This window comes from Falco rusticolus, chromosome 6 (assembly GCF_015220075.1).
Source record: "Falco rusticolus isolate bFalRus1 chromosome 6, bFalRus1.pri, whole genome shotgun sequence".
NCBI classification, from domain to species: domain Eukaryota; kingdom Metazoa; phylum Chordata; class Aves; order Falconiformes; family Falconidae; genus Falco; species Falco rusticolus.
This window is the reverse complement of record NC_051192.1, coordinates 11,060,595-11,204,077: the sequence shown is the minus strand read 5'-3', so window position 1 is coordinate 11,204,077 and position 143,483 is coordinate 11,060,595. Positions and strand designations below refer to the sequence as shown.

Below are 143,483 nucleotides of genomic sequence, written 5' to 3'. Positions count from 1 at the left end.
CACGACTGCCGATATTTATTTTTTTTTGTAAAATATGTTTTGGCTTATTGAGTTGCTGTACCAAATCATTCACTCCTCTGTTTTCTCCCTCTTTTTTTAATAAACATCGCCTGCCATATATTATGTAAAGGCTCTCCCCACCTCACACACCACAAAGCAGCGGTGTAAATCCAAATGTGAAGAAACAGAGAAAAGAAACAAAACTGGATATAAATGCCACCAGGCCTGTGTCACTAGCCATCAGTAGGATGTAGGTTATCATCACGTAGGATGAGGTTAAAAAAGCCCAATGGCTAAAAAATAGCCTGTTTGGGGTATGGGGCAGAGTTGGGTGATGAGCAGAGGGAGGAGATCCCAGCAGGAACAAGCCTTTGGCTGGACACCAGCCCTGCAGCTTCTGGCCCCAGTCAACACTTTTGCCCAGGTCTGCTGTGACCACCTCCTTGGAGAAGACAGTGAAGTGATATTGTTCTCAGCACGGAAACCAGGGGCCACTGTCCACACACGCACAGGAACGTGCTGGGATGATCCTGCTCTTTATCTTTCCTTTTTCCATTTTCTCTCCCTCTTTGTCCTGACGTTCTTGATGTCTTGGTGGATTTCAGCAGCTCCCTCGCCAATGATATTATTGGCATCTCAATTGTTTTCCTCATGCATCTTCCATGTGCTTTTGGTGACCTCAGCATCACATGTGGACTCTCACCACTTCCTCTTTCAACTCCTGCTGCTGCTCTTGGCTTCTGGGAAAGCTCCCCGCAGCTCCCTCCTTCCTGCACTGGGCAGCTGGGAATAACCTGCTTCCCATCCCTCCTCCTCCTCCTCTTTCCTGCACAGGCACAGGCACAGGCACAGGCACAGCTCTCAGTCAGGGATGCTGCTTTCCCTGCAGATGCCTGCCTATTCTACCTGGCCTTTTCTGTTTCACACATGGGAACTGAGGACATGGAATTTACATATATATTCAGTGTTCGGATATCACTAGGGACGGGACTTGGCAAGGGATTTACAGGCAAGTCCTTAATGATCTGTTCTAAACCAGACTGCAGGACTCCACGCTCCTTCACCTCCTTTGCCTTGGCCTGCCCATCCCTCTCAGTGCAGGCAACCACAATCTTTTTGTCTTCTCGAGCGTGTTTCCTTCCCACCTCTTCAACTGGAAGGTCTTCTGTGTCCTTCCTTCAGCTTTTGGGTCTGCAAGGCTCTGCCCTTGGCTCCACCACCCTCTTTCTGCATCATTTGTTTTACAAAGCATGATGCAGTCACCCAGTGAGAATCTTACCCTGTTCCTCATTGTCTCATGTCTCTGTAGGGGCAACATCCATTTCTCTGGTTTTTATTTGGCTAAAGCAATCCTGCCCTCATCCTTTTGTAAGGCTACTGCTGCAGAGACCCACATCCCTAGCCCATAACGCCAAAGCGTCACTATTGCTCTGACGACTATTGTTCCTTTATCTCATTATGCTCTCTGGATGGAGGTTTATCCTGAAAAAGTAAATTATTCAGGGCAAGGACTATCTTTTTGTTTTGTCCTTGCACTGCACATAGCGCAGCGGGGCTCCGGTCCACAGTGAGAGTCTCAAAGCACTGTCACTAATCAAAGTGATAAAATGATAAATACACCACAACCTGCAGTAGGTGTAACTAGCCTGATCTAGTTTGTCTCTCCTGTTCTCACACAGGTGGTCAAAACTGACTGACAATGCTGGTGTCAGTGTGTAGATTGCAGACGTAGAAGCCATAGTTACCAGCAGTGGGGACAGCAAGGTGCTGGATAATTGTGTACCCAGCCAGCCACCAGCTCGGGTATCTCTGCACTTACCTGCATAATAAACACATTAAAAAACGCACCAGGTACCTCTCCAACAGTTATATTCAACAGGCTGCAGGCAGCTGGGTTCATATCATCTCAAATGTCTTCCTAAAGTTGCTGCTACTGAGAAAGCCTACCCTTACTTTGGCCATAGGCTATACTTTTCCATGATGAATTTTTTCTCCCATCTCTTCCTGCATACTTGCTAGAAATTATGAAAACCGGAGGTACTGTTTTACAAAATAGAGCAGTCATGTTCATTTGACCGGGTTTGAAATGGAGCTCTTCTCCTTTTTCCTCATATACTTCATTTTCATTTACCACTTTTATTAACCAACCCCCTTTCCCCATTAAATCATGTATTTGTAAGATTTTCACTGAGATGCTAGAAGACGGGGGGAAAAAAAAATAAAAAGGAAAAAAGAAGGCAAAGCTGTAGCATAAGCATTTTCCAGAAGCAGAAAATGTATTGCTTGCCTTTTGCAAAGCCAAACAGGTCCGTGCCTGGTCCTTTCTCTTTTTCCTCCCCCTGTCCAGCGGTGGCTCGAGGGGAAGGCAGCAGTCCTTCACGCTCTGCATCAACCATCAGCACGAGTGCCAGATGTGTGAGGAGCAAGGGGGCAGCGGGAATCACACATGACGCTGCCTCATTGCACGTGTCACTGTGCAGGGTGCAGCATGTGGTGATGTATGGTAGGAAAGATACACGGGTGGCAGGAGGGGCAAAAGCGAGGAGGAAGAAGAAAGGTATCTTTTGATGTCAGTAAATATTTGAAGTAAATATAAGATTAATTTTGCAATCTATTCACATATGAAATTGATTCCGGATGTGGCTTGTTTGGTTTTCATCTTTCAAATCCAACAAATACTGTCAGGGTGGAATTTGGCCATACTTACAGTGTTCCAGTAAAGAAACGATGGTCTAACTGTGGGTACGGGAAAAAAACAGTACAGCAATCTGAGGAAGAAACATCAGTAACATTAAGACATGAAGAGCAAAAGGGGAGGGAAAGCAACCAAGAAGAAAGTGTATAAATATTTAAAGAAAGGAAATGTCATCAACATAGTGGAGGAATGAAAACTACAGAGAAATAATGGGTCAATAAATAGACCTCTTGGGGGAAAAAAGTGACAAAGGAACTAAATGTTTCCCTTGCTTCTGAATTAGTTAAGAAAACACATTAACAATAAACCTGCAGAGGACATGTGTGGGTACTAATGAGCGTGAACCAGAGATTACTGAGATTAATGAAAGAATGCAAAACAGCCCTCTCATGGAGGATACAGATGCAAAATGCCAGGGAAGTATGAGTTAATCCACAGTTAATATTAGAGATTAGGGATCAAACAGTTGGACCATAAACTGTACATTCTGAGAGAATTATTTATTAATCATGAGTCAGGAGAGTTTTTTGAAAGGCAAATCATGTCAGGCAGATGTGGGTTTTCTCCACAAAATAACTTGCTTTTGGAAAGATGAGGTAAAAATTGAACTGGATTCTCAATAAACTTCAAATCCCATGGATGTGACAGCCGGGAGTGACCTTGAAAAGCCTGTTCTGGCAGAGAGCACCTTGGTTTCCATGAAGGTCGGAGCTCAATACTATCGGTCCTGATTTTCTCAGGGGTAAAGCAGAATAAATGAGAAAGCACCCAAAGTTTACTATAGATGAATTAAAAAAATTAAAGTGTGGTGAATTTTTTGCTTGGCCGCAGAATTAAATTTCAGAGTAAGTGCCCGATCGTTTCTAATAAACAACAAAAAAAAATTGTAGGTAGGTGGATGCTGGGGAGAAATTCAGTTTTCTTGGCAAGAATTGGTAAAGCCAGTTGAAGTCCTCTCTCTGTCAGGAAACAACTACTTTTGGAGCCACATTATTACTGATTTTGACATCTGAATAATGTGCAAAACATTTTTGGAAATGACACTAAAAGAGAGTGGTTAAGAGACATACAGTGCTTTACATCTTAATTAATATAGTAACTTGAGCAACAATAAAAGGTTGTGAATTACGAATGAATAGCCATAATACTGATCTCACTTTTGCTGCCATAAATTGGAAGTGTTTCTAATGAAACACAAAAAATTACGTTGCTCTAAAACATGCAGATATATGTATATGGGGCCTGCTTTTGTATGATTATGCAATTAGAGAACATAGCACCCCCACCCAACGATAAAAAAAGGAAAACTGTAACCTTAAACATGGCATTTTCAAATTCCTTTTTGAAAACTGAATAATTATCTTCTAGTAAGTTTTGTTTTAAGGGAAGGTAATGACAGGAGCTAATGAGTTGCAGACAAGCAAACGCATCTGAAACGGGGCTGGAAGAAAAGCAAGAAGAGACAAGACAAACTGCAACCCTCTCAGTGATGTTGTACGTTTAAGCAAGAATTTGTAATTGAGGTCATTCCGCTCACCAGAATTAGAACACCAGCCGAGGGGAAGGCAGAATATGTATCTAAATAATTTAAGGAGGATTATTTTACAGAGAGAGCAATCAGGAGGTGACACAGATATTCAGCAGAAATGGAGAGGTCAGACAATGCCGATGTGAGCAAAATCCTGCTGTCCGCACGGAGCCTTAAATGATGCACGTCTGAGGTTAGCCAAGAACCCAGAGTACTGCAGGGAGCAAAGAATTTGTCAACCATCACATTTTTCTTGCAGGCTGGCTGTGTGGGGCCATTTGTATTATATTGATCTCTGGGAGTGCTTTTACCCTTCTTTGGCACACGTTTTCCACATTTGCTGGCCATAAAAACCAGATAGAGTCATAAGCTTTGTAAATGTTACTATATAAATTGTGTTGGTTATAAAGGAGGAAAAGAGAATGCAAATTCACATTTTCCAGCCAGTTTTGTGATAAAGAAATGCCAGATCTGTCGTCAAACTCCCTGCAGCAGGAAGAAAACATGGCAAAAACATCTGAAATGGCAGAAAATTTTTTAATTATGAAGACTTCACCTTCCACACCTGGTTCAAGCACTCTGCCCAGAAGGGCTGGTGAGGTTGTATTTCTTCTTACCTGTGTGAAGCCACCACTGAGCAATTATTGCGGAATCTTGTAGGGCTTATGTGAAAGAATAAAAATCAAATCAATTTGGATTAAGTCGTCTCACAGTTGGAGAAAGTCGATCTCAGTTCCCGGTTTATGCAGTCATGAAGCGATATGAAAAGCTAATATCCATCAAAATTCAGGAAAAGGATTTATGAAATTTCATAATGAAACTTAGTACTTGTTTACTTTTCAGCTTTCATCTAGAGCCCTCCAACCACCTTCGACATGTCACGTGTCGTGTTATCCCCACTTGACGGTGATTAAATTTAGGCAAGGGAAGAGTTCACACGGACTGCCTGCCATCCCAGCAAGAGAGCTTGAAACCATGGATGGCATGGAGTGTCCTTCCCTTGGTTTTCCTGCTGTGGTCTCCAGACAGTGCTGCCTCCTGTTAGCTCCGTACACACACGCACACAATGCCCACAGGTGCAAACCCTGAAAAGAAGGGACCCCACTCTCAAAGAACGGCCCATTGAGGCCGACCGACTTGGCTTTTAGGCTTCAGCCTTCTTGGCCTCCACCCAGTGCCTGCTTCCAAAGAGCTGAGAGCCCAAATCAATATTGTCTATAACTTCTCAGCTTGGCAAATGCACACACAACAAACAGGCACTTTGTGTGCCTCCTCAGAAAGGAACGATCCCACACCACTGAAGATCGTTTCTTTCGCCTTTCATTCTTTGACTTAATTGAATTCTGGCTTTGTCCCTTATTGCTGTTATAGAAATAACTGAGACCAAAGTGTCTAGCAGTCCAAGCAGGAAAAGCAAACTAATTACAAAATTGTAATCCCAATCCTAACATAACTCGCTTGGTCAAATCTTAATCCAGCTCCTATTGAAGTCAAAGACTCTCCCTAGGTGGTCAGGAATTAGGCTGTACAATAAAGTTCTCTGCTATCAGTCTGCAAGCTAGCTGCATTTAATACATTTATCTGAAATAAATCATAAAAATCATTAATTACAGTGGGTTTATCTGAGTCTAAAAATAAGGGAGTGTGAAGCAGTGAGGGAGACACCTCATTTATACATACCAGTCTGGGCAGTGTGTAACGCAGGAGCCAGGTCATGTCTGTAGGAACAAAGAACATGGTGACCATTAAAAGCTGGACCACAGGATACTGAAAAGGATGGAGGTGATCAGCTCAGACACACGGCTGAGCATCCCATGCAATCGTACAGCTATGTGGAGGACATGAGGAAATATCAAAGAGGTGAAAGAATCATCTGTGTAAAGCCAGCGAACCTACCACAGTAATAACGCTGCACCTGTTTCTTTCAGACTTACTTGTAAATGTGTTGGTTAGGCATGCAGAAGGGGTCAGTGGGGCAATTTGGTCTCCTGAGGTGTCCATGGGCTACTTCTAGAAGGTCTGTAAAAGAGCACAAAAAGAGCAGTAGGCATATGGAATTTTGGTAAGTCTGTTCACTGAAAAAGGTGAACATTGATGTTATGGTTTGACCTCCTATATAAAAGACCTTTATATGCTCTCTCAAACAAAAGACTGACAGTGACAAAGAGTCTGCTAGAAATCTTGGGAAACAGTTAGATGGCTAGGAACTCCCAGTGTTAAAAAGAATGAATCTTTTCTCAAAACTGAGCTTTGTAGCTTCAGCTCCAAACTGTTGGATCCCGTTAATAAGCCCATAGGGCGAGGAGCTTTCTAGGACCAGATTCCTGTTCCTATTGTAGATATGTAGGCTTCGATCAAGTCCTTTCTGGGGTTGTTGATACCCAAGGCTTCATCACCCTTTCTGTGGGTGCAGCCTACTTGTTTTCTCCCTGCAAGTACCACATCAGTTTTGGCTGTACTGAAGCCCACAGTGTTTGCAGGCTCCTGTTTTAAGAAGTAATTATAGCTCAGTGGCATGCCTTCTTCACTATTCTTTCCCCAGCCTTCAGCAATATTTGTAGATTGGCTTTTAAGTCACTCATACAAAGGTTAAACAGCACAGGTCAAGAAAGCCAGCAGTTGCCTACTGAAGATGGTCCTATACTTAACAGAAGGGTTTGAGCCCAGTCCGCTAACATGTTTTTAATCCTGTTCAATATGACGTGTTATTTTGAAAAATCCTCAATTAAAAAAAATCATTATTATAACAAATACCTTAGAGAAATCTGAATACATTACCCCCAAAACCTCTGCCATCAAAGAAAAACACGTTGTACCATGCTGGTATTGAACAATTTGTTTCCCTTAAGCCTAAACTGATTGCTGTGAAGTATAGTTCTTTTTTTGACCTGTTGTTAATTAAATTGCATCGTTTTGCTCAGGATCGCTGTCTATGTCAGGCTGATATGCCTATAATTACCAATATCTGTATCTTGTTTCTCCAGGCAAGCAAGTCTTGCTAGTGTTCCCATGATTTACCAGGTTTAATAGCCCACACATCTCCTCATCCAGCTCTTTAAAGCTCTTGCTGCAGCCAGACCTACTGGTTAAAAACAGCCAGCTTATTAGCTCTTGCTTCGCGTACTGCCAAGTTACTGTTGGAAAGGAACAGATTTCATCTTCGCCCTCGGTGAATTCTTCATGCAGACTTTTCATAAAAATGCTTGGAACAACAAGATGTATTGAAACTGTTCACTATTTCTACATTAAAAACATGTTTTTACAAACTAGTATAATTGTTAGGATTTTTTTATGAAGAGACATACTAAAAACTTTGGTTTACTGCCATTTGCTCTCTTGCCTTAGGTTTTTTCCTTGTGTCCTGTCACTTCACTAAGACATTTTCTGGTTTTCCACCCTTCTAATTTATATTCATTACTATCTCTTTTTCCTCTGTGTGTATGCATTTGTATTCAGCTGCATTTGCCTGTTTCAAGCCAGCCTGGTTCTTTTTACCAGCACAACTTTTTTTCTCTTACTTGGGCAGCTGTGTGGCTTTCGGGCATGCAATAAGCGATTGTATAAAATTCCCAATTACACTTCCCATTTTAAGACCATGAGAACATCTGGACAGGGTGAGATCAAAGGCCCATCCAGTGATGCTCCAGCAGTGACCAGCTTGCTTGCAGTACAAAAACCAAGCAGCATGAACACAGCCAGCGCCTGCCTGTCCTGTACCCACCCTCTGACCATCCTGTGCCCTGTGTGTCGCCCAGAGCGGTCTGAACCACCGGTGGGGGCCTTTGCATCCCAGGGACTTATTGGATCTTTCTCCCTTTCCTTTGCTCAGTCGCTTTTGGAATCCCTATAGACCTTTAGCAGCCACACAGCCCATATGACAGGGAACATCCGAGTTTGATTAGAGGATGGATAAAGAAGCGTCCTTTTTTTGTTCACTCCGTCTTTTCACTCGATGCCTCCTCATCATTGCATTCAGTCATTGCCATTCACCTTTTCTGCATCATTTTCAGTTGCATTCTGCCGCCTCGCCTCCTCAATCAACTCCTTTCCAAGCTGACAAAGTCTAGTCTATTTAATCACTCCTTGAATGAAATTATTTTCGCTTTATCTGTGATCGCTGGCCTTGCCCTGCTCTGAACCTTTCTACTTCTCCTTTACCCTTCAGAGATGCAGGGAATCAAAACGCTGCATAGTACTATGATGTCTTGCATTTAAAATTCTTTCTGCAGGATGATTCGGCTTTTAAAGGTTTCCAGCTGCATGAAACCGGGCTTTTAAACTACAAAGTTTTGGTGTGTTACTGACTTGGACTTTAGCTGCTTTGATTATAATAGAGACACTCAAGCCACCATCACTGCACTCCAGCAAGCAGCAAGTTTCAGCTCTGTGCCCAATGCACCCTTCTTGCTGAGTTAATGCCTGATTCAGAGCTATGCGAGGCTGGATCCAGTCCCCAGTCAGGGAATTGCCAGCTACGGGTTTTGGCAGTTCTAAGGAAATTTTGTGTCTGTATCATAAAAGGGAAAACCAGAAAAGGTTCGGACAGAAGCTGCAAGAATAACTCAAGATGGGACAGCGTGGCTTTGTAGTAAAAGACTAGCTAATCTTAATGTTTCCAGCTTATTCAAAAGAAGGTAAAAGGTGGCTTGATCCTGACTTAGAAACACCATTATGAAAGGGATTTCTGATGGCAGATGGATCTGTAATCGGGTGGTATAAAGGCATAAGAAGATCCATCCCATGGCTGAAAGCTGAAGCAGGACAAATTCAGATCAGAAACAAGACAAAAACTTTAGCAACGAGGGTAATTATCCAAACAGCTTAAAGGCATGTACCAGATTCCGTAACACATGATGTTTTCAAATCATAATTAGCTGTCTTTTTAAAAGATGTCCTGTTGCTCAAGCAGAAATTATGATCTCCATGCAGAAATAATCAGAAGAGATTTTTTAGCCTGTATTAAGCTAAAGGTCAGCCTAGATGATCTTAATTACCCCCTTGGCCTCAAGATCTGTGAATCTAGAAAAGTGGCAATAATGGCACATATTTAACTATCTTGTGTTCTGAATGAGAAAAATTGGGAGAATTTTTCACAGTGAATAATTGTTTCTACACATTAAGGCCAATTTTTTTCTCATAACATACCTAGGAACAGACCATTAACTCCTCAAATCTATTTTTCAAATATGATGGACAGCTATCTTGCCCAGTATTTTACTTAGAATTTGTGAGCTGTGATGCCTAATTGGCTAGCTAATGGGTAGTATGCCAGTTCACCTCTGTGATTGATTAGCATGAAGGAAAAGCAGACAGGCATATTTAAACATTTCAAATTCAGTTTGAGTGAACATATGTACGAACAAGATTTTGAAATCCATGTTCCTTTAATCAAGCTCCACCATGTCATGGAGGGGTAGGCAGAAAAACTGTGTAAGCATCACTAAAGCAGATTCATTTATTTTAAATGCTAAGGTCTAATCAAGCCCTAGTCACAACATTATTTTGCTCATCAGTCATCCAGGTCTAGGTCTAAGGATGCATTTTGTTTTGAAAATGAACGAATTCCCTAGCCATTTGCTTATACAGTAGGTATACAGTGAGGTCCTTCTAGGGGCTAATATAATTGAAACAGCAAATGCCCAAGATACTGAGTATTAAAAAAATCCCCTGATTCCACTTAATGCAGGTCGATATCCGTGGGAGGAAGTATGGCATACTGGGAGACAAAACAAGAGCAGGGGCAACTCACTGGGGTTGCAGTTAAATATTACAAAACCAAGACTGGGATATTAAGATAGGATAACCACAAGGAGGAACAGAATCATGGAAGATCTTGAGTTGGAAGGGACCTGTAAGGATCATCGAACCCAACTCCCTGCCCCTTGCAGGCCCATGTAACACTAACCTAGACATCAGCACGCTCCCTGCCATCCTCAGGCTCAGGTGCTTTGCGCTACAGCTGCCAGTTTGTACTGGGACGGGGCCCAGTGGGACATCTGTTAAAGAAAAAAAATCTCTTTCAAAGCAGATCCTCTTTTGCTAATGAAACCCATTTAAATTATTTTAGGACCATGGAAAGACATCCCTGGTGGTGATGAGGCACATATGTGAGTGGTCCAATGTGGAAAGAAGGTGGCTTCTCTTGGAATACAGAGCCAGCAAGTCATGCCTGTGCCACTGGACCACAAAGAGCAGGCACAGCAAAAGCAAAGAAGTGGCTGTTCTTTAGGAACATGTAACACACAATGCACTTACTGAGCAAGGCTTTTACTACCAAGCTCTGGCAAGCTGTGCTTGTTCCCCATCTGCTTTCCCATCCAGCATGTGCAGCCCACACCTCCATCTGCAGGGCTCATCCTGCAGCTGGGACCCACTGCATCAGCTCCCAGGCAGTGAGGGAAGGCCATGGCAGGCGTGGGAGTGCTCCCTCCTGGCCAGACTCCAAGGGGCCCCGCTAGCAACCCGGACCATCACCGTCAATCCAAAAAACGGTCCCCCTCCAAGCGCTTGCTGTCTCAGACGCATCCGCCCCACTGCCAGGAGGTGTGATTGTGATACATGTAGGCACAACCAAGCTGGTTGTGGTCAATCGTGAAAGCACAGGGAGGTACCCAGACCGCCAGCGAGCTTTGACAGCCCACAGCGAAGCTGTGCTTCTGCAGCATCAGGTTATGATGTATCATACACGTACGATGCTGTATTCCAGCTGCAGCACGGCGATACCCTGCGCAGGAGCCGAATGCCTGCAGATGATTACAGAAGCACAGTTGAGTGCGATTAACAGCTGTTTGGCCTGCAGTGAGCTTGGAAAATGAGCACGGTTTGTATTACACAGAGACATCAGGTAGCAGTGGGGAAGGCTGTGACAGGCAGGAGGGAGTAGCAGCCTGTGTCAGTGGCCACTTGGTTTTTCACCTGTTACATGGCTTTCCTATTACATCTCCAGCCCAGCGTGGAAATTGCACTGGTTCCATGCCTCTGGTTCAAGGCCAAATTGGAGGAAATATATGGCTGCCCTACTTCCATGTGCTTTCTGATGGGAGATGTGAACATCAGTTACAAAACTAGCTGGTACTGCCAGCACCCGGGGGGAGCAGTACCCCCTGATGTTCAGTAAAAATGTAATGCTTTGGACCAGACTAATCTCTGCTTGGTTGGTATCAAGAGCTGTAAGAGCACCTGTGCTCCTGGAGACACACCATGGCATGTAAACAAGAAATAATGCAATAATTTCCCTTCTCCCCACCCATGAAAACAAACTTCTGAGTCATCAAACCTTTGGGGTAACAGAAGTCCATGCAGAAGGCAGCGCACAGCTCAGCTGGTCGAGCACACCTCCTCTCCACTCCCCAGGGACAGTGGCACGCTGGCCGGACATCTCAGCCACTTTCTGGTGTTCTGGAGACACAACATTCAGGTGTCTGACCCATCGCTGTGGGAGCCTATTGCTGCCCTGGCAGAAGGAGGCTGCTGTCACATCTGCAGAAAGCCATTGACCCGCAGAAAGCCAACAAAGTCCCTCGCGTCTTCTCCAGTGACAGCATGAGGGCAGACATGGACCCTGATGAAAGGTCTGGCCTCCAGTTCTTCCCCAGTCAGGAGAACGCTCGCTGCCACGTGTGCAGCCTGCTTACAACCCACGGAGGCTTGCAGGGCTGTGGCTAGCAAACACCTCAGCTGCCAGCCCGTGTGTGGCTTTATGGTGCAGCCTGAGCAGCTGGGACAAAAGCAACTGCCTCCACGGTGCATTTCCAGCCAGCAAAGCTGCTTTGCTGTTTCATTCTGGGTTTGGTGTTCGAATTAAGTGGAAGCCGGGTTAACCCCAGCTCTGGATGCTGAGCCACTAAAAAACTGATTCATCGCCAAGAATAATGGTCAGGGTTTAAAGCGCTTCAAAACCGCCTGTTCTGCCTTCGCCGGTGGCCGAGCGGGGCTAGATTTCTCAGAACAGGTTTAATCCTAGTCGTGACCAGGACTAACCTATGTAATGAGGTCTCTAAGAAAACAATTTCACTGTTCCCCAGATGTGAGCTAACCTCACAGAGGGCTGCAGATGCAGGTGGGATTTGTGTGATGGGGAGGGAGATGGGGGTGCCTTCATCCTCAGAATTGGGCAGGGGTGCTTACGGCAGGCAGAAATCTGGATTCACCTCTAGGCTAGGTCCTTTACAGCAGCTCCTACCTGTTCTGCCTCTGCCTTCACAAGGTTACTACAGGCCAGAATCGGGCTCTGGAAAAAAGCTGCCCGTTCCTCCCTCCCTTCCCCCGTGCTGACTCAGATCCTCAAAGCCAGCCCCGCTGAGGAGAGCCGCGGTTTGAAAACTTGTGGAAGTTCACAGCCACGGTTTAGGTATTTCGAAGGCTTGCTGCACATCAGTGGGCTGGCAGAGATGCTCAGGTATGGCTTACTTGGGATCTGTTTAGCTGCAAAAGCAATCAAGCTATTCCCATCAGCTGCTGCGTGAAGGCCGAGGAGACAGGAGATACGGCTGTGAGACCTATTCTTTGATTAGTGTGGTTTGTACATCAAGGTTTTATTAGCTTTTACTGCCCTACTGACTGCTGCCTGCAATTGCTTCACGCTGGCCTCTTCTCTAACGGCTCCTCTGCTCTCCTCTGCTTTCCTTCCCACTGCGTTTATGTGAACTTCTTTATTGTCAGCTCCAGTGAGATGATCAAATCCAGCATCTGTTGCAGGACATTTCAGGTTTATTAAATCTGTTAAAAAATCTTTAACTCTGTAGTGAGCGCCGGGCTGGGCGGCAGCGGGGAAGCAGGAGGGGCAGCCCCAGTGCATGCACGGTTTGTGCTGGTTCGATACCAGGGGGCAATTCCCGGGGGGTGAGCAGGAGGAGGGGCAGGGAGGCGATTTACGGGCTGGTGTATGCATACATGCATCCACCTACCTACTCATCTGTACTTGCCATGTCCTTGGTTACAAGTTCCAGATATGCATCCTCACCTCAGAGATTTTTATGCCGTGCTTAACGCCCACGCCTCCTTTTAAGTGTTACTATTCAATGCACTACTCTTACCTTAGCCATTGTCCCAAAGCCTTTGAAAGGCCAAGGTTAATGTGAGGACTAGGTCATCCCTGTGGTTCTCCCTTTCTTCTAACTACAAGCAGCTCTTAGTCCGCTCTTCATGAGCTCTGCGGACTCCAGGAGGTTTCTTGCCTTCTCCTGTTAGTATCACATTGGGTATTTTTTTTATCTACTTTCAGACTTTCCTTCCGCTGGGCTATGGAGCGCTCTCAGCTCTCCTCCACAGGGGTCTGCCTCACTTCACTGGATGCTCAGGACCTCACCCCCAAACTGAGTTAAATGCTTAAATAATTACCCCCAACATCTGCCTGTTGCAGATCTTGGCGCTTTTTTTTCCACAGCCCCATTCAAAAAGGTGTGCATAAAGCAGGTTTCTAATGAGAGAAATAAACATTTTTTTCCTCCTCCTTTCCTCTCCAGCAACTAAAACCTTGAAGAACTGGGATGTTTCGCTCCAGTGTTCCCAAAAATTTGCTACGGAGCTGAAAAGCTGAGTGAAACTTTTCACATCAGGAAAAGTGTTTGCTCCAAAAAGTCATGAGAATGTGGAAATGAGAGATAATCACAGAAAGTGCTTTAAACTTCACACAGAGTGGTCACTGTTGGCAATTTGCATAATAACCCTGGGAAATAAGCTATTATGCTTCATGACAGCAGCAATAATTAAATGCCAGAGCTGGTCATTACAAGAGTTAACCACTGATTAATTAGTCTGTTTATATTAAAAGACAAGGTTGGCTTCACTAACTAAATAAATTGCCTGTGTACAGCTGTTACCAAAAAGATCACTTGTTAGATAATTGCTTAAGTCATTTTTAAATTGTTTTAATTAAGTTTCAGTAATTGGACTCCCCCTAATTTACTTTCCATGTTTTTGTGGAATGGGGAAGAAATAAAGAGGCGCTCTGTGTGTGTAGGTAATATGTAAGGCAACAAAAGTATGATTGGAAATCTATAGGAAAACAAATACTTGTTGTGATCCTCTTGTCCTCCCAAAGGCTTGCAGGAATCTAGAGAAAATTAGATTTTAATTTTATTTTATTTACTTTGCCTCATGAAGGCTTGGCTCCTACCTCACTCCACTTGGTGAATTCATAATAGAGACAGAGATGCTCAAGTCAGTAAAACTTCGTGTACTCATTCCATTTACCATGCGTGGTATTAGCCAGCCAAGTGGTGGGGGTGGGGGTGGGGTGCTGTTTGTGGCTTGACGATGAAGCCTGACTTACAGCTTCATAGTGCCAGGTCCTCTCTGGAAACTTGCAGTTTGCCCTTCTCTACCTGTCCCCCAAGGAGGGCTCACCCCGCGCCGTCCCCGAGCCTGGCAGGAGGCAAGGGCAGGGGCAGCGGTACCCGGGGCGAGAAGCGGAAGGGGACCAGCGGCCATGGTGAGAGCAACAGGGCTGCCTTCCCCGAATCAGCCTCCTGACATTGCCAGTGTGTCAGATCAAACAAGCCTTGGCACAAGAGAAAAAGAAAAGTTCTTTTCTTCCTGGAAATCCAATTATGGGGAGGGGGGCTGTAAAGAGCCTCTTTAATATGTTGCCGTTCTCCGCATTACCAGTCATTACTGTATAGTCTGCTCTTAAAGAAGACTCTTGGGCATCATGGCACAGGGCCTCTGCATTGTCTCCTCTATCCATAAGGTCACTTTGTTAATGACTTCATTGATCCATACCTTTGCGTGGTTCAATATGTTATTTTCTGCCCCGCTATTTCAATGGCGCGGAGCTTAGCTTGGGGACAGTCATCCAGGCATGACACTAAGTTTTGCTGAAATAAGTTGTTTGACAGCGTACTGGCTGAGGTTCAATCTTTAACGTATTTGCAGGCTCCAGGTGCAGAGTAGCAGCAGTTGCAATAAAGGCCAGAAAATCAGAAAAGCAGGAATAATCACATTGTGTTATCACTTAAAGAGTTAACTACCTGCATCACACCTAAAATACAGACATACATTATACCTCCCTCGAGCAGTACACAAACAATACCACCTAACCCATAAATTCACATCAAAAGTTTCCTCCCATACAGAACATTCAATTACATTCAATTTATATCTGTAATCCACCTGTGTGGCTCTGTTAATATTAGTTCTTAGAACCATTTTTCTTTCCTCTTAAGAAAATGCAATTGCTTTTTAATTGAGAAAGTCTCATTGCGGAATGGCAAACGCAGAGCTATATCCCCTGGAGATTTCCAAGCATGCAATACAGTGGCCAGTGGTGTGAGCACTGTAAATGTTGAGAGATCTCCCTGCTAATCCCGTTTTTTTTTGACCACGTTGGCATACCCACACTTGCACCTCCCAGCTGAAGCGCCCTTGAGCAGAACGACTATGAATATATCAGAAAAGATGTGGTCGGGTTTGGAGGGGGAAGGGATGGACACTTCAGGAGAGGAGCTGAAGGGGTGCTGGTGCACAGGGCCAGGTGCTTGCTCTCCTGCAAGGGGAAAATCTCCACTTGCCCTTTTCAGCCGCACATGGAGATTACCAGCTCTTTATATTCACCCCAGTGATTAGTCCCTGTGAGAAGCCCCTTGTTCTGATGAAGTCCTGAGAAGAGGACTTTTTTTTCTCTTGGACTCAACCCTTACCTCCTGACCTCGGCCACGACTGCCAGCAAGCTGTAGTGTGATGGACCAGGGATGAATTTGATGCAATGTCTCATTAGGAATCTTGCTGCATCACGTGTTAGTTGAAACCTCCCTGTGGGGCGTTCAGCACAACCGCCCCATCAGACGGCTCCTCGTGTCCAGCACACCCTGCCCTAGCAGCAGCCTGGCAGCCTAGCCCTTGGCGGTTGAAGAAGGAGCGCTCGCTGGTAACGTGGTCTTCCTCACCCCACCAGCAGAAGAGAAAAAGATGGGAAGGGGGAGCAGGGGGCTGCCCGGTGCTGCCGTGATGGCATCGATAGGCTCGTGGGGCCAAGGGTGCAGGTCTGCCTGGGTGCCCTGGCTGTCTCGCAGAGTGCTTGGTACCACCACCATGGCCAGCCAAGCTCCTCCTAGGACACCCGCACCCTGTGCCCCTGCTTACCCACTAACACTTTTGCCCTCCCTCAGGATCCTAGTTGTCCTTCTGTTCACAGCACCGTGACTAATCTGTGTCTCGTTTCTCCTTCCTTACCAGGCTGCCTTGCAAATGCTTGTTCTTACCGTTCCCCTTTCCCAGGTCTTTTTCTGACATCCCTGCCTCCAGGCAGCCCTGTAGACCTCACACAGAAGCTGTCTAGACAAAGTCGTGAAAACTTGGGAAGCACTTGGATGCTACCACAAGAGGTTAGGCAGGAAAGTTAATCAGGAAATTGTCGTCCATTTCCTCCACAGCACAGTTTGAATCATGGGTTGTAAATAAGGCATGAGACGCACTCTGAATAATGAGGAGAAATGATGAAACATATGAATTTGCTGATCATGAGATCACAATTTATTTTGGACGGTGAATGTAGGAGAGGTTCCCAGGGAAAAATTAGTATGCAAGTACGTAGGTACAAGATGAAAGATGGTATCATAATACATATGGAAATGGGAATCAAATGAATATTGCCCAGACAATCCTAAGTCTAACCATTCTTATATTCCAAGAGCTTAATTTTGCTGTTTTAAAATCCTCTTACATTCAGAGGATCAAGGCCTTATTCTGTTAATCGCTTGTATAGAAATGCTCCCAATGTGGAAAAGGAACTCAGTGACCAATAAAATAGCATTACATGTTTTTGTCATTTTATTGAAGTTTGTCTTGTCTGTATGTTGAAGTGTGGGGTTTCAGCCATTTCTTTACTTAAGAGAAAAAGAGCTTTGCTGAGCAAGAAAGAAAAAAAATATCCCAGAAAAAAAACCTAGTCACATAAAACCTGTTCTTTACTTTTGGTATATTCAGCACTTTTCCTGAGTAAAGTTCACAGAACACTCACATGAATAAAGCAATTTTTTTTGTTTAATTGGATTGAGCCTGAAGAGAGAGGAAACCAAATAAATCTTTAAGTGAGGGCAGGGAGGGATGGGGGAAAATACTTCAAGGTAAAGTAAGAAATAGGTAACACTCTCAGAGACATTTCCTAAGGCAGAGTATTTTTTAATGCTGGGTTATTTTCCCGGACTCACAGATTTAAAGGCAGAAGGTGCCTGATCTCATTCATAACACAGGTCATAGGATTTCATCTGGCTGGTCCCACTTTAGGACAGTACCCGAGATGCTTTAGGACCATGCCAGAGAGCAGTGAGTTGATCACAGGCAAGCTTTGCTCTAGATGTGCAGAGCAGTGGGATGAGGAGGATCCCAGGGCAAGCGGTAGATTTCTGTGCCGTCCCACCAGCTTGGGTCCATCCGCTGTCACCACCAGAGGTTTCTTACTTGATTTGCTCTTCAGCAGTGAATTTAGCACAGTCACAATCTTTTGGGGGTTTGGAGGCTCTGGGAGCTGATCAAAGACTCGGAGTGTCCCATTAAGGGTACCTGCTGACTTCAGCACTGTGCTGGGAAAGATCTGATGGGTGCTGGGACACAGCTTGACAGACTGCAATTCCTTGGTGCTTCTTCAGAGCTGGAGGCCCCATCCCAGCTGAATACAGGCTAACTACCAGTGTCTTTACACGCACTCAGGACAGCTGCAACAAAGTTGGCTTAGGTATAGATGAGGATGAAACAACAGTGATCCAGGCAGCAGTAAGTGCCATGGTTCCAGGCACATTTTCACCTGGCATCCTGGGCTCTACGCTGCCATGATTTTATTGCTAGAGGTGCACAAATTAGCTGCATCAAGATTAGCTCCACTCTACCTGTGATGGTCACAATCCCAGTCCAGTAGCTTGAGTAGCTTTGCAATGAACCCTTTTGCTCCTTTAGGTTAGCAATGAGAAGGAATAGCTACCAGCTGTGAGTAGCTTTTCTCCATGCTGTCTCACAGCTCAACCTCGTTCAGGTACATTAAGGAGAGCTGGACAATGGCAGCCCAGTGTGTAGTTTGTGGGCTGGATGTTAAGCACCCACACACTCCCAGATTTCTGTTTGCCAGTTCATTTCAGGACTATTGACTTCTGCGGGGACTTAAGCCCAGGGTCAACATGAGAGCTGGTGGAAAGAGATGTTCCCCTTGGTGTGCTCCTTTGCAGGGCTGGGAAAGGAGACAAGACTCTTTAGCGATACCGAGTATGGTGACAGCATTGGCAAACCCCAGCAGTCAGCAGGCAGCTTTTGGCCCCGAACAGAGCAGGGGAGTGAGTGTGACGGTGACACTTGCTTGCACGCTCTGTACCTTTTAGTTACTACCTGCGAACAAGCTGGTAGCTCTTGCAGACTGGTGTCCTCATTACGATGATCAGAAGCTGCCAGTGTGCATATCGTGTTGGCAATCTCAGGGGAGAAATCTGAACCTCAGCTGGAAGGAAAACTGCTCTCCTCCACCAGGGTGGGTCCTCCGGAGCAGGATGGAAATACACCGCCAGCATGCTGTGATTTGACACAGCAAATGCAACTACTGCCCAGCCTGGAGGTGAGCTGTGGTTGAAGAGGAAGTCAGGATGCGGACTTGTTAATCCAAGTCTCAAAAGCACTATAAAAATAGGCTAGGAGTTAGTTTATTTACAAATGAGATGTTATTTTTAACACTGGGGAGAAAGGAAGTGCAGAAGCTGTGACACTGTTCTTCACACTTGTTCATTTACCCAGGCCTCCCCCAGAGAGATCAGCAGCCAACACAGGCTAGTAGAGAAGGTTTGCAGTAGGAGAGCCAGTTTACACGATATGCTTACGGGAAGAAGGCCTTTTGTGGCACTCGCTGCAGCATGAAACATGTTGTTCTTCAGTACGGGGCGAGCTATCATCTCAGGCAAATGCTACCTATTCAACAAGGAGATGAAGAGGACCAGATGGAAAGATGAATTTCCTTTTCTAAGATCCAAGAGAGTGGGCTGATGCTGTTGCAAGCGGAGATGAAGGCTGAGCTGGAGAGTGAGGATCTGGCTGCAGATCTAAAATTTGTTGGGCGGAGGGGGAGAGAAGCACTGGCCCAAATGTTCACAGAGAAACTGTAGGATGAAGAAAACTAAAGGTACTCTCACTGTAGCTCTGACCTTCAGCACAGTAACACCTGCCTTCCATCTGTGTGTTTCTTCAGTCAAGATGCTCATGCTTTAAAAAAACACAGATGGCAACACCCCACTCCATATTACATATTCACTCACTGACCGTGGCAGTCCAGCTGTCAGGACATCTCCCTGCCAGCTCTCAGGCCATCCGCTCTGACCAGGTCTGTCCCTCAGGTGAGGAGAGTCACAGCCTACGGCTACACCAGCCTTTCATTTGCCTGTGATGCCCTGTTCCCTGTCATCCCTGTCTCCTCCCAATACCAGATCTTCCATCCCTGTCTGAAACCCTTGTCCCTCCCCACCACTGACTGCTCCTTGCCTTGGCGCTCTCCTAACATGAATGCATCCTCAGAATCTTTCCTCACCATCTCCTGTGTCCAGCTGTGTCCCCACAGCATCATTCCTATCACTCCTCCCCAGCTGAGAGGCATTTCACCCTACCCTCGGTCTGCTCCCTTCCCCCTCTCCCAAGACAGCCGCATTTCAGAGGCAGCTGTATGGCTTTTTATAGATGGGACTTAATGTCACTTGATGGACCACAGCGCTATTTTTGTGCCAAGTTAGCACAGGCTTAGTATTCTGTGCGTGTGAGTGCTTCACCCAAGACTAGTTGCTGAAATATAAATACCACTCAACCAAAGTTATTTAGAACTTCAGTCAGATCGACCTGATCTGAGCCAATTATTTTCCCCGACAGAATTAATTAGACTGCATATAAAGCGAGTGAGATGCGAAAGACAGGTCTGCAGAATTACTTATGCCATTAACAGCTGGTTTGGGGGGAAAAAAAAGAGGTTCTGTCCTTGACTTGGCTTTGCCATGGCCTCGTCAAGAAGAAGAGAATCAGGGTTTTCGCATGGGAAGCTGCTCTGCTGGCAACCACAGTTCACTTGATGTTAGTTTGCATCAACAAGCTCCCTGCTCTCTTATACTCATGATGATAAGGGCTGGCTGTTTAAATGCTGTCGCAGAATCCAGACTCCCTCTCTGCTCAGAACAACTGTTGCTCAGACCTCCTCTGTGGAGCTAATTTATTGCCAAAGAGAGAGAAATGTAAATAGTTTGCAGCAGGTACGAGAGCAGGCATTTCTTCCCTGAGTATAACTTGGAGAAGAGCCAGTTGGTGCCTGTACACAGAGCTGGGGGGAGAAGCTTTTCAAGCATGGCAGAAAAGTAGGACTGGCTTCAAAAGCAATGATTATTTTATGGGAATAACTCCAGCAAGGTGGGGAGAGATTGAGAGACTCATTTTTTCAAGCTCAAAACTCATGCTCAAGTTTTCTTGTGACTCCTTTCTCCTCCAGAGCTAAAAAAAAAAAAAAATAAGAAAGTGAAGCTCTGCAGCTTCAGTCCTACGCAAATACTTGATTTTGGGGTGACATACATCTCAGTGCCTTAGGCCTATTTTTCTTTTAAACACAGACCATAAGAAAAAGGTGCAACTGAGACATAGAGCTCGGGCCAGCTTCCCATCCTCTGCACCATCGCACAGAGCCTCCCTGTGCCCATGCCATGGCTGCTCCAGTGCAACAGCATTCATGCAAGATCAGACATCTGGTGGCACCCAGGTTTGTAGGGACTGGGGAACCATCCCCAGCACCAAGACCTAACAGTTTACATCTCGCGGCCAGTAAACTCTGGCCCTCTGCATTCACCATCTTCTCCGACAAAATCCACCTGGGCTTGCCCTGTGTAAAACACCATCCCTGGTGCTACAGTCAGACGAGGGGATTGTCTCCAGCAGCAGACAAGTCTCTTGTGCCCTCTTCTTTTCCAAGACCAGCTGCTTTCCAGTCTCAGAGCCTAGATGGCCAGCCTTGTGGGAAGGGAGGCTGGGTAGCCGAGACAGTCATCACCTTGTGCCTGCAAACAGCTTCACCTTCGATGCAGTTTCATCCCAGCATGGTTCTTCCTCCACCAGCTCTTTGGATGTAAATCCTCACATAAGGCAGGTTAATATGAACAAAGCAGTGACTTGGAGAACATCTGATGGCTGTAAAAAATATCGTGCATAACCCCACAACACCCACGCCCAGGCTGCAGGGCAGACCCCTTCGCAGCACAGGGCTGCCACTGCCACCTGTGCCAGGCACAGACAGAGCCTGGGACTCTGCTGTGGTACAGAAGAAATGAAAAGTATTGCTTCCTATTTTGTGGGGTTATTTTAAACAGCATTAACTTGTTTTCTGAAATAGGAGAATGCTTTGCAGCTAACTGTGCTTTGGGGAGGAGGGATGGACTATATGGTCTCCCCAAATTCCCCAGTCCCATGGCCTGGCTTGAGATGGATACCAGAGGGATCTTGCGAGCTGTTTGACTCCATCCCTTATAACCTCTCATCTGCTCTGGAAGCTTTCTGTGAGGGCACTTCTGTGATATCCTTCCTCCTCCCACACCCAGGGCTTAAAGCTCTCCTACAGGCTTTTGTTACACCTTATCTAAGGCTGCATTGCTATATATTAAGCCAATTATTTCTCATCTTACCTGTAGGAGACAGGGAGGAAAGTAAAAACCCAATTCCCTATGTATTGAGAGGATTGTGACTCCCCTCAGTCATCTGCTTTCTAGACAAAACCAAAGTCCCACTTATCTCGTGCTTTCCAAAACTTTTCCCTTTTTTGCTGCTTTGCCCACATTGTCTCTGACACAAATCTGGACACGCTGTGCCAGGTGGGATCTCAGCAGCCCTAGTGGAGTGCCGTAAGAAGCTCTCATATTGTCTGCCTGCTAACGCCTCCTGCCTGAAGATTCACCTTTCTCAAAACACCAATGTATTATTGGCTTGCTCAGTTTGTGGTACGCCAAAATCCTAGCCTCTGTTCCTCAGTACTGTTGTCTCAGCATTTCTTGTGCAATCTGTTTTTATGCGTTTGATTTCTCTGTGTGATACTTCCAACTTGTCTCAAAATAATTCCATCTTGCTGGGTCCAGATCATTTCTCCAGCTCCTCGAGATCACTTTTTCTGATTATGTCCTCCAAAGTCATTATAGCTCCTTTTCAGCTCGCTCTCTGCTGCACATGAAGTCTTTTCCATCATCCACCCTGATAATGAAGATGTGAACAGAAATAGTCCCAAGCAAAAAATTCGCCTGTAGAATCCAACTTAAAATGCCTTCTCATTTTGACAAGATACCATTGCAAACCAGTCAGTACATTTTTTCAACCACTTGAACATGACTTCACGGCGATTTCTTTTCTAATGAAGATTCACCCAAAAAAAAGCATTGAATACTTCAAACACCTCTTTGCCGTGCTTTATTTGTTCTCTGTGTCCATTAAGTAATGGAGTTACAGCTCCCTTTGCCTTACTCCTGCTTTTCATACATTCAGGAGAGTTGTTTATGTTGCCTTGTTGCCTTGTTTTTACTCCTTGCAAGACTCCTTTTGGATTTCAAGAAATGAAATGCTCCTGCTGCAGCTATATAGGGTTTACTGTAAACTCTATTGCTCGTTTGCACCGAGACAAGCTGCTGATTTGTTTGTAATACAGCCACCAGCTCTCTGCACTTCTTCGCTTAGAATTTCCTCCCAAGAGACTCTGCCTAACTGCCCCCTGAATTTGCTGAAATCTGCTTTTTTTAAAGTCCAGGTTTTCGTTCTGGCACCATTAGACCCTGAAATAGCCAGTAATTTGTTCCCTGTCCCCCATTTCAGCAGAAGATTAAACAGACACAGAGAATTTCCAACTCTCGTTTCATAAATTGGCCCCCTCCGGGATGGAGACAGGTGGGCAAGATAATCTGAAAACTGCTGATCTCTTTGCTGTACTCGGTCTGTAGGTAAAGGATGTATAAGAGAGTTATGTTTTAATTTGTTTTTTGAAAGATGGACTTGACTAGCAGCAATTTAGATTACTGGCTAACTTGGGCAGCTGCCAGAATAGGCAGAACGTGATTTGGTATATCCAAATCAACTATCAAAAGAAAGGAAGTTGGAATTCATCTAGTGGGATCAGAAATCATCCAGAGACTTTAACATTAAATGAGAAACATTTATTCTAACATAGCATTAAAATCAGGGATGAAAACCATAAAGCAAGCCAGGAAATCCACTGACCAAGTCCCTTCTACTGACTTTTCAGAAGAGCCCTGAGAGGAGAAGGCGTGTAACTTTTGGTGCCTGATAACACATCCCTGTCATTGCAACAGCGAGAGAAGGTCTTGGTTGGGGAGTCCAGGGGAATAAGGGAAATGTTGACTTTTTCGTAACAAAAAAGAGTTAAATCCTGCAAAAATAGGTTTAGAAATATTTCAAAAACTAATTATAGTATTTTATCAACTTATAGAGGAAAAATTACATATGTGACTTTCTCAGGAACACTGGCAATGAGCCACATCACAAAAATACTTCTTTGCACATACATCAAGAAGAGACCAAGTGCATTTATGATACATATATTAATTATTCCTAGATGCCACAGTCACTGCACAAGCCTGACACTGAAAGCTGTTGAGTACCTACCACTAACTCCAACAAACTTCAGGAAGAAATACAGATGGTCAGAGACTTAACTGTGTTACATGGGAATTTCAGCAACCGCTTAGGCACCTGGACACCTTTTATAAACCTAGACCTCTTTCTCCATATCTCTAGCATCGAGCTTTCTTCAGACGAGGGTCTCAAACCTCTGATGAGAGAAGGGTAGTTCCACTTCACAGAGGATTTCAGTAAGTGGAAATGTGGTCTCCTCCAGATTTGGAAATTGCTGCTTCGGTGGTAACAGAGCACCTTTAGCAAAAAAAAAACAAAACCAAAACCCCAAAAAAAACCCCACAAAAAACCAAATCAGCTGAGCTACAGAAAGGTTTGTCAGGTTTTTTCCAAGCAGCTGTACTAATTTCAAGTAAGGAGCAACCTGGTATTCTGGAATAATTGCTTTTCTGTTTTCTCTCCCTACCTCTTTTTTGGGGCCCAGGTTTGCAAGCAGCTTGGCCTGTTTCTCATTTTCATGCCAGATTGCTTCTTCAGGTCCATCCCCTCCTTCAGGATGGAAGAGGAATACATGGAGGAGCCCGTCAGGCTGATGTTTTCTGACAGCCCTACACAGCGCAGAGCTGGGGGCTTATTGACTGCTTTCAAAGGAAGATAAAGCCCATCCAGGCTGCCTTTCAACCCAAAGCCCTGCCTCGAGAGGCTGCCTACCCTTAGGACAGGGTAGAGCAGAACTGGATCTGGCAGCCGTTCCTTAAACGCACAACCAACACGGGAGGGAAGGACCTGCAAAAGCTTAGGGCGGCCCCAAACCGTTTGGTCTGGCAGAGGTTAGGTGGCAGCAAGATGTTCCTTCAGCCCAGCTCCTCAGGCTTGCCCAGAGACAGACGACAAGGGGACAGGAGGAGGCTTCAACTATCAACTAATAGTCCAACTATTATTACACCAGGGCTGGCTTGAGCATGCCCTTGGCTTTGCTTGCAGCTGGCGCATGCTTGGTCACCCCTCCTGCCAAACCCACTGCCGCCATTTAATTTATAATATAGACAAGGCCACATACCCCGTGAATGTACACCGCGAGCTGCAGTTTTATATTTAGACAACATTTGCAGTGGGTTAGTCTGAGGGCATGGACCCGCAGAGACGGTGCTAACCCGTAAGACCAGAAGTGAAGTTACAGCCGTGCGTGTGCTTGCGGGCTGTGGGCAGTGTTACTTACCTCGCCTTCCTTTTGCCCCAGAGTAAGGACGGGAATGTGGACTATGACCATAAAGTAGCTGACAGGGTTTAAGTTGATTCTCCAGCCTGTTCCTGGTAGGATGCCCATTTGCCCTTGTCCTCTGGGTCCTTGGGTTTGATGCTTGCTCATTTTGTAGAGTAATTTGCATTTTGGTATATGTTTCCAAGAAAGAATAATAGCATTTTACACATGTAAATGACCATAAATTGCACTGGGGAAGCGACAATTAGACCCTTATCATTTGAAAGAATATCAAAAAACAGAGGAAGCTTTGAACTTGAGCCAAAGGATATTTCCTCATTTTGAAACTAAAAACTAAAACACTAAGAGAATGGTTTTAAAAAACATAATTATGAAAGCAGAAAGCTTTAGCTAAGCTTGTGTTGCTAAATATTCAAAATCACCTTCTGCACAAAATCTTACCCCTTCAAAAAATCCTCCAAAATTAAGATAATGTATTCATTACAGTACTCAAAAGATTTCTATTTCAATTTATTGTCAAGGTTGAGAGATTCTGAATAGGACTCCTGGGGAAAAGGGCAACTTTACTATTAAAAAGATAGCACTTTACTGCCTGGAAGTGATTTCCAAACACTGACTACTTGATCCACAGAATGACACAGTGGCACAGGACAGCTGTGATTCCCCTTGTAATTCCCATTTCATAGATGGGAAGATGAGGCACAGGTGTTGAGTACTTTCTTCAAAGCAACAGTCAATGACAAGGCAGGACTTGGACAGGATTCGTGTACTCCACTTATGGTTATCAGTGGTTTTCCTAAATGCCTCCCGTGCAGTAAAAACAATTCCAATTCTCCCTTCTGGTAGTAAAGGGTAAATAATTGTCTCAGGAGGGGGAAGAACGGTTTCTTCATGACTCATATGGACCATTTGGACTCAAGTGGTTTTATTTATTTTTTCTCATTAAGGGAAAAAAATAGTCACCCACACAAAAGCTGTAGATGCCCAAAGAATATATTTGCCTGGCTGCAGTATCCACTGCTTCCCTTCCGCTCACGGAGAAGACTCAGCCTAGCTCCTGAGCAGTTTTCTGTGCAATAAACTGTGGCTCCTCATGGGTCTTTGAGCTTAGAAGTGCCAATTGAAGGAAGACTGTGGCCCCAAATGCAGTTCTGTGAGGAGAAAAGCTCTGGAAGCTGCTGGCTTAGTCCCTCGTGCATTGAACAATGTGGAGGATGCAATGAACGTCAGCGTTTATCCAAGAATCACGCAATTGCTGAGCTTTGAGAATAAAATCAGCCTACAGACAAGGAAAATGTGATTTCCTTCAAAACAAGACCTGCCATTTTAAGTAAAGACCTTAAGCTGTGGGACATGTAGAGTGTGGCTTGACCACATAACTCTCTAAGTTGAGGTGAGCCATCTTATTGCAGTTCAACTATTATTATGTCAAGCTGAGGAGGTGAAAGGCCCAAGAGACCCTGCACCAATCTTTAATAATAAAGGATTCTTGCTTAAGTGATGGTCACTAAGGAACAGACTCTATGGTAATGGGTTTTCTCCAGGAACAGGGAGGAGTTCTGAATAGAAAGGTCCATGTACAATCTCATTCTTGATGGATCTGGACCCCAAACAGTGGAGGATCTTGATCTGAGCCAAGGGGATGTCTTACATAGTCTTACTTATGGAAAGGAAGAAAGGGGTTTTCCATCAGCTCCTAGACTTCAGGGTTGGAAGGGACTCTTCCAGCTGAACGTCCTGCATATCATGGGTTATGGATTCCACCCAGTTCCCCTCCATTCAACCTGACCATGTTTGCCTGACAGTGTAGGCTGTGTTCAGGTAAGGCTTCAGTTGACTTTTGACATGAAGGAACTATCTGGACAGGTCAGATAAAAGGTGAATTTCTTTCTTTTCAGTTTTCTAGAGGTAAAAGGTCTGGAGAAACACTCATGGCCTAAATCAGCAGAGACTCACTATCCTCTGAGATAAAAGTCTACTAAGAAAAGGTCTATAAATAAACAGGACTGGAACACACTTAATTGTGTTTCCACAGACATTGTTCAGTCAGATACAACCTGACTTAATGAGTCGCCACCACGTTGATTGTGCAAACAAATGGCCAAGTAGAGCTCTTGTAGAAGTGGATGCAATTCCAGTGGCTTCACTGACATGAAACCTACCCGCCCAAAGCTTGGATTTGACTAAGTGCATGGAACATTGATGAGTATCCTACAAAGAAAATGCTCAGCAGTACTAAATTTGTGGATGCCCCATCCCTGGAAGTGTACGAGGACAGGTTGGATGGAGCTTTGAGCAGCCTGGTCTAGTGGAAGGTGTCCCTGCCCATGGCAGGGGGTTTGGAATGAGATGATCTTAAGGTCTCTTCCAAACCAAACCATTCTATGATTCTATGATTTTATGAAATTGTTCTGTCAGATCTATGATGAGCACTCGATCAAAGTTGCGCATAATTAAAAAAATCCATTGAGACAATGTTCCCTAGGAGGTAGATATGCATTAACAAAAGGAAGTATTTTCCTCAAATTATGCCAGAGGAGAAATTAATTACTGGGGGAATGCGGGAAGAAAAGGATCTCCACCTTCTGCAGTGTTAGAGTACTGTGCTATTTTTGCCTCTTGAATCTGATTTCCATGAAACATTTTTGCAGAGCACATATTTTCTGAACATTAATTCCTTAGCAGCCTTGCTAATATAAATGCCGTAATTCCAGAATAAAGAGGCAGTGCCCTGCTCCAAAGGCCTTTGACTGGCAAAGGCTGTATTTCAAAGGGAACCTACAGCTCATGCCATGGCATTGTAAGTAACCACTGCCCAAGTGGGAGTCAGACTGACAGAGCGAGGCTTAAAGTCCCCGAAGGTAGGTGGTGGGGAGCATGTATGTTATCTCCAGCAGCATAGGCTTAATTCATGCCCAGAATATAAATACAAATCCACTTTGATTTTAACGTCCCCTGCCGACTCATGCTGATGCCAGATTCTGCTGTAACATTGTGAACAGCATTTTTTTGTAGCTGGTTTCAGTCGGTGGAGTTTACCATAATAATGACGTAACTTGCAGAGCGCTCCTAGAAGTTTGTGTTTGCTTTGAGCAGTGCTGCTTGAACGCTCCCTGCACCTTCAACCCCTCTTTAATATTCTTTTTATCCCATCTGCACCTCTCTCCCGACCTTCTGCCACCTTGACGGTATAAGAGAAACACTCGTGCTTTTCCCAACCAACTTCATATTCAGAAGAACCAGTGTTTCAGATCAGCACACTCAGACAGGGTCAGCCCTGGGTAAACATTCATCTGAGCACACTGTGAACACTACCCCTGACCCCTGACAGTGGACTGCAGGTGAAATTCTGGCCCTGGGAAGTGGGACCCAGGCTCAGTGTCTGCTCCCAAGGCCACCACAGCGGCATCACCCCCAACAGCTGTGGCTCCTGCTGTGGGAGATGCTGCCTCCCACCCCAGCGCATTGGTGGAGTGGGCTGGCAGACACCCTGGCTTTGCCCCAGGAGGATTGCTGCTAGATAACTGCAGCAAAGAACAAAACTCCCAGGGGTTTTCTCATTGCCGCCTGAAGATGGAGATGCGTGGCAGAACCCTGTTTCTAGCATTTCTTGTGGGAAGACTTGAACTCGTGATCCTGTCCCACGCCATCAGCCTGTGGTGCCATCCCATGCCTTCTGCACTGAGGATGGAGAGGAAGCTAGCACAGGGGGACCGGTGCGTGTTTCAGAAAGCATCTGCTCATCACCCCATTTTCATGCAGCACTCCTGCACCTACATGGGGTTTGGGCCTGTCGGTGTTAGCCAGTCTTCTCCACACAGGTGGAAGCCCTTCCCTGGCATGCATAATACGGCAAGAGGCATGGCAGAGGTACCCACTGCCACAGCGGGCAAGTGAGGCAGCCCCCCCATGGCTCAGCCTCTGAAGAGCCACTGACCCAAGGGAGGAGGAAGGAAAGCCATCTCCATTGCTGCTGCAGGAGTGAGCAGAAAACAGAACTTGGTGGTGCTCGTTCCCTGAAGTCGGTATTACCCCTGGCATGAGCAACCAGCCAAAGCTCAGGGCCCTGCATGTTGTTTCTGTTCTTAGGAGAAGCTGTGGCAGTCTTCTGTGCCTTTGTTGGATCCCTAATCATTGACCACAGAAATGTCTGGTTTTCCTGAACACCGTAAGATTCAAACAACAGGAGACTGTCCTCTGCCCACAGCCTTGACTGAGAAGCGCCCCACCTCTGGCATTTCTTCCAGTGCCAGGCTCCCAGCGCCTTTTCAAATAATGCTGAAGGCTTTCTCTGCTGCCTCTGCTCCCATTTTCTGTGGGTTTTCTGCTCTCCCCTCCCAGGCATGCAAACTCCCCTTGCTCACACTGTGCCCTGAGTGTGCCCTCCCTCTTGGGCAATGAATGACCACTGCTATTTCAACTCTTTGACTGTGAAGAGGCCTTAACCTCTCCATAAAGCTCTAGGAAGAAACATCTTTTGCTCCTTATGCCAGAAGAAAGTATGAAAAATTACATACATTGAATTAAAGCCTCAGAGGCTCATTTACAGCCCTATTGTAACTGCACAGTGCTAACCTGGACATACATAGCAGCACAACTGTCACCACAGGCTATAATGTACTGAACTTTGCAAACACAGCGGTTTTCTTGCTCTCCTTGAAGGATAAACCCCACAGGCTCTGCACAGAACAAACTCGGAGGTAGCATGCGCCGCTGTACCCTGGAGCAATGCCTCTTTCCTCCTCTGGGGTCAGGGGAGGGAAGACATGCAATAAAGGAATTACCTATGCAGATTCATCCGGCCAGTGTGCCACTTCCTCAGAAGCATCCTCCCGCCAGCCTGTGCCAGCAATGTCCTACCTGGTCCCACATCACTTGCATCCAGGATGAGTCACCAGGCCCTTTGCAGGCACGTTTCCACCCTGTCAGCTAGCCACACTCAGGCTTTCGTTGGCACAGAACATTCCTGGGTTCACAGACAACCATCAGCATGTGACACCACTTCCTCTCTTCGGGAACAAATAACTCAGTGCGTGGGTTCAAAGTGGGACATTTGAAGGCTCTTCACTGGCTCCGCACACGGCAGGTCTGAGCCCGGCAGCTCTGATTCACAAGCAGGATGGTGCAGTGGGTTTTGTGCTCGGATGGCTGCCTTGCTGTCTTTGGGAGGTCCCTGGCCCCACTGCAGATATCACAGGTGGCCCTGAGGTGGGTCCTAGACCACCACAGCGTGCACACCAAGGCATGGGGGAGAAATGAAATGGACATCAGAGTGTCAATTGGGTGGGAGCCTCTTTGGGAAGGACAGCAGTGGAAGGTGGAAGAGGGAAGCAGATGTCCCGAGGACACTGCCCTCACTCACAGGTCAGAGCCCTCACTGAGAGCAGGCTCAGAGCGATAGCGAGGCCCCAGTGAAACACTTGACGACAACATTTGCAAAGTTTACACGTTATGCTTTCACAGTTCAGTTTCTTGCAAACGATCCCATTTAGAGGCACAAATTGTAAAGTGCCAGGGGAGGGCTGCTGGAAAATAGGATTTTTGAATTTCAATGGACTTTCAAAGCAGACTTACTGTTCAAGACAAACTCACACCTTTCCTCCACTAAAAGTTGTATTAGAATGAAATCCGGTTGTCAGGCAGGCAAGTTGGGCTGAAAATGTCCTCAAATCCAGAAACCCAGCCCTCAGCCTCAAAACTACCTACGAAAGTACTTTTATTTTTCCTTTCATTATTGTTTATCTCAGCTATTAACATTCTGCTGGTACCTCCATTAACATATGAACTGGCCATGTCCCCTCTTTTAAATCTCTCTGCAGAAACAAAAGAAATACTCTTGCTCTTGGTAAACACAGCAGTGCAGGTGCTCTTTGCAGATAAGGTAAAAAAGCAACTTCAAACACCACTAACAACTTATGAAGGCCACAGCTGAATTTTTAGTAGCTAAGTACCAGAAAGAAGTCCTGGGATGTGAGTACATATTTCATATTTGTCTTTATGTGAGGACAAAAATCCAGGTTCAGAGACAGATTAAATGATGAGATTTCTCTATTGTAAGAAAAGATGGCACTGAGGTTACGTTCAGGTCTATCAGCCATGAGCATCTGGTTTGTTTTGTGTTACGAGATCAAACAATACCAGAGCAGATGCCAATTTGGGGACTAGAGGCTGAATTCCAATGATGGCGAGAGGCCACTAGAGAAAAAGATTTTGAAATCTCATTTCTGAAAAGACATAAAAATGACGGTTCTGAATCACTCAACACCTCGACCGAGACAACGAGCTGTGGCAGGGTACAGACACACCACAGCCATCAGCCAAATCACACCTGTCTGGCATGGAGAATTAGCACCAGACCCACCCTGCTCCTCCGTCCTGCCTCCTCCACACCATATCAGACAAACCGCAGCATCCTCAATCTCACCAGCAGCGCTTCGCCACGTGCCGTGAGTGCTGCCGAGGTCTATTCCCCTTCTGACAGAGGATGCTACAAGGGGGCCAAGCCAGACCCTGGCCCCTCACACCCATGCTCTTCCCAAGGCACCGGCATGGGTCTGCACTTCCCAAATTGTTCAGTGTCCAAGCACAGCAGACCACACACAAAGCTGGCAGCTCACTCAGCCTTATCCGCCCAGGTTGGGACCCAGAGAGAGGCCGGCTTTCCAGAAAGGATGCTGCTGTGGAAACCTGGCTCTCAAACCCCACATCTCTGTTTTCCAGGTCTGGGGAAAGGTGAAGGGCAGAGGTGCTCGTTGGATGGTTTGGGGGATACGAGTGGTTTGTGCAAAGATGTCTGCTTCAAAATGTTTATCTCAGGGTGACCAGGAAAGTTGTCCCATGAACAACTACTGCACTGGTTCCTGGTCTGGCCCCTAAAGGCATGCAACTGGGAATGTTTCATCTAATTAGCTATGATTAAGTGTTTCACATTTGCGTCAGCCCCACACACTGAATTATAGTTTCCCAGATCTTTTATGTGTTGCAGTTGAATTTCTTTTTCAATACCAAAGACTGCATTCTTTTTCTTCGTAATATACTTTTAGGAGTGGCAAGAGATCGATAAAAACATGTAATTTAAGGATCCATAAACCCCATATAATTTAGCTGCATATACCATGCTTTAATAAAAAAAGACACACCAGTCAGTTGGTTCGCATGTGGGTATATACATCTATGTGTCTGGTTTGGTTTATGTTAGGCTTTGTGCTTTTAAGCTCTGACAGCTATTTAACACTTTATTAGGAAAACCAAAATGTAATTAAAATATTGTAATGTAAGTCTCGTTTCCTCAGCTTCAATTAAAAGTAATGGCCTACCCCCATTTTTCGCATGGGAAAGAAAGAGAAGGAAGCGTTAATCACTCCCTATCCCCTGCATTTGCTATGGGCATTTGCTGCAGTTAAACAAACGAGCAGCATTTTTCCAGAGACCTTCCTCTGTAGGCCTGGATGACTGTGACAGACAGTCAGTGACCAGCCTCGAGTAGAAATAACTTTTGGTTACCGAGCGTGACCTTGCCTGGGAAGGGGAAAGCTGCGAAGCAGAGCGCCCTGATGCTCTCCACAGGGAACTCCTTCCCTGAACAAAGGACGGAGCCACCAGCTAGACAGAGAGCTCAGAGCTACCCGGCTGCTCGACAGCGAGTCGGTGTGGAGAATCAACCAGCCACACAAACATGTCCCTCGATTGCAGCCACGGTCACAGCAGGCCAGTGGAAGAAGCCAGGAGAAAACTTTCCTCCTGTAAAAGTGAGTGGCAAGCTGCTGAATCACTCTGGCAGGCAGGAGTCAGCATGTCTAGGGGAAGGGAAAGTCAATGTCTCCTGGAGGGAATATTAATAATAAAAACCAAAGCAAGGACATTCAGGACTCAAAGGATCTTTACATTTAGTAAAAAAACATTCCTAGAATGGCTCCATGCACAAATTAATATTTCAGGAACCGTAAAACAATATTCATTTTATATTTATGATACATTATTCATCCGCTAGGGTTTCAAAGTATTTTACAGCCGTACACTAAGAAAGCATCTCATTTGCTGTGAAATGCAGCCACCTTGTCACGGGAGCACAGCAGTTGACAGGACTGTCTAGGGCACGAGGGAAAAAACGCTGCTGTCAAGGGAATTTGGCAGAGCTCAGCGCTGCTGCTCCTCTTTTTTTTAAGTCTCGGATGGGCCTACGCATCCGCAGGAGCTGGGTTTAGGGAGACAAGACAAGTGGAAAAATTAGGTACAGCGACCACAGTTGAATAGAGAAGTTTTAGACAAGTCCTTGTCAAAATCTGACTAGTCCAATGCAGGTAAAGAAAGATGTAATAACTTATACAAAACAGATTTTATTGACCTTCCTCCCAGCCAGGCTGTAGCAGAAACTAGAGAGGTGTGTCAGGAGCCACTTGTGTTTCGTAACCCAGAGCAAATCCACTGGAGCCACCACCACTGCAGCAAGGAAACCCCTGGGGATCCCCTCCCTGCTGGGGCTCATCCCCGCTTCAGAAACTGGAGGGGGAGCCTCCATTTCTTCTTCTCTCCATCCCTGGCAGCCTTCCCCCAGCAGAGGAAAAGAGATGCAAAGTTAACCCTTTGTTTACTGAGGACATGCAGTATTCACCAGCCCATATGTGTGTCCACCCATTCCATAGACTGAATTTATGTGGACAGTCAATTTAATCAGTAACAACCAGTAATACCCTTCAGAAGAAAAAACGCAGAATGCAACACCTCTGCCACCAAACTAAGTTATCCTGTATGCATAAATATCCCTGAAATACAGAATTTATACAAAAAACAACAGAAGCTGTGATATGGGATGTGCTTTGTTACAGTACAATGTAGGTTAGAAGTCAAATAATGCACTCTCAGATACAGACACAGACCCAAATCCAATTTTCCTCTCAAATAGAAGTACAATAAATAAAACTGGCAGCCAAAACCATCTACATAATTCCAAGCAAACACAAAAAAAGTGTTTGGGGTTTTATGTGTTTAAGTAAACGTATGTACATACACATGTACATACAAATATATACGAATTTATATTTACCCAGAGTTTGCTTTTCATCTTCCTATGAAGATCCAGTATTTCTAAAATAACCACTAGAAATCAAGAGAGGAGGGAAAGGGGGAAAAGCCTTCAATTTTCATTTGGAAAAAGCTTCTGCTTATTGACAGGGCTTCTCTCTGCCACAAAATTTGCTAGGGAAAAAAAAAAAAAAGAAAGAAAATGTTAGCTGCAGCTTACCTAGTGCAAATGCAAACATAATTTGGCAGAAACATGTATGTTAATGGGCATCAAGGGCTCTTGATTCAGAGCACAGCAAAGAGCACAGAATCTCCTATAGCTCTTTGAAAAAATGACAACAACCAACACAGGCCATTGGAGGGGTTTTGATTGAGGTATGCAGTATTTTGCACAAGCTTTTCTAGCTGTGTATGGTATCTCAGACAGCACTTGTAGCTTCTTGATAAAGACCTCAGAACCTCCTAGGATAGCAAATCAGGTGCTAGGTGCCAGCACTGTTTTACAGGCCAGGGGAAGGAGGCACCACAGAAGGACTTGCCTTGACAAAACCTCTCAGCCAGACCCTACAGGTCTGGGTTTAATAACCTGCTCTGCCAGATCCCTCCTCCTCCAGTCTAAGCACTGCCATGAGCTTGCTACCCGCCTCACGCCTGCAGCTGCCCCCGATTTCATGGAACTGATGCTATCTTTAAACATATATTCAACACACACTTTCCAAAACCGTGTCCCCCTACACCTCTGTGTACACTGGAGCATCAATCACGCAAACGCTATGTAAATGCTTGCAGAGTACAGTGGAGTATTTGGTGTAAAAATATTTAAGAGTCCAAAGGTGAGTTAGAAATATATCAGATGAGCAAGCCAGGGGGACAGATTAATTCAACAGAGCTTAGCTGGGACTGTGCAAGCAGCAGAGAGGGATTCCAGCTGTACCTGAGCTCCCAGCAAGATTATCTACTTAGCGGTATCCTATCATTCTAGAAAATTTCCTTTGGCTACTCATGTCTCAAGGCTTAACTTTTTTCCAGCTTTCTGAGAAAGTAGTAACTTTGATGGGTGACAATCAACACCTACAGTAAAACTTGTGTAGATGAGAAAAAGGATTGCGAGTGGTCTAGCCCGTTATTTTAGCCCCAGTCCCAGCATCTCTGGTAAATAACAGGAACAAGCATTTTCCAGCTCAGCACTGTGATGCTCTGCTACCTGGGTGCTTGCATTTGTCATAACACACACGTGTATCCAGGCACTTTCTGCAAGGTGGGTCTTTCAATTCAAACATGAAAATCTTTTAAAGGCAACCAACCCACTGCCATTCCATTATAATAATGTTCTCTGCTGGTGAATCTAAGCCAAGGACTCTGGGGACAGTGAACACCTTAATGTTCTTGGAAAGTCATTTAACATCTGTCTCTTTCTAGTTAAACCTCATGATCACCCCATGGACTTAATTTTCCCAGCCATAAAATGAGCCAACAATATCTACTTACCTTGTTTGTGGGTAGAGATGTCCGTAGTAAAGGACTTGAAAGAGTGAAGTAGTTAATGAAGAAGACCTTTCTGTCTGCCACAGGGTTCACCATCTGTGTGAGAACATCGTGTGAAAAGCTGTTGAGCAGCTGAGATACCTGTTAGACTGATTTGTACAGACAGCTAAATGGATTGCAGGCATAAGGCTACTGCTGAAAGGCACTGCAGGTCAGCGTGACACCTGCTGTGCTGTGTGGGACAAAAGGATGAGGTGGATGGGATGCGGTGCTGGGAACAGCCCCTCTCTGCAGCACCAGCACAAGGGTTTGGGAGAAGGCTTTAGGTAGAGCAGGATATGCAACAGGGAAGCAGACCTGTAGAGGAACGAAGGCAGTGGGTTGATCAGCATTGATAACATGCAGCTGTGGCCTTGCCCCAGAGGCAGTGGGTTGATTGACATGGACGATGTGCAGCTGTAGCTCGTTCCTGCTAAGTGGTTAAATAGCCCTGAGGAGTGTGGGAGTAGTGTGGTCTGACCTCTGGAGGAAGGTGATCCAGCACAGATAGTAGAATCTGACCAGTGGTATTTGTGCTGCAACAATTGGTGCCCTGTGTGAGGCTGACTGAGTTGGGCTCCCATTACAACAACTGGTGCCCTGTGCGAGGCCCTTCAGATTATGAGACTGAGTGTAATGAGCGGTGACAGCGGTGATGGCTGTGCTGGGGGATGTTTGAGGTTTTGAACAGTGACAGCGGTGCCCAGCTTAGCAGAGACAGGCGGGGATGGCCTGGGATCCAGATCACGTTGGGATAGGCGGGAAGAGCCTGGGGATCTGGGTCAGACACCAGTAAAGGTGAGCAGCTGGGATCAAAGAGAAGGAAGCCTGACTGCCGTGGAGTTACGAGACTGAGGGTAACGGGCGATAGCGGCAGAGTACACGGTCAGATGTGGCAGCAGCCCACAGTGGTGGTGGGTCTGGCCAGATGGCAGTGATGGCTGTGCTGGGGGAAGGCGTGGGAGCAGCGTGGTGCTGTGGGCAGCTCCTGTTGTTGCTGCTGCGTGGCCTGGTGGTATTCTTGCCAGTGTTTACGTGCTTGTTGAAGGTGTCTCCACTTGTAGAAGAAATGTGCGACCACAAGGATGTTAAGTAGTTTTTCAGGACACAGAATGTGTTAGTGCTGTATTCTAGATCTGCTGCTGCTGAAAGCTCACTCAGGTTACTGTCCAGTGTGACCAAAGAGGTCAAAGGACAAGGCACTATAAGTTCATCAGAACCCACCTCTGAAGAAATCAAAATCCCAGATGCTAAGAAAGCAGATAAGAAGAAAGGTGATCAATCTGCAGAAGATGAAAATCCCAAGATGAAAATGAAGAAGGAATAAGAGTATGAGTTCAGGGACAAGTTGTCTGAAAAGTTTGTTTGTAAAAAGGCTGTGATGATTGTTAAAAACATAAGGTATAAAATGCTAAAAAAGGAAAAAAGAAAAAAGGGGGGGGGAATTGCAGAGGAATTATAGAGGACTATATGGAAAGTTTATGTGTAAAAAAAGTTTGTGATGATTGGTAAAAACATGAGGTATGAAATCTTAAAAAGAAAAAAGGGGGAATTGTAGAGGAATGAAGCTGGGTTAATTATCATTGATAATATACAGCTGTGGGCTGGCTTCAGGGGTGGCGGGTTGGCCGATGTAGATAAGGTGCAGCTGTGGCTGGTTCTGTTAAGTGGGTGAGAGCCAGTGAAGGGAGAGCAGCCGAGGAAGAGAGCAGGGAAGAAGCACGAGAAGAGGGAGCAGGCCCTGGATGAGGTGAGATGAGGAGAAGGCAGCAGAGGGGCTGGCATGAAGAGTGTATTGGTATGAGATGGTAAAAGACCTTGTTGCAGCTTGATAGTTTGGAGAGTGCTGTGACACAGACCAGAAGTTTGTGTTAAGGATGAGTCACTGCTATCCCACTATTAAAGCTTGCACCAACATGAAAAATGTCTTCATCCCAGACTTCCTGGTCAAGCTGCAACACAAGCACCATAATCCAACCACCATGCATCTCTCTACTTATGGCTGCTTTCAGTGGATGTCTCTCGCAAGACAGGGATGTCTGTCTCCTGCATCTCACAGACTAAGAGCAGGGAAGAGATCTGTGCTGCTCCCCTGAGGATCACAGAGCTAATTAGGGACTGCCTTTCAGTGTCACCACTCAGGCAAAAATCAAGAGGCCACACTTCACTCTAAGTATCTAATTGCCTTTTCCTTCCATGGTGCTTAATCATCAGTGAATACAGGAATAAAACGTTAGAAAGGACAGCTCTCACATATTTAAATAGCTCCCTGCTCTGATGTCTGGTCGGCACGCCAGTCTCTTTGCTCTCCCCTCTACTTGTTCAAGGTATCGCCCCCTCCTTTAGGGCACAGAACCTCACACACCCTTCATTCTCTGCTGCCCAGAGCTGCTCCTGAGCCTGGTAGACATCAACCTGCATCACTGCTGGGCTTACTGAAATCTCCCTTTCAGGCACACGAGTGTGGCTCATCTAACTCATGCCCCTTGCAGAGGTACCCAGTGCTATCCACTGAGTATTTATACACTTGTCAGAGAAGAGAGAAGGCTGTGTAGGGTGGGCTGGGATCACAGGTAGGTTTGGCATGGACTGGTTACAGGCAGGGCCAGATGGCACCGCAGGACTCATTGTAAGCACAGAACTCCACACAGACTTTCTGGTTATCCAACAAAAATTACCATGTCCCTTTAGGATGTGTGTAGCATGTGCCAGCCCAGTTACAACACATGGAACAAGAGGGGACAGTGCCATAAAACAGCAGCCAATAATGAAAATTAGCCCCGTGGGGAAGGCAGGGAGGAAGAGAACTTAACTCTTCCTTTTCTTTTTTCCTTTCCCTACGTTTAGTTCCTCTCACTTTTTTTCCCTCAGCTTCTTTTGTTGCTTTTTCAATCATTGCACAATTTTTTCACAGTCAAATATTTTCAGTGTTCTCGTTTCTTGATGGATGCAGGCTTCTCCTTCTGCCAGGCAGGGACAGAAATGCTCAAGGGCAGAAGCGCTGCCCCTTTCAAGCCGGTCATCCGTGAAAGCAGCTCCAGATGACCCGCAAGCTCTGCAAATGCAGCCCCGTCTTGGAGCTCTTGTAAGGCTGCTTATAGTAATAGAAAGTCAGTATTCGCTATGAATAATCACAGATTTTATTTATGGTGACAAAACGAGAGGGCCTTTTATGCAATATTCACTTAGGTTACCTAGGTCAATAGCAGCCTAGTCATAGTGACTCATACTGTGGAATTAAATATTTTAAATGTAGCACAGTTATAGTCTGAGCCTGGCTTGCCTTCAGTAACTGCCTTGATGTCATTTTCCTCTTTCTCTCCCCAAAACAGACAAGAGAATTCAAAGTATCCCATGTGGTACAGAGCCTGGTTCTCCTTGCCCTGCATCAGGCATGAGTCGGTGATCAAAGCCACAGAAAGGGGCACTCACGCTGTCTTTTGGAAGTTTTGCCTGGTGAACTGTAGGAAACAGGGTCATGTGTGTAGGGTAGGGCACCCCAGAGGCTCCCAGCTGCGGTGCCAGGACACCATCATTGCAGGGTCAGATTGCTGCTACTCTTACAGTAAGGTCACTTGAGGACCCAGGTAGCTGATTCATGCAAGGTCATTGAGAAAACCACATAGAAGAACTGGGGATGGAGTTTTAAAGCTCTGAGTGTGAGGCCCCACTGGGAAATTGCCTGCAAGTTTTTATGGTTCAGCAGCTGAAGGGAGAACAATCCTTGCTGAAGCCTTTTACCCTCCCTTGACATGCAGTGAAGGACCTGAGCCTTTGGTCCAGGCACAAGTCCTGCTGTTCTGGTGTGGCTTCAAAGGAGACGCGCTAAAGCATCCCCCACTGAAGGTGCAAGTTGGTACAAGGACTACCCTAAAGCAAAGGCTGAAATGAGAGCATCAGAGAAACAGCACCATTTGGGCTGGAGGTCTTTCCTTACCTGGGGCATGAAAGTTTTGCCGTGAAAAGCTCAGGCTGGTCATCAGAGAGGATTTCAGCTCTTTACAGTCAAACCCCCTAAAAGCAACTGCAGTGAACTGCTGTGCACCCGTGTGTCCCCAGTCCTGGGAAGATCCACCCAGCCTTGCCCACTAGGTTAGGAACAGAGAAGAACTACTGCACAAATCCATCAGAAATGATGGGAAAGAAGGAATGTAATGGGGACACATTTTTCTGTGATTAGATTCTTTACAAGCTTTCACGCAAGGATCAGGTCCCTTATTTTTTACCTTATGGGGTTAACTTCGGCTCTCACTGAATGCATGGGCCAAACTACAGGCCTGGAAGACCTTACAAGTCAGGGAAAATTGGGAACAGTGCTGCTGGAGACCGCAGCACCTCGACTGCTGGAAGGCAGTTCAGGCTCTGGTTGTCTCGCATCACGTTGGCATATCGATCCACCCCTGCGCTGCCAGCACGCCGACTGCACTCCGGCACAACGGGCACTGGGGCAGAAAGTTCAGTGGCTGCGTCAGCCCTGGCAGGCGATGTACGCTCTGCAACTTGTTTTTAAATATGCCATTCAAAAGGCTTCCTGAGCCCACGCAGCATGCAAGCTGCGACCATTTTTCACATAAACATTTTTTCAGGGTGCCTTTTATCCTCCCCCCCCAACCCCAATAAAACTGGCCAGAAGAGAAACTGCACTGAGACAAGGACTAAATTGCTCTGATTCAAGTCTTTCCCAGTTAGAAGGGGGATTGTTGGAACAATGGATATAATAAAGTGATGCTTGTTTACATGACTTTTCCATTAGCAGAGAGGAATTTGTGGGAGGTGTAAACTTTTCCAGACATTCAATTTGAGCTGTTTAATGAAACATTTTAACTAAACCATCAGGGTATAAAAGAGTAATTTACAACAACTTATTGCTTAGTTAAGAGTAGAGGAGAACATTTTAAGTAAGTGTGAGTACAAGGTTGAGCCTACAGTCCTACACATCGCAGTACTTAACAGCACATGCGATCTCTGCGTTATTATCCGGTTACAAACCCAGACCACAGCCACTATTTCCAGGAGGTCCACAACAGCCCCACTAAGTCTGCTCAGGGGAGGAAAGGCTTCACTTAGCAGTTTCTGCTTACAGGGCTGGGTCTTTCAAGGGCAGCAGCGTCTGTGTTGGTGAAGGTATCATTGCTGTGTCACATAGTATCTTTGGCCTGTAGTTCAGAACCTCTTTTACTGAAAAAAACCCAAATGTTCAGCTAAAACCTGAGGCAATCTCTTCCCCTTCCAGCAGAGCCACTTTTCCAGCAGGGAGGTGCAAAAGGACTATCCATTTAGTCTGCTACCAAAATATTGTTTACCTCTGGAGGAGCAACAACTCCCTACAGCTGCCCTAATGTGGTCAAAGTGGCGTGAAAACAAAACTTTGGTGTAAGACTTGAACCACAACTAGTCACCCACCACCCAGGGACTCATCAAAGGGATTTATTGTGCTCTCTTCTATCCAGCCAAACCTGTTTCGCTGCTGAGCAAAGACAGCTCTTTGCATTTTTGGGGTGGATGTGATAGCAGGAAACAGCTCTCTCCCACAGCAACAGCGGTCATCTTACCGGGCATGGCTGGTCTCATTGGAGGGAAAGATGCATAAAGCAGGAGGGAGGAAGCTGTAGCTCACCATATCAATAAACCTGTTGACAAGTCAGCATGCTCTAGAGGAGCCTAGTGCAAACAGAAATGGAGGTCAGAGTTGGTCAGCCTGCTCCCCTAATTGTCTGAGTATCAGAAAGCACTGATGGCCACTGTGCTGCCATGTGGAAGCATCACTTGCTCTAAGTCACTTATTGATCCTTCATATAGCTGCTTCTTGCGTAATTAAGCCTCTAGAGAGGATAGGGGAGAAAAATAACTTAGGAAACAAAAAGTATCAATAGCTGCAGCTGAGGTTCTGAAGAGTTTTACGGATTCAGGTTGCTGGAACGAGCACCGCGAGCTTCCCTAGCAGAGAAATGACATTCTTACACAAAAAAAACCCCAACCACCTGGGAGTCAGATTATGGTAACTACCACTTCACATGGAGTTACAGAAGGGAAGAATTTGTACCCCAGAGTTTAATATCTGGACATATCTTTATAAATAAGAAGTTCTATTGGGGATATACTGGATAGAGCAGCCCATGGCTGGCCCTGCTCTCCCAGGCAGGGCAAAGGTGCTCTGCTCTAGCACTAACACAGGTTTCAGACCCTCTGAGCAAAAGTTCTGGGGCCTCTCAAAGTTTCCCACTACTGTAACTCACTTCTAATAATGAACTTGCACTGCATCATCACCAGGCTGAAAAAGTGTGCATTTCTACCCTAAGAGCCCCTGCTCTTCCACACCAGTAGGCCAGCAGCACTAATAGCTGCCATTAGCTAATAGCACTTGGAGCATCTTTATGGGTCAGCTGTGAGTTTGTGCATGACATCCATACGTGACATGAGGAAAGGAGCTCCCCATACATGAAGAAAAAAAAAAAAAAAAAAAAAAAGAAGCCATGAAAAAGAAAACAACACTGGAGATAACCCAGATATAAGAAATACAAGTGATTAGATGAAGCTAACATAGCCAACGCAGTTCTCACAATTTTGAAGGACCTAGTGACCCCACAGTTCTTACGTTTGGCATCACAAAACAGAGAAACTCTGCCACAGGAAAAGATCTTAAATGCGGTAAAAAGTCCTTAGCGTAAACGTATGAAGAGCTTGATTTATCCTGATGGATGGATAGACATCATCACAGTTCATTTCATCCATCAGGACTAAAACTCATGCATGGTACAAATTGATTCAGAAGACTGACGCGTGCTATTACTGCTACATTTGATCTTAATAACTATGTACTATAAACAGATTTTGGTGCATGGCTGCTTCAAGGGAAAAAATTAAGGGAAACCCAGCAAGAATCAAAAACTCTTCTGAGCATGCTTGCCTTGACTTTGAAGGGTGGGAAGAATCAAGTTAAATCTTTTGTCTTCTCCATCCACCCCATCTTCACTGCACTTGGTGCTCCTAAAGTATTTGCTAAAGGCGAGGGAAGAAAGGAACTGCATTTGTGCTGTGTGTGGCTTCCTGATGGTGAATCGAAACACTCTTACAGCTGTTAATTCTTCTTCTCCTGCCCTGTTTAAAGGAGAAATTCTGGTTTTGCTTATCCTGCTGCCATGCAAAACCAGCAAGGCTTTAGGATTCCTATAACTACAGCCACTTCTCACAGTTTCCTTGCCTGGACATACATCTCTGAGGAATTTAAAGAAGAGGTATTGCTGAAAAGTAAATGCAAAGCAGTTAACCCTTCACTTGAATAAAATCTTTTAAAAAGGAAAATAGGTGGTGGTAATGTGGAGACCAGGCAACATCCTCCTTTCCCTGCCCTACTGCACAGCACAGCAAAGGCTGGACAAAACATTCCCAAAGGTCTGCAGCCAGTGACACTGACTCACTGCCGGGAGATGCTCCACCAGCTCAGGAGAAGTGTCCAGCCTGGCATGGAGAGCCCTGCCCTGTGTCCAAGGAGAGAGGGCTCTGTCCCCAGCCCTGCCCAGCACTTGCAGTGTAAGGTGATCTTGGAAGCATCGCTGCCTGTCCCTTTGCCAGCAGCACAGCAGCCTCCCATGAGGAATGCAGGGAAAAAAAGACGTATTTGTTTACATGTGATCAGTGACTGAATATATTTGCTTTTTTTTTTTTTTTTTTCTCCCCATGAATAGCTCTTATTTCTTCTTGGACACTTCCTGCCAATGAGAGCAGAGGAGAAGGGAAACAAGATATAATCCGAGTGCTAGCAAAAGTCACCCTTTGCAATCAGAAAAACCCTAAACATCTTCCTTTTACCTTTTTTCTTCCTTTTCTCTCCTAAAGCAAACAATCAAATGCAATCCACCGGGGAGAGTGATTCATCGTAAAATCACTCAGGCTGTCTAATCAGCATGCCCAAAAAGATTTTTCTTTTCTTATAATTACATGGAGCACAGAAGTTTTAAGCAGCACTCCTTCCCGGCGTAAATGAACCAGGTGAGAAATCCCTTGGAGTCCCACAGCCCCTCATCTGATGGGCAGCCTCATTCCCTGGCCACAGAGCAGAAGTTAAAATTGGTTTCATTACTGTCAAGGGCAACCAGTCTGATGCCAGATTATCACACTTCTTCCCACCTCCTTCCCCTCTCCTCATCCCAGTGCTTGTGGGCATAGACACGTGTGTGCTGGCACATGCTTAGTCCGATGTCCTTAAACGCATAGCGTGTCACCAGTGGGTTTTGACAGCTCCACAGGTGGAGGCTGTGAGCTGGGTATTGTTACCCAAAAAAAATATTTAGCTGTAGCACGGCAAGCTAGAAGGGAAAGGAATTGGCAGGCCATAATGGAGAAAGCGTCGGCAAATGAAAAGATGGAGTGGATAAGTAAAGAAGAAAGAGCCTTTAACAAAAATGCACAACAGAGGAACGCGAAAGATTGTTTCTATGGCAATGTAACTAACTGCTGCCAGCAAGCAAATGTATTTAAAACGAAACATGAGGTAACTGAGGTAACAGAGTTGGTGTCACTAATGGCAAAGCCTTTCAGCAGCACCAGGTCCCCATGTCCCCTGCACCTCCACCACCCGCTGCAATGTGAGAGCCCTGCCCTGGCTGCCAGCCACAGGGACCCTCTGCGGGGAGCAGCGTCCCCCCTCAGCGGCCACGGGCACTGCTCACATCGCAGGGCTGTTGCCCCCCGCCAGCGCACAGCCACCCAACACAGGCGGCCCCGGGGAGCAGAGCAGCCGGTCGGTCCTTGCCGGGAAAAGGCTCTCGCTTCCCCCCAGCAGCGCCTGGGCCCCCCCGGCCCCCAGCCACTAGGCCGCAGCCAGGCCCGCTGCCCTCACTCCCCTCCGGCCTCCGAGCGGGACTGGGACTCCTCCCAGGACAGACTGGTGGCCTCCTGGCTGGTGACAGGTTTTCCCTCTGGAAGGTGTAAATGTGGGGAGGGGACCCGGAAAGCGGTCAGCTGAGCCAAGGAGAGGGAAGGAGCTGCCGTATCCCCTGTCAGGAGCCTTTTGAAGCACAGACCTGAAGAGGAGGCAGGGGACAGCGTGGGGATTGCCTGTGCTGAAGCGGGGATGTCATGGGAAGGCAGTGATGCTCGTGCTGGGGTTTCTCAGGTGGAGGAGGCACGGAGGTGGCTGTAGGAATGGGCAAGAGGGAGGGGTGGGCTTGGCTGACAGCAGGTCCTGCACATGTCGTAATGGCACCTGCTCCGTCGACGCCCTCGCTGCAGCCCTGGTCGACAGAGGCAGGCAAGGGAAACGAGTCTCCTCTCACAGAGATCAGGCTCACAGCTTGATCCAGCCACGTTGACTTGAATGCTCCCTTCCTGCACAGTTTTTAGCAATCTTAAAAACTGAGCGTTTTATACACATGTGGAATCCCCAGTTGAGCTGTGTCATGGGGTTTGCTCCTGTTTCTCTTGGTGCCACTTGTCTCAGCCACGCTGCTGCCTGCACCCTGCCTTGGGGGCCAGGGAGCCTTTCTGGAAAGGGGTAGCATGCCAGGGCAGGCAGGGACTGGCACTCAAGCCAGCCCCCTTACAGACACGGGCTCTTCCCCCTCGCGTGACACCAGCGTCATCAGTTCTCCAGCGCCCTGTTGAGCCCTCACCCTTAGTTTGCCTTAGGTTGGTGACAAGAACTCGTTTAGACCTTGAAGCATTGTGTGCGTACTGTACTGTAAAATAAAACACGTTATGTTGTATGTGGCAAATTAGAATTCATTTTTAGGTCAAATAATCTGAAATAAAAGCTTAAAATAGAGGGGAAATGAACCGAAATACTGTTCCTAATCCACTGCAAGGAAATGAGATTATTAAAAAAGAAATCAGCATTTCCCCCACATGACCCTTCTCAAACACTCTGGCTACTCTCTCCTGAAGACATAGAAGATCTTCCTCTCCAAACCAGAACACGAATGAGAAACCAGCCAGGCGCTTACCAGCAGCCCCAGCTCTCCCAGCCTGGGAGACCAGCCCCGCTCGCTCAGCCCCAGCAAGCCACCTGTGTTATACCACCATCAGAAGCAACAGGCCAAAGATGACAGGTACACTTGTCTAAATTAAATGTTGCTGAGTGGTCCTCAAATAAAGGGCTCGCAGCAAAGCGTAAGATGTAAAATGAAGTGCAAAGAGATTGCTTCAACATACATTCTTATCAGTCTTGCTGCTAGATGCCCCTCTTCCAGCTATGTGGCATTTCAGTTCCCAAAACTCTATTATGCCCTATTTATTTCCATTTTCTGAACAGTAAAATCTGTAACCTAGCACCTCAGGCACTGGGCTGAGGCTTTGGGGACTTGGGTCTGGCTTGTCACTGCGCATGCAGCCATGGCAATGCCGTTATTGAAGAAAACAGGGATAATACATCCATGCTGCAACTAAATCCAGGTTATAAGCCTCATATGAGGGCCCATTGAGTGCTGACGGCTTATGCTGCTACATGTATTGCCTTTGAATCAAACTCAGCTTTTTTTTCTTTTTTTTTTTAACGTAAGACAGCTTATTTACTCTCAGTGCTCTTATTTACACTGTGCCACTGCCATTTATCAAAACGCAGTTGATGTCAGCTATAATTCTCCGCTGTCAACCTGAGAAAAACAACAGTGAATGAGGCCCTTTCCCTTTAATTAGCCACCTTTGTTCCCCCAAAAGCTGTGTCTGGATATGGCTTCCACTATATTAAGCAAGTGGTACAGAGCCCTCCCACCGCAGCTCCTCTCTCCAAGGCGTTGCATGGACACCACACAGTTGCTTAATTCTGGCTGTCCCCTTCCTGATAGTTACAGGACTGTGCCGTGCTCGTGACCAGAAACAAATTACATATGGAAGGAAGGGAAGCCAGGCTGGTGCCTGAAACTCTCTCGGGTTGTGACACCTGCTTTTATTTCTCAGAGACCCAGACTTCACTTCACCTGTACTCTTTCCTCCCACCTTAAAAGCCAAAGCTACCCCAGCCTGCTGCTAGGACAGGCTGAAAGACACCTTTCCTGCTTACAACAAACACCACAAATGTTGTCTTTTCCTTTCCCCTTCAAGGGTTTGTTTTGATGGTTGGGGTTTTTTTGTAAAAATGGTCCTTGTGGAAGCAGCCTGCCTGACAGCCCTGCTAGCTAAAATCTGCTGTTTATCCACAGAGTGGGAACGTTTTGTGCCGCCGAAGCTTTCTTATTCTCATCACCTACATGCTGCTAGTTTGCTTTGAAGAAGCACCTCTAGGGGTGAAAGCATACTTCTGTCTCTAAGCTAAATTCAATCCTGATCTCTTTGCAGAGACTAACAACAAGGGAGACATTTGGCATGATTGATGGGAGCCAAATGAATAATTCATGGAAGATCATTTATTTTGATGAATTTTAGCCTCTTTTTCTGTTTGCAAATTGTCTGCAAGTAGCTTATGAACATCTCAAATGTATATGGGATTTGAAATTAACTGCTGGATACTTTCTGCAAATAATGCCTAGCCTGTAGATTGCTCACAAACCAGCAGAAGCATTTGAGATTTCAAATTCTAGCCACGTCGATTAGCTTTGATTGCTCTCATGAGCCAGAAGCTCATCTACGATGCCGGTGTAAACGCAGAAGAACTCTATGAAATGCGCTGGGGCATGACTCCAGGTTGACTTTGGCGTTACCAGGCTCAGAATCTGCCCAGAAAACATTTCTGTTCTCTAAGCAGGTAGGAGACATTTAAAATCAGGTGTCCTCAGTGACCAGGAGAGAAGAAAGTAAAACAAAATAATTTTATGTTTACATTTATTTTCCATGAATCACGAAATGTTTTGTTCCATAACTCTCCCTGCCAGTAAACACCCATACCTTTAACATGCCTGGCTATCAGTCAGAAACCTGTCATTTCTTACCTGATGCATTTCCCATCAGTTACCATGACATTCCTGCTTCTAGAAATCCACTAAATGAGTTTGCGTCAGGCTGTCTCAATTCCGCACCAGCATCGCTCCGCTGAAGTCAGTGGTGTAAAACTGGCAGGATACAACAGAGAAGTGTAACAGGGGGAAGTAAGAGTAAAGCAGACAAAGAGAGGGCTTCAGCTGATGGGATGCTACTTTTGGGAACCAGAAGAAGGATCTCTCGTCGAACTGGGTACATCTGGATATATGCCAGTTTAGTGAACACATGAGCGATCTTCATCTGAGCCTAGAGGTGCTTGTGCTGAATTCCTGCTGGCTTTCCAGGGACCACCACATCTATTTCACACAAGGCCATTATAAATGGCCGAGCAGCCGGTAGAGCCTGTCACGCTATTCGTGTGGAGTACATCTGCACGAACACCCCAGCAGTGAAAGGCCAAGTCAAGTCACCGGCCCAAGACCCCCGGCTGTCAGCTAGGCAGGCAGATAAGAATCTGTCTTAACTTTAAGCTGAAAATCTGACTGCAAATCCTCTCTGACCAGGTTCTCTGGCTTCAGCAAGACCCTAGCTGCTCAAAAGTCAAGACACACTATTGCAAATGTCAAGACACAACCAATCTGAGCTCTGAGTGACAGCTGGATATTGGTTTTTTCCAAACTACTCTGGCTGCAAACAAGCTGCAGCACAGCGAGTGGAATGGGGAACTCTTCATCAACGTGAACGAGCAGCTGATGCTGCTTCTTCTTTTCCTTTCCGCACCTCAGCTGCCGAAATCCCCCAACATCAGACCTGCTGCCAGCCTCCCAGCACTTTTCCATTTACCACAGCCATGCTTCACCAGGCCTGCTGCGTCATACTTGTTTTCCCACTCCGGTCTTATTGCACCAGAAACCCCGGGACGGAGGAGGAGGCAGGATGACAAACACAAGCCCCCTCTGCTGCAACACTGATGCAGGCGGAGGAGGGTGCCATGCCAGGGTGGGGGGTGGCATTTCCTCGGGGCGGAGCGTAACTTGCGTGGCAATCCCAGCCCACCCCACATTTGTATCAGCCTTTTGCTGAAATACTTGTAAGCTTGTCATTGCTGAAGCCTTTTTGGCAGCCAAGTCTTAAATATAGACTAATCACAACTGCACATGTTGTACAATCAGCCTAAAAACTGATTAACTTTTATATAAGCTTATGTTCGAGGGGCAATTCAAGATGTGGGAGCTGGCACCGGCTCAGGGTCTGAGTCTGTGTCTCTTTGCCACGAATACCATAAAAACAGTGTATGGCATACTTAAAAGAGAACCAAATTATATTTAATGGGAATTTAAGAGAAGAACCATGGGACAACTTTCATAAATTAGGTGGACCATCAGACTACATTACATATAAATATGTATGTGTATATAATCCGATGGAATGAACTGCTGTGAAAACGCTTATTTTCCTGAGGAGTCTTCATGTGTTTTATTATTCAGCGGTTTTATTTCATTAGGGGGTGGGTGGGAGGGTCATTTCATTTTGAGAAAAGTCCAGGAGAGAAAAATAAACTATTCCAGCTCATATGATTTCTGTAGAAGGAAAGGGATGGTGTGGGAGAAGGAGGTATTTGTCAGCGTCCATATCCAAACCCATCACTGATTTACCCTGCGAGTTCAGTTCAAACACATTAGCTGTGCCACAGACATCCACCATAATGTCATTCCGGACAGCCGTCATATCTCAGGACATAAACTGATCTACAGCAAGGTCTGCAGCTGAGGTCCAGCAAGAAAATTCCCCTCTGGAATTGAACTCTAGAGGAGTCTACACCTTTGCTTGAAAGATTCAGCATTCACCATGCTGGGAGGCACAGAGTTTGTCTTGATGGCCCTTTGATCTCTTCTGGTCCTTTAATTGCACACCGTGAGTTTCTAAGCAACTGGACATTATTTTCCATGCAATCCTGCAGACAAAAATAATCTCTTTATTGGTCCATAGTTCCCACTGGTCATATTTCATATCCCAAGTCCCCAGTGCTTCTCGCTGACTCCTGGTGCACCGAAAGCGAGCTGCAAAGCAGCTAGTGTTTGAACAGCTGCCAGGAAGTGCTCCTACTCACAGGGCTACTGGCTTGCTTTCCCAGGCAGTGGGTGCTTCATCTTTAAAATCAATCTGATGCATTGGCACAAGCCCAGGGAGTGTTAGTCCATCTGCTACCTAACTCTCCCGGTTTGTTTGCAGAGGCTTGCCGTCAGCTGTTCAAATCCCTCTTTTTTTTTTCTTTTTTTTTCCCCCTCCAAGGAATTTCCTTCCCCCCCCCCACCCCCCACACTGCTGCTAGCCTCCACCAGGATCCCAATAATCCCCACTTTACTTTCTTTCTCTTAATCAGCCTCCAGAAAGCCATGGAAAGAAGCTTAGGAGCACACAGTGCAATTAACACTACTTCTGATTTAGCTGGCATAGCGAGCACTGTACAAAGGGGTCGATGAGGCAGGAGAAGCTCAGGTTTCTGAGATGGTGTTTGGCACAGTCAATCCCCGAGCCGAACACCATTTCTCTGTGGGGTTAGAGAACAGGATCCTACTTCCCACACTTTCCTCCCGCCTATTGCGGTCAACAGCAGGCTTCACTCCTGGTAAGAGCCCAGTAGAAGACTCCAGCAGCCACCTGCTGCCTGGTGGTGGTCTCAGACAGATTCCCACTGCTTTGGTGCTTGTATTGGAAAGATGGATACTGCAGTGAGCAAGGGGGTCTGGGACTGTGGGGAAGGTAATGCTGCTGGTGGATGCCACAATGTGTTCTGCAGCTGCTAGCCTCCAGCCTGTGGGGATATGCTTTTTGCAGCCCGCTGAGTGCTGGGAGTCCCCTGGGGAAGGGCTTTCCAAGCCGTACCTTCTGCAAAGGCTGTTAAGCTGCATGACAGGTTCAGCGCAGCCCAACAAAGAATGGAGAGGCACCCACCAGGTAACACAACTCTGGTGTCTGCTAGATGGTTGTGCATGACACTTCACACTCCATCTCCATCCCTACCCTCCTTCGCCACCTTTGAAGGCCTCCTCCTGGGAGGAGGCAATCTCCCAGCCAGGTAAGGTTTAGGGCTGTTCAGTCTCTCGTGTGGAGCCCCAGCTAGCTGCAGGAGCAAGATGCACCTTGTGCATGGCCTGCCTTGCTCCTGCCCAACCCGGTAAAATAGTCCTCCAGGAAAAGCAGCATCCAGCTCCTCCTGCTCTTCTTAGTGCAGAGCAGAGGTAATGCCAGCACAGACAGGCACTGACTGTAACTCCACAGGGGAGCTGCTTGAGAATGGCACTGTTTTCCCTTTAGGGTGTCCCAGGGTCACTGAACACCTGCCCTGGGACAAGAGGAGAGATGGGGTAGGCTTTAAAAGCATCCAGTTTCTCTCCCTCTCCCCTCTCATGCTTGTGGCCGTGCTTTACAACACAGTGCTTTGGTCCGCACTTGCAGTGTTGCTCCAGCCCTGAACAAAGACAGCCATTCACTCAGCCTGCGCAGCGGTTTAATGCTACAGATGAACATCCACCATTGTTGCCAGCACTGCAGCCCAGAGAAATTAAATGCAAATTGTCTTTGTTCCCGAGTACAGACCCCCATTTCTTCAGCCCCAGGAGCCTAACAAACACCCTCTGTGCTCCCCATTTGTTGTCTGCATATCACCTGCTTGTCAGCTAATACCAGGCTAGGCTGTGGGATTTAGCCTTGGGCGCAGCCTGCTCGTGTGCAACAGCATACCGATAATCTTCTAGCGCTGTAGCTATACATGCGTCTTGTACGGTGGGATGTGTTCCAAAGTAAGAACATCAAAGATCAGTCACTGGGTCAACAGGCAACACAGGTAAAACGCAGCAGGTTTCCTGCTTGTAAGGGAAAGGCAGCACCGCTTCGAAGCTTGGCCATCCACAGCTCCTCCGCAGCTGGGGCAGCAGCGATAGCATGCCTCCAAACCTCGATGCAAGAAATCCTACTTCTCCTGCCATCATCCCTTGTATCCAGGAATAAGAGGATAAAATTGAGCCAATGAAAGTCAGGCTTGAGATCAAAGGAAAATTTCCATGACATTAATCTTTAAAGGTAGGAAATAACTTCCCGAGGATACTGAGAAAGCTCCATTGTTTGAAATGCTTAATCCTATAACAGAAGAAAACAAATAGTATGAAAAAAACCCAACTTTTTGACAGTACAGGTGGCACACCATATAATTTAATGAGAATTGTTTGCCAAGACACTTCTAACACATCAGAGGCACCCATCCTGTGAGGCCCCTGAACATACAAATCCCTGGACCCCCACGCCCCACCCCCCCCCGAGCTATGATCAGCTATGATCAACTGGATTTCCTGCAAACACAGCCTGAACCCCTGCCTCCTGCTGCTCTGTTTCCTCAGGCTAGATCACAAATACTGCTGAGACAGTTCGGTCTCTTGATAACAAAGATGGGCCCCCTCAGCTCCCAGTTCAGATACTTGATTAGTGGCTACAGCTCAAGAAGGCGCTGCTTATCTGCCGAGCTGAAGTGGCAGGCTGCACACACACTTACCCTATCACAAAAGCGAGATAAAAATATATTTGCTTAAATCTTTTTTTCATTACAGCTTACGCAAACAAGCTTTACCTCATGTTTGGTCACAGTGCGCTTGCCTGCCTGAGCCTCCAGCTCATAGCAGGTTGTGCTTTTAGATCCCAGGTTCAAGCCTAGATGATGATGATGGTGCCCAAGGCCATGATGTTATATCGACACAGGACGCAAGAGCTGCACAGAGCTGACAAGCAAGACTAAGGTTTGTATTTTATATCAGGCGTATCACCATGGCATCAGCTCCATCTACTACCAGCCATCACTTACCTCTACAAAGCAACAACATTCAGGTCACCAGCTTTGCAATTTGTAAGCAATGAGGCAGACAAACCTCTGACTTAGAATAGATGAACCTCCAATTGGTTGAGGCATAAAATGAGAAGCTGGGGAAATCACCAGATAGGGTGTTTCCCCCCACATTTAGAAATCATCTCTGCACATTAGCTTGCTAGCCTCCTCAAACACACACAGATATTTGCTTTCCCAATACAATGAGGGAAAACTCCATTTCCATGAGTATGTTGCTGGTACGAGAGCACAGAAAGCTGGATAGTCTCATGCCAAGAGGAAATGATTAAAGCCACAAATAAGCCAAAAGCATATGGCAACAAAATGTTGGGGGTCCTCTATCTATGTCCATACGGTCCTATCCCCGTAAGGGCAGGGCAGTGTTCTTGCAAATGCTGAGAATCTTTCCTTGGCCCATGAAATACACATCAGCTCATTTGATCAGTTCATAGCTGTGGAAATGCCAAACCCAAAACAGGAGGAGCAAAAGGATCGACATAGTAGCACGGCTTCATGTGGATGGCACGTAAAAGCCAAGCGGTGCTCAGACTGACAAGTGGCAGGGCTTGTAAGTTTTATGCTGTTGCAGAAAGCCCCTGGAAGCTGTTGTCAGCAGGATCAGAGAGAGAAAAGGCATTTCAGAAGATATGCGTTGAAAAAGAGAGTTGGGAAAAGTTGAAGCATTTAGAGCAGGTAAAGATGCCCAGTGGTCTGCTATAGAGGCTGGCTTCCCCTAAGTGGTCTTACACACCATATTCATTTCTCAGACCAGTTTAACATCTCAGAAACCTGAAAGTTATAGACATAGTTACCACGTCTGACTGGGAGAATGTTTCACACTCAGTACTGAGCTGCAGCTTTGCTTTTCTTTTACAATCGCAATAATAGCCTGCCTTTCCAGAACCTAAGGAATGTTGTACAGCAGGCAAAAACTATTTCTGTCTTCACTGTGCAAACACAGGAAGTGCATGGAGGGGTGAGATGCTGCAGAAGCTGGGACACAGCGCTCCGCAAGGAGGTTCAGCAGCCTGAAGGAGATGACCCTGCTCAGCAGCGAGGATTAGAACTTGGGCATCTGAACCTGGGCAAGATGAAGGCTCACCAGCCTGGGTATCCACAAAAGCTGAGCACAAAGCCACCTCAACTTGCAATCAATTAAGAAACAGTGAAAGATCTTACCCTTAATAAAGGCTACACCACAAGGAGCCCACACTTACCACATCCCAGCTTATGCTGCTGTTGCTAACAGGCTAGATACCATTCACATTTAGTACCACAGGGAAGAGTAGCTTGTCCTGTGGGAAGGCAAGGAGAACGGAACCACCCACGCTGTAACACACGCCACACAGTCTTCAAGACCTGCTTTTCAAAGCTCTGGAGAACCACCACTCCAGCTAACATCTGTCAGCTGCAATAAATTAGTCTCATTGTGGCCTTGCTCACCTGCAGTCTGCATTGGCTCCCAAAGGAAAGGAAGAAGGGGCTACCACAGCAGTGCTTTTCTGTCTTAACCTGTCCCATTTCACACTGCGATTCCCATCCCAGCTGTCTCTTGTAATAAAAAAATAAACACATTCTTGAAGTACTATAAATAGAAACAGCAGGGCAGACCTTGCTTTGAACTGAGTTGCACTGGGGATTCCTACTTTGCTGTCTTTCTGTATGCTTTTCATTTGAACATTTCCTACTAGCCCTGAAACAGACTGGCATCTGAACCTGTGAATGTTTCTTTTTAAGATTGTCCCAAAAGGATGGACTCACGAGCTGTTTGGTTCCCAAACAACAGGGTGTCATCGCTGCACCTTAAACTAATGAAGCCTTAGTGGCTCATTTCATTCATTGAACCAGGCTGAAAACTCAGTTCTGGTTGCAGAGAGGAACCTGCATTGCAAGCCCTACAACAATAAACCTCATTTTGCTCCAGTCCAGTTTCACTCCCTCCTTTCTCTCTCTTGCTGCAGAGTCTGAACAACTCCCATGCTGCTGGAAGTAGAAGAAGCCGTTCTTGTGCTGAAGCCCAAGGCAAGGCTTTAAAGCCAAGGCATGTCTACTCTGCCACCAGAGGTACGGCTGCAGCGCTTCTGGCTATGCTTTGGCCAGCTCTAATCCAGGTAGTTGTGATGGCCGTAGCGGTGGTGCCAGGGTAGCAAGGGCTGAAGGCAAGACAGCACCCCCGCCCAAGGCAGTTAGTAGCCAGGACTGAAGCCTGACTTTTGAGCTTTGGCACCTGTGAGAAACCAGCTGAGATCTAGTTCGCCTGCTGGTGCTGCAAGCGCTCCGTCTGCACCACCACCACACCGCTGGGCAGGGTGGGAGGTTGGGGACGGGGCTCTGCAGGACCAGCAGTGCCCTGGGACTTCATGGGCAATTCTGTCTGACTGAGCTGCATCCCTTTCAGGTACTACCTTGAGTTGCACCAGTCACGTTTGCTCTGCCTGTGTGCCACAGACCCATTCCAGCAGGCAGCAGAGAGGGAAGCATGTTAGTTCCTCTGCAACTTGGTATTTTATCTTAAACTGTCCTCTCCAGTGGTCTGGGGTAATGGATCAGGCTCAGAGCTGCAGGCAGTGACCCCTCCACCACCATTCTGACTTCTACTTTTTTCCCCTCCCCTGGGGGATACTTCTTCTGCCTTGTCCTTCCTTTATACCAGGCAAACCCCCAGCACCGCTGCAGCCAGCTGCTGGGATGAACTCAGCCTCCTCTAGTGTATTACACAACAGCTCTGCCCCACTGACGCTGCTGTGGGGAAACTGAACCCCCGCAGGGTGCAGAGGGATTGATAAGACCACACACTGCTTCAAGCAGGTGAAGCTCCTCCATCTGAGGGCTTTAAGAAGTGACTGCCAGTGGTGGCGGTGGGCACTGCTCCCATCGCAGCGAATAAACTCCTGTCCCTTCTCGTCTCCCCGCTCCCTTCGCAGCCTGCAGGCAGTCCACGGCAAACTCTACCCAGCCAAAGGTGCCAAGGGGAAAAGATGAGCATCTCTGACAACCGGGCAGGTGGTTAGGAAGGATCCTTCCATTCCTCTGACCCTGTCCTGTCACAAACGCTTCTATTTTAAGTCAAGGTTTTCTTCCTTCAAGATTTCAGACTAGGTTAGCTTTTTCAGTAAAAGAGGATGCTGACAAGCGTCTTCCTGGTCTGACAGAGTTTGAGCAAAGCTGTGGGAGTGTCAAATCCACATTAGCTGAAAGAATTACCAAAAAAAAAAAAAATTTGCTCCATTTGGCATCCACTTTCCATCAAAGTGGCACAGGCAGACTACTTGAACTTTAAATTAGGAATTAAGAGACTTAAGAACAGGGCTGATTCTCCATGCTTAATAAAATCTACATTTCAGACTCAAAGCATTTATCCTGTATTCTATCAGCTGTAACATTTTACTCCCTTACTGCTGCATGGACCTCAATAACATAACTGTTTGCGACTTAACTGCAAATCTGCATTGCTGGAGAACAGCTCCTAGCCGTGCTGGAGTTTTTTTTGTTACAGGCTCCTCCACTGCATTGAAGAGCCCTCCCAATACCTGGTCTGTCACCCTGCAGAAGTATTTGTGTGCAAGAATTGAAAAGCCACCTCTCAATCACCTTTCAAAGGCTCCAGTTCATATATAGTGGCAGGCTTCACAGTTTAAAAAAAAAATAATTTCTGCAAGCTTAACCAATAAAATACTATAACTAAGATTATGGGTATTACCCTTGTTGCTGATTTTCTTGGTGTTGATGTCGGTTCACTAACACAGCTGAGAAACTCTGCTTAAAGCATGGATAGAACACAACTCCTGCCCTGAAGAGCTTAATGTCAAAAATTCGGCTTTGTAGAAGATATGTTGCAACTACCCACAGGTTATTGGGTTTGCTACAGCAGTAACTATATCAAGTTCAATGGACTGTGATGTGATACGCAAGGGGTCTGGCCAGATGATCTAGTAGTCTCTCCTAGTCTTAAGCTTGTGAATCTAAGTAAACAAGACAGGAAGGAGACAGAGGTGAAATCACTTGGCAAACAGCAAAGCACTGCCTAAGATGCAAATCACTAAATTCACAGTGCAGCGTCCCAGGCACTAAGTCATTTAGTCTCAGAGCTTTTGGGGGGGCATGTCCTTATTCAGAGAAAACATTTTATGTCCTTCCACCAACATCTACTGAGAGAGCAGGAGCAAACCAGCATGTGTATGGTAACATCCACACATCATGTATTTGTGTGTGCTTCAAGGGCACAACAGACGATGCTTGAGCGGTAAAGATGGAGGAGGAAAGCAAGATTTCATTTGCTTAGAGTACAGTTTTCGATACCTTAAACCCCCTGACATAGTCTTTCATCACCTTCCTCCACCTCCTGGGTCCTGCAAGTTACCCACTGTGAAATACTCTGCTAGATTACACTGGTTCTCGCAAAAACACCGAAGAAGTTGTAAACATTAGGTAAAAGTCAAGCTTTCATATAGCCTTTCTTCACATTGAAATCGCAAGCTATTCTCATGTGCTTTCCTACAGGTCCCAGTCATCCATGACCTCCTTTTTATGCATTTGTGTGTGCTAGCATAAATGTTGCATAGATGTGCAATTACATGGAGGTTAGGGGAGACAGAAGCAAAACAAAGGCTGCACAGCTGCCAGCTGGTTGTAGCAGGGGTAGGTGGAGTTACACCTAGGATGAAATTGCTCCTCTCCTTTCATAGTGCAGCTTTATTTACCTCGGTCTCTTGTTCTTCTCATCATCCCTGTTCCCTTTCATGTCTTTGCTATTAAAGTTATTAGGAAAATTATTCATTCAATTGCTTGTAGAAGCTGCCCAAAGATAAATACATTCAGCTTAATAAACCTTGTTAGCAGGAAGGAAGGGAAGAATGCCTAATTAATGTATTAATGATTATAAAGCACTTTGAAGATTAAAAGTGCCATGAGCTCTAAGGGCACTTTTCTACCCTCCAAAGTCCCTAGGAATTGTGTGCAGAAGCTAATACTAAACGTTACCGCTACTACAGTGTGGCAGGGAAAAAGATACGCATGCCACAACTACTCCTCAACACCCCGGATCGGCACGCAGAGGTTAACCCATCTGCCAGATACCCCCCGTGTGAAGACACCACAGCTACGTATTCTCCTCCAAAAACAGGAATGGAGGAGCCATTTCATGCAGTTCATCCACGCTCCGTGGATATACGACCCGGCTACGACACCATTGCTCTTACCTAGGAGGAACAGATTGAAACTTTGCACCTTGGATATTGAACGTCAGCATTTCTTACCACTCACACTAATGGGTTTTCCCAACTCTTAGTATGCCAAGAGTCTCCCTCCAGACAAGAGCTGCTGAGGTGGTCCGTTGCTAGTAGACGGGATGCAACAGGTCTGGTGATGCTTTTAGAGAAATAGCAGCTTAGAGCAAAAGTGTGGGCAGAAATACCATGACAGATGATAATCCCTGGCTATTGCAGGGAAAGGGCATGTGGGTCAAAGGAGATTTCCAGCTGGGGAAGTTTCCATGGCTCAGGAACAAAAGTATTTCTCCTCCCCAGGTTTCTCCTCATCCAGGCAGTACAGCACAGGCCGAGATCTGAAGAACGGATTTGCCTCTTGCTGCACTAAGAAATCTGCCTTTACAGCAAGGGAAAATAAGTTGCTTAAAAAGTCTTTCAGATGTCAGTGCACAAACAAAATACGAGCTGCTAATAACAGGTTTCTTAGACACACATTTCCTTTGCTTGTGGTACCAGGAGGCACATACTCTAGGCTCTCATTATTATGGGCTTAGGTTATGAAAACTTTAATGAACATATTTTAAAATGTCAGTCTGAAGAAATCAGGTGCTAGCAGCTCACATTTGCATAGCTGTCTCCTGAAAACACAGAGCAGTCTCAACAAATCCTAGAAAAGAAAGCAAAATGCATGCTAAAACAATAGCAAGCTTCACCTGTGTCAGAAAAGGGCAGAAATTATGCTGTCAGTCTACGTATTTTCTGGCTATCACTTGGGATATTGTGAATAAACCAAGTAACGCTGTATCACTCATCTCTGTAGCATCTTCAAAAAACTAAAACCTCAGTTCACATAAGTACCCACAGAGCATTAAACATTCAGCAAACCTCACAGATCCCTTGCAGGGAAGATTCTTGTCCGTGTCAGAGGCCAAAGAAGGTAAGGCCTTGGCAAGCAAAGCACACAGGTGACCTGCAGCAATGCAAGAACAAAGCCCCACCAAAGCCCCAAGCTTCACTCCCAGCCACGGGCGCTCAGAATCAGCGGCACCCCTGAGCCTGGTGAACAGGAGCAAGCAGCAGCCGCTTGCATTCAGACAGGTCAGCTGTGCTCGAGTGGCAAGGTTTTTTGCCAGGCTAAAATCAGCATCTGTTTGTTTGTTCTAGTGCTTCTTCTCAAGTGATAAGCAGGGATGGCTACTTTCCCTTCAGGGGATTACAGACCGACAGCTACATCAGCCTTCCCTCCACAAGTTAGCCCGCTGTCTGATAAAGCTGAGGCTTTGTTTGCACTGGCCAAGTGATTATCAACGGCAGTCGTTGATCAAATTGTCTTTTATGCATTTGTCTGTGTGTACCCCAACATGAAAATTTGATTCTTTTGTAACACAGTCATTTACTCTTTCTTTCTTCTTGGGATGTTAACAAAACCCAAACCCAACAATACCATTCCCTGAGGTTACCGGAGGGAACTCCCACTCTCTGCTCTAAAACCAGCGTGAAAATCTAAACACAAATCAATCATTTCTTCCTGCAGTGTTGTCTCTTCTCCCACCCACCGTCTCTCACAGCTGGCAGTGCATTAGGAGAGCGAGTGCCCGCTCACAGTTCACACTGCTGCACACATGGAAGCCCACCATCAAAAGAGGTTTCTAGGCACTTGTAGTGCACCAAATAAAGCAACGCATGTTTGAGATGCACTGAGTGAGAATCAGGAACAGCCTCGTTTTCAAAGCTGCTTTCAGCTACCAGGAGCTTCTTTTCTTCATGTAAGCTGCTGATTCCTACCCAAAATCAGATCATTAACAAAGTCATCTCATCAGCAAAGAGCCTGGCAACAGGCTGACTGCAAACCAGACCCCCATTCCTGCTCTTTTTCTTCTTTCCTACAGCAGAAGCAGCCTATGGTCCTCATCCTTAGGACAGCAATGCTCAGCTTTGCCCACACTGCTGAGGAGCCCCCACACAGCTCTGGGAAGCCTGCAGAACCAACCCCTCAAGTGGAAGCTGCAGAAGTAAGAGCAACAGTGCCTGAACCAAACAGAAAACTCAGCTGCTGAATGAATTAACAAGGGACATGTACCTAAGTTCCTTCTCCTTTTATTCTTTGCTTGCTTTCCAAATCATCTCCAGCAGCTACCAGCAGAAAGACACCTGTCCTCTGGTGGTGGGGAAGGGCTGAAAAGGCATTACAATGATGTCCCTGCTGGAAAAAGGGGACAGAGGCTCTGCAGCAGCCTCCAGGAGAAGATGGCTAGTTCAGAGCAGGTCATCTGTGGAACTTCTCCCTTCAAGCAGCAATTCAGAATCCAGCCTCTACAAAAAGTAATCAAACCAATGACAATTGCTTTGGGGAAGAGGTTGGTCTCCACCAGTCTTAAAAGAGAAGCCTCAGAACTACGTGTCAGAATAAGGCTCTTCTGACACAAACAGCTCTATACCCAGAAAGGACCAAGCAGCCACTGCCGGGAAGTCATTGCAGGCCTGTACCTCTTGCTGCTCTATGCTTGTATTAAAAGATGCCTACAAAAGACAAAATGGATTTTGCCATTTTCATTTGTTACGATCTTTAGAAATAGGTACAAAAAAGTCAGCGTCCTTCTTCAGGAGGAAGGGGATGGCAACACAGCATAGGCATTTGGAGTGCCTTTATTTATTCTTCCCAAATTCTCTTGAACTGTCAAGGGGTTTGCTCGAGGGCTCTCCTAGACTAAAAGCTCTGAGAAGGTCACAGGGACACACTTGCTTTCACAGATTTTCCAGGCTTTAAAGTCACAGGGGGGAAAAAAAACCACAAAAAACCCAACAAAAACCTTTCATACTTTAAAAAAAGTATGTGAATATAAATCAGTACTACTCCACAGTAAGTCAGGTTTCGCTTCCACTTGCCTGTGACATAAATCTTGCAGGGTAGGTACAATAACAGAAGTATCTTCACTTTTGGAAACTTTAACCATTTGCAGAATACTTCCCTGATCATGCAGCAGCAAATGTCAGCGCTGCCAACAATGATACAATGGCACTTTTGTATATTACTTATTGCAAAAAATCAAGCAGTGATTTCACTGAGAAAAAAATTTAAAAGAATAATTTCTCCATGCTTGAAAACACTGCTTAGGATACAAACGCAGTCGTCCACCTGAATAGCTAGAATCTGCTTCAAGCAGCAAAGCAATTGTTGAACCTCAAGGCAAGTGTCCTCACAACTTGTAATACACAAAGATTATACCAGTATAGCTGTGATCATAAAATCTTAGAATACCAGGTTGGAAGGGACCTCAAGGATCACCTGGTCCAACCTTTCTTGGCAAAAGCACGGTCTAGACAAGATGGCCCAGCACCCCGTCCAGCCAGATCTTAGAAGTGTCCAATGTTGGGGAATCCACCGCTTCCCTGGGGAGATTCATTCCAAAGGCTGATTGCTCTCATTGTGAAAAGTTTTCCTCTTGTGTCCAATTGGAATCTCCCCAGGAAGACTTGTACCCATTACCCCTCGTCTTTTCCATGGGACTCCTTGTGAAAAGGGGGTCTCCATCTTCTTTGTAGCCACCCTTTAAATACTGGAACACGGGGATAAGGGCTCCCCTGAGCCGCCTTTTCTCAAGGCTGAACGAACCCCGTTCTCTCAGCCTTTCCTCTCACGGCAGGCTTCCCAGGCCTTTGGCCATCTTTGTGGCTCTTCTCTGGACTCGGTGCAGCCTGTCCACATCTGTTTTGTATAGCGGGGACCAAAACTGAACACAGTATTCCAGGTGTGGCTGACGAGTGCCGAGTAGAGTGGGATAATGGCTTCTTTCTCTCTGCTGGTGATGCCCTTGGTGCTGCAGCCCAGCGTCCTGACGGCTTGCTTTGCCGCAGCAGCGCACTGCTTGCTCATATTGAGCTTGCTGTCCACCAGGACCCCCAGGTCCCTGTCCACAGAGCTGCTCCCCAGACAGGTGGATCCCAGGCTGTGCTGCGCTCCTGGATTATGTTTTCCCAGGTGCAAGACCTTACCCTTGTCCTTGTTGAACTTCATGAGGTTCTTGTTAGCCTGTTCTTCCAGGCCATCCAGGTCTTCCTGCAGGGTAGCTCTCCCTTCCGAAGCATCCACTTCCCCACTCAGTTTGGCATCATTGGCAAACTATTATCACTGTAGGCGTTTAATGGTTCAGTAATTAGGAGTCTCTCAAAGTAATCCTTTATTCATGCTATTATATTTTAACCCATAAAGGAAGCTTTGAAAGGCGCCTTTTGTTATCTAGCAGCCCCGGACCCACATCAAGAAGTAAACAAACAGAAAGTTACTGATCCATTTTACACTCAAAGGAAATTACTCAGTATGTTGTCTCTTCCCAGCAGGTAAGAACAGAAAAAATAATTTATTTCTAAACTAACAAAGTAATTTCTACCATCTTACACCACCATCTTTTTTGGCATTTACATCCACAATAGCAAGATAAATCAGGGCTCAAGCCCCACCTCCAGATAAATAGAAAAATCAGCTGATTTTCACAGGAACTACACAAAACCAAAAGCTAAATAAAACCAACATGGTCTTTGTCGGTCATGACTGTTCTTCTTGCTCATCCTGTCTCTTTATGTGTGAGCTAGTTTTGGCACTGCCCGGGCACACAGCACCCCAGGGGCACAGCCAGCAGCACCGCGGTACCCCAGCCCGAGAGCTCTGCCGGGGCCGGGGGGGGCGGGGGGGGAATCTCTGCCAGGGCAGCAGCAGCGAGAAGCGCTTGGAAGAGATGCACCGCATCAACAGTTGGAAATCTAGCTGAGATTAACCCTTGCAAAAGCCTGCAATGGCTCTGCCTTTACAAGTTACAATTACTAACAATGCAAGTTCCCTTGCACGAAGCTAAGGCTCAAGTGAGAGGAAGGCTGCAAGCCTGTCGTTTAGCCCTGAGGTGGTGCTTCTTCCCACCCCTTCGCCCTCCCGGTGCTCAGAGCTCCTCAGCTAAGCCGGGCCAGGAGGAAGGACTGCGAACCTCCGAGCGCAGACGGTGCCTTCGCAGCCTTGCAGGATGGCTCCACCGTGTGGCCAAAGGGGGGCGCTGCAGCCACGTGGGGACGCAATACAACAAAGCCTGCTTTCTCAGCAGGTGGTCCTCTGCCAGTGACTTAATTTATTCTAGCTTAAAAAAACCCGGAGCGGTTCTTGGACAAAGACCTAGGATTAGCAAGTGAAATACAGCCTTCTTTTTAACCCCTTTGTAACTTCCACACAGAAACGCTGCTTTGTGTTTCAGAACTCCGCTGCTAAGCCTGGAGAAGGAGGAGGGTTGTGGGGCTGTCACACAGTTTATTTGAAATAAAGGTTTAATTGTGGCAAGGTTTCAAGTTTTCATTCATTCAATCACTGTGTCCCTTTTATAGGAGGAGTTTGTTATTTCCATCGGCCCTCTCCATGTCAGTTAGTTACACATTTTCATTTCCAAGCCAAGAAGCTAGAAGTGATAAAATTTTGAGTTAATATTAATGAAATAAAAGTGGTTATCAACTCAAGTAGTTTACCTCCTTTAAAGCCACGGGTGATTTGTTACTTACTCTGTGGTCTATACTCAGAAGCTTTTGAGCTATGTGTGTGGCTTGCAACCATATGGCTACATCGGGGAGCCTTGACACTTACATGCCAGAAATGCTACCTCACTTCCTTCCCCCGGCGCTCCAAACGTAGCTCTCCTTCTTCTACTGTGCTTTCCAGATGCTCTCCCAGCGCTCATAACCTTCCTTTGTTTTACTAGCACATCAACTGTCTTCACCCTGAAGACCTCTTCCTTTTGGTGCCCATTTGGCTGCGCTGAGCTCATACACGTTTCCCCCCTGGGACCTGCTTCACTGTCGCACCGCCTGGTGGGGCAGCAGTAATTGCCCTTCCCAAGGGTGGCCCACATCAGAAATAAAATACAGAAATGGCACAGTGGTGCGCAGGGTCCAGCTTGGATGGAGTTAACTTGCCTTGCAGCAGCCCATATGGTGCCGTGCTTTGCATTTGTGGCTGGATACCGCTGCTGTGGCTACTTCTGAAGGCTTGCACAGTATCAAAGCTTCCTCTCCAAGCTGCTTCTTCAGGATGTGAGGAGGATCATCTCCAGCCCAAAGGAGGAAGTTTAGCCAGCACAGGAGGCTCCACACGGTGAAGATGGAGGAGGTGAGCAGGCACCGTGTGAGTTGCAGAGGTAGTTGCCCCAGGGCCAGGGGCAGGCGCTGCCCAGGAGCCACCCACGGGCACACCTGCCAGGGACCTGCTGCCACAGCCTAGTCAAGGTCCCAGGGAGGTCTGAGATGTGCCAGCAGTGCCCTGCCAGGGCCACAGCCAGTGGGACAGTGCAGGAGGAGCGTGAAGGGCAGAGCATGGCACAGCAGCCGCTGTCTTGACATAAAGCCCCTGCCAGCCCCAAGGTCCAGCTCTACCTGCCTCAGCTCCCCCCACAGCCCTGCTCACCTCCCTTGTCTGGGCCACGTGGAGTCTCCTGCCCCAGCAAAACTTCATCCTTTGGACTTTGCTACAAGGCAGTGGACCCAGTAAAAGTGCAAAGTCTTCCCCTACCCACCCCCTACCTTCAGATTAAAGCAGGTAATCACATGAGAGAACGGAGTTTTTACTGAGTCCATGTGTGAAGATAGTTTTACCACTTACATAAAAGTTTAGATTTCAAGAAAATAAACTTCTGTAGTTTAGCTAATGAAAGGGAGCTATTTGACAAAGCTTCTTGCAGGCTCAAATGTGATTAATTTACTGCAAAGCAACAAGGCTCAGCTTAGACCAAAAAGGTCTCAGATAGGTCTTGCTATGTAACATTTGTAACAAGCTAAAAACGTACACCGAGAGTGATCACAGCTCAGATGACTAAGTGTTAATTGCTTAATGACAGTAAATCGACCAGGGCAGTAAATAGCCTTTTTGATTATCAGGAGATCACAGGATAATACAGTTGGGCAAGGTAATTCAATAGGTCAGACCAGGTTGCCAAGGGCTGGACTCAAGAACAAAACCAAACAAGCAAAGAGATACAAACCTTCAAATTTTTTACTGTACTTCCAGTTTTACACAGTAACATACCCTGTGGCTGTGTAACAGTCACATTCTTCAGTGACAAAATATAAAATAACAGCGTACAAAAATAAGCACTTTAACTGCTTTAATTCTGCTTACCACATAAGCGAGAGCAGGCATTATAACCCTCACTGGCTTTTACGCCAGACTGTTGCTTCCACAGATAAGCACTATGATGTGCCAAAGCCTGAAGCCTGACATCTGCTGCCAGACTGCAGCGAGCTCCCCAGGGCTCCCAGTGAGTTCACTGGGGCCAGCACAGGTGCAGCAGTTCTGCCATTTCTGGCACACAGCAGGACCAGACCTAACAGCACATCCTCCCTCCCCATTCCCCTGTTCCCCACTACAAAGGCTGGCTGCATAGAGACAGATGCAATCCACGTTTAGAGGACCCTCTTCAGATTTGATCTCACTAGTCATCCCAAACCCAACAGCAAAGAAGGATTTTCTGAGCACTGCAAGATCAATTCATAACTGATTATGCAGCACCAGGCAGGATTCATCATGCAGTATATTTTTCCTCCCCCTGTTTTTTTGCTTTGTGGTAGTGGTTGTAATCATTATACAGATCCTTAAAGACCTCCCTTACACCTGCTGGTAGCGATGCATTTAAGAACTTGACGTCGCGTTCAATGCAGAGGTCAAGGATGTGATATATCCCTTCTGTGAGATGTTTCTTCACAGCCGGGTGCAAAGTCACCTAGGAGAAGAACAAAACCGCATTAAACTTAAAACAAAAAGGCAAGAAAATACCCCTTTAACAGTCAGTATACATTAAATGCTGACAACATGATATCCAGTGCATCAGACCACCTGGAACAGCCCATTAGATAAAATCCAATATTTTGACTCAAGCAGTATTTTCCTGATTTTTGCAAACGTGTTTTGCAGAACAAGCATGCCCCTTGCAATAAAATCCGCAAGAGGGCTGCTATACACATTGCTGTGGAGGCAAAGACACTGATCATCTCGGAATCACAAGAGAACTCCTCAGCAGAAAAACTACAATTAAAGAAACCTAAAATACTTGCCCTGGATTACACGTTTCAGTTAATTCTGCATGCCGTATGCTACTGAGTCTCAGTTTCAAATGAGCACTTCCTTTAGGCTATCCTGTAATTTACACTGGGTAGTCAATCAATTTTAACTTACCACTTAACAACTTGATACTTACCTAACAGTTTGTATCCAAAGACTTTATAAGTATAAGCCTTAATAAAAGAAGCTTTCAAAAAGCTCAGGAGATGTGCACTTCCTTGATCTGTTTCAAGACCAGGAATCGGGCACCTTGCCTGAAGTCATGCAGAAAGTTGAAGAAATACCACAAATGACTCGGGACTCAGTGCCCTGCTCCTGCCATTACCCTGCTCAACCCCACAACCAGCAGAACCGCCACTACAGCCAGGAGTATCAGCACTGACTCTGGAGTCCTCAGGTGCTCCAGGCTAACTGAAATTTCTCCTATGCTCACAAATCACTTCCTAAGTACTTCGCTGCCTGAGGCGGTGCAGGCCTCTGGCATAATCACATTATTTTTGCCACAGAACCATGTCTTGTCTTTGCTGCATCCCCAAATGAGCTTTATGCCTCCAAACCTAAGCTTCTGCACTCCAGGCCTAATGAAAATTACATAAAAAGCTGTCATTAAAATTCAGACTTCTTTCTTCCTGAGGCAACTAATAAACTTTCGGCTAATGAAGTGCACTCCTAATCACTGTGACAGGCTCCTGCTCTTTCTCTGCCCTAAACATAAAACAGCTAATATATTTTATTAGACCTGCTAACATAGCTGGGAAAAACATACAGTGGGTATTAAGGCACATAAGACTTTCTGTGACCCTGAAGAGTTTGCATATCCAAAAGGTGGTCATGTTTTCCCCCTCTATGTCAGTTATCTATTGGCTGATTTATAACAGATGCTATTTCTCCCTGCACCATGCACCAAAGTAACAGACCGGGTTCAGCATCACAACTCCCAGTGAATGCACTGGGCTGGGCTCTCCCTTCCTAGGGCAGAGAAATGACTGCAGAGAACAAGGGTGGGAAAACCCACAGCTATTAACAAGATGGACCAGATGTCCCACTTGGGATAAGCAGATACCTCAGAGCTGCAGTTAATGGAACTGCATCCCTCACATCACAAATTAATCTGGACCCGTGCCTTATTTGGGTCATTCTTGCTTTGCAGTGCAGTTTCCTATAAACAACCTCCAATAACACTATGGGAAGCACAACCAAAGATTTAAACAACTGCCACTACTGGCTGGCAGTTAATTATGCTTTTAAGTGTTTTATGGTCTATATAGTTAGCACAACCAATTTGTCAAGCATTACAGAGCTCTTGATGTGAGACATTAAATGTGTGAAGAGGTATTTCACTATGCTGAATTAAGCAACAGCTCATAGACAACAGGGGAAAAGCACTGTCAACAGCATGAAAGAGGCTATAGATGCCACCCACTCCAACAAGGAATCTTTCTAGATTAACACAAAATAATTCACAAGGATAATTAATTTCCTGGTATAAAGAGGAAGCACTGAGGGGACTGTTACACAGCTACTTTAGGAGTAAGTGACTGTTTGGGCCAGTAGCTTTCACCAGTTTTGGTCTGCAGACCTTAAAAGGGTTCCAGGAAGTGTGCAGATGCCCATACACAGACTTAAATCTACCAACATGTTTTTCTGTTACCTTTGATGGACCTCCAGGGTCTTCAGATCACAGGCTGAAAGCCACTGATCTGGAGTCTGAAGTGATGAACGGTTAAAGGAGTTTCTCTCTCCCTCTGCAGAGCAACATGAAAGACGTGTACGTGCCTCTCAAGACAGGCATGATGAGGCCTCCCCTTCCACCAGTATCCATCAATTCCAACCAGCCTAATGAGCAATAAATCATTGCCTACTTGTGAGCTACCTATTCTGTCAGACAGAAAACGCCTTTGTCACAGCATCTGGTGGCTCACTACACCAATTCCCCTTTCCACACCCAAGGGTTCCATACATACATTACTGACCTGTGGTTTCAGCTATCACACTTTGATTTCCCAGTGCAAGTACGGCACAAAACCTTCCTAGAAGTCTCATGAGACTTTGTCTTGAGGTAAGTGTCCTTTCAACTTTAAAAGGTCATTTGACAATTCAAGTCAGGCTTTCTAACTCACATTCAGTGGTGAACAGATTACAGATTTCAGAGACAGAGCAGCAGTCTTAACAGTAATTCAGTTTACTAAATTACTAAATCCCTAGTATTTGCTGAACTACTATGTTTACTACCTAAACAATAACCAATTTACCAGGAACACTAAAAAACATGGCTAAAAACTCACATATCCCGCTGTTTTGCTCACAAACCTCGGAAAAAAGCCAGGTAATAGAAAAGGCAGCCGAGTTTAAGATCCATAACAACCTTCGTGGTTACTTACATTGGTTACATCATAATCCTTCAGAAACATAGCACCAGTAGGGATATTTTTATAGTAAGAGAGCCTAAAAACAAAGACTAAAATTCCTTTCTGTATTTCAGCCCATGCCCAGACCAGAGTCACAAATAAACCATTTACAGGTAATTGCAACACACGCAGCATTCAAACCCTGGTGAAATCTAAATCCATCAGGCTGAACAGAATGACAATTTGAACTTAGGTCTGGATGTCAGAAGCTACTGACCTGGCTCTGGCATCCCTAATAGCAGGAGCAGTTGTTTCAGTAAGGATCAGAGTATCTTTGGTAAGGGAGAGTTACTGAAAAGCTAATAATTCTCCAGCTTGGTAACATTTTTCCCATTCATTTACTCATTTTGACCAGATTAAAAGATATTTTCCAGGAGAATTTTTCTCCATTGTTTAGCCAGATGGGGCCCTATCTGCTCAGTTTTGGACAACTGAGACTAGCTGGGAGAACCACCTAACACAACAGGCAGGAAAAGCAACACCTGACATGACAGAAAAGCAAAGCAGTTCTGTAAATAGGCATTGCACTGTTTTGCCTTAAAAAGCCCCCACAGCTCACACCTTTAGAAAGTTTTCAGGAGCTGAAGCTGGGTAAGAAAGATTCTCAGGAACTCTTGCTCGAAGTAACAGTGTCTAGATCAAACCTGTATCCCCACGAGGCACAGCAACTTTCATAACTTCACAGATTTTACACAATTTAACACTTTGGAACAGGAATTCCAAAGCCAGCACAATACCATGGCACTTTCAAGATGAATGAGAACATGTTACCTTCTGCAATTCAGTCACATACTGAGCCACAATGAAAGCAGAAAACACAGTGAAGTCCTCCATTTCTGCAGCAATATGAGTATACATCCGTTCCACCAAGTGTGCACACTTCAGTATAACTTCAAACTCATCGGTGTTGCCTAAAACAGAAAAAGATGTGCAGCCTGGCATTTGAGGCTTAAAAACACTAGGAAAAAAACACCAAAGAATCATCACCCAGTCTTCCATGATTCTTGAACTACATGAAGCCAATGCCAGCTTGCCCAATTTATCTTTTCTTATGAAGCCCCAGCTGAAAGGCCCCCAACAACACACCATACGCATCTCTTACAGCGGTTATCTTGTAAGAGCACGCTGATTCCGACTCCTTGTGCACTGCAAGGCAAAAAGTATTTGTTACAGATGTTGAAGTGCTAAAAGCAGCCGCTACTGCTACAGTCCCTTCCATGATTCAGTCCCAGCTAGCACTGTGGAGGAGAGAACAAGGAGACAGGAAAATTATATTCTCTACCTACAGAAAATCAGAAGACATCTCTTAGAAACAGCATAGTAAGAAAGCTTCCTGATGAGATCTATTATGTGGAATACAGCAGCAGAAGCCACATCGCTGGAGATATTTAAAGTGAGGCTGGAGAGATCACCTGAGAATTTACTCAGTAGGCAACGAATGAAGGTAACACAAACAAGGGAGAAGGAAATTCCAGAAACTCTTTTCTTGTAAACTGTTACGAAAATAGAATAATCCTGCATCAACTTGAGGGTGCCACATACCTGTATATTTCCCGTTACCCCTGCCTTACGTAAACGTATTGCAGAAGCAAGCAATAATTCTCAAATTCTCAAAGTTTGGCACCAGTTCAACATACCCTTTTTGTCTATCACTGAGCCTTTGTTAGTATATTCCTCCATGACACACACATACACTTACACTTGCCCGCAGCTGTGGGCAACATATCAACCGAGATAAATCTGAACATGGCATAATCTGTAGGACATCAGTGGAAAGCCGGGATACCAGTTGACTTCATGGCCTGCAACTGATTGTCTCAATAAGTCACTGCTATTAATGACAGGATATTTGTGTCCTGACCAGCATAAAGCACAGGATGATTACCTTCATCACTGTGAACATCTTTGACTTGGCTACTTCAACAATGCAAATTCTTTAATAACTTCCAGTGAAGTCTTATTTTTTTTCTTCCTTTTGAGATATTTAACCACCCTAATTCCAAATCCTTGACTATACAGATATATCAGCTAATCCCAATTGATACTTCAGATATGTGTAATGTTCTGGCTTTAAGCCTAATATAGAATGGTGACAATTCAGGTCTGTAGTAAACTTAGTTCCAGCCTCGAGAAGCTCGATTTAGTACAATCAGTTTGGGGCTAGAACTCTGGCATATTAGCATGGACCACCAGACTTCACAGCCACCGTGCTTTCAGGCACCGGGGGTTGATAGGAAGAGCAGAACCTGGGCACAGCAAGCCTTACTGACTCCTGTAAGTTCTCCTGTGGCGAACACCTTACTCACCTAAAGCAGTGCTGTCTGCATGCAGCTCCACAGGAGCCCCAGTTATCTTCGTAAGCCCACGGACACTAAAAAGCTCATCCTCGGTTTTACATAAAGGACAGACAGGGCTACAGGACTGACTGTTTCAATGCCACAGCTAGCGTTTGAGGACTTTGCTTCTGGTGTCAGACCGCCCATTTCTGCACCTCCTCTTGCAAAGTATACAAAATTCCAGTGTGTGTGTATATATAATGCAAAAGTGGAAAAGATCCGGTACCTCTGTCTCCTTTCTGACGTCCTTCATGCATGACAGAAACAACCAGACGATGGAAACTGTTCAGAAAAGACGGTGCTGCTTTCAACAGCACCTGCAAAGACATGAAGTAAAAACATCTGAGATGATATAGTAAAGGGAGTAGAGAGGGCAGAGGTACACCACCCCACAGGCTGAGGGAGATCAATTCCTGTGAAGGGAACTATATGGTCTATAGAGCTGTCAGGAGCAGAGACTCTCTTCATTGTGCTCCCATACAGTATCTAGAACATGAAAATCCTGAGGCAGGGCTGCAGTCCTGGCCATATTCAAATACAAATAACAAATAAGCATATTAAAGTTACTTCATCTCTCCGAAGCAGCATTTGATTTAGTACCCTAACGTCTAGGAAATTTGTTCTTGCTGGTAGAGAACCTGTGTAGCCAGAATGATTCACAGAACACAGGGTCCAATAACACCACAGATCACTGTGTGAAAACAGCCTGGATAGGCAGCTTTCTACCACCAGGGTTTTCGTAAGGGCATTTTAGCAATGTGTACTGCCTTGCTTTTAGAATTTGCCATTTCCCCATCTTTAGCTTCACCCTCAGTTCTAATACAAATGCATGAGGCCCCTTTCCTTTTTTTCTTCCACCTCTGCCTACATATTCCATGTAGGAGTATCACCAGCCCCCTGCAAGTGCTGGCACATCTTCACTTTCCCACGCCAGAAGGCTGACAAGAACACCAGGATGGTACAACGTTTGAAGGTCACCAACTTCTAACACATCTAAGGCCTGCTTTCTAAGGATTGCAGAATCTTGATCTCCAGTGAGAATGAGCTCCTAGAGCCTGCGACATTAGTGCTTCTAGAAATCAATCATAAAAATAGGGAAAGTCTTATTCTAATCTGGCATCAGATGTTGATAAGCAATCTGCTGCCAAAGAACAATGCAGGCAATAAAACAAAGCAGAAAAGCAACTGAAATTATGTGATTTTGAGATTCCCAGCCTTCTAAATGACAAACAGTACAAAGCATTTTCATACTATCAGGACAAATTCTTTCAAAGCCACTATTCAAAGAAAAATAAAAATCTCATCACGGCCTCTATGTTCGTTCTTTCCACCTTTTTCCCCTCCTCCCACTCCCTCACAGATGTACCTTTGGATGACACTGCACAATAGAGAAGAGCACTTCATGGACTCCCAGGAAGACACCACGATAGTCTTCTGTCTTCAGATGATCCAAAGGGACTGTCAGGAGAATGCTGAATGACAGTGCCACATGGTGTGGATTTAAGAGAATCCCTTCTCCTTGCCTTAGCAGTGCTGCTGCAGTCTCTAGAATAGGTATAACTATGGTGGAAACCAGTGACTGGTCCTGACAGGCCTCTTTGGTTTGCATCTACAAGGATACAGGAAACAGATAACGAGGAGTGCATTAGCCACCTATCACTACCATTTGCACACCAGAGAACCATAATGCTCTGACTTGAGTCAGTGGAACTAGACTGCTGCAAGCTGGACTGACAGGGAGACTCCTGCATTTTTGCCATTTTTGTGAAACGGCATCCTGGGCAAGGATGCACATGATGCCCTTCAAGAAAGCATTGCTGTGAGCGTGGAATTGTAATACTTTCCAGTCCCCTGACAACCACCACCTCTTTGCACCCTCTCACATGGATGCACGGATGCAGTTCTCTTCTTTACAAGCATGCAAACCAAACAAAAAAAGGCATAAATTGCATGCTCATGGTTCCCAGGCACTGCAGAGCCAACCTCTGACAAATGCGGGTCTACAGACACCATCACTATCAGAGAAGAAAAAACTGCATCACTAGGTTTGTATGCTGTACAAATGAGGGACAGGAAACATGGGTTTCATAACTTTAAGTTAAGCTTCCCATTCATAATTCAGTGAATCTATATTATTATTTCCTTAATACAAGCACTTTTTTTGTTTTGTTTTGCTGCTGTTGGCTTCTGCTATGACACGTGGCTGACAGTTACCTTCTCCTTTGGACAGGAGGAAGGACAAGAGATTTAGACTCTCTTCGCTGCAGCCCAAGCAGTTTCTCACAAGCTCCAGATTACAAGGTGCAGTCCCAGAAAATTACTGATAATAAGAAATGGACAACCTACGCACTGCACTCACAGATTTACTTGAGGAAGGAGGGGAGAGAGGGTCTAGACAAAAAAGCACAGGTGGATGTGGTATGGCTTTGTCTAATATCCACCCCTTTTTTGTTTCTGTATGCCTCTGTGCATGTTAGATGTAAACAACTGCAGACTCCAACAAATAAAATGGATAGGTAATGAAGTTACAATAAAGAGATACTTACAGCTAAAGCTGTGATTATCTGTGGGCTGGCAAACCAGAAAGCTTTTTCTTTGTCTCCGCTTAATGGGCAGCTGAGCAACAATTTGGTTAGCGTAACAGCTGACAATACTTCCTGCAGAAAGCAAATTGATGATCAGTCGTGGGTACAAGATGCACTGGCTGCTTTCAAGTACAGAAGAGCTCTTTCAAGGGCAGTGGCAGTTTTGAGCATTACCAGAGCCTTGACACATGAAAGTCCTCCCACCAACGCATCTCTTTGGAAGCTGTGAAGTAAGCAGCAGCTCAGCAAAACTCAATATGCTGAACAGCACTGGCCCAAATGTACTGCATGCTATATTTATTTCACAAGCAACTTACTGTACAGAAAGGCTTACGTGATTTTTAAGAAAGGAAAGCCTTTTCCTTCAACTGCCACTAGATAACAGAGGGAAGCAATGAGAATACAAGGACAGCAGTATACTATATGCTAAGAATGCTGCATTTGGCAGCAGTTTTTTTCTTACTTGCTGGCTGTTATGAGAGGTTGATAAAAGAAATACATTACAAGCTATTCTAGCTATTCTTAGGTGGCAGGAATTATATGCACAGTACAAGAACTCCAGACACACTTTCAAAAAGATGTATCTAGAATTCATGCAGTACATTCTTGTCTATTTCTGACAAATAAGACAGAGCCAGATAAACCCCCAAGTTCAATCCAAGTTCCATTCTCATGTCACTGAGCTTTTTATGGAGGTACAGCTGGCTTTTTTGCCAGAAGTGTTCCATATGTCACCGCTGCTGCTTAAGCTGCTCAGGAGAAAGGCTCAGTATTTAAAAGGCTACTGAATGGTACCTGGTTATTACAGAGTATATCTTTATAGAGACAAATATCAAAAGCACAGGTGCAGTTTTGATTTTATGTAAAAATGCCAGCATTTCTAAAAGTCCCTTTAACACTTTAAGAGCAGCCACAGACAAACAGTGGTTAAACTCACTGACTGCTAGTATCTGTCATGCAAGAGCTCTGATAAGCAAGTAGAAAAATAATTGTAGCATGGCCTGTAACATCACAGCTGTGTGGTTTCTGTTAATAATACATGGAATTAAGACTGCTGAGTCCTTAAACGGGACAGAAAGTTTTTCCAGTAGGTTTCCATGATCTTTCCACCTCTCTTAATTTATATCCAGAACATATATACCTCAGCGTGGTTACCAAGCCCTTAAACACGTAAATTAATTTGACTTGACCGCTGAACATAAAGCAGGAAGAGGAAAAAAATATTTATCAGATGTTATTCAGACAACAAAATTTTATCAAGATCCAGGAAACTGAAGAAGGAAGTTGACTAAACTAAGCTCATGCCTTACTTTAGCTTTCTGTTGCCAAACATTCCTCATTTCAAGTCCCTGTAGCACCAGCCTCATTATGGTATAAAACTCCTCAGCCGAGCAGTTTCCCAGCAGCTGGACAAGCACCTCTGTCAGCTCTATCTGCATACTTTGGATCATCTGGGTTGTGATTGCAGGACCTACGTAGTCAAGAGACAGCAGCATGTATTAATCAATTCCCAACACAAGGACTTCAACAGGTAAGAACAGGGTGAACTGAACCTTAAAACAGCTCTGCAGGTACCTTTTTAATACACAAATGCATAGAGGGCCCCATGATTTCCCTTTACCTCCCTCCCTACTAGTGCAATGGATTGCTGTTCTCAAGTATTTCCTACCCTAGGGTTCACAGAGCAGTCATTATACCAATAAAAAGCCTTTACCAGCACGGAAACACTACAATAAAGCGTGTGCCCAAGCCAAGGGAGGAGGCTAAACAGCCCACAAGGCTTTACGACAAATGCTGGCCACAGAGCCATCACAAGTCACAAAAGCATTAGGCTGAGAAAGTTTAGGTCTCTACTGATCATAATTCACACTCCCCACTCACTCCATTATTACTACGTAGGGAGTCCTAGACTAACTTGTATCTTAATTGATTCCGATGGCTTGTTTCTTAGTTCCACAAGTATCCACAGGATCTGTGGCAATGCCAAAAGTCTTCTTCAACAGGAATTCATATTTCACCTCACTGAATACTTTACTTATTCATCAGAAATTCTTACAGCATTTTACAGTGATTAATTATGTCTCCAGGCAAAAGCACTTTACCAATCTTACAACAGTGAAGTGAGGCACAGGATGAGGGAGAGAAAACTCAGGAGAAAAATCACAGCAATTGACACATCCTTATGGTCCCTAGTTCTAATGCGAAATCCCTGCTCTCAGTGCCCTTACTGAACCCCTAGATCAAACTCAACTTTTCAAATTCAAGATCAGATTTTCCATGGAGAGCTGTGCTCTGTTCTTAGCTACCTAATGCCAGTAAAAACATCTGAGATCATGATTGTGGTTCATTTGAGCAATAGCCTCTGAAGTGGAGAGCGCACACCCCAGGGTCTGCACAAGACAAGCCACTGGGGTGTGGGAATTGTAAAGAAAATATCTTTAATAAATAAAATAAAATGTAAAAATGTTTATTTCATCTTCATCTCATGCTTGTTAAACTTTTGTGTATGCTTTGTAAAGTACATAGCATACCAGTAGAGTAGCACATGCATATAAATAAACATATATTGAGGCTGCATGCTCAATTTATTTATTTTTTTACTGATATGTGTGCACAATCAAAAATGTTTGGAGACTACTGCAGTAGAGCATGTTAGCAGTAAGTTCAATGAATTCCAACTCTTTGAAGAAGTCAAAGAGAACCGTTACATCTGTGCTGCGTTTAGTTCCTCTCTCTGAACAAGACAATAAAAAGAAGCCATTAGGTCACACAGCTGGCAAGAACCGTCTTTCCTAGCCCTGGCTCTTTATTTGATGGGGATAATGGGACTGATCTGCCAAATCCCCACAGGGTTTTTCTTCAGAATTTTTTTTAATCAGAATTACAGGTGTTCGGCACGCTTGAGTTAGGTGATTGTCATCATTCTAAAACCTCACCTATCAGATACAAAAACAGATGAGTGTTTTACTGTAAGGTCCTCTGCGATTGTCAGATAAGACACATCCGATCTGACCTGGCACACATCAGCTGCTTCAGCAGTGCCTACTACACCGCCTATATGAGTAGAACATGGCACCTTCAGCCCTACATCCAGAGGAATTACCATGTTCTAGTTACTGTCAAAATGTTCTACAGGGACAAGTAACTCAGGACCTCAACTTTGTTAAGATGTTTGCATCTTCCAGGAGAGGATCGTTACCAAATTAGATGGTGGCTGTGATCCAGGTACCACAACATTGCCTCCTAGAAAATTTTCCTGTTATGCATTTATAAAAGGACAGGCTACTTCTTTAACACAAGTAAACACATAGAGGCTTTTCAAAAAGCTATGTGCCTTTTAACTCGCCTCTGCACTGCAAAATTAGCAAAGGAAGTGGAGAAAGGGAGTTTTCATACCAGAAAGAAGCTTTTTTATAGCAAAAACAACCATGACCGCTGTTTCTTTTCCAGGATACAGCTCTGGCACTGAGCAGAAGATCGTTAGGAACTGCAACGCAGACTGAAGGAACTGTAGATTACCTCCGGCACAGGGCAGCTCTCTCAGTATCTGAGAGTAAAACTTTTGGTACAGTTTAATACGGGGTTGCTCCAAAAACCCACTGGGCTCCTTCTGCCAGCCCTTTTTGACAGCATGGCTCAGATCTGCTTTGAGAAGAGTAGTGACAGATGGTATGAATGCTACAGGCAAAGGCTCGTTTTCAGTGTTACTCTGAAGACCGTCTTCAACAGTTCTGACCATTTGCACAACTACTGGCTCCAACAGAGCAGACAGTACATTCGCAGACTGCAGCTTCTTTTCTGGCAGCTGCTGAAGGTGGAGTGTGACTACGTGACAGAGTGTGGTGAATGCCATGAGCAGTAACTGCCCAGCTGCGGGATTCCAGTTTTTCCAGCCTTTGCTTTTGGCTGCACCACCATCTGACTTGCAGCTTACCAGGAAAGACATGAACTTTTCCAAGTTGAGCCTCACACTTTGCCTTCTTTCAATAATCATCTGAAGAAAGTTTTCCAAAAAGGCTTGGGCTTCCTGGAGATACTGTCCCCAAACAGGAACAGTCAAGACATCAGTGAAGAATTTGCTAGCTGTAAGCTGGGAGGTCATAACAGCCTCAAGAACATCACTGGCGTGAAACACCTTAAAAATACAGCTGGCATTCCTGCCAGCTTGCAAGCACCTCAGGAGGCGGAAGCAGGTACTTAAAAACTTCAGCAGTAACAGCTTGCTGCAAGAGACTCTAGCCCTGGTATTGGCTAGCAGGGACAGGAGCACCAGAAAACACCGGGTACAGTCAGAGGGAAGAAGACTGTCTAGTTTCAGAAGAGAAGCAATTTCTAGCAAACCCAAGCAGCTTTCTAGCTGACTTTCTTTCAGGATGACAGGGCAGCAGCTTTTTGCTAACAGTACTATACACTGGGCAACCTTCTCCAGTGTTTTCCAAGACAAGCTGAACTCATTCTTCTGCAGTTTGTTTTCTGATGGTGCTTCCCACAGATCAACAGATCTGCAGTGAGCCAGCATTTCTTCATGCCAAGGGATATTACCTGCAGACAGCTGTTGAACTGGCTGATCTACTGAATCCTTGGCAGCAGTGGGCAGCACCCTAGCAAACCGACGAATAAGACTGGTCAGAAAAGCACAATGCAGGACCTTCATTTCTGGAAGAAAGGAGCTATGCATCAAACCAAGAGATACCTTCCCAATGCTGATGAAAGACTCCTGGTCTGCGGCAGCTTCCTGATCTTTGGCCAATACTAAGGTCTCTAGAAGCACATTTGCAAGGTACTCTACATCCTTCAGGGACATAAACGGCAACAGGATAGTCAGGTTGGAGATGATGAGGTGCCAGTGTGCTGTGGGGTAAGTAAGATCACTTATTGCGCCGATATCTCCATCCCATGGTTCAGATTCTCCCCTGTTCATGCTGGATCTCCCGGACTCCAGGATGAAAGCTGTAGCATGCTGCAAGGTCTGTAGGTCAGCTTTTGTCTGTATTAAAATCATCTTTATTTTCTGAAGCGTGAGCAGTTCTAAGCAATATTTACTAGTGGAGGCAAAACTATTTGCAAGTTCCATGACTCTCTCCCAGCACTGCTCCTCCACACCAGGGAGTAAAGCTGAAATGCCCCAGTGCCTTGCAGCAGGTTCAGTAACAGCAGCAGCAATTTCAGCTTTTGGAGACACATATTTACTGCAGCTAACACCAAACAAAGTGTCTACCTCAACCCAAGTGTAAACAAGGAGGAGAGCAGAGTCACTGGCCTTTCTTAGCCAAAGGTCTGACTTCTCTTCCTCTCTTCTAGGAGCCTGCAGCAGCTCCATCAGTGGCTGAATTATTCCCTTCTGCATCTTTGCCAGCAGACTCTGAGTGCGAAGGACCACAGGGGAAGGGGTGACATCATCTAGGCTCCTCATGTTGAACAGAAAAGCGTGCAGCACCAAGCTCACCGACAGCAGCTTCAAGGCCATGTCAACTGACCCTTCAACATCAGGAATGATAAAGGTCTGGCATTTCTCCACAAAGAGACACAAAATGTCCAGAATCTGGTTGGGTGGCAGTTCAAGGAGGCACTCATGAAGCTTTACTGTCAGGCCAGCAGAGAAGACAGGCAGTCTCAGCTGATCAGCAGCTGGCTGGCAAATGACTGTCAATACCTCCTCAAAGAGCCGTGGGAATTGTCGCAGCTTGGAGTAAGTCTGAAACATGGTGTTGATGAGAGCCTCCTGGGGTTTCTTCGTGCGTGGCTCAGAGACCTCGGCATCAATCCATGCTGAGGCCACTAAGTCATCCAGGTCTGGCTCTACTATAAGGTGGTTTAATGACATCAAGAGTTTGAGACACCTGAACCAAGCAGGGATGGAAGCTTGGGAGTGCCTCAACAACACCTGTGCTAGCTTGCGGTAAAACCCAAACTGTACCTCCTTGTGCCGGATACGGTCACGGGCAACATTATAGATATCACTGCTAAGCACCAAGTTCAGAAGCTGTTCCAAAGCAAGCAGCTCCGTGCTCCAGTCCGCAGGGGAGAGCATATCCTCCCACACACCCTGCTGTAGGCCAGAGAGCCTGAGACAGCCAAAAAGGCTGCTCAGCATGTGGAAACACACAAGGTGGTTTTCCGCCTTACAGTACGAGTCCAGAAAGAGCTTATATAGCAGGGACACTGAACCAGCCACAGCAGCTCCATGAAGGGCAGGTTCACAAAAGCCACTGCCCAGCTTGGTCTGCACTGTGCTGACTGGTAGCAAAACACTTTTCAAAGCTCCTTTCTTCTTCTCTTGGAGGTTCTGTTCTGGCAGCAGCTCCTCTTTGTAGGATAAGAAAAGCTCAGGCTGGAATAACCCAGCCTGCAGCAAAGTTTCTACTTGGTTTCGGATTTCCCTGCTCAGGTGCTGACGCACATGGTTGTCATCTGCTTGTGTCCAGCTCCTCACAGTTAGCCAGTGTCTCAGGAGCAGACACGGCTGGAGCAAGTGACTTGTCACTTGCCCAAACACACGATTTGGGTTGGTTTGCTGCCTCTGGATCAGGAGGTACTGAGTAAAGGTAAGCTGGAGGACTCTGAACAACTGGGAACCCACAGCATCATCAGAAGCCAGCTGCTGACATGCCAGCTTGGCCAGCTTGCTGAGGAGATCAACCAAGAGCTCACACTTTGCTGTGTAAATGATGGAGAGCGAAGGAGTAGAAAGGATGCCACTGGAGCAACTCAGCACTGTGCCAATGTTTTGCTGTGTTTTTTGAGAACAGGCCTCTGATAACCTTTCGTTTATGACCTGAAGATTGGGGGGGGGGGGGTAGAAAAAAAAAAGAAAGAAAAAAAACCCAGTCAATTTTACATACAAAGACAAAGCTCATCATCATGAACCAACATCACCTTCTGTGAACTTTGGCTGCAAGAAGGAAGCAACAGGGACCTGCCAACAGCTGCTGCCAGGCCTCTCACACTGTTGGTCTCAAACTAGAAGCTCCTTTGGCCAGAACTGCGTCCCTGCATTTGAGGAAGCCCTCATTCAGTACATGTGCTACTGGCAACGGCATAAGACTATCCACACTTGATCCTAATAGTTGATCCTGCAGAAAGGGAATAGGGGTAGATTTCCTCCCTTCTTGAACGATCCCCAAAATTATGCTCCAAACATACATGAACAAACCCCCCCACAACACACATCCAACCTTTGATCCAGGAAGTTTATGTCCCTGACCAAGTATCATCTTTATATTTTAAAAAGAGCCAGTTTCCTTGCTGATATCCGGAACATGAAGGACTGTTCTCCCTCTTCTCTGAGGGATACACAACACTACAGAATTAACGTTTATTTGAACTTGCATTTCCCTTCCTTTTCTCAAACTTGATTTCCCTACCATCTTTTTGTCCCTATTTCCCTATCCCCCTCAAAGGGGTCCTTTGATCCCCTTTTCATTTGCTCCCTTTTCTCATCTCCAGATAATCTTGTCAGCAAACAAATTCAGTAACAATTCACAAATCTGTCTCTATTCCAGGGTTAAAAACCTCATCTGTCTCTTTACACTTTGTAGTGGATTCACCTCCTTAGCTCAAACCCCACCAGACTAAAACAGATCCTTAAATTCTGTCCACTGGACCCCTTGCCACCTCTGCCCTCAGTCTTCAGGGTACCCTGGCCTGTACCTCTCACCGAATCTTCAGCCAGACAGGCTTTCACACCCAGATCACATTTATATTTGGCACACTTTCTGCGTAGCACAAATTCAACCCAACCAAATCTCTGTACTTCACAAGTCAATTTCTGCAGGTAAAGACAGTCCCCTCATGCTTCCTTCTAACAGATCACAACTAAAAGGGTCTTTTTTCCAGTTACTTTGAATGCGTTTGCAGCCATACACCAATTCTGCTATTTCTGTAACGAGGAAGCTGAATAAGAAATTACACTTTCTGGTTCAATCCTAAACTGTAGCTGAAGTCTCCCCCATTCACTTTCAGCTGAGGCTAAAATAACAGTATGATTAAGGTCAATAGTAATTCAGTGCCACCACTGTTTAGAGCCATCATAAGAAGCCACAGGATCTGCTGAACGCCACGTCACAGTGCACAAGTACTCAAGCGAAAGACAGCAATGAGCCCCACAGTGAGGGAAAACCTCTCTCTCCCCAAGACTCCCAGGCAAACCGGCAATACAAAGCAGTAAATAATATAGAAAAGCAACATACAGAACTGAGCTTTTACTTACCCATTGAAATACTTAAACCAGTTCACTCTCTGATACTTCAAAGAAGTTAAAGACAGAGAGGAAGATCACGATTAGAATACTCTGCCATTTTCAGCCTTAGTACTGTACAAATACAAACCGTATTGCAGAACAGAAACAGAGAAGTTTTTAGTAAAGGTCCTAAAAGCCATCTGATAGAATATTACATATCTCATGTAACACTGACACTGTGAGGAAGAGTCGCATACTGTAGAAGATATGCGCTATTATCCAGCATATTACAAAGTATCCCCAGTTTTAGTTACCTGTGCAATTGAAAAACTGAGACCAATTGTCTTCCCACTCTTTAAGAGATCTTGCAGTCTTCTACTATGGATAATGTTGTCTAAATACACCCAGAGTTTCTCAACAACTTCATCCTCCAGTTCATACTTCTTACTGTAGTATGAAACCAACACATGGCTTACCCAATCAAGTAATACCTGTTAACAAAAGGGAAAAGAAGTAATCTTTAATAACCACCATATAACAACAAGACAAAAGTAGTACTTCTTCACAACTACGGCACTCATGATTTGACAGCCGCTCTACATCCAAGCAGAACAAGCTCTGAATAAGCAGAGAATTCCACCCTTGTAGATTTCAATTCCTAAGAGCTTTCATCCTAAATCCAGTATTGGCCCTGTGCTCCTCCGTACCATCCCAAAACAGCTTTCAGGAGTGAACATCCTAAGGCCCTTTCATCAGGGCATAATTCTGACAGTCAATACTGATTAGAAAATGTAGTCTTTTAAAACAAACAATCAGATGGGTTTCACCTTCAGGCAACTGGTATTCCTTTCATATCCTTCTCTTTGTATGTTTAAATTCATTACCTAGAAATTCAGGCCTAGGAATTTAGAAGTGTGCAAACCCGAAAAGGTTGAAACCTACTAATTTAAATCAGTGATTTAAAAATACAATGATCATGTATGGCTAAGTTTAATATTCTGATTTACTGGAATAACCATAACTCAAAACACAAATCTCAGATGGCACAAACCCTAGACTCCATAAAACTACTAGCTAGGAGGAGCAGCACAAGACACCCCTCACTTGGGAAAACATGGAGCAGACCTTCAGGAAAAAAAAGACTTGAGGGGAGAGAGTGGGTTCCAAGCAGAGAACACCAAACCACTTGGAAGCAAGGAGAAGCCTGTGAATCCACAGTGAGTGCACAACAAGTTTAGAACATCAGAAAACACAAACCTAGCTACAGTCAGCTCTCCCACCCTGAAGTTCTTGCTCTTAACTGTGACCAGAAGCACCAAACTTCACAGCGTCCTGTATAAAATATAATAACCAACGCTAACAACAGCTCTGAAGGGAATGGTTCCTCATCTATCTGGGAGACAGAATGCACACACAACCCTCTCCATAAAAAATTACTCTTCCTGCCCCAATACAGATCTTTGTGCTGAAGCTACTTGAAATATGTTACAAAAAAATTTCAAATAACCACACAGAAATCAAGAGCCGCCCACAGTTCCACACCAGAGCTGTATCTGCACTGCTACCCAGGGCCAAAAGCTTAAGCAACTAGATCTGGATTTTGTAAATCAATTCATTCCTCAGCAGCAATTAACTACCGCGACTGTTTTCTTTCGCTATTTACCATTAGAAAATACTTACTTGCTCCTTATTAGGCAGAACGCACTGGTGCGAAACCCACGCAAAGCGGGCGAGTTTGAGTTTGTCCTCCCAAGGAGTCTTGGCGCTTTTCAGCTTCAGGTAAATCCCCGAGTAGATGGCGGCCATGGGGGCCGCGCGTGGGGAAGGCGACGAGGCCCGACTGAAAGAAACGCAGTAGGTCGGACAGGCGGCCCCCGCTCGCGGCCCCCGCAGCCAGACCCCGCACCGCCCCGCACCCACCTCTCCACCACCAGCGCCACCAGCCCCCCCAGCCCCCCTCACCGTGCCCTCAGGCCCCGCCGCCCCTCACCGTCCCGCCGGGCCCGCGCCGCCCGCTGACCTCCGTCCCCGCCAGGCAGCGCCAGCCGATCGCCGATCGCGGGAGGCGGGCTGAGAGGTGCTTCGCGCCCATTGGCGGCCGCAGGGCGCCTGCGCGCGGGGCGGCCCCAGCCCCGCTCCCCCCCCCCCGCGCCCGCCCGCCCGCCGCGGCGTGTGTCAGCCAGCCATGGAGCGGCCGCCGCCAGCCGCCGCCGGCCCCCGGGCAGCACCGGCCGCACCAGCGCCACCACCACCGGCACCCAGGGGAGGCGGCAGCGGCGGCGCGCCCGCCCGCAGCGCCTGGCGCCGCTGGGCGCAGTGACAGCGCCCCCTCGGCACCGCCGGCCCCCGCCTCCCGCCGCCGCCGCCTGCGATGCTCAGTGAGTGGCGGGGAGCGGGGACCGGCGCGGGGCTGTGGCCCGAGGCCCGCAGGGGACGGGGGGGCAGCGCGGGGCGGGGGGGGGCGGTGCCGGCCGGCGGCGGGAGCGGGCCCCGGGCGCCCCGCCGGGCGCCTCGTGGCGGAGGCCCGCAGGCCCGGCCTGGCCCGGCCCGGCAGGCGGCTCCCGGGAGGCCGGCGGCCGCGGGCGGGGGCGCGGGCTCGGGTGCGGCCCTCGGGGGCAGCCGCGGGGGGTCGGGGGCGGGGGCCTGCCCTGCGGCTGGGGGGCGGGGGGGCTGCGCTCGTCAGGGGCGGGTTTGGTTTTTTGCCCAGGGTGGGCTCAGCGAGCTCCTTGCCGCACCGCTTCCCTTCCCATCTCCTTTTTGTTAATTTTTTTTTTTCAACCTGACAAGGGAAGACTTTCGCTTTCGCCTCCCCTCGGCCAGCGCTCCGCAGCCCCCCGCCGCCCGGCAGGCAACTCAGCCCGCGGCGCCCCGGGCCGGGCTGGAGCTCGGCGGGACCCCGGCCCGGCCCGGTTCTGCGCGCAGGGCCTGGCGGCGGCTCCGCGCCCGGAGCCGGCGGAGGGCGGGGGGCGGTGTGTAGGGGGCAGGAGCGAAGCCGTGTCCTGCCCAGGTAGCGCAGAGGACTTCAAAGGCATGAAGCAGCAAAGGGGTGAAGCAGCGCGCTGCTTGGCTCTGCCTTCGCACGTTAAGATGAGGAAAAAAAAAAAAGCAGCAACACTGAGGAATTGGCAGTGCTTAATTCGTGAGCCGAATCTAGGGCCAATGCGGATGGATGCAGGGTTTTCTAAAATCGCAGCGGTTTCTTCTCAGCCTCTTTGCTCAATCGCCACTGCTCAGGCCAAAGCCACCTCTAGTTCCTGATACCTGCAGCACTTTTCCTATTTTGCACCACCACCACCACGCTGCGTCTCCATGTTGACCCGTCATGGTTACTTGGCTCTTTTTCTGAATTGCAGCTGCTGCATGCGTGAAGTCCCTCATCTCTAGGTCCACGGTTGTCTTCATATTAGTTTAGCCTTCTCTTGTTTATTCTGAAATTTTGTAACTCTTAGATGAATTTAACGTCACAAAATTAAAAATTAGGTAATCTAGAATTGTTGGTAGGTCCTAAATTTCACCTGTAGTGGGTGGTACTTCTCTGCCTACAACTGAAGCCTGAAACACTGTTCTCAGTAGATGGTATTCAAAATATGCTTCTGATGATTGTTTTATTGGTTTTTTATGTTTTATAAGATTGCTTGTCCTTGGTTCTGCTGTGAAGCTCACTAGTCTTTCCTCAGTCTGTTGGAAGGAAGAGGCTGCTGTCCCAGTGTCAAGACAGGAACGCAGAATCTTTAAAAGCAGCATTTCCAATACTAGTTTCCAGGCTCTTTTTCCTGTGTCTATACTGGTAATGTTTCAGGGCCGTGGAATCTGCCTAAACCTGTACCTGAGATGTAGCATGGGCAGGAAATTAATTTCCTTGGCCCAGTGCTTAGTACCCAGCTAATTTCCAGCTTTTCTAGGAAAGAGGAACTTGTGATGCGTTTTGTATCATCAGCCGCTCCTCTGGGTTTCTTCAGTGGTTTTGGTTCCTCAAAAAAAATTAACCTAATATCCCTTCTTTTTTTTCTTTGGTGCTCCGATTTGTGACACTGCAGAAGGTGCTGCATTGTAGCTGTGCAGACTCCCAATGTGTTCTTCTCTTTTCCCTTATGTATTTTGCTTATCAGTAAAAATGGTTAATGGCATTAGTATTTATTGTTCTCTGGCTGTTTGAGAAGAATGAAGCAGCTGGGACTTTTGAGCAACTGTTCAAGCTTTCTGCAGGCATGGACAGGGAACGCTATATGCTTTTCAGTTTGTTTCATATTTCAATGAAATTATTTTCATTAATTATAGAATGGGTTGAGTTGAAAGGGATCTTAAAGTATCATCTAGTTCCAAGCCTCCTGCCATGTCTTAAAATTGTTTGGAGGTTAAAATGGCAGGATTGTCCTTTTTTGCCTTTAAATTCTGCATCCCTGACCTGTTGTGAGCTGGCTCAGCTTGAACCCAGCTAAAGGCATTTTTGCAGCCTGTCCTTATGTTTATTTTATGATGTACTTTGATTTTGAGGGCTTGATAAAGAATATTTGTAGGAATGTTGGTTTTGCTTTTCTTGCACTTTTCATGACTGCTTTCCCTGCTCCTTGTGACATCACTCTTTGTAGTGCTGAGGGTGAAGTATAAAGGCAAGGTGAATGAAGAAACAAAGACCTGAAATGAAAGTAGAGGTGATAGTGTGGCTGCCAACGGGTGTTTCTCGGTGAAGATGCATTTCCTGTAAGGTAGTTCCTGGTCTGTCACCTGGGAGTAGGGAAAGATATCTTGAGGTACTTAACACCCACTACTGTGACTGCCCAGAGAAGTATAGAAGGTATGGGAAGGGAGCAGGAAGCTGTACAGATTGCATAAAGCAGCTGCGAACACTGCCTTACTAGCCTTGGCTGAAGAAGTGGGGCTTCCCTGTTATCCCCAAAGCTCTGAAAAAGGTCAGATTTGAATCAGCTGTCAGTGACTGCTCCTTTCCCAGGCCCTTCTCTCTTGCTGTTGAAATGTCTGTTCCTTGTGTTAGAATTTGAGACTACTGGATAATCTACTGCTTTTTTTGCCTATCATTTAAAATTTACTGTTTTCTCTGTTGGTCATGTGCTCACTCAGCAGCTTGAAAAGGCTGATCTCGGTGCTTCTCGTGTTTGTCACTGTCATTTCAAAGGGTCCTCTGAATCCTGCATCTTCCACACACCAATTCTTAGTTTCTCTGATCCATTATGAGTTTATGAGGGGAATTATCTGTAAATGTATGCTGTGCCACAACGAATAAGGGTTTTCCCACCAAATCTAACCTAGTGCAGACTGATCGTGTAACTGAAGCAAAAAAGTATGGGCAAGGATATTTCTAGGTGCTCTCTCTTTGCAATTGAACCACAGACCTGAGGCTGATTCGCACAGTTCTGACTGGCTAAACCACTTCAGAAACATCTAGTTGAATCTGTTCCATGCCATTTTGGGAGTGAGTTTCTCTTGGAATAGAAGCCAAATACAACCGTCTAGATGCAAACAGTTTTTAGACCTGAATTAAGCATCTATGAGAGCATCTCAAATACAATTAAGTTGCTACCTAAACTTACGCTGTGTGGCAGACCGCGTGCAGAGGCGTTAATGTGGTCCTGGGCAGGTCACTTGTGCGTGAGTCCATGCTGCTGTCTGAAATGCAGAATGGTAACATAATACATCGTGAAGTTCAGTTAAGGGTTTTTTTTAGGAGGGGTGCTAAGATGCCGGTCCAGCCCTGTGTCCTCCCTTCTTTGTGGTCTTCATTAGAATTCTGTCTGTCTTACAGTTCTGTGCAGCAGAAAAAGCATTATGTTTGAGACAAAGTCTCAGATATAATTTCTTCAGTTGCAAGGAAGGTGAAAAGGAAGTTTGCTTTTGGAGTGGAAAAAGTTGTGGTTGAAACGCAAGATTTTAATGGTGCTATCTGGAAATGCTTTGAAAACTCCACACCTGTTGATGCCCCTTCCCCACTCTCAACCATTGCTTCACTTGTGAGAACAAACGGAAATCAAATTTTTAAGGTTTTTGCCAAAGCATATATGGGTTTGCAATTCCGCATGTCTGTTTAAAGTAACTTTTGCTGAAACCTTGCATCCCCATCTGCTTGGAACTTCACAGAGGGCTTATTGTTCTAGCAGCTGAGATAAGCACTAAGTGTGTGTGCATGGGTATTAGAAAAGGCTCATTTATGGTCATATTTTTAAAGCTGTCATTTTGTTAGAAATGCGGTTCTTATAAGGGGGGGAAGGGCATCCTTGTCTGTCTCTCTGAGAAGTTGTGTTTAATCAGGTTTAGCTACTCAAACCAGAAAACCTGTGTGCTTGTAAAACGTGTGCAGGTCATTGATAGTGGGGCTGTAAGGTGTAGAACTATCTTAAGGCAAGCTTTACCTATTATTCTGGTAGAATGAAACTGTTGCTTAGTTCTGCTTTTTTTAAAGCTCTTCAGGTTATCTAAACTTTGGTGTAAAATAGATGGCTATTGCGAAAGGTTGGTGGCAGTCAGGGACGACTGAAATAGCAAGAGAGCTATTGCATTCATCTTACTGAGGCTCTTTTATTACAAGCCAGAGGCCAAAAGCTAGCATCGGGCTCCTTTCAGTATCGAGATACTACCAAGTGGTGTTTGTGAGGATGGCTTTCAAAATTTGTATAAAGGAAACATCAAAGGATTATTTTGAATTATTATTTCCCTAACTTTTGTAGGAGGGAAATCTGGATAGATGGGGGCAGGTGAAAAAGGCAGGAAACTCTGCTTTTGTTTTGATTGACCTGGGTATTTTTCTGGGGGCTTACCTGACTGAAGTGCCAGAAGTCTGGCTCTAACCTTTACGTTCAGGTGATAAGCTGTTGCTTTCTAGGCTCCCCAAGCAGGTATGCTATATAAAGCATTATGATTCTCAAGTTTCCTTCTTTGTATATTAATTCCTCATTCCCTTGACTCTTCTGGAATTGTTTTGTTGGTTGATCAAACATAGGAATCAGAAAACAACTGGAAAATACCCAAACTGCTACTATCAAAAATCAAGGAGGAGAAACATTCCCTTTTTAACGAGTTATTTTTAAAAAAACCAAATGCTTCAGCTCACCACTGTGGTTTTAGTCCAGAATCCTCAAAAGTATTTTTGATTCCTCAGTGAAATTAGTAGAATTAGGCAGCAAAATACCTTCAGGGATCTGATTCGAAGTGTCTAGTTACGCCTTAGTACTGAGAGGCAATCGCCTCAAGGTTTTGTTTCATACTTGAGTAATGAAGTTGTTTGACTTCAGCAATGAAAATACTGAGCCGTTTGTTTTCTATCAGTTTTAATACAGCTGCGGTGTATGTTGATCTCAGTTAACTACACAGAGCCTCATCATCTCTTTCTTTTCTTTTGAGGTCATGAAACGCGTACGCACAGAACAGATTCAGATGGCAGTGTCCTGCTACCTCAAGCGCCGTCAGTATGTGGACTCAGAAGGTCCCCTAAAACAAGGGCTGAGGCTGTGTCAGACTGCTGAAGAGATGGCAGCTAATCTCACAGGTAATCCTATCGTATTTCCCTTGTGTGCTTCTTGGCAGAGTTGTGACAAGTTGAGTGTGTATACGTGAATTTGTCTGCACCTATGGACAGCTCTCCTTCTGAAATAAAGACACTTGCCAGTGTGAAGTTGGTATGTTACAAACGTTTGAAGAATGGAAATGTGGGTGAAAGTGTAACAAGGTGAGATTTGTGGTCAGTGAAACAGCAGGCTGAAATACCAGGTCAGGGTAGAGAAAATGTGTCTGTTGTATCCCAAAGAACATGAAGCCTGGTGAGCATTGGTTCTTTGGGTCAGAGGTGAGAAGAACCTACATAAGGAATTAAGTAGAAGCAGGAAAAATCAGTTGTACCTTTGTATTCCAGGAGAGCTGTATCATGTGAAATGGAGGTGGTACAGGCTGTTTCTTTTTCTGGCCCAGTCAGCTTTCTAGTTGTGAAAGCTCTGCTCTGTCACTTTTGGGGGGAACAGGGGGGGACTACCACATTCAATGGATGAGACAGTTGATTCTCCTGCATGCTCTTTCTCCTCTTTCTTAAAGTCTTCTGAATCCTGTTAAGCTATTTTCTTTTTAAATCATGTCTGTGATAGTCTTCATTGTAATTATTTTTCTTACAACAAACTACGCTGCTGCTTGAGTGCATACAGATTTTGAATGGACGTAAGCAATGTGGAGGTTATAAAAATTAAATTTACTTGTGAAAGTAATAGAAAATAAATACTGGGCCAACCTTTCGGTGGAAGTGCAAGAAGGAAATACTTTCTGTTAATGAAACTGTTTAGATCATGACAGCATCTCAGGCAAAGAGTGGTGGATACCTTAGTTACTTGCGGTACAACTTGATTTGACAAAACATTTGTTGCAGTATAGCTCTGTGCTTGTAGCTAGATAAGATTGGATGTCAAAATAGGTCTTCCCACCTCCAGAGTATACTGCCATTGTTATAATCCAAATACGAGTGACTTGTGGGTAAATGTCCAAGCTGATCTCTCAGGGGCCTGAAAGCAGTTGTGTAATGTTTTGTTATGAGAAGTGACTTACATCTTCTTAGTGTTTTTAATTTCCTTGCTCTTTTCAAAGTAATTATCAGAAGTTTGTTGTGACTCCCTGAAATAATACTAGGGGAGATAGGGAAGGAATGAAACCGAAGTAAAATGCTGAATTGTTTTTGATGGGCAGTTTTATGGGAGAGGTGAGTAGAAAGTCAGCGATGAAATGTAAAACTTGGGACCAACTATACTAGGAGGACACAAGAGTATCTGAAGTAGGAGACATGAATTGGATTATAAGCCCTTGCATTTGCATATGGCATCATGGAGAAAAAAAATCTTTTTACCTTGGTAAAGAGTGTGAATGAGTGTTTGATTGGATTTTGTCTTTTTACTAATCTTCCACCAAATGTTATTACTAAATTTCTTCTTATTAGTCTGTATCTTCTTGCCAGTACAAGGGTTTTGTGGCGGGTGATTCAGAACTTAGTCATCAGTTTTCATTAGAACTGAAAATGGTCTGCTCTCATGTATTCAGCTACTAACTCCTCCTTGTCAAACATGCTTGTAGTAAGCTGTCAGTATGCTACAGTTCCATGAATGACTGTTGAAAAAGAACAACCCAGCTTCTTGTTATTCTGACAACAGAGGCTGAAAATACTTTCTGCTGCAGTCACCTTAGTTTTGCAAACTGAGTAAAAACTGGCCGGATTCTAAAGCCTGCGGTGCTTTATTTTGGGGAAAGCAATCAAACATTTTTTTCTGAAGTTGTTTGTGCTTGTTCCTTAACCTTGCTTTTTCTGTTCAGCTCTTTTCTTTTGTTTGGCTTTAAATTAATGGAGTTGCTTACTTCTGTCTTCAATTGTGTGATTTCTTCCTTCATAGTGAAAACTGTCCTCTGATTGTGGTTTTAAATAGTTTTGGTTTTCAGTTTTACCTCAGCATTTTTTTTTGTCTTCTTCCAGAGTCTCATCAGTTCAGCCCTCCTCCATTGCTTCATACACATGCTGTATCTGTACAGCTCTGTTTTCACAGAATCATAGAGCAGCCCAAGTTGGAAGGGACCTCAAAGATGATCTGGTCCAACCTTTTGTGGGAAAGGAAGCCCAGATGACATTATCTAGCACCCTGTCCAATCACATCTGCAGTAAAATACAGCACAGAGCTTCCTCGTGACTATCCCATATTTCTGTAGAAAACTAGAAGAATATTTGAGGAAAGAATGTGTGACTAAGGAACAGGTTCCTCCAATAATGCCCGTAGTATACTATCAACATATAGGACTATCTGAAATAATGTAAAATTATATGTCATCACACTCATGTAAAAGAGGAATCAGTTGCTGTTAAACAGTGTTTACAGTAGTCCTGCATTTGTTAGCTGAAAGCAATGCTGCTTGTAGCCAACACACAAGACCAGGAGGGTACTGCCTGAGTTAGGAGTGAGTTCCTTTGAATTTGCTATCAGGTTGCATAGCTGGCTGCGAGTACTGGAAGTGAAGTCAAGGAGCAGAAGTTTCCAATAGATGTTCTTGTGACCTCTGGGGAAGGTGGAAAATAAACTGTGGTGAATTTATTAATGTGTGGGAAGGCTATGGTCAGTGTTTTATTTCTACAAGGAGAAAAATGCGCTTGAAAATTTACTCTTGTTTTGGAATCAGTTGAGCTCTTGATCTTTTTTGCAGTTCTGGTTGGTGTAAAGTTTTGGGAAGGAAAAGAATTAGAATTTGAACTTGTAACTGGTGTGTAGGGTTTGTTGGGATGGGAATGAGCTCTAGCATCATTACTGAAAGAGCAGGGCATACTTGCCTGATGATTACCTCATCAGACTGTTCCAGCATAGGTAGCCAAAGTTGATGTTCCTCTTTCGGAACCATGAAGTGTATCTTCATTTTGGAATTAAGTTGTTTATGCAGAGAAAGTTGAATAAGTGGCACGGAAGGAGCACGTCATAAAGCCAAGGACAGTAAGTTGGGCTTGCATGGCACGAGCTAGGTGGCAAGTCATTGTCATTCTTGCTGACATGAGGCCACCAGAACTCTGGGGAGTTGACACTTGTATATAACCCTGTGACACAATGTAAAAGGCAGCCCTCACATTTCTGGTTTTCTTTGCTCTTACAGTGAGTAGTATGAGTGACACTGAAAACTCACTAAGCATTTTTTAGTTGCTATGTGTGCACCCATGCAGTTTACTTTCTCATGCTAAATGGTGATTATATTCATTTTTAAGTCAGAATAGCAGAATTTTTTACTCCAGCTGTTGAGTAATACTGGTATGTGAGCCTGGTGTTCTTACCAGTTTTGAGTTTCTGAAGCAGCCAGGCTGTAGAAAGTGCAGTGTTATCTGTGACTTTTGGCAGATTATATTTGTTTATTTCTAAACTGATGGGAGAGAAGATAGGGTATTGGTGCTGGAATCTGTATTTGTTTTTTCCCATGAGGGGATGATGAGTACAGCCCAGCTCTCTGTTTCCAAAGCCGAATTGAGCTTGCCCTGGAGAATTAGTAAAACATAGCTCATGTATTTCCCTAAGCTCCAGGAAGATAGACCTGTGTATTACCAGGGAGAGAGTGAGGGGAGAATAGCAACAGGCTGCCTGAATGCCATGTGCTGATCTCTTTTAAATTAGAAGCACTGAGATGAGCTGGAGGCTGGCCTATCTCTCTTTAGCATGTGAACATTTTATGATGTTGTTTATAGACTCCCAGGGCTGTCAGACTGTGCATGAGTCAAATGTTGGAACAGAAAATGATCAATCAGGAGTAGGGAGGCAAGGGGGGGGGGAGCGGAGCGGGAAAGGGGCAGGGGAGACTGGAAAAAGTTGAAGGCATTAAGAGTGATGAAAATGGGTTTTGTGGAGGGGAAGTTATGCATTGGGAAAAAAAGTTGGAAAGGAGAACAGTGAAACTCCTTGCCCTTCTGTGTTCTTCTTAGAAGATCTTTGAAGTTTCTAATCAGTGGTATTTGTATATGCTTAGGGTATGTTGGTGGGTGTACATAAACTTGCACAAAGATCCCTGTCGGATTCAGAGAGATGAGCAGTAGAGCAAAGGTGTCTGGTGCCAAAGAAGGAGAAGCCGATTCTCTCTCTAAATAGTTCAGAACCACTTTTATCAGAGTTGATACTGGTTCTGAAAATCAGTTTAACACCATCTTAGGAGACCGTAACAACTGGGTTTGTCAGATGCCAACTGTTCTTTATTGCAGAATCCTCAGGGAAGAAGACACATTTTGATTAAAAACTTGTAAGTGTTTGCTTAGAGAGTCAGTGTGTTTCCACCACCACTTCTGGGAGACTGATAAATGATGATGACTGCGATGAGGAATTTGAGACTTGGGTAGTGGCAGACCTTCTGTCCATGATGGTTGGTGGGTCTCACTAAAAAGAAACTTTGTCTTGGAGAAAGTTGTAGATTGCTTTCCTCATCTTTTCTGAGTGCGAAGTAGTAAAACTGCTGAGTATCTTGTAAAACTGTTAAGAGATCTATGATGGTGTGATTCTGAATTTCTTGGGAACTGAAGGTTATGTTTGAAATCATAAAAATGTATTCTGGGGGGAGCAGGTGAGTTGCTGAGGTTTTTAGAGGGTGGTTTTTTTGAAGCTTTCAGTGTACTTTCTCATTCGTGTTCTGTCTAGGTTGTTAATGCCATGTTTAGATGCTTTGGACTATGTCATCCCAGGAATGTCATCTTGGTGGCTGCGTTGGATTTTATGAGAAGCTTTGTTTCCAGACACACGTGTAAAACTCCTTAAATCCTGATCTAATTTTTACTTACTTTATTTCACAGTCCAGTCTGAATCTGGTTGTGCCAACGTTGTGTCTGCAGCTCCCTGCCTGGCAGAGCCACAGCAATATGAAGTACAATTTGGACGATTACGCAATTTTCTCACAGGTAAATATCAGGAAGCAAGGAAGAGGAAAGTAGCTGCCTTTTTTGTCATTTCAAGGAGTAAAGGACAATATAATAAAATTTATATAATCACGTCCCTAACAATCTTTAGATTTCTGGTTTTGAGGTTGCAGTTACTACAATCAGAAATATTTGATGTTTTGTTGTCTGACTGCTGCTGAGTACCTTTGGGTTTTGTAGATCGCTGACTGCCCGTTCTTATTCAAGCATTTGACATTTGTGGATCTTTTAGACAACAGCATATATATACAGGACGAGCAGGAAGATTAGAGTGGTTTATGTGAAAGGCAGATAACTTAGAAATTAGTGTAGTTCCCTGCTGTCTCCTAGTTTAGGGGTTTAATTTTATTCATAATTGGCTTATTTTTATGGTGGTCTAGAGTTTTAAGGGGGAATTTGTTCCCTTAAATTACTGGCTTTGAGACTGGAGGTGTATGACAGAAAGTAAAAAAATACTCTTGTTCCGTAGTGTAATGCAGAAGACAATAATTATTTTTCTTTTTATAGTTTTTTAATAATTAAAATAAAAGCTACACTTGGGAATGACCTTATTTCTTCTATACCTCAAATGTGGGAAGAAGAGAGCAGATAGGATTTTTAGAGAATGGTACCAAGGGAAGTGAGGTTGCCACTCCTCCCACCTTCAGGCATGTCTGCATTTGTCCAGCGTAAGGATTTGATCCTAGTGTGTGTAACACTAGGATTAATATTCCTGATAGTTGTTCAAGGGAAAGGGAAGGAGGCAGACAGGAAGGCAGAGGCAGAAAATAGTGAAGTCTTAGCCTTGCTGCCTAGAGCAGTTCAACACCATTGGCCTTCAGTATTGGAAGTAAATTTTTATGGTTTAATGGATTTTTGAGAAGTATGATTGCTCTGTTGAGTGATCTAAGTGTCACTTGAGGAAGCGCTGTGCATGGTTTTGGTGTTCAGGTGAACTGTTTTCATCTTTTTTATCCCTCTTGCTCAGTTTTGGGTTCTTGCACGCATGAACTGCTGCTTTTTTTGCAAGGGAGTAACTTGCCAGGCAGCCATAAGGCACACCAGGACGCTTCCCATTTCTGTGATGCCTGTCCCCAGGGGCACTGAGGAGTGGGCAGGGGACTTAAGACCACTGAGTAGTTTAGGACTTACTCTAGAGGTCTCTAGTTCAATCAGCTGCTCAAAGCAGGGCAGGATCAGAGTTTGATCAGGTTGCTCAGGGCATTGTCCAGCGAGGTTTTGAGAATCAAAAAATGTGGAGATTGTTCTGTACCTGGGGGCACCAGCTGCAGGGCTGATCAGGTGGATGAGAATTTTCCTTGCAGCAGCTTTCCTGTTGGCCTTTCACTTTTACTCTGAGGCTGGCTCCTTTTTCTCCATAATGACTCACTAGGTACCGAGGGCAGCAGCTGAATACCCCTTATTCTCCACACTAGACAGACCCAGCTCCTGTAGCGTCTCTTCATATGTTCCTGGGGAACATTTTCGTCATTCCTGTTTCTGCAAACTTCCCATCTCTTCCCTTTTCCCCCCCACTGCAGAGTGAGGTCCTTCCTCTTGTTGCATTTCTGGACCAGAGCACCTTCAAAGAGAAGAGCACCTGCTTAGCTGCTTAGAGCTTTTACTACATATGACCACTGGTTTCACTGGCTTTGGCTCAGTTTCAGTAGGTCAGAAAGGAGAATGATGGCTAAGTATGCAAATACATGTGTGTACACTGCACACCACACAGACTTTGTGGTTACTTAAAGAGAAATGGGACAGAGGCACAGTATGGACCAGAGAAAGTCTGGAAGAGTGCTCAACAGGAGAGGAAAAATAACCTGATGGAAAGGGGGGGGAAAGGAATATGCATTAATGAGTGACAGAAGGGAAGAACAAACTGAAAAGAAGCAATGCTGTTTAAACACCAGCAATGCTGTTTGAGAATCAGCAATGCCTATTTTGTTCCAGTAATGTGGACCATTTGGTTCTCTGGTAACTCGTTGTTGTGGCCCTGTATGTTGCCATGGTGTTCTGCAGCTGGGCTCGGCTCCTTACAGCTCTGCAGCCAGCTGAACATGGCAGGAAAACAGCCCCAAGAAGCTGGAGAAGGAGGTGGGGTGGAGCTGTTGTACCGATTAGCCTCTGCAAGGTACAGCACAGCCTAATTGGGAGATTGTTACACTGTGTACTGGGAATTACTGCTGGGATTTGCCTTGGCAGAGAGAGGGGAGAGAGAGAGAGAAAGCATGCACATGAGCAGGCACAGAAATAAAACAAGAGCGCAGCACACTGCAGTACATTTTGGAAACCAGCTTCCCTTTCCCTGGAGACAAATCAGTTCCATCCAAAGCACCACATGCAAGTTTTATCGAAGCTGAGATGGAAAAAAGCCACCAAAGTTAAGGCCCACACAAGCTGGGTATATAATGATGACTGAAGCATGTTAAATACTATTTTAAGTATAATGAGTAAATTTTAAAGGCCATTTATTGCAATAAACAGAGGGCATAGTTTTTCTTCTTAAATAAACAGGAGAAAAATTCAGCTGTCGTGTTTTATGAGGTAGTATTTTAATAGCTGGCCCACACTTAAAAAGGGTTTTGAAATATCTGCGTTTTGTTCTGACAAGGTGCCTCACTGACTTGAAAATCTCTATTCAGATCTGTAATAGGTACCATGTATCCCATACACAGGTGACAGAAGAGGTTCACTTAGATGCCCCAACAAAAGTGTTCTTTTGCTTGCTCTCTGATGCTACTGTCCAGGCTTTTTGCAGTAATTGTCCTTGTTCTGTTTTATTCCCAGTAGAACGTGGATTGAGAAATCATTCAAAGTTTGTTGCTTTTTTTTATATAGATTCAGATTCACAGCACAGCCATGAAGTGATGCCTCTTCTGTATCCCCTCTTCGTCTACCTCCATCTGAACATGGTCCAGAATGGCCTAAAAAGCACAGTGGACAGTTTTTACAGCCGCTTCCATGGCATGTTCCTGCAGAATGCCAGCCAGAAGGATATCATTGAACAGTTGCAGACTACCATGACTATTCAAGATATCCTGTCCAACTTGAAGCTCCGGGCTTTTCTGGACAACAAGTATGTCATCCGCCTTCAAGAGGACAGCTACAACTACCTTCTTCGCTACCTCCAAAGTGATAACAACAACGCCCTGTGCAAAGTCCTGACCTTGCACATTCACCTGGATGTGCAGCCCGCCAAGAGGACTGACTACCAGCTCTATGCTGGTGGGAGCTCCTCACGCAACGAGAGCAACGGCCTAGAACCCAGTGATGTGCCAGCTTCCATTCTGCAAAATGAGGCGGCGCTGGATTTACTGCAGGACAGCATTAAACGTGTCAAGGATGGGCCCCCTTCCTTAACGACCATCTGTTTCTATGCCTTCTATAACACGGAGCAGTTGCTGAACACTGCAGAGATTTCACCAAACAGCAGGCTGCTGGCTGCTGGCTTTGATAATTCGTGTGTGAAGCTGTGGAGCCTGCGTTCCAGGAAGTTAAAATCTGAGCCCCACCTCGTTGATGTGTCCCGCATCCGCCTGGCTTGTGACATCCTGGATGAGGAGGTCTGGATAACCTTCCCCCCACCCCCTCTTCCCCCAACCCTTTCTGTCGAGGTGTTTTGAGCATTGCTTTGTCGAGTATCTAATACTGTCTTAGGGGACTGTGAGGCTGTCCTCAACCTGCCTGCCTTGCCACACAAATTTTATAGCTTGCTTGTGGCCTTGTTCTTTCCTGCAGTGGTTGTAAATAAATACTGCACCAAGGTGCAGTGAGTTTGTGCTGGGGTCATAGTTTGTTAGTCCTAGGTGCTGATCTTCCAGCTGTCCTTGAACAGACGACAGTACACAGATAGCCCAGTAAGGGCAGATGACTAGAGAAGGCACCCTTTCCTGAGGAGCACGCAGCCTTCTTCTGGATGGGAAGATGAAACACAGAGATGCAGGCAGTAAAAACACTGTGGTGAATGAAGACTAGAAGGAAAATGGCTCAGAACACCATATCAGAAGGGTGGAGAGCAGGGGAGAGATGCAGACAGAGGAAAATAAAGACAAAGTAAGGAAGGAGCTAAAGGAGACTGGTCTGAGGCCTCTGGAAGAAGGAGAGATGCCTAAGTGCAAAATTCTATTTCAGGAATCACTTTAACCAGAGGTGAAGCGTTGGCATGGAAAAATTATGCAAAATGGCTCTGCTAAGGAACCTGCAGTGTAGAAACTTCAGAGGCTTCCCACTCTGGAGTGCTGGAGACAAGGACAGGGATGTGTGTGCCTTCACATGCCAGGCTAGATAGCATCTTCTCATTTACTCTTCCCCCCTCCCCCTTTTTTCTATTTTGCTTTTTGCCTTCTAGTCCCACCCTTCCTCCACTCTTGCCAGAGCTTCCCACATAGCATCTTATATTTGGTTAGAGACTAGAATTTGTGACTCTTCTCTTGTTTAATCGCTTCCCTTTTGCGGGTGGGGGCAGCGGGAGCCCCCAAAAAAACCCCTCATTTGCTCGTGTTGACCGTTTAGCAGGGGAAACATCCTTTTTTCCACTGTTTTTTCTTCTCATAAAAATTACCTAGTGGCAGGGTTCTGTTTATTTTGGAAGACTGCAGAGAGCTTTCTGTATGCCAAGATCTATGGTTAGGGATTGCTTTGTTAGTCAGCTTGAGAACTAGAGGCAGGCATCCAGGTGAGATAGCACAGTGGCATGCTCACTGCTTCCCAGGTTAACCCTTTCTGCAGGGTGAGCAGGTAAGTGGGTCAGACTAGCCCAGGATAGAGCTAGGGACTTGTTTTCATTATAAGCTGCAACAGCTCGTAGGACATGTGACTGTGTATTGCCTGTCATGGAAACCAAAAGTCAATAACCTGCAACAGAGGAGAACTTCTCTGGTAGATCAGCAGGTCACCTCCTTTGGCTCCAGACTATAGAAAAGTGAGATATTGGCAGGTTATCAGGAGTGTGTATTAGCTTTTTTTGGCACGTAGGCACATACTTGCATATTGTACGTGTGTTATGAAACAGCCGTGGAAGCTTGAGTACAAATGGCTCTTGTTGGCTGTTTAATATTTTCTGTGTCCTGCAGTATTTGTGCACAGGTCTAAAACCAGAAACTGGTCAAAGACCAGCACGGATCATACTCATCATTGCCCTGAATGACTTCCAGCACTGACAAAACAAATAGCAAACTGATCAGGAGTTCAAAGTTAAAGGAGGACATCAGCCTGAATGCATTGCTGGTTACATGTCCCAAATGCAAACGAAAGCCTTTAGACTACAAAGGAAATAAATCCCAGTGTCTGCAAGCCCTAAGTGAAAATACACAGGCACCCACAGGGTCGCAGGTGGGAACAGACCAGCATCCACTTGGGTGCCATGGGAGTGGAAGCCACAGATACTAAGACAGCTCAAACAAGACCACCCTGACCACGCTGCAGCTATAGTAATGCAGCTCAGTGTGAACAGGGGCTGTTTTTCAGACTGTCACTGCAGTCTGATCAACAGCAATGCACAGCGATAAATCTGATGAAAACTTTGACAAAGATCAAAAATTCTGAATGTGCTTTCACATTACTTCAGTGAGTTCTGTAGAGTAACTTGTGAGGATGTTAAACTTGATTGGGTTTTGTAAGGTTTCTACATGTTGCTTGTTTCGCTTGATGTCTGTATAGTTTAATTAGCTTTAGATACTGTATTTAAATAGTAGTGCCTGAAATAATTATTCTTCAGCTTGGTTTCTGATTTGCTGCAAGCAAATAGGTCTTTCTGTTTATGAAGATACAGAAGTCTAAAACTGTGCTAGTTTCAGTGGATCTTGTTCAGGGTGGCACTAAAACTGCACTACTGGGTTTATTAACTCTTTTTGTGTATATACATAGTTATATATATATAAATGAGGTTGAGACTTGGCAAAAGTGTTAAGAGAACGTAATTTTTTCCTAGACCACGTAAAGCCTTTGCGTCACTAAGGACAAAGTTGTCTGCTCGGTGTAGTGAATATTGCTCAGTGTGATGTGCCCGTGCACTTCACCAGTGTTGCCTTGCTTCTTGGAAACACAAGCAGCTTACCATTTTGAGATAAAGTAATTCTGTTTTCTTTATAGTAGCATCTCACAAATGTCACTTCATAATCTCTTTTACTTAAGGTCCAGTACAAAAATGCAGTTTTGCAGCTGTGAAAATGGGCGTATTGTCTGTCTCTTTGCAATTTTCCCATGCTCATGGCTGTACTACGTAAATCAACAACAGAAAATAATAATCTCTGTTCCAAGCCACAAGAGTAGCAGCCTTTAAATTCTGTGAAAACTAAGACTTGACCATATTCAGTTCTGCTTCTAGGATTCTGCTTTTTAAGTGGCAGTGGTCCTTCAAGTGGTAATGAGCAGGGATGATGCTGACACTTTGGTGGATGGTACGTGGGAGGGAATTCTGGAAGGAGCGATAAGAAATGTCCTGCAAAGACAGCCCATGGTATCTACTTCTGCATCTTTCCCTGCTAGGAGTTCCCTACTATAGGCAGATAAGAGATCTTTCCCTTTTGACATCTTAAGAACACTTGCAGGATGAGAGAGATCACAACACCCAGGGAAACCTGTTACTAGTTAGAAAAAAAAGGAGGGGTGGGGTGAACTTTTGTTTTGTTTTTTCGAGGTTATCATTGTTGCTTTTTCAGGCTTACTCATTCCCTTGAGGCTTATGCTGGGTGGAAGATCAAGATAATTTTTGTCAGCTAGATAATGTTTGCTGCTCACAAGGTTAAGTGCATCAGCAGTACATTTTTAAGGGTCCAAATGACTGTCATGCAAAATCCATTGCTGATTTAAGTAATAGCTGAGGAGTTGGGCAGTCTGTCCGTAGGTGTACCATTTGGAAAGTGTCCTGTGTAACCAAACATGCCAACGTTTTTGGTCTTTCCAGTTTCTTAATAACATAATTTTGGGGATTCCTATACTTGCTCAGGAAGTTTTCCTGTTCACTGTTGAAGGGTAAATTTGGTTTTTTAGGTTGTTTTAGTAGTATTAGTAGGTGTTCTAGTTCTATCCTACTACTTAAAATCTGTTTTGATAGTACTTATTTTCAAAATGGAAAATTCAAACAGTAAAAGTTAGCTTTTAGTGTGTGTGGATTTAGGTTATTGATTAAAATAGGCTTATGTAACTTAATTTCTTGTCCATTCCAAGGAAATACAAATTGTTCATGCTAACCTCGAGCAGCAACCGTTTCAGAAGGAGCTAATTGATATCTGGGTAGTTTCCAGTGGTATGTTACATCCAGGAAATATATTCAGTGTGTGGAATTGGAATCCTGAAAAAATACTATGAAGAGGGATTTCCTGCCTCCCTGCTGATTTGTAACACAGGTTGCAACCTTCCTATAGCTGCTGCAAATACATACCTACATGGTAGTAGCTGTGGGATGCAAGGAACACCGTGTTTGATCTGACAAAGTAATGAAGCTTGGTTCTGCAAGGCAGTAATTTAGTGGCTGCATTTCAGCTGCTTTATTAATTCGGTCAGCAGACTTGGATAGGGAGGAAACAGAAGAATTCAGCGACGCGGAGGCGTTATAGGCATACTGGGTTTGGTGAGCTATAATACAGTGTGCAGTTGTTATATTAAGTGGGTTTCAAACAGAAGTCGAAGTAAGACTTGCAACCTGTGACTGTGTAGGAGCATGGTTTTGAATGCTGCAGAAGGCATTGACAAATAAGCTGCTACTGTAATACAAGAAGAAGAGTACATGCTTGTAAGAAAGAGTATGTGCTTGCAGGCAGCCCAAACAGCCCTGTATGAATTTGGAATCACAAAATTAAGTACCTGGACTTGCAGAATTTACAGAAACTATAATACAATATAGGTAAGTTAAATGGGCTTCCACTGGTAACTTGTCAGGAATCTTATGGTCATAATTAAATAGTATAAAATGCTGCAGGTGTCAGCCTCTCTCCTTTAATGTGGTTAACAGCCTAGAGATGCTGTGGATTCCAGCAAGAAAAGGTCTATCAGAGGTAGAAAAAGCAATTTGAATAAGAATGGGGCTTTGCATGCTAGAGCCTGCAATTTCTCTCTGCCTTACCCTCCATAGCAGAGATGAAGTTGGCTCCCAGCCATATCATAAAACTCGCATGGGCACAGACTACTCTGAAGAGAATTAACATTGCTAAACACAGCTTGCTGCTTACTACTCAACACACAGCTGAGATGGAGAAAGACAGCGAGCTAGTTAGCTCAGACTTTGCTCACTTCTGATGTGAGATTTGAAACCACTGGAGGAGAAGGGCTTTCAGGACTACTGTTAAGTCTGAAGCAAAACTGTCTGTGGATCCTGAGGTCAGAGGGACAGGAGATGTCATGTCAGCCAAGAGAGCTGCTGATGACACACTGGCTTGTACTGGTCGTCAGCAGTCCAGCAGCCCTGGGGAACTGTGTTTCCTCTCGGGGCAGGAAGTGCTCCTTCTGCAGGAAACGGGCCAGTTGGTGATGATAAAAGTTAAAGGGGCTGCTCACAAACAAAAGGGCGTTGTGTTATATTTGATGTGCACAGATTGTCTGTGGATGAGTGTTACTGGTTCAGTACTGAGGAAGAGTGTCTGCCTGATAGCCCCAAGGAAGGGTGATCTCAGGCTGCTTACACAGGTGCACCCCAAGCCATGGTTATCATGCACTCTGTCAGTGAGACCTCAGCTTGTCAGGCAAGGACACTCTCTTGAGCTGAGATGTGTTGAAACTTGTAGCCTTTGAGTGTTGAGAGGTGCTACTTGAGTAGACTCAGAGGCTCTTACCCTCCATTGGTAAGCACAGCTCACTGAACGGTTTTTAAACATGAAAGCCTTTACTTGACTATTTGCCCTGGTACTTGAATTGGAGAATTACAGGATAAAAAGGTTTCCAGTGCCATCGTTTTTGTGTTCATTCATCTTCTACCCAAAAACAGATCCTTTGACCTAAATAAGCTGCATACATTTGCTGTTCTTGAAGGATGAGGATGTGAAAGCCTCCTGACGGAGCTTGCATGGAGAAATAGGTATAACAGCTTAACTGGGTTTCTGTTCACATGTGGGACTAAAAATGTCCAGCAGACACCTTGTCAAATATGCTTTGTCTTTCAGTCTCCTGCCTTTTAAGATATCTGTGTTTCTTTTTGTCTTCTGTGAGATTCACTTCCAATAATGACCACACCAAAGAACAGACACAAAGATCTGTTTCAAGATCTTAGCTAAAAGTTTGGTTGAGAGTGGATAGGGAATAACATACGTTTTTAGCAAATATCCTAATATCATAAAATATCATAAATATCATAAAATATCCTTTTTTCCCCTATTTGCACATAGTACCAGGTTAAGATGCCTTCTGGGGTAAGCATGAGGCTACCCAAAATGAAGATAAAACCTTTATATAAGTCTTATCTTGCCATCACTTTCAGCATTGACCTAGATGTAGCAAGTGCGCTAGCAATGTTTGTGCCTCAAGAGTTGCACAAAACGTGCCATGTCTAAAATAACTTCTTCTGTATTAACATCCGCCTGTTTTCCTCATGGTGGTTCCTGTATTTGTTGAACAAATAAACATGCTTTCCTTTCTTGTTTCTTTTTCTCCTCCCCAACCAGGAGGAAGAGGACGACAGCGCAGGCACAGAAATGAAGATCCTGAGAGGACACTGTGGACCTGTGTATAGCACGAGGTTCCTTTCAGACAGTTCAGGACTCTTATCTTGTTCTGAGGACATGTCCATCAGATACTGGGACCTTGGGAGTTTTACAAACACTGTGTTGTACCAAGGACATGCCTATCCTGTCTGGGACTTGGATATTAGCCCCTGCAGCCTGTACTTTGCCAGTGGTTCCCACGATCGCACTGCGAGGCTCTGGTCATTCGATCGGACGTACCCGCTGCGAATATACGCAGGCCATTTGGCGGATGTAGACTGTGTCAAGTTCCACCCCAATTCCAATTACTTAGCAACAGGCTCCACGGACAAAACTGTGCGCTTGTGGAGCACTCAGCAAGGCAACTCAGTGCGTCTTTTCACAGGCCACCGTGGCCCTGTGCTAGCACTTGCATTTTCTCCCAACGGTAAGTACCTGGCATCAGCGGGTGAAGACCAGCGGCTAAAGCTGTGGGACTTGGCATCAGGAACTCTTTACAAAGAACTGAGGGGCCACACGGACAACATAACCAGCCTTACTTTTAGCCCCGATAGTAGTTTAATTGCTTCAGCGTCGATGGACAATTCAGTCCGGGTCTGGGACATTCGGAACACTTACTGCAATGCCCCTGCAGATGGGTCTTCCAGTGAACTGGTTGGTGTATATACCGGACAAATGAATAATGTACTGAGCGTACAGTTTATGGCCTGTAATCTTCTTCTAGTGACTGGAATTGCACAAGAAAATCAGGAACATTAATTATTTTTTTTTCTTAGGGAAGTGGGTGGGTGTATTGAATGCCAGAGTCCATTGCAAGCTGAGATTACTGACTGTGAAACACTTTTCTTCCTCTGTCCCCTTGAAAGGCATGTTCAGAGTGATGCAAATGCTTTAAAATGTCTTGTCCACAAAAGGCCTGTGCTGTTGAATGGAATAAGGAAAAAAGGAGAACTGGTAAAAATATGTATGCATTCTAATCTTGAACTTGTAAGGATGGGGACAAGGGGAGTAAAGCCAGTAGCTTGGGGAAACCAAAAGCCTGGTCCAGACAAGTGAAACTGCCAACCAGATAAGCTGCTGACCTGCACTTAAATATCCTGCATTGATTAATGGGCACATGTTACCTACTGTTAACTGAGGCTTGAGTGTGTGGAGAACTACTGGCCCAGTGTGTTTTGTTTGTTTTGCTTTTGTTTTCCTGGTATTGCAGAGGACCAGCATCTTAAGACCCCTCTATTAAAAGAACATTATCTATTTTCTAAGTGATAGTGTCCTAAATATTACAGCTCCCTAGAGCACTTCTGGAATATTTTGGACTAGCTAAAGTAGAAAATACCATCTTTCTTTTTAGCGAGGGGATGGAAATCTGACCTCAGTTGGGGCCCATCTCTGCATTGTCGTTTGGGTTTGGTTCCTGGTACTAGCTGTGATATTTGTATTTATGTTCCATTAATTAGGAATCTTTCTGAATCTGGTTGCACTGTGTTTTGAGGATGGGAAGACAGTGGGGGTAGAGCAGTGGTTTTAAGGGTAATAAACAACTTGCTTTGTCTGGAGGGAGGACACAATAGAACTGAAGCGGCTGAGTTTGGACTCCTAATGGAAATGAGGCATGTCAATCCGCCACTGCACCTCACAGAAATATTTCCGTAAATGGAAATTGGCAGTCTAGGGAGAGGGAGACAGGGAGAGACAACATACAAAATGACATGGGAAAAAATAGTATTACTAAATTATTGTGCATAAACAGAGGCAGCTCTGCCAGTGTTGGATTTTTCTCAACATGTTGCAATATCAGTTTCATGAACACTTTGTGAGATAAGTCATCAGCATTTACAACAAGGATCTGCAGAAAAAAGCACGTTCTAGTTGTCATTTGGAGAGATTAAATATTTTCTGCTTTCTGGAAAGAGTTATTTGTATTTGTTTTCTATTAAAAGCATTTAGTTTAAAAAAAACACATGGTTTTGTCCCTTTCTGGGAAATTGGCTCTGACTTGCATGGGAAGGAGAGGTCAGGAGCATGCTTCTCTGTGCTGCTTGAGCCAGAGCCCACTTGGCACTTGGAGGCTGAGTCGGTGGTTCTCGCTCACTCGGTGCATGCATTTTAATAACCCCTGCTTGCTGTCCACGAGCTGACTTGGCAGGTCACGGAGCAGGGTGTTGACACAGCTTTGTAGGTCAGCTAAAACACACGGGGAGGGTCAGGTGCACCCTGAGGTGTTGTTGTACACCAAAAGGCCTCATTCTGTGGTGCTGCATGACCTGTACTTTGTGGTTTGATGTTCTTTCGAGCAAAGGCACAATCCTAGTATATTCTAGGCAGGCTGTCAGTATTAAATGGTAATTCCCTTCAGTTTACCTCAGACTTTCTGGACTTTCATGAGCAAATTCTCTGAGAACATCCAGTGTAAGAGTTTAGACAATGGCTCACAATTGCCTCTTTTTTTCTCTTCTTTTTTTTTTTTTTAATGTCTGCTTACATGTCGGTAAATGGCCAAAACCTTTTATCAGAAAAGTGTTTGACCGTTCTGAGATCAGTGACAGCACGTGCTGCAGTTCAGTTCTGAGAGTACCAGAAGCCCCTCTGTACACCTAGAGTTGAATGCCATTGCTAATCTGATGGCTGGATATCAAAAGTGTGAAGCAGCTCAACAATCTCAGACCAGGATCAGGCATTTGAAAAAAACAAAACAAAACCACCAATATGGGAGATGGTTGTATTGCTGATGCTTTGTGCTATGCGGATTCTAAAGAGACCTCCTTCAGATCTATTGAGGTGATACTGCTCGCTAAACTAAACACATTGTATTGTTCAACCTGTAGTAATCTCTGTGATAGTTTTGAGTGGTTTTGCTTGATTCTGTAGATTCTAGCCCAAAGATTTCATTGTGAAATGACTGCTTTTATATCATAGCAAAGTACTGAAGTGCTTGGCTGAACACCTGTGTGAACACCTAGGGAGGATATGGCTCACTAGTGCTCACTGGAGTTCATTTGCTGTTTGTTCCCATATGTCCTGAGGCAGTGTTAGATTTAGGAGCAGTGGACTTCAGTGCTGAAGTAGAGCAAACAGCCACCAAAAGGGAGGTGGGGGGTGAGATGGACAAGGAACAAAGTTTTCCTTTAACATCTGAATTCTACAGGGAATTGAGGTTTTATTGGTTGGGTTATTCTAAAGTATTTTGCATACAAAAGTGACAAGTAGAGAGACTCGGGAAGCAAATCCTATTATACATAGGCTAAAAGATGTGAAAGTGATTTCTGAGGTGCTGGAAAAACAGTATCACTAATGATGCACTTTGAACCTATACTCTGTGGACAGGTTTTGGTGCTCATGAATGTAAATGTTTGAAGGCAGGAAGCCAGGAAACAATCTAGGACTATGTAAGAAATGTGTGCAGTTGATTGACAGGCTGATTTTCAAGCTAGAACAGGGAGGAAAGTATGAGTGGGAGGAAGGAATACCATTAAGTCTAGCAAAATTTGGACCATAATCTGTGTAGTTCAGAACTAAGTCTGCATTTGCACAGGCCCTTTCCTTACTCTATTTTAACTTATCATAAACACAAAAGCATTTTAATGTTGATATGTTAAGGACTCAAATATTAATAAGCATCGTAGCAGGGACTGTTGCTGCTTGTGAGTGTGCGTAACACAGTTCTCAGTCATGTAACTGGGTACATCTTCCCCTGCAGAGCTCTGCCCACTTTATGCACCTCCTGGACAGCGCACAGTGCACTGGCAGTGGCTAACAGGAGATGCTTGGAGAAGGGGTATATAGACAGTGTCTTTCCATGGTTCACACACTCTGTCTTACCCACAGTTATTGTTTGTTGGGTTCGGGTGTTGTTTTTTCAGTAGAGACCTCCAGAGCTGCATACTATGTATTTTTGCAGTAGCCACTGATGGATGTAGGTTCCATTAATTTGTCTCATCCCTTTCTTAATCAGCTATATACTTGTAACTTCCACAGGTTTGTTGCAGCAAGAAGTTCTACACCTTGATTTATAAGGGGGGGAAAGTTCTTCCTTGGTTTTGCATCCATTCCTTAACCTCTTGAATTCATAATGACAATGAACAGCAAAAAACTTTTTCAAAAGGTGTTCAGGGTAGTCCGGGTCACAGTAAACACAGATAAAACTGAGGTACAAGTCCATGCTTGGTCACAGAATACTCACGAAAGAGGAAGTGTTACTTGCTTTAATAAACAAACTGCTACACCCATTGACAAGTCTTAAATCCTTAAAGGTTGCCCTTGCCCACTGTGAGCACTGGCATCTCCTGAGCAGTGTGCTGCCGCACTGTTCAGTCTAAAACATCTTAACTTCCCAAATGGTGAAGTTCCATTCTATCCCTCCCCATTCTGGTTCCCTTGTGAAAAAGCTGTCTCACAAGTGTTTTTTAAGTCTAAAAACATTTTACAGAAGTGATACTTCCGTTAACGGATCCTTCGGGTTTGCCAAGAAAAATAAAAAGGACTTCAGGCCATTTTGGTAACCTTGTTTCAACTGTTGCTGACTTTGTAGTCCTCCAGGCTCAGCAGGTTCTTCAACCAAGTCCTGAAATGGCCTTCCTTCTGAGTGGTGTCTAGTTGCTTGTGGTGAGCCAGGCTCTAAAACTGTAACATTACAAGACACCAATGTGACAGTTAAATTAACTGCCTGGATGTCCCTTGCCAAAGACTATCCCATCATGCTGCACGTTAGCTATGGGGTTTTTTAAAAAGTACTGGGATAGGAGCCCAAAACCGACTGAAATAACTGAACAATGCTCACCATTGCTCAATGTATTTCAAGTACCAAAATACTGGTAAAGTTTGTCTCCAGACTGGGGGGGGGGGGGGGGGGGTTGGGTTTTTTTGTTGTTGTTGTTTTGGGGTTTTTTTCACAATTTTAAACATGCGTTTGGCTTTCTGTTTCCTGGACACAGCTCTACAACAGCACTGAGCAGCAGTTGTACAGAGAAGGTGGTATATTCTAAGTTTAAGACAAGGCATTATTTACTGCATCTGTCATCCCGCAGAAACATTTGCGACAGTGAAATCCTTGAACGAGGCAGCTGTGGAAGCTATTTCTATAACTTGATATCATAGGTGTTACTCTACAACTAAAACATGATCCTGTTTTCAAACAGGAGAAGGAATCAGCTGCTTAAGGTGAGGGTCAGACAAGGAATAAGACTTCTTCAGAAGCCTGCTTTATTGGTAGCTCTGCTTTCCTGCCTAGTCCAGATCTTTGCAGTTCCATTTTGGATAGAATTGTCTTCTCTCTGCATAGTTTGTGGTCCTCAGTGAAGTCATGGTCCTCTGTTTAGGTACTCCGACAAGCTGATGGTAAGAAAATGTTTGGCATACACAGCCAGCAGATGAGCTGAGAACAGGGCACTTAATGGTGTTTGGTACTGTGCAAGCATATCAGCACATGGGCAGTGCTCCTCTGACGCTGCCTGAGAACAGGAGGAAGGAATTCCTTCTGAATCCTTCTACCCTGCTGTTGAAGGGAGGAGGTGTACCGGTATTGCTGCCCCAACTCTGGAGAGCGGGATGGCAGGTGGCGCAGAAGCTATGAGTGCCAGGGCATGACACTGGGGTCATGATGGTGTCCACTTCTATTACTTGCTATCACTTCTTCCCCCCCACGTAGTGATGCTTCTGTTCACACTGCTACACATCATGCAACACCACCAACTCCAGCAGCTTCGGACGGGGGGCAGGGCAGGGCAGGCAGCTTGTTGAAATAATCAAGCTGCCTTCCTTGCTTATAAATTGCCTGTAAAAATTTCCTTAATCTGAGTTTGAGTTTTTCTCTTTTTCCCCTGTAATTTGAAATTGTGTAACAGAGGTAGGCTGTAGCATACTGAACTGCCTGATTCCATCTGAAAGAAGCCTTTGATCTTGGGATATTTTTGGGGATATTTGGTGGATATCCTGAACCACCAGCCCCTAATTTGGAAGGTGCCAGATCAGATTCACCTGAGTGTGAAAGAGAAAGTAAAGCAGGCTACCTAGACAGCAGTGAGTGCCACAGTTGCTGGTTCGGTGGCACAGTCAGTGCTCCAGCTGAAGCATCCAAAGGCTGGGTTACACAGGAGTCTTGGGAAGTTCCTAAAAGCAATGGATAGAGGAGGGGTAGGTGGACACTAAGGGGAACGAGGCCACTAGATAACAAACCACTCTTGCCAGAAGGAGTTTCTTGGTCTCTGGACAGCAGTGATAGTACCTGTCCACTCTGATGTCTGCCTTAGGCCAACCCTGGACCTGGCTTTGCAATAACTTGTGATGCTTCGTAGTTCATAGGAGACAGAAAGGACAGTGCAAATAAAGCAGAAACTGCTGTGTGCTTGCTGCAGTGATAAACGGGGTCATGCTGTAAAACAGCCCCAGATTATGTGCCAACTGCATCTGGAAGATGGCCATTTGTCTGGCACCCAGAAAAGCACAGCAAAACTTGTGTAATGACAATTTGGCCCTTTAGAACTAGCACAAATCCTTCTGGAGCTGCCTGTAGTTCAACACCAGAAATCGACCAAGCCCAAACCATTTGCTCATGCATCCCTAAGGTCTGGAGTTTGTGAGCACACATGCAACTTTTGTAGTATTTTATGTTAACACATGACAACTTCAACCCATGCTGAGTTGAAACAAGGCACATTTGCCCAGATTTTGTTCATTTTTTTTTGTATTGGTGAGCAGCTGAGCTGGAGACTTAATGTGCTGGACTGCTGTTGGTTTTGCAGTTTGACTTAGCGCACTAGCGGAGCGATCTGCGTGTGGTAAACAAACTGGAAGAGATAGCCAGAATTTAGGCACTGTCTCACTCCTGGCAACTCCAGTCCACTAGTGCAAAATTGCATGACCACTTACGATGAATGTATAACCATGTGTAAGTTTGGGGATTGTTGTGTTGTTTTACAGGGTTTTTTTTCCCAGAAGCAAAGGCTAAACCAAACTGGAACATAAAGCTCTGCTGCATTGAATCTTCCCATCATCTTTGCCAGTCAGATCCCCTTGTCCTGGAGGAGGGAGAGGGTGCTTTGTCTTCTCTCCCTTTTTTTTTATTTTTATTTTTAGTTACTTATCCATAATGATTTATTACATCTCCAAAGCCTCTCAAGAGAAAATGTCCTGTGTTGTCCAACAGCCCTCATCCTGCAGCCACTGCAGGAAACACACAGGTGTAGAGAACCTGCCTTCCTGAAGCACTGTTTGCATCTATGGATTGCTTTATTGTGAGCATGTGGTACTTCTTATCTGCAAAATTACATCAAGAGATCACCTCATCCATCGGTGACATCTGTGTGCAGGGATGCCAGGGCCCCACCCTGCACACCTCATTACTCGAGCTGCATGCATGTGCTCCTCCGGCTCAGGTGCACTGTGCACCTGGCAGTGGGAACTGCATGCTTCAGTCAGGTTTCATGATGGAGATATTTCATTTGCCTTCAAACAGCACTGCTAAAGAACATGTCTTGTGGAATTTTGATGCTCTGTGTTGCTTTTGTACTGCTTGCTTTGCTTGATGCAAGGGCTTTTGTCCTGCGGTGCCTAGCTGTTTCTACTTGCAGATGCAGAACAGGCTACAAAATTATTTCAATATTACACAATAACTAAATATAAATTTAGCATTTGCAGTTTAATCTACAACATGTAACCCCATCAGCTTTCATACACCCAGTCAGGTAACCTGGCGTCAGCACAGGCTGGGCCAGATAGCACGCAACGCCTGAAGCTTTTCTGGAAGACATAAACTTGCATCTCTGCAAACTGTCCTGAGCATAGAGCACGCCCTTCTTGCGGTGCTTGCACCTGCCTCCCTTTCACCTGTATCTTCCCACATTCACCGTGTTTCCCCTCCACACACCCAGCACCCTGCTGGGGAGGGGGCCCAGGCCGTGGCAGGATGGGCAGGGGCCCGGGCCCCGGCCCTTGCTATGGCACCCAGGCTGGCGGTTTGCCTTCTGTACTTCGTCCCAGGACCCAGTTATCCCCCAGCCCCTGGAGGTGCGGGGTGTCCACCTGGGGCTGGCGGGGGGACGCAGTATGTCCCTGCAGCCACGGGGAATGGCGCTGGGCCCCGGGCAGCGCCACGGCACGCAGCGGTGTGTGCCGCCTCACAGCCCCAGCAGGCCCAACTAACTGTCCCTCTTACTAAAAAAGGTGCATTTGATTGGGTCTTCCCACCTTTTACAGATGATCTCACACAGTTTTGGTCCAAAAAGCCCCTTTGTTCAGGAAACGCGGGTTTGGTCGGGCCAAGGCCAGGTAGGGACGCTGGCTGGGACCTCACCCGCGGGAGGCGGCAACGCGCCGCTCTGCCCTTTCAAACGGGGAGCGAATGAATCAGAAACACTGAAACCGCCCTAAAACAGGCCGAGGGGGCGGCACTTCAAGTCAGGATTCGCCCCCTCGCCCTCTCACGGGGCGGCGGGCGGCTCCCCTAATGCCGCGCCGGGCCGGCCCGCAGCAGCTCCGCCCCGGCCCGCCAGTCTCGCTCCTCGCCCGAGGGGGGATCGATTGGTCGCGCCTCTGTTTCGAGGGCAGCTCAGCGAAGTGGCGAGCGCCAGAAACGTCCCCCAGGTGTTCTGCGCGGCCAAGCGGCGTGAAAAACCGCCTCACGCTGCGCCTGGCTCGGGCAGCGCGCGGTGTCCTGCCCCCTGGCGGGACGGGCGCTGAGGGGAGGTCGCAGCCGCCTGTCAGGCGAAGAGTTCATTAAAAGCCTTCGCCGGCGGGCGGTGAAGCCTCTCCCCTGGCGCCCTGGGGCGGGTAGGGGTGAGCTCCCACACGGGCACCGCTCCCAGAGGCCTGGTGTGAAGCAGGGTCAGCACTGGCCTCCACGCCTGCTGGCCCGCCTGCACCTGATGCTGGTCAGCGTGCGTCATCCCACGCCTTGGCGATGGCCTCGGCAGCCAAAAGCTGGCCTTGGTGCTCTTTTGTCCAGGGGCTTTGTTCGCTTTGGTTCTGTGAGGCACATCACGCGCTGGGAAATGGCCACAGGATGATAAATATACAGCTTCTCCTTGCAGCCTCAGAGAATGGCGTTGTAAAGGGCAGGGGGGGGCTGGGTATGAGAAAAAGAAGGAAAAATAAACATCTCGGGTGAGGCTGCGGTGCTGCTGCCCTTGCAGCGTGGGTCCCAAAATGTTTCAGCCGTCACCTGAGGGCTGCAAGGAAGATTTATGGTAATTTACTCAAATATCAAGAGAAACAGCTCTGGCAAGGTGGTGTTTTTCCCAGGATGTGGCTCCATCCCTCAGCACACTCGCTGGGTGTGCTAACCCCTCAATTTCCCTAAAGGCTGGGAATTTGGCTATATCATTTGTGGTAGCAAAAAATTGTATTGATGTTTTCTCCTGATCTTTTAATGCCATTTTACTCATTTGCAGACTTTCAAGTGTGGTTGTTCAAATGCTGCTCTTGCGAACCAAATTTCACAAGCTGGTGTTAAACTAATTCACAGAGAAACTTCACTCAAAATTTTAGAAGTAAAGCGTAGGTATCCCTGTACTGGGCTCCCCAGTGAAGAAAATGGTCAGTGCCCTGCTCTGGCTTCCAGTACTTGCACAGTCTCAGGAAAGCTGTGTCCCCCGGTGACTGTTTCCTTTTCTTAAACCCAGGTTCAGGGCAGCAGATTCTTTGGGAAATGGCTTGTACCCTGAACAGTAATATGTGAAGAAAATGGTGACGATGAAGGGCTGTTCATACAGATCCTGCAGGCTCTAGTCCGAGCGTGGGCACCTAAAGCCTGTTCATATGGATCCTGTAGGCACCAGCCTGAGCACAGGCTCGGGCACATGGTGCCTCTGAAAGACAGCTCTCCTCTGGCTGGAGATTTTCTCTGTTCAAGACCAAGACCAAATTCAAGGACAGAGGCAGGCCGTGCTGCAGGCACAGGCCAACAAGGCCTGATGGCCTCCGCTGTCCTGGCCCACGCAGGCCTGGGAAGGAGGCACAGGGCAAGGGGGGCAGAGCCGAACCCCTGGCGCCTTCTCCCGGGATCGGCGGCCCCGGCCCGGTGGGACTCTGCCGAGCTGACTCGGGCGCCATTTCGACAGGCCCCATCCCCGTCCCCGTCCCCTCCCAGGGCCGGGCGGCGGCAGAGGGCGCTGGCTGGGGGCCGAGGCGCGGCCCGCTGGCCGGGAGGAGGCCGACAACCGCAGCCTTATCAGCGTACCGCAGGCCGACTTCGGCCCGGGCCGCCGCGGGTCCCCGGCTGCCGGCCCATGGGCGGCGGCGGCGGCGGTTCGGAAGCGCCTCCTCCTGCCGCAGACCCGCGCGGCGGGGACCGGTTTCAGCAGCAGCAGCGCCGCCGCCTCGGCTCCGCCGCGCCGGACGCATGGCGGGCTACGCGCCGCGCCTGCCCTGGCTGCTGCCGCTGTTGCGGCGGGCGGCGCCGCCCCCTTGGGCTCGGGCCGTGGCCGGGGCCGCCGGCCTCCGCGCCCCGCCGCGGCCCGGCCGGCAGGTGCGGGACGCCCTCCCCGCCGCCGCCGCCACTGCGGCCGCCGGGCGCGCCGTCATGCCGCCGCCGCCGCCTCCTCCTGCTCCCGCCCGTGGCGGGCAGCGCCCCGCGCTCGCTGAGCGCCGCGGCGGGCGCGGAGCCGCCGGAGCCGCCGCGGGGGGCTGCGGGCGCCCCGCCGGGCTTCGAGGCTCGGAGGCTGCTGGCCCTGGCGCACCCCGAGCGCTGGAGACTGACAGGTACCGGCCGCGGCCCGGGGCTGCCCCGCCGCCGCGCCGGGGGCCGCCCTGGGGCTTTGTCCGGGCGGGAGGGGGCGGCGGGGCGCCGCGGGGCTCCCCTCGCCCCGCCCGAGGGTCCCTGGGGCCGAGCGGTGCGGCGGGCCGGGGGTGCAGCCGGGGGGTGGGTCTCGCCCCGCCGCTCCGGTGCCGGCCTGTGGCGCGGGGGCGCAGCCGGAGCGGCCGCGGTGCGGGGAAGGTCGCATTTCCCTGCCGAGCCGGCGCATCTGGCAGTGTCAGAGCGCACCGTGAAATCTCTGAGCGAGCGTTTGATACGTGTAAAAAGCTAAAAACATGCGTTCTCCCCACCTCCTCGCCTTGCCATCTCTTAATTTGTTGTTGTTCTGAAGGGAAGCCAAAAGTTTTGGAAGTTACAGAACTCCGGTGTTGCTGGTGGTGTTGGTTAGTGCCTCTGTACGTGTTCAGCGCTGGCTCCGCAGGTGGCTGCAATGAATGAACTCTAGCCCGAGACCACATGCAATGAAGTAAAAATGGGAATCCTAAGGGGTTTTTTAAGAAATAAATTGGAGTTCCTTCTCACAAGAATTTCTTGCCTAAAACCTTTGTAAGATGTTTTGGAAATGATTTCTTTCTTTTTAGTGTCTCCATGTCAAACACCATGGTTGTATAAATTGCCCCCTTAACAGTGATAGTATCAACAGCAAAGTAGAAACAAACTTTTCTTGACATTGCTGTTCATGGGATGCTTGTAGGACGATAGTTGTTAGTAAGAAAACACAATCAAATTATTGTGTGGTTTGTTTTTTTTTAAAAAAACACCTTTATTGGTGGATAGCATGTGTGCTGTCATGGTAGTGTGGCCTGTAGGCCTTTGCAAAAACTTGGTTCGTCCCTATGGAATGCGTAAATGGTGTGGGAGAGAAAAGAGGTGAGTTAGGCATGAAGAGGTGGTTTAAGAAATACAAAATACTTTGCACAAGATTTTATTCACTGTCAATAGTTACAGAGCTTCATTACGCGTTGGCATTACATGGCCAAAATAATTTGGATCCAAATGAGTTTTTATAAGAAAGGATGATTTCTGTGCTGTGAACAGCTGTTTTATGCAGCTAATACCTTTGTCTTGGGCATGCAGAATAAAAGCAGGGGAAAATTGGTGGGACAGGGCTGGATGGAAGGGTGAAAAGGCACTATGTTCAGTAAGGCTTCAGTATTGCTCAGGATTATTTTTCTTCATTGGCTTATGAACTAAAATGTAAAAAGCCTTTTGCCAGTAACTTTTGATCAGTCTGTTCAGATTTTGGTGGAGTGTCTGATCAGATAGATCACCTGCTGATTTTAAAATTATTTGTTTTTCCCATTGAAATAGAAACAAATTAATCAGTTATTTTAAGGATGGCTTTTAGGAGTCTTTGGCTTCTAACTGAGAACTTAATTTAGTTCCCTTTACTTGGCATTTGCTGTCAACTTGTTTATCACAGGCAGGGTATGGTATACTTGTTAGTATTGTGTGCTGTCTGATGATGGTTTTATCCAAGTTAAAAAACATCACAGTTACTAAAGATTAGGTACATGCAGTTTTTTCTTTTGAGATAACAAAATGGTCTAAATTGAAGGTTAAAAAAACAAAAACAAAACAAACGAAAAACCAGTACAATTTGATGATACTCAATCATTAGGATGGGAAAAATATTCAAATAAATAACTGCTTTTCAACATCCTCTTGGTCTTGGTTCTGGGAGAGGAGTGAATTTATGTAAAATTCTTCTTCTTAATTGACACTCTACTTAAAGGAAAACTTTTGTTGTTGTAACTAAGTGGGAGGATGGAAAAGCTAACAAGGAAGATACTTTGGGTCATTACAGAGTGCAGGAATAACAAATACTGGTAAAATGCCTTGTAAGTGTTTGTAGGGAAATCACATCTGCCCACTGTGTCTAAAATATGTTAAAATATGTTGTGGTTTGTTCCTCTTGCATCTTTGTACTGAGAAACTAGTCCTTAAAAACTCAGCGTTTCTGGTTCTCCTGCATTCAAAGAAAGACGAAAGTTAATGGTTTCACTGTATGAAACAATAAACCAAGAGCAAAACATGTAATTTCCTCTTCAAGTCCACTTAACCAGTGACCAAGTGGTGTGGGATCTCTTCTGAGGCTTACAGGTGCTGTTTTGTTCTGCAAGAAAGTTGAACTTTTCCGCATCTTTTGCATTTTTATATAACCAGTAGTTGGTAACATAGGTGTAGAGCATTACCACTGTAGGGTGAAGTGATACATACCTCTTCTGTGATTCCATGTGGCACAGGTTGCGATGGTCCGCTCTTGCAGTTGGGCATTGAAATTCACAGTGGCAGAAGGTGAAATAGTTGCAGTGATGGCAGTGGAGGCCTGGGGAGCAGAGGTTGATTTATGAGGAAGTTGGCCAAGACTAGGTTCACCCGTCTTGGTGCATAAAGAAATGGTGTCAGCTGAGGAGGTGCAGGTACAGAGGTGAAGGTGACCAGCTCTAGTTGTGACTGCACCAAAGGAGATGGTCGCATCTTGTTTGTACACAGGGCCTCTTTACCATCTGCTGGCTCAGGACGAAGTGGTGTGGTCTGGCCAGGAGTTCCAGAGTGCTGGCAGTGCTGGCACGCAGCACCTCTTGCAATGCTTTCCTCACAGAAGGATGTTCTGACCCTCTGGAGGCTCTTGGGAATGAAAATAAATGTACCAAATACCATACTGTCAAAAAAAAAAAATATCAGTGTAATATGTTCCATGTTTCATGACCAGTTACTTGTAGAGCCGGGAATACATTATAAACGGGACATGTGTGTTAAATTTTCTTGTTGTTATTTACAGTGGTAAAAAGATGGCTAATACTACCATGGGAATTCACTCTGTTAGTGGCTACAGTTTTGTGTAATGAAATTAGGCGTTTGTAAATTCTGTAATACCTCCCAGGTTTAACAAAGGAGGGAAGTAATTTCAGGAATTCTTTGGCTGATTCTGTGCAGTCAGGTCAGGTAAACCTGTGTCTTCAGTTAAATTAAGTTCCCGGGGAAGAGGACAGGGCCATTGCTGAAATTGCTCTCTGTGTAAGGCCACAAAAATGCTTTTTCAAAATAACCCCTTTTATTTCCTCCTGCCTCCTTGTTTCTCCCTGTGAGAATCTGTCTGTTGCGCTTTATCCAAACCACACTTGAAGGAACAATAGTTCTATTGAATTGTAAAGTAAGCACAAGGAACTCTGAAATTTTTAATCCGACAGCAAAGTGTGCCTGTTGCCTGTATAACACTGTGCACACTGAGCGAGGTTTGTTTTGTACACAGATCTCTAGGGATGTGCAAGGAATGTTATTTTCTGAAGTTTTATTTTAGAATCTTGGGCATAATTTGTAATAGCTGTTTTGCTGTAGGTTAAAATTTGCCATGAAATCAGATGAGCACTGCCTTATTCATAATACGATTTTTCTTTAAAGTTATACCAGGTGATGCGCTTTCTCATCCTTGAATGTGAAATACTGGATTGCTGTAGATTTATCTTTTATAGTTTCTAATAGGGGATAAATGGCTGTAAGAACAATTCTTAAAGAAAGGCAATAGAAAAAAAATAAAAATGAAGTGTTGTGCCTAAGACTACCTGAGCTTTTTAGGTGTGTTCTTTGTAATGTAGTTGAGAAACTATTTTAACAGTTCGTTTGCTTAGGAATGATTGAGGTAGTAAGCAACTTGAATTCTTCTGTGCAAGATGCAGATAGAAATGTAGAACACAGCTGTGAGTGTTGCTGCTAGAACATCATGCTTTTGGTTATTTATACTTGTACAATTACTTGAGTAGGAGTATCTTTGAAAACTTCAGTTATTTTAGGAAATTAAATCAGGCAGATAATATGTAGTAGTTAGTTTGTAGTAACATTGAAATGGTTTAGTTTTGAAACTTTTGCTCTTGAATGCATTGCAGTGTGAGTTTGAACATCAGCAGGCAATCCACGCGCTGATAATCCATGCACTTATGCTCCCCCTGCCATTTAAAAATTAATTAAAGGTCAGGCAAGTGGTATCTCTCTGAAAAACCAGTTTTCATACACCCATTCCAACCCTGACAGCGAGTCACATTAGTTCTGTACTGTGCATAATGGGAAGGAAGCTAGTGGGAGCTGAGGGAGGGCTTACAAGCGCTAGAATATCCTTCTCTTTGGAACCTGCATTGGACCCCTGTCTTGTAAATCTTGCTGTTTCTGTCACCCAGTAGCTGGGAAACCTCTGGCCAAAATTTGAGTTCACCTCTCAAGTCCATGTGCGTGGCCGCTGGTTTTTGTTGCTGTACGTAGTTACTGTAAAGTGGTTCTGCTCATCTGAAAGCAGCTCAACAACCACACTTAACTTGAATTTTCTGCAGGCAATTCTTGTGGTTTTAAAATCATAATTCCTATATGTATGGTATATACAAAGGTAACACTGATTGTTTTCTCATGTGCGGTGTGCCTTTTGTAGAAATCAAATAGGCTACATGGGTTTTTTTGTTGTTTCTCCACATAGTTTTTTCTTCTGATTTTGTCGATGTTTGGCATGAAACTCCCAGAAGGTCCGAACAGCCTTGTAGCTTCACCACAAAAAGTTTTCTTTTCTGTGGCTAGTTGGTGACAGTTCCTTATCTTAAGTTGGTGGGGAGCTGTTAATGAAGCTACTTAAGCAAGAAGTTGCAGAAACAGGAGCTGCTGGCCACTGTGATCAGTTAGGTGCTTATAATAATGTCTCAGCATAAGAAGCTATACTCTCTCTTGCAAACTTACAGTTAATTTATTACTTTCCAACAATTGGTGATGAGAAACTTGGCTGATTTTTATGGCTAAGGAAAATCACTATCATGAGAAAATACAAGAGAAATTTTAAAATACTTTGAAAGGAATTCTGTTTTTTAAGTACCTCCAAACAGAACTCTAAGAGTGCATAATTAATGTTTTATGCTATTTTAACATGTTGTAACAAAATACAGAAATTATTAGTATTTTCCTGCTTTTCTGAGTGAGCTCTATATTTGTGCTGTATCTGGGCTACAGACTAGTGCTTTCTCCTGAAACAGTAGTCCAGGCAAGCTGCTGAAAACATTCAGGGGATTCTAGCTCAGCTATATGAGCCATCCTTTTATTGTGGGTTTTGATAGGACAGTAAGTTTTTAAAAATAGATAGCATGATAGCATTCTCCTTTCTCCCCACCCTGAAATGCTTTTATATTTTTTTTGGGGGGGGTGGGGGTGATGAGATCTGCAAGTATTTTCCACAATGGCAAAAAAAGTGTGAAAAAATAAAATTTCAATGGGTTTTTAAACAGGCCTGTTTGCAACAAGCTGGTTTTAGGTGTCTTAAAAAGACTAGTTTGTGGTACTGTATGTATGGATAATAATTCGTGAAGCAGAGATACAATCTTTCTCAAGAGAAAGTGAAGATACTTGCTTACAGAGTCAAGCCTCCAACTTTGCTTTCGAGCAGAGGTTTTGCACAGCTCTGCTAGGCCTTCTGTCAGGCTGCGTGCCTTGCTACCCCTTCTTCCTCCTCTTCTCTGCAAAGTGTCAGTCTTGTTTGCTCTTCCCTTTCTTGGGCTTCCTCAGATCACTGTCTCTTCTCTGCCTGGAAGGGGACTTCTGTTATTAAATATCTTCTCTGACAGCTCTTCTGACAAACCCTCTATAGTCTACTCTGCAAAGGCTTCTTGATGTTTTGTTCCATGGCAAAAGACTCCTGGCAGGTCTGTCCTGTTTGATCATAGGAGCCTCACTGTGGAGCTATCAAGGATCTATGTCAATTGTGAACACCTCATGACTCAAAAGAGCAGGCTTTTGAGGTGATAGACTTTTTCCATAACTTGCATCGTGTTCTGAGCATGAGGAATTCCACAAGCTGATACTCTGGGGCTTGCTCCTGTGCTGGTATTTTGCTGTGTCCCGCAAACCCTGGACACTGGTCGTCTTCTTGAGATATCATCACAAAGGCATTGTCTGTCTCTCTTGTTTGATTCTGTCCCACAGTAATTTCTGCAACTGCTAATTTCTCCAAACTTGGATAGTCCTGGTCAGTCAGATGACCCACAGTATACCAGCCTTTGCATGAGCTGTCTTGAAGATATTTTCAGTAAATTGTGCAACTGTATTGTACCAAAGAAAACAGTCTTTGTCATTTGAAAACCTAAACTGCTCTTTTGTGCTTAAAAAAATAACAAAAACCACCACAGATTCAATAACTGCATCAAACTGTCTACAGAAAACCTCTGTAATGATTTTCTATAAACTGTGATCATCACTGGAAACAGTAACTTGCAAGATTTAATATATTGACAATACCTGCAAATTAAGACAACTCCACTGAAAAAGCTAGCAGCTTTCCAAAGTGCACTGGGAATCCAGTATACAGCTGTGCCATCAGACACAAACTGTATTTTTTTCTGAAGACGGTATTACGGTTGTTCTTAATAATGTAAGGAGGACGATTCTAAAAGATTCTTCTTGCATAATAATAGTGCAGTCCAGATATCATGTATGAATTTTAACACAGAAAGAAAACCACACCACTCATACCTAAAACTATACAGAGCATCCTTAAATATTCACAGTGTATTCTGGAAGGTGATTCTAGCTTGAAATAAGTATTTGCAGAACTGACTCATCACAGGGTTGATATTAGCCTTTCGACCTCCCTATACTGATGCAAAACAAATTTCTTGTGGGCCAGGGTTCACCAAACGGAAATGGACTTTACCTAACCAATAAATATAAAATTAATCAGTGCATCTTTCTCCCACAAAATAATGGCTGAAGAGCCCAATCTCTGTGCATGCATATGATAGAATACAGTAGACTTTGTCACTTCAAATACCCTTGTGGAAATTCAGGGTTAAGCTAAAGAAGTCATTATACATTAGAATAAAACTGCACAGACAACTGGTAGAGGACAGACATTCGCAGTTATTGGTAGGAGGGTACTTCTCACAGAGCTTGCTGTCTGACCTGCCAGCCCTGATCTTCAAGTGAAACTAGTAAAATACTTAAAAGTTTCTGGGAGATGACATTCATAATCTTACTGAATAGTGAAAGCTAGCTGCTTTGCCCTGTTGGCTGTGTTACCATGCACTGCCAGACATCATCACCTCATTTTTCTGTCGTTCATCCCTGATCGGCTTGAGGGATCTTGATTCATCTGAGATCAAATCCTTATGGATTTCCATTTAAAACAGCTCTTTCTCTAACAGGCTTGCAAGCAGTTTTTTGGCTTTTATACACTTCCACATACTGTACTGGCTGAGAATGATGCTCTGGTAAGAACCAGCAAAATTAGAAATTTTCACTCTCTTGGTGGTGGTCTTGTATGTAGAAATCTGGTTTACAACTCTTTGGAGGCACTTAGTCCAGGTTCCGAAGAGAGGTTTCTGATAGCTCTGCCGAGTTATTGCTTGTAAATGTGCTGGTTTATCAGTTGGTGACCAGTTCATTGCCCCCAAATACATCTACCATGAAATGAAGTTGTGGATCTGCTGTCAAGAAGCAAGTCCACATTAGCTTTAACAGAGAGCATGTTGATCTTAAAAGTGATAAAGGCATCACCTTGTCTGTGCAGCAATCTGTATTTCTGTGCAAGAAGACAAGCAAAATGTTTGCCTAATGTTTCCAAGAGGATTGCTCAGCTGCTGCTGGAGTCAGCTTGCCTTGCCTTTGCTTCTGTTGCCACTTCAATGTAGCCCTAGTTTTATAAGCTCCACTGATCTGCCTCATGTTTTCTTTATTTTCATCTCATAGCCTACAAAACAGATTTACTCTTAAAAAACAAAGCTTCCAAAATACACTACTTTGTTAGACGTAGCTTACTCTGTTACCCAGAGAATTATGTGAAACTATTACTATAAAGTTTACTCTGCCCTTTTTTCTGTCAGTAACAACCTTCATCATTGCTGAAATGTCTTCGTATCTGGTTGCTGAACACCTCGTGCTCCTCCCTTTAGCCAGTTATCACAATGACAGCTCTTCTTTGAATGAGGTGATAGAATGACTGCTGATTCCTGTTTCTTCAGTTAGTCAACAGTTTAAAACCAAAGGAATAGAGCAACAGCTTGGCATCTGTACTATTTTCTAGTTGTTCTGCTGGTATAATCTAAGTGAGAGTTTCATTTAGGGAACCTTACTTCACATGTGATTTGTGGTTAAATTGAGAATGACAGATATATTGCTTAAGGGGAAGATTAAAAGTGACATCTGGATTATATAAGCATCTTCAGGATTGTGTTACTCTGATATATTATTGACACTTTGTCTAATGTTTGAGTAGTTTAGTAGCCTTCAGTTTGTTTTGTGAATTCGTGTTGCTTTTAGTTCAGTTAAGGCTGTTGGAAGTGAAACCCATGCTAGCTTCAACGAAGAAGAGCCAAATGTAAATCCAAGCCAGGAAGGCTGTACCGCTAGACAGAGACATATGAGATTTTTAGCCATATGGTCCTCTTCCTTCAGTGAATATTTATATATACAGTTCTTATGTCCAGTTCCATCCATAACTGAGAGATTGTTTAGATCAGTGGAGACTGAGCTGCCATGCAGCACCGTGCTTGTAAGCAATGCTTTTGACCATTTCCAGCTTCCTCACAGACCAGCTTTTTCTGACAGGAGATGACCTGGCTTTTGTTGGATTTTTTCCTGATGTTTCACATCTTGAATACACCAATGCAGCCAGCCTGTTAATGAGGTCACTCATTCTTTACCAAGTTTTAGCTCCTAAATAATATGCTTACGAGATGTGGCTATGGCATGGATCACGTAAGTTTGCAGCAGGAAGCCTTTCCTTTTCTGCTCTGGCTTCTTATTGTTTCTGTATCTTCAAGTTAAAAGAGTCCTTTATCTTTCACATGCGTACTGGCCTGAATGTAATACAACGCAAAGATCACAAACCAATCTTGAGTAAGAACCACAGGCTGCAGGTTGGGTGCAAGGGCAAGGCTAAAGCTTGTTTGGGCAGTGTGTGGAGCTCTCTCAGGACCGCTCTGGGGCACTGCAGTGAAGGTGCAGAGAAGCGTTTGCTTCAGGTGGTGGCAGGTACACGGGTTTTGTACCCTGAATTTTTCATGATAAATGCACACCTGTATTTACACTTCAAGTGAAAACTGAAACAAAGATTTCCACTGCGTGTGGAGGTGGTAAGAGGCATCAAACCATCTGTGAGAGATGTTAGAAGTATTGCTTACAGCAGTGTGCTGCTGCGGAGCTCTCTGCTGTCCGTCGTAGAAGGGAGACAAGAAGCTCAGCAGAATGGAACTAAAACTCGGGCAACTTCAGGATTTTCAGTACAGTGTCTTTTTCCCTTTAAAGGCATTACCTGCTAGTAGTTTTCCTTTAGCAATCCTGTGAATGTTACTTTAAGTGTGGGGTTGGTTGTTGGAAAACTATGCTGTATAAATGGCATTGTTTGTTGTGGTTCAGTGGTTTTCATATCAAGTTTGTTCAGTTTTCAGTTAAGATGGTTTTTTTTTCTAGCTCTCAGCCTTCCAAGTTTGGCTTGCCTTTTCAGAATCAAGCTGTGTTCTTGGCTCAAGAAATTTCTTTGTAGATTAAAGTTTAAAAGGCTAAGTCTTGGTCCAGTGCGATTTTCATACTCTGTGATAACAGCTTCAAACAGTTACACAGGTTATTCCATGGGTGATCTTGCAACTGGAATTCAAGAGCTCATCAGCAAATGTACTTCTAATTCAAACTTACGCTAGTTTTCTTTTAGACCAACAACAGTAAAGCGTAAACCAAAACAAATTATATAAATTTTGCCAGTCAAGAGTAAATCAAATGCTTTTTTGTTGGGTTTTCTTCCCCAATAAAATTGCATGTTTTAGACTATTCTCAAATCAGATCTTTATTTCAGTCCAGTGTTACCTTCCAGAAAAAAATGGAAGCTTTAACAAGGAAGTAACAAGCATGAATAACAAAACCCAAACCAAACAGGAGTTGAGGGGTTATGCATGAGATAGAGAACAATAACAATTACCAAACTTTCCATAAGGATGACATCTGTGAAAAGTTAACCTTGTTGGATGGTGGTGTAGAAGGTTATACAAGAGAGGCAATTGCAGGGCTGTCATAGTATACAGAGGCTTTCAGGTTCTGAAAATGTGCCTTGCCTAAGTTACTTTATACAGTGACTTAAAATATCCCATTCAGAACTGGACCTAAGAGTGCTGATTATTTAATACTGGCATTCACAAGCTTAATAGACATTTCAATTGAAAAATTATTTCATATGTGCTATTAATAACCTTGCAAATTCAGAGTAATTTCCGTTTCCTTTTCCATGTTGATTTGCAGCTGCTGTTGGCTTTCTGACAGTTTCCAGTGTCATTACCATGTCAGCCCCTTTCTTTCTGGGGAAAGTTATTGACGTTATTTATACAAATCCCAGTGAAGACTTCACTGACAGCCTGACCAGCCTGTGTGCCTTGCTGAGTGGAATCTTTTTATGTGGTGCTGCTGCTAATGCTGTTCGTGTCTACCTCATGCAGACTGCAGGTAAGAACAGAGGCAAAAAGGGGTACCAAGTCATCTCTTTTCACAGAGTGAGGATCTAATCTAATGATCTGAAATAAATTCTTGGCACTGGCTGAGAGATCCTCTTAGAATCAGTAGCTTTTTTTTACCAGATCAAAGGTAAACTAATAGTGCAAAGATAAGTACGTTGGAATAATTGTTCATTTTTATTTACTGTTACATGACACCTTCAAGTTTGCTCTCTTCTGATATATTAAAACTCTGTAATGTGACTTGTTCAGTGCTACATAATCCTCTGATTTTTATATTGTCAGTGTCTGTGTAAAGTCTTGTGTGCCGTGCTTGACTGACTTCTGTTTCTGACAGGACAAAGAATTGTGAAACGTTTGAGAACAGCCATGTTCTCCTCTATTCTGAAGCAAGAAACTGCTTTCTTTGACAAGACCAGAACAGGAGAGCTGATAAACCGCTTATCTTCAGATACAGCCCTTTTGGGCCGTTCGGTGACTGAAAACCTTTCAGATGGGCTCAGGGCAGGAGCACAAGCATCTGTGGGGGTTGGAATGATGGTAAGGTCGTTTCTTCCCTGCTTGTCACCTCCTGTAGTTCCGAGTTTGTTTCAGTTCTGTTAGGTAATGTATGAATATGATTCAGTTCAGAAACTGCTATGTGTTCTTGGATAGAAGTGTATTTCACTGGTTATCCACAATAACTTTTGTGTACTGCATTGCAATGGATGATGTGGCTGTAGCCACTTGATGTTTAGTCACAAGCCAAAGTATTGAGAATGAAGGTTTGAAATGAACTACTGTTGCTGCCTGAATTTGTCAAGCAAAGCACAGGAGGCAAATAGCTTAACTCTATTCTTACTGAAGATATTAAAATCAGTGATAACATTCCCATGGCTGTAGGTAAAATAGGGTGTGAAGGGACTGTTGTAAAATCCGTTGAAGTGCAGTGCATCAGTTAATGTTCCTTGGTGGTCAGTTCATCTACATAAAAATCTCACTTGCCTTGATGTTTTTTGTGGCATTAATTTTGTTACAATATTCTGAGAAAAGATATGTTGGTGGCAGTTATCTTAAAGCGGGTCATTTCTGCTGTCTACTTGGAGATAAAAACAGCAAAAATTCTCCTCATAAAAATAAGCTTCCAATATTGACAGTTATTAGAAACTGTGAAGAGTTTCCACTATGAAGCTTTAAAGCTTTAATACTTGGTCACTGATAAGAGTTATGGCTTTCTGTATTTATCTAAGCAAATAAGAGTCTGAGGTTTTATCTTACCATAAATTAAATGGAATAGCTTTATGTAAGGCATTCTGCTCAGAAATACTGCCATGATACTGTGTTAAAAGGTGGACTATAAAAGCTTGCCCCGAGTGAATAGATTATTATGAAATAATTATAAAACCTGTCAATTAAGTTGATTTTGAATTTTTCTAGAGATTTTTCTTTTCATGATTTCAAGATGAAATGAAAACACATTAGAGCTAATTTCAATAAACCTAATGAAAATAACCTATTTAGGAGCTTTGATGGTTGTTACAAGTGATAAGGTGTTGCAACAGTAAACAAAAAGTAAATTAAATATATCCATTATTCCAGGTTATGAACATTTATGGGTGTAGGGAGCGCAGGTGACTCCATCTGTTCCTTGGTTACCCAGAAGGAGTGTATGATATTTCTCCGCTCAAACTTACTGTATTACACCATCTATTTAAAAGTTGGGAAAGTGCTTTAGCAACTATGTAATAGCTTATGTCTTTCATCCCCAAGAGATTTCCTGGTAGGCCTGTTTACTGGCAGGTTAAAATACTCAGCTAAACCACACAGTGAACCAGTGAGAAAGCTAGAAATGAAATCCAGACCACTTTGCTTATAATCCTTTGTTCTAACCACAGGATACATCCCTAGTGCTGTGGAAGAATGGATATTTTGCCTGGAAGAAAGAAAATATGATAAATGAAAGCATGGCAGCACTAAATTACAATCCTACTAGCTTTAGAAAACTCTAGCAAGGGAAGTTGCACTCCAGTATTCCAGCGGTTATTTTTAATCTGAACACTAAACCCTAACACATACCTTTTTCTTGTAGTTTTTTGTGTCTCCCAGCCTTGCTGCGTTTGTTCTGAGCATTGTGCCACCCTTGGCTGTCCTGGCTGTGATTTATGGAAGATACTTGCGAAAACTTACTAAAATGACCCAAGATTCTCTTGCAGAAGCAACACAGGTAATGTTTTAACAGATGCTTTCTAGTTAACATCAAAGTTGCTCTAGTGTATTTAGGTTAATATCTCTGAAGTTACAGATCTTCTGAAGATAATTGTACTGTTCATTGCCCTGAGCCATGCTGAGCCTGTAGTTTTGCACCTGAATAGTATGAAAGGTAAACATCAGTAACACTTATTCATAGATCTCAAAACCAACCATGCTTTGGTGGTCCTGAACAATATCATGTGGAGGTACCAGATGTTGAGAATTTGGAAATATAGGAAAGGATTAGGCTTTAGCTTTGTGAGATCATTAAAAAACACAACAAAAAACCTATGAAGTCCTGTGTAATTTGGTACCTGAACCATGGTTATGAGTTTGAAACCATCGGAAGCATCCTAATGGATCCATTTTTTAAGAAAACTTTGCTAGCAAATCCTTCTCTGGAATTAATTTTTGATGTTTGACCTTACCGCCAGCTCTTGAATGTTTGTGAGGCTTGATATTTCTTAAACTTCACTGGGCACCTCAGCACATAGCCAGGTATTTGGGAGGAAAGTAGAGGAAGCCGTTGTAGCTAAAGAGGCTGTTGTAGAGGGGCCTTTGTTGTGTTGCTGACTGCTCTGACACATAGCAAAGTGCTAGCAGAGAATAGTAGTGATAGTGACCTCCTCACAGGCTGAGGGTGGGGAAACATTATTAAAAAGCACAGAAATATAATTAGGAAACATGTAGTTAAAATAACCACAGTTGTCAGCTGTTTTAAACTTGAGATGTCCTTTGTTAGGACTTTGCAAATTGACTCTGCAAAAGGAAGATTAGCTGTCTTCTGTTTATCTTCCTCATCCTGTGCTGAAGGGAGGCTCGTGCCTTTGTGAGCCAGGTGTGGGACTTCACATGAACAAGCAATTTTAATGTCCCATTCAAATCTTCATGTTGAATGAGGGATGGAAGAAGGACAATTGCATTTTTATATTGTATTTTTACTCACAAAAGGGGGCCTTCTTTTTTGTAAGACCGTTACAGTGTTATGGTAACCATATATATATATGGTTATGTAACGAAATAATTGATTACAGTTGAGTTAATTTTAGAATCAATACTTTGCTGTTTAGCAGTTAAAAATAAAATACTGAGTTGAAGTGAGACATTAGTAGTTGAGTTAAATTAATTCCCAATGTTGCTTTGATCAAGTGAGTGGAATTGTTTCAGGAAATAACTGCAGTCTTTCTTGCATGATTTAGCATATAATAGAATATTTTTAATTTTTCCCCTTGCCACATTGTTATTGCAAGTTATTGTGAATAATAATTTTCTTATGTGTGTTGTTCACATCAAATTAAGGTGGGTTTTTTTGACCCTACTTTTATATTTTTCTCTCTCTGCTAATACTTAAGGCAATCTCAAAGTTCTTAAATTGCCTGGGCATGCAGGTTACTTTTAACATAGTAGAATTTAAAACAAAAAAAAGGAGTGAGGGGGGAGAGGAGGGCATGAGAAATTTTCCACTGGTATCCAAAGGAATGTATGTGAACATTAGCTTAGTGACACTGGTTTAACTTTCAAATGTTCTGTAATATGAACGTTCTAAATTGTGTGTCTGTGTGCATTTGTTTTCTTCTTTGCTTTAATGTAGTTAGCTGAAGAGCGTATTGGAAACATAAGAACAGTTCGAGCTTTTGGGCAAGAAGTAGCTGAAATGGAGAAATATGCAAATAAAGTTGATTATGTGCTACAACTGGCTAAAAAAGAGGCACTAGCTCGGGCAGGCTTCTTTGGAGCAGTAAGTGTTTTTGGATGAAAGTAAACCAACCATGTTATGCCAAGTGTCAATTATTTTAAAATTCATTAAAATACTTATAAATCTGCAAGTAGATGAATTGAGTGCAAACAGAACCTACATCAAACTGTGGGAAGACTGAACTTAAATCAGTCTAAATTGCTGTGAAACTCCACCTCAAGATACAGTGGTATGATAAAACCAGTTTAAGCTCTATTTCTACCCTGTGCCCTATACCTGAGCCCATACCTCCTATTCAGGGAAATAAAGGAGTGAAAACCTTCCCCACCCTTAGCGTTTTACAGCTTTGGCTTTCTGATGAGATGAGCATCGATGCAAAGGAAGCTGGGGAGGGAGGGTGGGGTTTTATTTTTTCATAACAGCTTGCAATGAATTTGTGTAATAGTATTCAAAAACTGCAGAATAACTGCAGGCTCTTCTCCTTTAGTGATGGTTAAGAATGTTCGGTGTTCCTTTCCATTGTGGAGAAAAAAACAAACAAAAATGTGTTGCTTGCTCTTTGAATGTGTGTTGGATAGTGTAGTGCAGTGACACTGGATGTCTGTCTGGCTTTTGGATTGCTTTGCTTTAGAATTGGTTTTGTTCAAATTTAACTCAGTCCTCTAAAAATCTAGATAGCCATAGTATGGGAATTCTTTTATTAGAAGGAAAAATCTGAAACAATATTTTAGAGGGTGAAATTTAAGGTGTACATGACAAAATCTGCCTTTCCCTCTTTTTCCTTAGACTGGCCTTTCTGGAAATTTAATTGTCCTCTCAGTCTTGTACAAAGGTGGATTACTAATGGGCAATGCCTACATGACAGTTGGTGAACTCTCATCTTTCCTAATGTATGCTTTCTGGGTTGGAATAAGCATTGGAGGTATGGAATGAGAAATTAGATTTTCTTCACTTCAAAGCATTTCAGTCAGTATGGGGGCGGGAGGGAAGAAGCTCTTAAAAGACCTGGCTTTCTTAAAAAGTCTTTTCCAAATGATCTTCTCAAGAAATCATGCCTAATTTTTTTTCCTGAGGAGTTAAGGAAATTAATAATATATAACTTTATATAAACCTTCCATTTTCACAAAGGAATACAGAGGTTATTTTTGGGGTTTTTTTTTCAACGTTGTGTGTGACAGATACATATTACTTTTCATTTTCTTTGGGTCTAAATTAAGATACTTGGTATAATGTGTAAAGAAGTAATACTGGTATTATATTTTTTACAAAATACGTGGGTCTGTGTTAAACATACTTTGTTTAGAAAAGTGTGTAGATTTTAGTTGTACTTCAATATAGGGTGTCTTGAGCTGGAAGAGTAAACAAAGTGCCAGCAGAGCACTACACTCTGGTGCTAACCTTTTGTTTTTTCCTTACTGACTGACTCCTCCTTGAAGCTCAGACTCTGTAATCTACTGGCCCAGAAACAAACTGTTCATCTTCTTGACAGAGCAGTCTTCACTACTGCATACAGGCAAAAATGAAGATAAGGTACTTGAAGTTTGACAGCTGATTGGAAGGGTTTCTCTTTAAAATGAGTCTGCTACTTTTGATAGACCCACAGGACAGTGCAGTTCATCTGTACTCTTCTAAGATGAAGCCTGATATCGTGGGAAGCACAAAGATGCACCTGAAGGCAAAATTCACAAAACCTGCTTCCTTGAATATCAAAATTCCAGTGGCACCCATTCCAACTACCAAAACCATTTCTTCTGTGCTTAAATCATCCGAGTTTGGTCAGCAGACTGATACCTGGCACTTTGAAAATGTGGGATAAATTAATGTTAAATAAATGAAAAATAAGGTTAGAAACTGATAAAATGTCATTGAATTATAAAACTTTTTTAATTGTACTTAAGATTATTGAAGAATATAGTTCTGCACAGAGCTCATTCTCATGGGGACTCTGAAGTAAAGGTGTCTTGTCACAAGAAGCCTGCCTTCCTTGACATTCTCCACAAGCATCAGTTTAGTCTTAGGTTTTGTGCCCTCCCTCCCACGTGGCGGACTCAGCCAGGCTCCCCTGTAGTAGTACAACCCTGTCTGACAAAGAAGGGCATTCAGAGTGCTTCATTCTACTGAACAGTTTTGAAAATATAGCTGGTTGTATGCAAGGCTGTTTCTCTGAAGTTGGATGCTGTTCTTCCCGACAGATGAATGAAGATGAGTTGCTTTGCTTTTGAGTATATGCAAGCTGAAGTGCGTTACCATTTTCTTCTTTTTTCTTCAGAATGATTTGTTTCACAGAGATAAATGAGAATGGTGAATAGGGATTATTGGTAGCTCTCAAGTGAAAGCAGATAGGATTTAAATCAACAAGTCTGATAGTGTGTTGGAGTAAAAAATCCCCTACACATCTCATGCTTCAGTGCTGGTGATGAAAAGTATAATGCAAATGTTATGTCTCCTATGTCTTCCATTCCTTATGGATGCATAATACTTTTCTGCTTTGTGTTTAGGTCTGAGTTCCTTTTATTCTGAGCTAATGAAAGGACTGGGTGCTGGTGGACGCTTGTGGGAACTCACTGAAAGGAAGCCCCAGCTTACATTTAATGGTGGGTCCCTGGTTTGTTACTGCTCATAAGTTGATTTTTCTCTTACTGGTCACCAGTACTTCAGAAGAATGTGTGTGATATTTGAAGGTAGTACTGACTTACATTCTTTTGAAAGAAACTAGATACAGTGGTAATTCTTCTGACTTTTCCTAACTATGAAATAGATGATGAGAATTTCCTTTAATCAGAAATTTTAGAAGCTGAAAATCTGGTGGGTTTTTTCTTTCTTCTTGAATTAATTGAGAATATGCTTTTAAATATATTACTTTAAAAGTTATGTGGCTGAGGACACGCTCATTTCTAGCTTCTTGGAATATTTCTTTGATGTCATCACCACTTTCTCTTGGATCAGCTTTAGAGTGAAAAGAATGGAAGTAATTAAAAGAAGGGGGGGAAGAAGCTCTGAGACAGCTGTATCTCATATTTCCACTAGGAGGTTTAGCATGCTCATCTCTAATGGCTTAAGAAAGTAACAATCTGAAAAGAGAAGCTTTTGAAACCAGGTGTTTTTCATTAAGAGTTTCTCCGGTTTAAATAGTTCATACTGATCCATGAAAACAGTTCCTTAGCAAGACATGTTGATTTGAAACCTAACTTGCAAGCACAGACCATTTGAGGCTTTTCAGCAGCACGTGCCAAATGGAATTTTTGAGGAGCTCTGCAGTGGGAGTGGGGGACTGAGGCATGACTGGGAAATGAAAGGAAGGAAGGGGTGGGGAGTCCTGCTGCTTGGGAGAGTGTGGATGTGCAGGTACAGCAGGTGTTGCATTTGGAACGATTTGCACCTCTCCTCACAGCAGCACCGCCCACATTTCTTCCTCCTTTTAGAGGGGCAAGGAGCCACTATAGCACATGGCTTACCTAATTCACCTACGGGTAATGGAGTGACGGGCCTTTTGCTGTGTGACCAGCCTGCTGTACTAGGCAGTCTCTTAGGTGCTTGTAGCGTTTGACCTGGTAACATGGGCATAATATTTTTCATACAGCTGCAGTGTTCTAAGGGAACAAGGAAGTTTTGAAGGGGAGGTAGTGTCCATATTAATCAATGGAAATGTGAGGAGAGACGAGCAAATTTTGTGGCGGATCAGTCATTCACATGTAAATTCTTTCCATGGGCTGCTTTAGGCCTAAAGATAGGTTTGTGAGTCTGAAGTCACATCTGTTTTTATTAGTATGTTTATAGAAAAATATGCTCACCTTCAAGAGGTGTTAGATTTTTATGGAAGCTGCATTTTTTTAATGCATATTTTTATGATGCAGGAGTCAAATCCAAAACAGAAACTTCATCTGTAAATCTGCCTTTTAAATAAAAATTTAAATATAATAACATTTAAAGAAAAAAAAAGTAGTAACAATTTAAATAATATTTAATTATTTAAATAGTATAATTAAACTTTTAGAATATTGAATACTTTAATATATTTTATATATTTTAATATAGTAAATTTTAATTTAATTTTTTAATTTTAATATAGTAAATAAATTACTTCAGGCAATATATTTTTATTTACAGCTTTATTCTTCAGAAGCTAGACAATGCCCTCCAGTATATTTTGTATAAAGAACATTTGCCTGTATCCATCAAAGTTGTTCAGTGAGCTGCTTGTAGAAGATACTTCTAGTGTGAATTGCTGTTTTATTTAATCAGCTGCATCCCACTAAGCAAAAGTCATACATGAGTGTTCACCAGCTCTCTATGTTGTTAAGAAAGGCAATATAGCAGAGTCCAGGTGAGCTGTCAACACTAGTTTGCCTCTTGAGTTTTATATGGTCTTGTAATTTGGAAACATTGTAAGGGTTATTCTAAGGGGAAGACTCAGAAAGGAACATCCAACAGACCTAAGAGATCTTTTGAGTAAGCTCTAACTTTAGGGAATCATGAAATCGTAGAATACCAGGTTGGAAGGGACCTCAAGGATCACCTGGTCCAACCTTTCTTGGCAAAAGCACGGTCTAGACAAGATGGCCCAGCACCCCGTCCAGCCAGATCTTAGAAGTGCCCAATGTTGGGGAATCCACCACTTCCCTGGGGAGATTCATTCCAAAGGCTGATTGCTCTCATTGTGAAAAGTTTTCCTCTTGTGTCCAATTGGAATCTCCCCAGGAAGACTTGTACCCATTACCCCTCGTCTTTTCCATGGGACTCCTTGTGAGAAGGGGGTCTCCATCTTCTTTGTAGCCACCCTTTAAATACTGGAACATGGGGATAAGGGCTCCCCTGAGCCGCCTTTTCTCAAGGCTGAACGAACCCCGTTCTGTCAGCCTTTCCTCTCACGGCAGGCTTCCCAGGCCTTTGGCCATCTTTGTGGCTCTTCTCTGGACTCGGTGCAGCCTGTCCACATCTGTTTTGTATAGCGGGGACCAAAACTGAACACAGTATTCCAGGTGTGGCTGACGAGTGCCGAGTAGAGTGGGATAATGGCTTCTTTCTCTCTGCTGGTGATGCCCTTGGTGCTGCAGCCCAGCGTCCTGACAGCTTGCTTTGCCGCAGCACACAGAATGAATGGAATTTTATCTTTTGCATTGGTTATTATAGAGGAGTTCTTTAGAAATGCTGTTCTTCAAATTTCTGTTCTGCTTCTGTCTCCCTGCACTGGAATTCCTCGAGTTCTTAATCTGATGGACACCAAGTCACAGTCTGGCCTCTGTCTCATTTGTCTTCTCAGCTGCAGGTCTGTCTGTAGGATACTTATCAATCTGCATAGGCTTTAACTTAGGCAGTGAAAGGTACTATTGTCTCCAGTGGATGGAAGCAGAATAGCAGATACTTGTCCAAAAGGTGACCACCAGCTGGCTGATGAAGGGATAGCTGCACACTCTTTAGCAATGAAGCCATCTTAACCTTCCTGCCGTGACATCCAGTGCCACACTGTGATTTGCTGTGCCCTTCAGAGACCTAGTACAACTGCTGATTTCATCATCATTTCGATGTGTTTTTTTTTTTTTAATCTGGATTATTTTAGTGGTCATCTTTACAGTGGTACCAGTGCAAAGTAAGCAGTAGTATTGGGGCAGAAGTTGTCTTTCCGACTGCAGCTAATGGATCGCTTAATTATACCTATAGTGACATGTAGAAAACAATCTTTATTTTATAGATGGAACATAAATCAGGCAAAATTTCAGAAGTCCATGTAGCATAGGCTTACAGAAAGCTTCTTTTAGGTTTCCTTTCAGTGTAAACTGAATACATTAGGAGAGGATATAAACCTTTGTCTCAAAACCCAATTAAAATTGATTTCTGGCTCTTCAGGCAATAAAGCCAAGAGACTGTTTCTCTACTGTCCAAACCTACCTGAAACATCTGTTCTTGGCTACACAGGTTTTTATTTTCACAAATCTCCAGCTGTTGTTAGTGATGATATCTTGGGAACAAATTACAATATCATCTTTTCCTCTATATAGAATCCAAACAAGAAACAAGCACAATCCTGTATATAGCTTTTAGATATTTTTACAGTAATATATAAAGGAAGGACTTGTGGTACCAGACTTCCTGTATTGCAGCAGATCTCAGTGTTTCAGGCCAGGGAATGGACTGTGCAATAACTGGAACTGAGAATAAAGATAAGCTATTACTTTGGTAATAGTAAGGATTAGGCTTCTAGGACAGGATTTATCAAATAAATTTATTTTCCTAAAGGGAGGTTTACAGACTGAGGTGCTTTTATGTAACAAGCGAGTTACAGTGTTTATGTCTGTGGATTAAAGGCAAGGAAGGGAGCTGAAATTGTATGCTTTTGCCTTTGCCATTTCTATGCTTCTACCATTAAATAGAAAGCTTGGAGAAGAGGCGGGGATCTAGGAAAAAGAAAGCAAAATAAATAATTTGCTGTAGCAACAGCAGGACTAGTAAAATCTTGATTGCTGCTGATGGGTGTCTGTTTCCTACCCGCAGTTACTGTTTAACGAAACAGGGGCATGTGCTACCGTGTGCTGTGGCTAGTTACCATGTGCTGTGTCTGAAAGGATTTTGAGCTGCATGTTTTTAGCAGGAATAAATGCTACTTGGATGTTGCTTTGCTGCTGCCAGTTTTCACAAAATGGGTAGGAACTTTGTCAGTGAGACCTTTGGGAGTGCAGCACCACTGTCCAATTAGTTTGCTTTGTATGGATATGTGTCACTGGGACTTAACAGGGCTTGAAAAAATTGGTTTCCTTTGTCTTACTTATTTTTCTAGTACTGCTGTTCTTTTAACATAATCATTTAAATCAAATGTTGCCTTCCAGAAATAAGCTGGTTTTATTTAACTTTGGCAATCATTCATTCATGATGGTTTGTTGTGGTATTTCACAAATGAAATTTTAGTTTCAGTGAACGGTTGCATAAGAGTTATGCCTCTGATTGGTCTTTGAATACACTGTTGTCCTGAATTTAATAAATATACTTTCAATTTAAAAAAAAATGCCATTAATACAACAAACCTAGCAGTAACTTTATTCTGGTGACAGCTTTTGCTTAAAAGCGACCCAGTTAATAGGTAGTGGAGAGGGAGCTGCTCTTGTTCAAAGAGGAGGGTGTTTTAGGTGACTTGTGCCTTGGTGAAAGGGCAGTAAGTGATTTGCAGTGTTTATCTTTTTGCATGTGTTCTATGGCAACAGGACTTTGGCCTTCAACAATGCCATTTTATTTCATTACTCCTAATCGACAAAGCTTAAATTGTTTATAATATGTTTAAAAGTTCAGATAATTCTATTAGAATATCTATTAGAAATGAACATTATTTGTTGTTAGGTATTAGCAAGATGCAAATTCTGCCTCTTGCTGTAGAGCAACCTGAAATTGCATTCAGGAACAAGTACCACACAGCCTCAGTCATGGCTGAAATATAATCCCTGTGGTCTGGAATTGTGGCTATCCCTAGATTTTACATGGAGATAGCTATTTCCATTGGGTGTCTGTAAAGCAAGTTCTAGGAGGGCTGAGCTGATATTTGTTTCTGTTCACGTTTCTGTATTTTGTTCTTTGTCACATAGAGGGAATCACATTAGGCAGAGACACATTCAGAGGTGCTTTGGAATTCAAGGATGTTGAATTTGCATATCCGACACGTCCAGAAACATCAATTTTCAAAGATTTTAGCCTTTCCATTCCAGCTGGCTCTGTTATGGCTCTGGTTGGCCCAAGTGGTGCAGGGAAATCAACTATTGTATCCCTTCTGCTGAGGCTGTATGATCCTATCTCAGGTATGTTTTGTGTGTTGCGCTCATTCATGACAATTGATACTTCACATTTCAGATACACCTTATAAACAGTTAGGGTTCCTGTTCTTGAGGTCCTGATGTGACTATTCCATTTATACACTGTGCTTCACTCTGGGCTGTATGGTTACCTTATGGTGGTGCTGAAGAGGTTTGCATTTCTGATCGCACCAGTATGTGATTCCTCGGGGGTTGTTCTCAGCTCTTTTTTTCTGCCTCTTTTAGTACTTGTCCAACACACTTGACTGTTTCCTCATTTAAGGTACTATCACCATTGACGGCTTTGATATCCGTCAGTTAAATCCATTGTGGTTCAGGACAAAGATTGGAACAGTGAGCCAGGTAAGGAAGAAAAAAAAAAAATTCTAAGTGAATAATTTTGTGTTATTAACTAGCTGTGCCTCACTTCTTTTTAAAACTACATGATCTTGCTTCTCAGTGAAATCCCTCCATCTCACCATAACTGCTGTTGTGCGTGCTTTGTTCTAAAAATAAGACTGAGAGCTAGTCCCATTATTCTATAGCCTGTTTTTACATAGTGGTAGAGATCCAAAGCGTTAGCTTAGAAGAAAAGTATGCATGTGGAGACTGGAAAGTACATTGTTGCAAATTGTATAGGCATGACCATCTTGATGTTTGCTATGATTTGTTGAAGAAAGCTTAACATTTAATGACATTTTGTATTAATGGAAGTTACACAATCATGTTTTACACAACCATTTGAAAACTGACCTGTGCTCTGTGTTGTTTCCAGGCAAACACAATTCCACTAGCAAAGCATGAAAATACAGCACTGTTGGCACTTACTCTTGTAGTGCCCTCTCCCTAGCAACCCCCAAACTCTGGAAGTACAGGGAGATGTTCAATGATCTCTTAAAAATAAACTTGTTTGACCAAATAAAATATGTATGTTCCTTCCCTCATCTCCCCAGATGCTTCACAGTGCCGTTAACTGTTAGGTTAACTTTTCTGATTAAAAGCATAAGGATAACTGGGTATATATTGCATTTCAAAACATATCCTTTATGTAATAATACCACCAAAAGCCTTTGTGCAAAGATTATTTTCATGTGGGCACATTAGCATTTTTCTTTTTGAATGTATGTATTCCACTTGAGTTACCAGTAGGAGATACCGGTATTCATACTATAGCATGTCTATTTTATATACAGAGCAGATTACCTTGTTTCAGACATTATCCTATTGTGCATCACTTGTCCTATCTGCCAGCCCTCTTCTTGTTTTAACCTTTCACATAAATTAAATGCACAAAATGCCATGAATCTGTTGTAGAGATTTAAGAGAAGATCATCATTGTTGCAGATTATGATATGTAGTAAAGTACAAAGGGAGGTTTTCTGATGTTTGGATGAATAGCTCTTTCTGAACTCTTCCTCAAATATTAGGAATTGAGGGTTATGTTATGTATTGTTAGTTAAAAAAGCCAGTTATTTTTAATTTGGTTTTCAGGTGCCCATTTTGTTTTAGGAGAGGTGGGGTTTTTTTGTTTTTAATTAATTCTAGCTTATATATTCTTTGTATAGATATTAAAAGAATTAATGCTGGATCTTGTGCATGGGATTTAGTTTATTTGAGACATAGACAATACATGCATGTATTACAGATTACCATATTAGTTACGTTTTTTTGATTTATCAGGAACCAATTCGTTTCTCCTGTTCTATTGCTGAAAATATTGCCTATGGCGCAGAGGATCCTTCTACTGTGACGGCAGAGGCGATTCAGAAGGTTGCTGAATAGCTAATGCCGCTCGTTTTATCAGAGCTTTCCAAAAGGGTTTGACACTGTAGTTGGAGAACAAGGCATTTTGCTTTCAGGTACATTCTTTATTGCTTATTTTTAAAAACTTGATGCTCTCGAGTGAAGTAAACATTCATATTTTTTTGTTACCAGTTTTGTCTCCAAGTCACAGCCTGCCATAGGTACTAAAAAAAAAAAATAAATACATTAAAAAAATCCCAGCCATCTCTCCATTCACACACCCCACCCACCCCCCGCCCTGCCAAAGTACATGTACCTAATCAGCCCAGTCAGGCATTCAGTTACAAATTACTTCACATCTGTTTTCCTATTTCAATTACTGAGCTGTTCCCCCAGGTGGACAGAAGCAACGAATTGCAATTGCTCGAGCTCTGTCAAGGTAAGCAGCACCAAATAGTATTTTGATTTTTTAGGGTTTTTTTTTGGTGTGGGTGTTGGTTTTTTTTTGAGAGGCAGACCGGGTTAAAAAGGAGGAGGTCTTTCACTGGGAGAGGTGGAAAAATCTTTTTAGAAAGAAAATGCTATCTTTACATTATGAAGAAGTTTTGAAAGGAATGAGAGGTTTAACTAAAGACAGATTACTTATGTAGTGCTTCTTCCCATCTTTCAGTCATGTTTCTGCCAGTTCTTGCAAGACTGATGGTAAATCATTGTCTAATGGCTCACTTTCATAAGACCAGGCCAAGGATGAAGGAGGACTTAGAATGTGGTGCTAGTAAACTTCATCTATGACACTTCTGTCTCTGTTCAGAAACTCTGTCATTTAGGGTTGATTTTTCTAAGTTGCAGTTTACTAGTATGATAGTTGCACTGTCTTGGCTTTGAGGGGAGCTGGTCTGGATTTGGGACAAGCTACTATTTCAGGCACAATTTGTGTGGTTTTTTTTTCTTCAAGAGTTGTCATGGATCTAGCTTTAGGGTATGCTCTGTGCTGCCCAAATTTGAGGGGGCTTCTGAGGATCAGAAGCACAGAGAGTTTGGTTGAAGGACAGACACGGGGCTTCATGGGGAGGCAGTTTGGTGCTGATGCTCAGCTGAAAGTTTTGACCCTTGCTGAAACTAGGTTACAGTCAGGTTAAGCTGTGCAGGTCCCTATAGCATCCTGGCATGCCCAGTTCTTCTAGATTACAGGGAAATTTTCATATTACCAATTCTCTTTTTACCACAAATGCTGAAAAGCTGATTGCAATTTCATGTCAAGTACAGTTCATGGGAGTAGAGACTTTACTGGGGGGGGAAGGGAGGGGGGAGTAGGTAAAAAATAAATGAGTAGTTGATGTATTGGTGATTGGGGGTGTAGCGGAGACCCTTCTTTTCCAGATAAAGTCTAAATCTTTTACTCTGAACTTTATAAAGGCAGTTTAGGTACTGTAATTCAGAAGAAGCTGCTTAGGGATTTGAGTGCGGGCAATCTTTTTTATTATTTACTTGCGAAGTTCTTAAATGCTAGTTCTTATGTACTACATATTTCATCTGTGGGTGAAATACTACTTGTGGTAGGTTTTTGTATTTTTTGTAACTAAGTTCTATATAGTGGACTGACTACAGGCAGTGGGTAGCTGAGCCTCTGTAAAAGGTCCATGTAAGAGCAGTAAATAAGAAATTAAACATCTGACCACAGTGCTGACAAGTATGCATTAAAAATAGTCTCCCACATTTAGTTTGTATCTTTCAAATAGTTATCAGATAATACTATTGTTACTTTGGTGTGGAAACTTTGAAGATGGGAGAGTGTTGTTTCTGTTTTGTCCTCTTAGCATTTAGACTTCTTAGAAGTAGTGTTTTGAACACTCTCAGTTCTTTTGATGAAGTAATTACACTTACTGGAGTTTTAAGCTGCATGAATCCTGCTCTCTATTGATACAAATATTTGGAACTTACCTAATTGTTATTATAACCAATTTTACTTTCTTCCTCAGAATCTAAAATTCTTTGTTAGATGAAGCAACAAGGTAAGAAAGAAATAAATAGAAACTTAGAAACTATCTATCTGTAAAACTCAGGTTTGGGAAGTATTTCTCTTCTTTTTTTAGCATGCTCTTGCACAAATTCGCTAGCCCTTTATTTTTCTCTACCCACAAAACAGAATATGGTTTCTAGAATGTGTGAGTTGGTTAGACCTGTGATAAAAGCTGTTCATTGCAAAGTAGGAAGGATAGGTGGTGTACTGTGTTGTAATTTTTCATGGAGTTTAATTTCTAATATGTAACTTGATTTTGAAACATCTACTTAAAGCTTTTTGTATCTTAGTTTAAATGAAGGTTTTGGTGTAAAAGAGAGATGATTATACTGCATGTCACAATTTTTTTTTCACTGATATAGTGTATTTCTCCATGCATATTTTTGCATACAAGAATATGTATGCCTATAACTTGGATGTGCGTACTGGCATATTCATGAAACTTTGCTGCAGTCATTGGTTATCTTCACCAACAATAGTTTTCATTTTTTTTATTTGCAGTTTTAGCAAAATAAGCCTAATGCATACAAGTAACCTGTCTTAAAGTAACAAAATCTTCCTCTCTCTCCCGCTTCCCATTTCTTACTAGTGCTTTGGATGCTGAAATGAATACCTCGTACAAGAAGCTCTGGACGGCTGATGGAGGGAGGACAGTCCTAATTATTGCCCATGTCTGTCTACTATCAGAATGCTGATTTGTTGCAGTCCTTGGCCAGGGTAAAATTCTTGAATGTGGAAAACATGAGGAACTACTTGCAAATCCAAATGGACTTTTCAGGAAACTAATGCAGAAACAAGCTTTTCCTCAGAATAGTGATACTTTTGCATTAGATTTACAAACCAGAGAACAGGAGGTATTAAAAAAAAATGTATGAGAGAATGTATGAATAATGGAAGCTTACAAACTACAAAGAATATAACTTATGTTTCAGTTATGTAAAGTAGATGTTATATTTTTCCAAAATGTACAAAATATTCTTTTGAAACTTAAATGTGTTTAAACTTTTTATTGAAAGCTTTTTAATAATTATTGCAACTTTAAAAAATATCTATCACATTGAGATATTTTCAGTGTATAGATTCTTCTGCTTTGTGTTACGTTAATTGAGACCATGTAAACCTTGTTTGCTGTAATGCACTGTATGATGATGTGTTGCATTCTCAAGTAACTTCAGTATTTTAAGGATAATTAAATAAGATTATAATTTTCATATTATTGTCTCTTCCATTTTAAGGAACTTCTGCTTTCTATGCTTGTCAGCAGTCTTAAAATGCTGAAATTCAAAAATGCATGACACTAACATACTCTGAAAGTTCTGTCTGACTTCCACTGCACTGTCCTTCCAGTTACCATTTGTTCTGAAATGTGAAAGTTGATTATGATCACCATCTACAGTTACTATAGAGAATTACATATGAGAACACATTTTAGAAAGTATGGAAGTTGGAGAAAAGTTCTCTAAAACAAACAAAAAACCCCCAAAAATGTGAAACTAAATGAAACAACCTAAATGACTTGACATAAGGACAAAGGAAGTATATATTAAGTTAGTATATATTAAGATTAGGAAAATCTGAAATTTGCATGTATTTTCTTCTCTGTTTTCCCAGTTCTTTAGTTTAGGTTCTTTCTAAGGTGGTGTCCAGAAGAGCACACTGATGCATATTTTAAGCTTTTTGTCCTTTTTAAAGGCATATATAAGTTTTTTATTGTTACTTAAAATTTCATTCATAGAAATCCTGAGGTTTGCCTAGTTACCTTACTAGGGGCAACTAGTAAACTACCTTCTCAAGGACAACTAGTAAAGTAATAGCATTACATTAATTTGAATAAATGCAGGCAGGTACATTCAGCAGTAAAGAGTAAGCTACATGTTTCTGGTTTAAGAATCTCTTTCAATAGAATCTCTTTAGACTTTCTGAAGATGCAAAACCCCACAAGGGTTTATTTTTTTAAAAATCTAGAAACTTTTCAGGTCACATTAAAATTCATCTATGCTAGGAAAAATTGTTGCTGGAAAACATTATTGGTAATAGGCATGAGATACCTAGTGCTGGGCAAGCTTAAAATGTTTATCTAATGTGCCATTATTGTAGAACATAGTGAAAACACTAAAGAGATCCCTGTGCCAGGGAATGAAAATAAAATTACCTCCAGATATAATTTTATCTTTTGATATCATTTGACTAGAAGAAGACATTGTACTAAAGATATGCCAAAAATACCACTGACCCAATATTTAATTTCAATGTTGACTATCAGTTATTCTCTTTATAATGTAGAGAGGTTTGAACTTTAATCTTTACTCATGTAATCTCTGCTTAGGTGATATGCAATGAACCCCTTTATTCATGTATTTACACAGGTTACAGCTGAACTTAATGAATGTTTTATGTCTTTTGTTCATTAGTTGTTCTGGCAGGTATTGCAGTCTACAGAAAAGCATGAAAAGCCACAGAAAAGTTCTAGTCCACGGAACGGTGAATGTCTGTCCTAACAGGTGCCTTGGGTAACAGACTTTATTCAGGTTAGAACCACTCAAAACACTCCTTGGAACAAACCACAGACCTCAGCGAGGTGAGAAAACAAAGTTTCGTAGTAATCTGCAAGTAGAAAGTTTTGCTGGACAGCTTCAGATTTGTGGTTTACACACCTGCGTGTGTGATGTGTGCATGTGGCATGCTGCATACTTCCACAGGTCAGCGCTGGATATGGCTGCATTTTGAATTGCAGGAGCCCTAGGAGCTTAATGAGGAAAAAGGTGTGAGAAAGAGAAATATTGAAGTATTGCATTCTTTTTGTTACAAGTGTTGAAGACCTTCCTGCCTAAGGTGGAAACTGTTGGTGTATTTCTAACAATCATGACAGGCATCTCCCACTAAGGATCACTGTTTTGTGCTGCTGCCTCGTGTAGCATGGCCCATAGGACAGAAAGGGGCCACACAATGTAGAAAAAACTTAACGCGAGAGTGACTGACTGTGAGTGCAAACCACACGTTATTATGCTCACTGACTGTATTTTCCATCATTGCCCCTTCGGTTTTTTAGTAATACTGTACATCTCCTGTTTGTTTTATTTAAGCTGCTGTTAGCAGGAGGAGGTTCGGTTCCATGAGGGATGGTATTAACAGCTCAAAACACAGCTGTGCTACTCCTAGTGTATTCCAAAGGCCAAAAGGTACTTGGAAATGCTTTTAATTGCAGGCAAATAAAATTTAAGTTAAATTAAACTTACCCAATGTTTCATGAAGGAAAGTCCAGACCCTACTCAGAATTGGTAGAAGTTTCAAAGTGTCCCTTTAGCCCTGGTGCAGCACATTATATAAGACCATCTCTCTTCTGTGCTGCACACAGTGTTCAGCTTTGGCCTAAACATATCTTCTCTGTGTAGAAAAGTAGTAAAGATGATTTCCCAGACACTCAAAAATAAATCCAATTAATTTGACATGCAGACATGTATATCAAATACATAATATAAACATTTTGCAGTTTCTATGACTAGTTGCCATATTTTGGTTGGTATCTGTGGATATTATTTTGAAGTCTTTTATTAATACTGTCTTTTTCACCCTTGCCTCAGAGGCCAGAACTATTTCTTTCCTTAACTCTTGCTACTCAGTCATGCCTTTTGGGGCTTAAAATACTGTATGTAATTGCTTTCAAGACTACCTTGCTAAACTGAATGTATGAGTTAGGACTGAGTATTTGGAAAGATAATGAA

The 143,483-nt window shown here is 44.3% G+C and overlaps 3 protein-coding genes across 9 annotated transcripts; 2 read left to right on the top strand and 1 right to left on the bottom strand.

The window, feature by feature from the left end:
• Positions 1–64,486: 64,486 nt before the first annotated feature.
• On the bottom strand, positions 64,487–83,159 carry URB2 (URB2 ribosome biogenesis homolog). 7 transcript variants are annotated; one of them, XM_037391590.1, is made up of 10 exons: positions 83,068–83,159; positions 82,758–82,917; positions 81,392–81,568; positions 76,295–79,673; positions 74,209–74,369; positions 72,860–72,970; positions 71,680–71,922; positions 70,540–70,630; positions 68,749–68,888; positions 64,487–65,231 (listed from the first exon to the last, which is right to left on the bottom strand). In XM_037391590.1, exons 2-10 carry the CDS (start codon positions 82,881–82,883, stop codon positions 65,034–65,036), a joined length of 4,626 nt encoding a protein of 1,541 aa, XP_037247487.1. In that variant the 5' UTR covers positions 82,884–82,917; positions 83,068–83,159; the 3' UTR covers positions 64,487–65,033. The 7 variants fall into 7 exon arrangements, with proteins under 7 accessions (XP_037247487.1, XP_037247488.1, XP_037247490.1 ...); XM_037391591.1 differs by having other exon boundaries at positions 83,063–83,133; XM_037391593.1 differs by having other exon boundaries at positions 83,098–83,118.
• Positions 83,160–83,263: 104 nt separating this feature from the next.
• TAF5L (TATA-box binding protein associated factor 5 like) lies at positions 83,264–105,003 on the top strand. Its single transcript, XM_037392007.1, has 5 exons — positions 83,264–83,455; positions 88,431–88,575; positions 93,355–93,459; positions 96,298–97,022; positions 103,053–105,003. The coding sequence occupies exons 2-5, from the start codon at positions 88,434–88,436 to the stop codon at positions 103,848–103,850; spliced, it is 1,770 nt and encodes a 589-aa protein (XP_037247904.1). The 5' UTR covers positions 83,264–83,455; positions 88,431–88,433; the 3' UTR covers positions 103,851–105,003.
• A 13,976-nt stretch (positions 105,004–118,979) lies between these two features.
• Positions 118,980–140,972, top strand: ABCB10 (ATP binding cassette subfamily B member 10). The gene is made up of 12 exons (XM_037391351.1): positions 118,980–122,835; positions 124,093–124,293; positions 124,639–124,841; positions 126,370–126,504; positions 128,122–128,268; positions 129,013–129,148; positions 130,725–130,820; positions 135,795–136,004; positions 136,282–136,361; positions 138,138–138,180; positions 139,721–139,753; positions 140,351–140,972. The coding sequence occupies exons 1-11, from the start codon at positions 122,538–122,540 to the stop codon at positions 139,738–139,740; spliced, it is 1,569 nt and encodes a 522-aa protein (XP_037247248.1). The 5' UTR covers positions 118,980–122,537; the 3' UTR covers positions 139,741–139,753; positions 140,351–140,972.
• The last annotated feature ends 2,511 nt before the right edge of the window (positions 140,973–143,483 follow it).

Coding starts and splice junctions, on each gene's coding strand:
- ABCB10 (XM_037391351.1), top strand. CDS start 122,538: ATGTGGCTATGGCATGGATCACGTAAGTTTGCAGCAGGAAGCCTTTCC. Junction 128,269..129,012: donor GGGCAGGCTTCTTTGGAGCA/GTAAGTGTTTTT, acceptor CTTTTTCCTTAG/ACTGGCCTTTCTGGAAATTT. Junction 136,362..138,137: donor AGATTGGAACAGTGAGCCAG/GTAAGGAAGAAA, acceptor CTGTTCCCCCAG/GTGGACAGAAGCAACGAATT.
- TAF5L (XM_037392007.1), top strand. CDS start 88,434: ATGAAACGCGTACGCACAGAACAGATTCAGATGGCAGTGTCCTGCTAC. Junction 88,576..93,354: donor GATGGCAGCTAATCTCACAG/GTAATCCTATCG, acceptor TTTATTTCACAG/TCCAGTCTGAATCTGGTTGT. Junction 93,460..96,297: donor ATTACGCAATTTTCTCACAG/GTAAATATCAGG, acceptor TTTTTTATATAG/ATTCAGATTCACAGCACAGC.
- URB2 (XM_037391590.1), bottom strand. CDS start 82,883: ATGGCCGCCATCTACTCGGGGATTTACCTGAAGCTGAAAAGCGCCAAG. Junction 79,674..81,391: donor TCAGTTTTTCAATTGCACAG/GTAACTAAAACT, acceptor CCCAATCTTCAG/GTCATAAACGAAAGGTTATC. Junction 71,923..72,859: donor AGATAATCACAGCTTTAGCT/GTAAGTATCTCT, acceptor GTATCCTTGTAG/ATGCAAACCAAAGAGGCCTG.